The 128,123-nt window shown below is 45.0% G+C and overlaps 3 protein-coding genes across 3 annotated transcripts; 2 read left to right on the forward strand and 1 right to left on the reverse strand.

The window, feature by feature from the left end:
* The first annotated feature begins 4,871 nt into the window (after positions 1-4,871).
* Positions 4,872-63,539, forward strand: LOC132377647 (cytochrome b-c1 complex subunit 1, mitochondrial-like). The gene is made up of 13 exons (XM_059943838.1): positions 4,872-5,028; positions 10,108-10,248; positions 15,980-16,066; positions 20,250-20,379; positions 21,010-21,208; positions 25,452-25,531; positions 27,230-27,345; positions 35,658-35,801; positions 36,815-36,975; positions 42,191-42,276; positions 60,518-60,606; positions 61,661-61,736; positions 63,360-63,539. The coding sequence occupies exons 1-13, from the start codon at positions 4,981-4,983 to the stop codon at positions 63,422-63,424; spliced, it is 1,422 nt and encodes a 473-aa protein (XP_059799821.1). The 5' UTR covers positions 4,872-4,980; the 3' UTR covers positions 63,425-63,539.
* A 2,487-nt stretch (positions 63,540-66,026) lies between these two features.
* ndufaf3 (NADH:ubiquinone oxidoreductase complex assembly factor) lies at positions 66,027-75,499 on the forward strand. Its single transcript, XM_059943842.1, has 5 exons — positions 66,027-66,183; positions 67,761-67,953; positions 73,770-73,836; positions 74,263-74,363; positions 75,198-75,499. The coding sequence occupies exons 1-5, from the start codon at positions 66,134-66,136 to the stop codon at positions 75,291-75,293; spliced, it is 507 nt and encodes a 168-aa protein (XP_059799825.1). The 5' UTR covers positions 66,027-66,133; the 3' UTR covers positions 75,294-75,499.
* Positions 75,500-75,720: 221 nt separating this feature from the next.
* LOC132377646 (inosine-5'-monophosphate dehydrogenase 2) lies at positions 75,721-114,432 on the reverse strand. Its single transcript, XM_059943837.1, has 14 exons — positions 114,278-114,432; positions 105,562-105,610; positions 97,457-97,558; positions 95,442-95,516; positions 94,862-95,068; positions 94,258-94,345; positions 93,797-93,996; positions 93,536-93,626; positions 93,162-93,257; positions 81,016-81,159; positions 77,216-77,360; positions 76,610-76,753; positions 76,381-76,464; positions 75,721-76,081 (listed from the first exon to the last, which is right to left on the reverse strand). Exons 1-14 carry the CDS (start codon positions 114,385-114,387, stop codon positions 76,060-76,062), a joined length of 1,557 nt encoding a protein of 518 aa, XP_059799820.1. The 5' UTR covers positions 114,388-114,432; the 3' UTR covers positions 75,721-76,059.
* Between the last annotated feature and the right edge of the window lie 13,691 nt (positions 114,433-128,123).

Below are 128,123 nucleotides of genomic sequence, written 5' to 3' on the forward strand. Positions count from 1 at the left end.
AAATCACGAAAAGTAGAGGTCCCAGAACAGATTCTTGTGGGACACTGCTAGTCACAACCCTCCAATCTGAATGTACTCCCTCCACCACAACCCGCTGCCTTCTGCAGGCAAGCCAATTCTGAATCCACCTGGACAAAATTCCCTGATCCCATGCCTTCTGACTTTCTGAATAAGTCTACCATGTGGAACCTTGTCAAATGCCTTACTAAAATCCATGCACATCCACTGCACTACCCTCATCTATATGCCTGGTCACCTCCTCAAAGAACTCCATCAGGCTTGTTAGTCACGATCTGCCCTTCACAAAGCCATGCTGACTGTCCCTGATCAGACCATGATTCTCTAAATGCCCATAGATCCTATCTCTAAGAATCTTTTCCAACAGCTTTCCCACCACAGATGTAAGGCTCACTGGTCAATAATTACCCACACTATCCCTACTACCTTTTTTGAACAAGGGGACAACATTCGCTTCCCTCCAATCCTCCGGTACCATTCCTGTGGACAATGACTACATAAGGATCCTAGCCAGAGGCTCAGCAATCTCTTCCCTCGCCTTGTGGAGCAGCCTGGGGAATATTCTGTCAGGCCCCGGGGACTTATCCATCCTAATGTATTTTAACAACTCCCAACACCTCATCTCCCTTAATATCAACATGCTCCAGAACATCAACCTCACTCATATTGTCCTCACCGTCATCAAGTTCCTTCTCATTGGTGAATACCGAAGAGAAGTATTCATTGAGGACCTCGCTCACTTCCACAGCCTCCAGGCACATTTTCCCACCTTTATTTCTAATTGGTCCTATCTTCATTCCTGTCATCCTTTTGTTCTTCACATAATTGAAGAATGCCTTTGGGTTTTCCTTTACCCTATTCGCCAAGGCCTTCTCATGCCCCCTTCTTGCTCTCCTCAGTCCCTTCTTAAGTTCCTTTCTTGCTACCCTATATTCCTCAATAGCCCCATCAGATCCTTGCTTCCTAAACCTCATGTATGCTGCCTTCTTCCACCTGACTAGATTTTCCACTTCACTTGTCACCCATGGTTCCTTCATCCTACCATTCTTTATCTTCCTCACTGGGACAAATTTATCCCTAACATCCTGCAAAAGATCCTTAAACATCGACCACATGTCCAAAGTACATTTCCCTGCAAAAACATCATCCCAATTCACACCTGCAAGTTCCAGCCTTATAGCCTCATAATTTGCCCTTCCCCAATTAAAAATTTTCCTGTCCTCTCTGATTCTGTCCTTTTCTATGACAATACTAAAGGCCATGGAGCGGTGGTCACTGTTCCCCAGATGCTCACCCACTGGCAGATCTGTGACCTGACCCGGTTCATTACCTAATACTAGATCTAATATGGCATTCCCCCTAGTTGGCACAGTCCAACTGCCAAAACTGCCTGAATCTCTCGAGTCAAAGCCTCAAATCTCCACTCCTTCACTGGCCCACTCACTCACTGGCCGCTTTCCACAGGGTGACTGACTGAAGTTTGTTTTAGGGAACACTTTGTATCCAATGAACACAATGGCATTAGTTTCAAAGCAAACAGAAAAAAAGATAGGTTTGGTCCGCAGGTTGAGATTCTAAATTGGAGAAAGGCCAATTTTGATAATATCGGAAACAATCTGGCAAGTGTGGATACAGACAGACTGTTTTCTGGCAAAGGTGTACTTGGAAAGTGGGAGGCCTTCAAAATGAAATAGATGAGGTGAATACAGGGAACACTTAAGAAAGAAATCAGGAAGGCTAAAAGAAGACACGAGTTGCTCTAGCAGACAAAGTGAAGGAGAATCCTAAGGGATTCTCCAGATTGTGTACAGTTCTGGTCACCAAATTATAGGAAAGATATCAACAAAATAGAGAGAGTACAGAGAAGATTTACTAGAATGTTACCTCAGTTTCAGCACCTAAGCTACAGGGAAAGGTTGAACAAGTTAGGTCTTTATTCTTTGGAGCGTAGAAGGTTGGGGGGGGGACTTGATAGAGGTATTTAAAATTATGAGGGGGATAGATCGAGTTGACATGGATAGGCTTTTTCCATTGAGAGTAGGGGAGATTCAAACAAGAGGACATGCTTTGAGAGTTAGGGGGCAAAAGTTTAAGGGTAACACAAGGGGGAATTTCTTTACTCAGAGAGTGGTAGCTGTGTGGAATGAGCTTCCAGTAGAAGTGGTAGAGGCAGGTTTGGTATTGTCATTTAAAGTAAAATTGGATAGGTATATGGATAGGAAAGGAATGGAGGGTTATGAGCTGAGTGCAGGCCAGTGGGACTAGGTGAGTGTAAGCATCAGCACAGACCAGAAGGGCCAAGATGGCCTGTTTCCGTGCTGTAATTGTTATTTGGTTATATGTTAAGAGCAAAAGGATTGCAAAGCTCTAAATCTGTCCTCTGGAAGACCGGAATGGTAATCCACATGTGGAGCCAAAACAGATGGGGGAGATCTTAAATGCAATCTTTGCATCTGTATTTACTCAGGAGATGGACACAGAGTCAAAAGAAGTGAGGCAAAGCGGCATCAACTTCATGGACCCTGTACAGATTACAGAGGAGGAGGTGTTTGCTACCCTGAGGCAAAACAGAGTGGATAAATACCCAGGGCCTGACAAGGTATTCCCTTGGACCCTATGGGAGGCAAGTTCAGAACTTGCCGGGGTCCTAGCAGAGATATTTAAATCACTCTTAGTGACAGGAGAGGTACTAGAGGATTGGAGCATAGCCAAAGTTGTTCCACTGTTCAAAAAAGCCTCTAATCATAAACCAGGAAATTATAGACCGATGAGTCTGACATCATTTGTGGGAAAGTTATTGGAAGGTGTTCTAAGGGACAGGATATATAAGTATTTGGAAAGATGTGGACCGAGTAAGGATAGTCAAAATGGCTTTGTGCATGGTAGGTCATGCCTAACCAATCTTACAGAGTTTGAGGAAGTTACCAGGAAATTTGATGAAGGCAAGACACTGGATAGCGAATGCATGGACTAATTTGGACTTTAGTAAGGCATTTGACAAGGACTTGAAAGGAAGGTTGGGCAAGAAGGTTCAGAATGCTCGGCATTCAGTATGAGGTAGTAAATTGGATTAGATAATGCCTCTATGGGAGAGGCTAGAGAGTGTTAGTAGAGGATTGCTTCTTCGACTGGAGGCCTGTAACTGGTGGTGTGCTGCAGGGATCAGTGCCCTGTCCTTTGTTGTTTGACACCTATATCAATGATCCGGATGATTACAAGGTTAACTGGATCAGCAAATTTGCAGATGACATCAAGATTGGGTGCATAGTGGACAGGGAGGAAGCTATCGTGGCTTGCAGAGGGATGTGCATCAGCTGGAAAAAATGGGCTGAAAAATGGCAGATGGAATTTCATGCAGACAATTGTGAAATTTTCCAATTTGGTACGACCAACCAGATAGGCTTTATACAATGAATGGTAGGGCACTAAGGAGTGTGGTAGAACAACGGGAACTGGGAATACAGATCTATAATTCATTGATAGTGCCGTCACACGTAGACAGGGTCATAATGAAAGCTTTTGGCACATTGGCCTTCATAAATCAAAGGATTGAGCACAGGAGATGGGATGCTATATTGAAGTTGTATAGACGTTGGTGAGGCCTAATTTGGAATATTGTGTGCGGTTTTGATCACCTAACCACAGAAAAGATGTAAATAAGGTTGAAAGAGTATGGAAAAGATTTTTACAAGGATGTTGCTGGGTCTGGAGGACCCAAGTTGTAAGGAACGATGGAAAAGGTTAGGACTGTATTCTTTAGAATGAAGAACATTGAGAGGAGATTTGGTAGATGTATACAAAATTACATGGAGTACAGATAGGGTAAATGCAAGCAGACTTTTTCCTCTGAAGTTGGGTTGGACTACAACCAGAGGTCATGGCTTAAAGGTGGAAAGTTTAAGGGGAACATGAGAAGAAACATCTTCACTCAGAGGGTCATCAGAGTGTGGAATCACCACAATTGGTGCATGCAAGCTCAATTTCATTGTTTAAGAGAAGTTTGGATAGGTACATGGATGGTAGGGATATGGAGGGCTATGGTTCTGGTACAGGTTGATGGAGTAGGCAGTTTAACTTGTTTTGTCATGGACTAGATAGGCCGAATCACTTGTTTCTGTGCTGTTTTTTAAATTTACGACCCTATGCCCTCTTCTTATTACTGCTATCAGGGAGGAGGTACAGGAGCCTGAAGACCCACAAGCAATATTACAGGGACAACTTCTACCCCACCGCTATTAGATATCTGAGTGGTCCATGAACGCACCAATACTACCCATCATGTCGTTCGTTTTGCACTATTTCGTTTAAATTCTATAATTTATACTAATTTATGTCTTTGCACTGCCCTGCTGTCCCAAAACAAGAAGTTTCAAATCCAATATCAGTGATAATAAATCTAATTCTGATTCAGCCTGTGTCACCTCGGGTCGGGTGGACTATGGTCGTTGTCCTGGGAGGAGGGTCCCTGTTCCTCCACCCAGACCCCCACTATCTGGTGACTCATGTTCCTGTGCTTGTGGGCTACATCTACCCGGATCTCGGGCTGCAATCAATATGTTGTGTCAGGCTGTCTGGTGTGAGCATATCGGCCAGAACATCAGACGTTTTCAGAAACTCCAGCTTGGTCAGTTCCTAGTGATGTATAGTCACCTTGGAACAGTTTGGCTTGGGTCTTTTCACAAATATTCCATCTTCTCATTCCAGACTCTCTCTCCCTGGAGCATCAAACATCTTTCCCTACTGTTGAGGAAGATCTTGGATCTGAAGCGTTGACTTCGTCACTCTTCCACAAACGCCGAACGGCACTGCAATGGGAGGACCGACTGCGCCAGGTCGGGTGCGGCGCTGTCACGGGAGGTCGGACTCCGCCAAGCCGGAGGCGGCGCTGTCACGGGAGGTCAGTCTCCTCCAAGCCGGGGCAGGAACGGCGCTGCAGCTGGAGGTTACGCACCGAGGGCACAGATGGCGGCGGCTTACCGAACGGCGAATGCGCTCCTCAGGGCTGGCAGGGTGAGGACCGGGGCTGAGGCTGCTCCGCAACGAAGGCAGGAGGTTTCCGGCAGGGGGTGAAGGCGCTAGGAGCGAACCAGGGGATTGGTCCAGATCAGAGACAAAGGCCTGTCACGGGAAGGTCAAACGGGCCATGGGTCGGGAGGTGGCGGATTCGGGGAAGGAAATGGGGCCTGGTGCCAGGACCGAAAGCGGGGAGAGGGATGGTTGAGAGAAAGCGGAATCTTGGGACCGGGAGTATGGTGGGTTGGGGGTATTTGTCGGGATAGTGGCCCTGCCGGGGTCGGGGACAATGTCCCCGGGATGTACGAGCGCGGCGGCTCCGGGAACGGCGAAGTGAAATGTACAGGAACCGGTAGATCCGCTGAGCTCGGGCCGGATCAGGACGGACGGATTCTCGAGTTCCGATAGGAATCCCTGGGACACATCCCCGAAACAGGAGTGAAGACAGGACCGTGTGCGGGCGAGAAGCCCGTGGTAAACAGAAAGTACACTGCAGATGCTGTGGTCAAACCAACACGTACAAACAAGCTGGATGAACTCAGCAGGTCGTGCGGTATCCGTTGACTGTTCATTTCAATGGATGCTGCCCGACCTGCTGAGTTCATCCAGCTTGTTTGTACGTGTTGAGAAGCCCGTGGTCACTGGTGAGGGAACTGGGGCAAAGTAGCCGCCGGGGAGAGGAATGAGGTGAGGGACCGAGTGATTGCAATACATGCCCTTCGGCCCACAAAGCTGAGCCGAACATGTCCTTACCTGTGAAATCACCTAGGGTTAACTGTAGCCCTCTATTGTTCAGAGCTCCATATACCTATCCAAGAGTCTCTTAAAATACCCTATTACATCTGCCTCCACCACTGTTGCCTGCAGCCCATTCCATGCACTCACCACTCTCTACGTAAAAAACTTAACCCCGACATCTCATCTGTACTTGCTTAAAAGCACCTTAAAACTGTGCCCTCTCATGCTAGCCATTTCGGCCTTGGGGAAAAGCCTCTGATTATCCACACCATCAATCCCTCTCATCATCTTATACACCTCTGTCAGGTCACCTCTCATCCTCTGTCACTCCAAGGAAAAAGGACAGAGTTCACTCAACCTATTCTCATAAGGCATACTCCCCAATCCAGGCAACATCCTTGTAAATCTCCTCTGCACCCTTTCTATGGTTTCCACATCATTCCTATAGTGAGGTGACCAGAACTGAGCACAGTATTCCAAGTGGGGTTTGACCAGGTTCCTATATAGCTGCAACATTACCTCTTGTTTCCTAAACTCAATTCCATGATTGATGAAAGCTAATGCACCATATGCCTTCTTAACTACAGAGTCAACCTGCACAGCAGCTTTCAGTGTCCTATGGACTCGGACCCCAAGGTACCTCTGATCTGCCATTTTTATCATGGCTAATCCAATTTTCGCCCCATGTATCCCTTCATGCCCTGACTAAACAAGAATGTATCAGCCTCTGCCTTAAATATACATGAAGATTTCACCCCCACAGCTGCCCGTGGCAATGAATTCCACAGAATCACCTCTTGTCTGGTTCACTGACCTCTACCTTGCTGAGGCCAGTCAACAATTGTCAGACACCACTTCTTACTTAACACAAAGTACACTGCAGATACTGGGGTCAAATCAACATGTACAAACAAGCTGGAGGAAAGCAGGTCGGGCAGCATCCGTGGAAACGAGCAGTGAACGTTTCGGGCTGTGATCCTTCGTCAGGACTGAAGAAGGAGGGGGCAGGGGCCCTATAAAGAAGGTGGGGGGAGGGTAGGAAGGAGAAGGCTGGTAAGTAAACACAAAGTACACTGCAGATGCTGTGGTCAAATCAACACGTACAAACAAACTGGATGAACTCAGCAGGTCGGGCAGCATCAGTTGAAATGAGCAGTCAACGTTTCGGGCAGAGACCGACGAAGGCTGGTAGGTGCCAGGTGAAAAACCAATTAGAGGAAAGATCAAGGGGTGGGGGAGGGGATAGGCAGGAAAGGTGAAGAAGGAATGTAAGGGGAAAGCACTATGGGTAGTAGAAGAAGACAGAATCATGAGAGAGGTGAGAGGCAGCTAGAAGAGGAGGCAGAGTGAAAGTGGGATGGGGAAGGGAGAGGGAGAGAATTATCGGAAGTTGGAGAAGTCGATGTTCATACCAAGAGGCTGGAAACTACCCAGATGGTATATGAGGTGTTGATCCTCCAACCTGAGTTTGGCCTCATCATGGCAGTAAAGGAGGCCATGTATGGACATATCCGAATGGGAATGTGAAGCAGAGTTGAAGTGGGTGGCAACCGGGAGATCCTGTCTGTTGTGGTGGACGGAGTGGAGGTGCTCGACGAAGCGGTCCCCCAATCTACATTAGGCAACACTTCACTTGTGATTCTGTTGGGGTCATCTGTTGTATTCGGTGCTCCCGGTGCAGCGGCCTCTACATCGGCAAGACCCAATGCAGATTGGGGGACCGCTTCATCAAGCACCAATGCTCCACCGGGCTGCGAGGAAACGATATGGGTCAGCTGCACCTTTCTTCATTCCCTGTCATGCCCACTGTGAACTTGAATGCACACGAGGTCATCAGTCGCCTAACCGCAGTGTTACCCTCACGCCTGGGATCACTGGTTGGTCTTGGGTAACTGGCCACCTAGTGCGGCCAGCGGGAAGTGCCGTTGGTACTGGCCTGGCGCGCGGACAGATGGGCGCCTGCTCTAAAACTGTTTAGCACACCGAATGTTCGTGGGGAATCTGGTGCTAAAATATTTACAGACGACCTAATTTGGGCTCAGGGTTTCATAAGTAGCAGAGCAGCTACCTTGCTGCAATCTACTGAAACAAACTTTTGTTGACCAATAGATCCTACAAGGAGGGCGGGCGCGCGTCCTGCTGCACTCCTCGCTCGGTTGGTCGCTCTCTCCAGACCCGCTCTGTCAGGGTCCTCCGACCCTGACCTTGTCCTATCACCCCACCCATGACCAGCCGCACCTTGGGATCTTGGGCTTAAAAAGGTTGGTGACCACTAATTTAAAGTATACGGGAGGATGTGTGTAGGTTACCGTGGATCTGGAACGAAAAAAAAAATGGAAGTTCTCTTACTAAGTAAGTCGGAACAGGTACATCCGGTATTATTTAGCATCAGTTAGTCTTAGTTATATAGTATATATTTTACCTTTCTACACATAAGCAACGTATGTTTCAGCTGCGGGCTCATGAAATCTGTGCTGGGTTGAGGATCAGAAACCCAAAACCCAATAATTAAACCACTGCATTGCTTAGTAATTATAGCTTTCATCGGGGCAGGACCTTTCTCACTTTATCCTTTAAAATTGTTCTGATTGTTGACCGACTGTAGCCTAACGCTTTTCCAGTGATCGCTGGCGTTTCACCTATTTCCGATCTCTTTATTTTTTCCACTTCATTTTCAATCGTGATCATGATTATTTTCGTGAACAGAAACACTGCAGATTCAGAGCTCTGCCACCGGGTCCTAATGTCCACCACACTGAGACAGGTTAAATAAGGTCTGGGGTTCCGCTGGGTCTTAAGGTCCACTGCATTGAGACAGGTTGAATAAGGGACTTGAGCATCCACGAGGGGTCCCGGAACCAATCCCTTGCGGATAAGGAGGGCTGACTGTGTATGGGTTTCAGCAAGGCATTTGATAACGTACCCCATGCAAGGCTTATTGAGAAAGTAAGGAGGCATGGGATCCATCATGACAATGCTTGTAGATTCAGAACTGGCTTGCCCACAGAAGGCAAGGAGTGGTTGTAAATGGATCATATTCTGTATGGAGGCCTTTGACTAGTGGTGTGCCTCAGGGATCTGTTCTGGGACCCCTACTCTTTGTGATTTTTTATAAATGACCTGAATGAGGAAGTGGAGGGATGGGTTAGTAAATTTGCTGATGACAAAGGTTGGGTGTGTTGTGGATATTGTGGAGGGCTGTCAGAGGCTACAATAGGACATTGATAGGATGCAAAACCGGGCTGAGAAGTGGCAGATGGAGTTCAACCCAGTGAAGTGTGAAGTGGTTCATTTTGGTAGGTCAAATACGATGGCAGAATGTAGTATTAATGGTAAGACTCTTGACAGTGTGGAGGATCAGAGGTATCTTGGGGCCCATGTCCATAGGACACTAAAAGCTGCAACGCAGGTTGACTCTGTGGTTAAGGCGGCGTATGGTGCATTGGCCTTCATCAATTGTGGGATTGAGTTTAAGAGCCGAAAGGTAATGTTGCAGCTATAGAGGACCCTGGTCAGACCCCACTTGGAGAACTGTGCTTAATTCTGGTCGCCTCACTACAGGAAGGACATGGAAATCATAGAAAGGGTGCAGAGAAGATTTACAAGGATGTTGCCTGAGTGAACTTGGCCTTTTCTCCTTGGAGTGACGGAGATTGAGAGGTGACCTGATAGAGGTGTACAAGATAATGAGAGGCATTGATTGTGAGTATAGTCAGAGGCTTTTCCCCAGGGCTGAAATGGCTTGTATGAGAGGGCACAGTTTTTAAGGTGCTTGGAAGTAGGTACAGAGGAGATGTTGGGGTAAGTTTTTTTTAAAAACGCAGTGGTGAGTGTATGGAATGGGCTGCCGGCAGTGGTGGAGGCGGAAATGATAGGGTCTTTTATGGGAATCTTGGATGGCTACATGGAGCTTAGAAAAATAGAACGCTATGGGTAAAGCCTAGGTAGTTCTAAGTTAGGGACATGTTCGGCACAGCTTTATTGTGCCATATGTTTTCTATGTTTCTAACCAGAAAAGGCCCCTTTTATTCCCAGTTGTTGCCTCCTGTCTGTGAGCCATGTACAGTACTGGTGATCCAGTGGTGGTACAGTGATCCAGGATTACTGGGACGGTGACCCCGGGAAATCTTAGTTTACTGTGACAGTGACCCTGGGTTGAGGTGTACTGTACTGGTGTTACAGTGACCCCAGGATATCTCTGTTTACTGGGATGGTGACCCTAGTATATCTGTTTACTGGGACAGAGACCCTGGGATATTTCAGTTTACTGTGATAGTGACCCTGGTTTGAGGTGTTCTGTACTGGTGATGCTGAGCACCCTGTGTTTCATTGCTTTAGCCCGTCTTGCTGGGAGCCCATCGTTTGCAGAGCACCCTCTCCTATGCTCAGGCCATCGAGAACATTCCAGAGACCAAGCTGACGACGCTAGACAATGGGCTGCGTGTGGCGACAGAAGAATCTGATCACCCCACTTGTACGGTGAGTCTGCTTCAGGGTTGCGGAGTGAGGAGAAACCCTGCCCTCCTCCAGTCCATATGACCATAAAAATTAGGCAATTTGGCCCATCGAGTCTGCTCTGCCATTTCGTCATGGCTGATCCATTTTCTTCTCAGTCCCAATCTCCTGCTTCCCCTCCCCCCATACCACTTCACGTCTTGACTAATCAAGAATCTATCAACCTCTGCCTTAAATATATTTAAAGACTTGTCCTCCACAGCTGTCTGTTACAATGGATTCCACAGATTCACTACTCTGGCTAAAGAAATTCCTCCTCATTTCAGTATAAAAGGGCGCCCCGCTATTCTGAGGCTGTGTTCCTGGGTCTTAAACTCTCCCACCATAGGGAGCATCCACTACACATCCACTCGTCTTTCACCATTTGATAGGTTTCAGTGAGGTCACCCCTCATTCTTCTGACAGGCCCAGAGCAATCAAATGTTCTTCGTATGAAAAGCCATTTAATTCTGGAATAATTTTCATGAACATCCTTTGTATCCTTTCCAGTGTCAGCAAATTCTTTCAAAGATAAGGGGCCCAAAACTGCTCTCAATACTCCAAGTGAGAGGCTTCATCAATGAAGTTCCAACATTACATCCTTGCTTTTATATTCTAGTCAGTTTGAAATGAATGCTGATATCACATTGCCTTCCTCAGTTTGGACTTAACCTGCAAATCAGTCTTTAGGGAATGATGCACAATGATTCCCAAGTCCCTTTGGGCCTGAGATTTTTGTGTTTTCTCTCCTTTTAGAAAATAGTTAACCCTTTCATTTTTTTCACCAAAGTGTATGACCATACGCTTCCCAACACTGCATTCCATCTACCACTTCTTTGCTCATTCTTCTAATCTGTCTAATTCCTTCTATAGCCTCTCTACTTCCTCAATATTTCCTGCCCTTCCACCTATCTGTATCGTCTGCAAGTTTTGCAACAAAGCTATTAATTCATTCATTCAAATCATTGACATACAATATAGAAGAATCAGTCCCAGAAAAAGCTCCCTTTTATTCCCACTATTTGCCTCCTGCCAATCAGTCTCTGCTTTATCCATCCCTTTGCTCCTTTCCCTTCTCCAGCTCTGTATCACCTTTCCAGCTCTTAGCTTCATCCCACCCCCTCCGGTCTTCTATCATTTTGCATTTCCCCTCCCCCCACTACTTTCAAATCTCTTAGTATCTTTCTCTTCAGTTAGTCCTGACGAAGGGTCTCGGCCTGAAACGTCGACAGTGCTTCTTATAGAAGCTGCCTGGCCTGCTGTGTTCCACCAGTATTTTGTGTGTGGTCTGCTTTATCCATGCTAGAATTGTTCCTGTAATAGCATGGGCTTGTAGCTTGTTAAAGCAGCCTCATGTGTGGCACCCTGTCAAAGGCCTTCTGAAAATTGCAGTACACAACATCAACCAATTCTCCTTGTCTATCCCACTTGTTATTTCTTCAAAGAATTCCAACAGATTTATCAGACAAGATTTTCCCTTAAGGAAGCCATGATGACTATGGCCTATTTTATCAAGTGTCTCTAAGTACCCTGAGACCTCATTCTTAATAATTGACTCCAACATCCTTCCCAACCACTGAGGTCAGAGTAACTGTCCTGTAATTCCCTTTCTTCTGCCTCTTTCTCTTTAAGAGTGGAATGACATTTGCAATTTTCCAGTCTTGCGGAACCATTGTAGAATCTAGTGATGATTGCTAATGTCTCCAGGATCTCTTCAGCCATCTCTTTCAGAAGATCTGGGGTGTACACTACCTGTTCCAGTTGATTTATCTACCTTCAGACCTGTCAGTTCCCCAAGAACCTTCTCCCCAGTAACTTCACACACTTCATCACTCCTGATACTTGGATCTTCCACCATACTGCTGTTGTCTTACACAGTGAAGGCTGATGTGAAATACTTATTCAGCTCATCCACCATTTCCTTGTCCCCCATTGCTACCTCTCCAGCATAGTTTTCCAGCGCTCCCGTCTCTTGTCTCTTTTTTTCTCTTTTATGCTTTATGTATCTGAAGAAACTTTTTGTATCCTCTTTAATATTATTGGCTAGCTTACTTTCATGTTCCATCTTTACCCTCTTAATGACTTTTTAGTTACCTTTTGTTGTTTTTAAAAGCTTCCCAATCCTCTAACTTCCCACTAATGTTTGCTCTATTTTATGCTCTCTCTTCGGCTTTTATGTTGGCTTTTCTTGTTAGCCATAGTTGTGTCATCTTTGCTCTAGAATACCTCTTCCTCTTTGGGATGTATATATTCGGTGCCTTCCAAATTGCTTCCAGAAATTCCGGCCTTTGCTGCTCTGCCGTCATCCCTGCCTGTGTTCTTTTCCAATCAATTCTGGACAACTCCAGACAAATACATCTGACTTAAGCCTCTTTTCAAATTTCAAGGTGAATTTGATCATATTATGATCACTTGGCCCTATGGGTTCATTTACATTAGGCTCTCTGATCAATTCCAGTTTATTGCACAACCCAATCCAGTATAGCTGATTCCTTAATGGGCTCAACTATGAACTGCTCTAAAAAGCCATCTCATTGTATTCTAGAAATACCCTTCTTAGAATCCTGATTTTCCCAATATACCTGCATATTTAAATCCCCCCTGTCGATTGTAACATTTCCCTTTTGGGATGCATTTTCTTTCTCCCGATGTAATTTGTAGACCACATAGTTACTACTGTTTGAGGGTCTGTATACAACTCCCATCAGGGTCTTTTTACCCATGCAGTTCCTTTGCTCTATCCACAGTGACTCAAGACCTACGACCCTCTGTCACCTCTTTCTAATGATTTGATATTTTACCAACAGAGTAATGCCTCCCCCTCTGCCTTCCTGCCTGTCCTTTCACTGCATCCTCGAACATTAAAGTCCCAGCTATAATCTTCTTTCAGCCATGATTCATTAATACCTGCAGCATCATACATGCCAATCTGTAACTGTGCGAGAAGTTCATCTACCTTATTCCGTATACTGTGCGCATTCAAATATAACACATTCAGTCCTGTATTCACCGTTAACTATTTTGTCCGCCTTTTATGTTGCAGCTTATCCTGTTGACTGCAATTTTGCCCTATCATCAGCTTCTTACTAGGAGTCACGCTGCACATTGCCTCAGTTTGTAAACCAACATCTTCATCTTCAGCACTATCACTCTGGAACCCCTCCCTCTGCCAAATTAGTTTAAACTCACCCGAACAAAACTAGCCAACCTGCCCATGAGAATATTGGACCCCCTTGGGTTCAGATGTAACCCATCCCTTTTGTACAAGTCATACCTTCCCTAGAAGAGATCCCAATGATCCATAAATCCAAACCTCTGGTTCCTGCACTAGTTCCTCCTGAGGGAGGAAGTGTAAGGGCAGGTGTAGCACTTGTTCCACTTACAAGGATAAGTGTCAGGAGGGAGATCGGTGGGAAGGGATGGGGGGGGGGAACGAGTGTACAAGGGAGTTGCGTAGGGAGTGATCCCTGCAGAAAGCAGAAAGAGGGGGCCCCCTTACATTTCCTCCCTCACCACCATTCAGGGCCCCAGACAGTCCTTCCAGGTGAGGCGACACTTCACCTCTGAGTTGGCTGGTGTGGTATACTGCATCCAGTGCTCCTGGTGTGGTCTTTTATATATTGGTGAGACCCGACGCAGACTGGGAGACCGTTTTGCTGAACACCTATGCTCAGTCCGCCAGAGAAATCAGGATCTCCCAGTGGCCACACATTTTAATTCCATGTCCCATTCCCATTCTGATATGTCTATCCATGGACTCCTCTACTGTCAAGGTGAAGCCACACTCAGGTTGGAGGAACAACACCTTATATACTGGCTGGTTAGCCTCCAACCTGATGGCTTCTCTAACTTCCTTTAATGCCCCTCCTCCCATTCTTACCCCATCCCTGACATATTTAGTTGTTTGTTTTTTTCTCTCTCTCACTGCCCATCATTCTGCCTGTTCTCCATCTCCCTCTGGTGCTCCCCCCTCCCCCTTTCTTTCTCCCGAGGCCTCCCGTCCCATGATCCTTTCCCTTGTCCAGCTCTGTATCACTTTAGTCAATCACCTTTCCAGCTCTTAGCTTCATCCCACCCCCTCTGGTCTTCTCTTATCATTTCGCATTTCCCCCTCCCCCCCACTACTTTCAAATCTCTTAGTATCTTTCTCTTCAGTTAGACCTGACGAAGGGTCTCAGCCCAAAATTTCGACAGTGCTTCTCCTTGTAGATGCTGCCTGGCCTGCTGTGTTCCACCAGCATTTTGTGTGTGTTGTTTGAATTTCCAGCATCTGCAGATTTCCTCGTGTTTACCAGGATGTTGCCTGGTTTGGAGAACAAGTCATATGAAGCAAGGTTAGCAGAGCTGGGACTTTTCTCTTTGGAGTGTAGAAGAATGAGAGGGGACTTGATAGAGGTCTACAAGATTATGAGAGGCATAGATAGGGTGGATAGTCAGTACCTGTTTCCCAGGGCACCAATAGCAAACACCAGAGGGCATATGTACAAAATTAAGGGAGGGAAGTTTAGGGGAGACATCAAGGGTAAGTTTTTTACACAGAGGGTTGTGAGAGCCTGGAATGACTTGCCAGGGATGGTGGTGGAGGCTAAAACATCAGGGGTGTTTAAGAGCCTCTTGGACATGTACATGGATAAAAGAAAAATAGAGGGTTATGGGGTAGTGTGGGTTTAGTACTTTTTTTAAAGGATTATATGGGTCGGCACAACATGGAGGGCTGAAGGGCCTGTACTGTGCAGTAGTGTTCTATGGTTCTGTGGTTCTATGGTGCACTTGATGCAGATGTGTTTATATGGGAGACTGATGGTCTCTCAGACTTCCCACCTCCCACACACAGTACAAAACACTGCCCTAACAGATGAGGAATGAACAAGTAACAACAGAAAGGGAGAAACTTACCAGATTCTTTACCTCATCTCAGCCTGATGAACCAATGCCACTCTAAACACTGATATACTCAAAGGAATGGCTGCTCCACTGGTACTTGTTAATGTTATAGGGCTTGCCAATGAATCCCTTATGTTGATTGGTCACTCCTCAACTCAGATAAACTGCCATGAAACTGCCTTTGAAATCTTGTTTGCCATCCTGGTTAAAAGATAGCTTTTTTTCACTCACCCCTGATGCTGATTGTTCAGTCCTTTGCACATGCCCTCAAACCCTCCTTTGCCCATGCCTTCATACCTTCCCATCTGTTGCATCCATCCACCCTCTTCCCTCCATCCCCTTGTTACCTCCATCATCCCCCCACCAACCCCCTTCTGTCTCCCCCATCATCTTTCCTCAGTCTCCCCCACATCACCCCTTCCTCAGTCTCCCCGTCGCCCCTTTCTCAGTCTCACCCATTGCTCCCCTTCCCCTTTCTCTCTGATTGACCCCCCTTCCTCTGTCTCCCCCTTTGACCTCTTCCTCTGTCTCTCCCCATTGCCTCCCCTTTCCCCTTCACCACCACTCTTCCCCATTTCTCCCCACTGCACATCTTCCCCACGTTCCTCTGTCTCCCCCACTGCCGCAGCCCCCTCCAGCACCCTTCTCCCTTTCACTGCCCCCACACTTCCCCCCCTACCATGCCACTGTCCTCTCCTTTGCCCCACTCGCAACCCCTTCCCTTGCCCTATTCTTCTCCCTCCCTTGGCTGCACTCCCACACCCCCTTCCCTCAGCCACGCTCTCACCCCCTCCCTCAGCTCCACTCTTATCTCCTCTCCTTGCTCCTGCAGGTCGGAGTTTGGGTGGATCTCGGGAGCCGCTATGAGAACGAGAAAAATAACGGAGTCACAAACTTCCTCCAGCACTTGATTTTGAAGGTAGGTGACATCCCTGAGCTGCTCCGCCAGATGCCGGGGTCATAGAGCTGCTGAACCATGGGGCACACTTTCCTTAGGGTGTTTGGCCTCAGCCTGGTCCTTAAACCAAGGAAAGTTAGGAGCTTGTTGGAATGTCTCCCCTTGCTTGGAGGAGTGCAGCTTCAACAACTCAATAAACTCAACACCATCATGGCAGTCCAGTTGACTGATCCCTAAAACTCCCTCTCTCCATCTTCCTGCCCACCCCCCATGGTCAGTAACTTAACAATTTAGATCATATAAAACTAATTGTGGCCTGTCTCCTCCCAATCTGTGACAGCGATGGTTGAGAAGGACAAAGCATCATGAGTATGGGCACTTCACCACCACCACCACCAGGTTCCCTCCACATCAGGACACAGTACAGGAGCTGCAACATTATATTGCAATTGTACACAATGCTTAAAGTAAATTTATTATCAAAGTACGTACAGTTGCTAGAAAAAGTTGTGAACCCTTTGCAATTACCTGGTTTTATATATTGATTACTCATCTAAGTCACAATAACAGACAAAGACACACAAACAATTGTATTACTTCTCGTCAATACTGAGTACGCCATTTAAACAATTACACTCAAGATTAAAAAAATGTGAACTCTAGGGTAATGCCTTTTACAAAGACTATTTGGAGACAGGTGTTCCAACAATGAGAAGAGATTGGAAGTGTGAGTAGAAGAGGTACCCTGCCCTTTAAAAAAAAGACATGCAGTCAGTATACTGATAGAGCCTACTGTTAAGAAAAATATGTATATGTGCATCATGCCTTGATCAAAACAACTATCAGAGGACCTAAAAAGAAGAATTGTGGAGTTGCATGAAACTAAAACATAAGAAATAGGAGCAGGAGTAGGCCATCTGACCAGTTGAACCTACTCCGTCATTCAATAAGATCATGGCTGAACTGGCCATGGACTCATCTCTACCAAACTGCTTTTTCCCCGATAACCCTTAATTCACCTAATATGCAAAAATCTATCCAACCTGGAAAAGGCTACAAAAGCATTTTTAAAGACCTAAGTGTTCATCAGTCCTTGGTAAGAGAAATTGTGTACAAATGGAGGAAACTCAGTACTGTTGCTACTCTCCCTAGAAGTGGACATTCTGCAAAAAATGACACCAGGAGTAGAAAGTACAATGCAGAAGGAGGTGGGGAAATGAAACCCAAGGGTAACAGCAAAGAACCTGTAGAAATCCTTAGAACTTGCTAAAGTCACTGTTCAAGTGTCCACTATGAGAAAAACAATGAACAGGAATGGTGTTCATTGAAGGACACCATGGAGGAAACCACTGCTCTCCAAAAAAAAAAATTGCTGTACATCTTCAGTTTGCAAGAGAGTATCTTGATGTTCTACAATGTTCTGTTGACAGATGAGACAAAAGTTGAACATTTTGGCAGAAATGCACACTTATTTTGGAGGGATAAAAGCACTGCACACCAAAACCAAAACATCAGCCCAACTGTGAAGCATGGCTGTTTTACAGGAGAATGTTAGAATAGTGGTCTATCACCTGAAAAAAAGTTACTTTGAACTTTGTTTAATAGAAGTTGAACAAAACAATGACCTGAAACATGAGTAAATCAACAACAGAATGGTTTAAAAAGAAGAAAATTTGTGCTTTCTTAACCCAAAAGAGACACTATGGCAAGACCAGAAGAGGGCTGTTATGCAAGGTATCCCAGTAATATTGATGAACTGAAACAGTTTTGTATGGAAGAATGGTCTAAAATTCCTCCTCACTGTTGTGCAAGTCTGATTAGCAGCTGCAGGAAACAATTGGGGGAGGTTATTGCTGCTAACGGAGGTTCTATCAGATATTAAATTCAAGGGTTCGTTCACATTTTTTCCCCACATGACTGTGAATAATTATTGTGTTCAATAAAGATATGAAAAGTAGAATTTTTTTGTGTTACTAGTTTAGGCAGATTGTCTATTATCGTGTCTTGGATAAAGATCACACCACATTTTATGAGTAATTAATGCAGAAAACCAGGTAATTGCAATGGGTTCAAAACTTTTACTTGCAACTGTATAAATCAACCTGAGATTAATTTTCTTGCAAGCATTCACAGTAGATACAAAGAAACACAATAGAATAAATGAGAAACTACACACAAATGGAGACTGACAAACTACCAATGTGCAAAAGAAGACAAACTGCAAGTATAAAAAGTGATAGCAAATAATAATAAATGAATAAATAATAAATAACTTTGAGAACATGAGTTGTCAAGTCCTGGAAATTGAGTCAATAAGTCGTGGAGTTAGTTCATTGTTGGGGCAAGTGAAGTTATCCATGCTGTTTCAAGAACCTGATGGTTGAGGGGCATTGACTGTTGATGAGGCTGTATTTGGAGTACTGGCACAGTTATATTGGAAAGAGTGCAGAAGGGATTTATGAGGATGTTGCCAGGACTAGAGGACATGTTATAGGGAGAGGTTGGCCAGACTGAGTATTCCTTGCAGCTTAGGAAAATGAGAGGCGATCTTAGAGAAATGTTTAAAATTCTGAAAGGCATAGATAAAATGGACCCTACTCTACAATGACTCAACGTGATCCCACTCTACAAGGACTCAATGCGACCCTACCCTACAATGACCCAATGCGACCCTACCCTACAATTTCCCAGTGTGACCATACCCTACAATGATCCAACGTGACCTTAACCAACAATGACCCAATGTGACCTTACCCTACAATGATCCAATGTGACCCTACCCTGCAACAATACGTGACCCTAACCTACAATGATCATGTGACCCCCACCCTACAAAGATCTGCCGTGACTACCCTACAGTGACTTGTGATCCAATTATACAATTACGCAATGTGATCCTGTTTGCATAAAATGACCCAACGTAATTCAGTCCTTACACTATAATCACCCAACATGACTCTATCTTACAATGACCCTTTGTGACCCTACTCTACCATGCCCCAACGTGACCCTACTCTACAATGACCTAACATGACACTCCTCATGCTTCAATTTTTTAATATCAAAACTATAAGAGTTTATTTATAACACATATACACAAAGGTACACAATCAATATTTACAAGACAGTAGCTATACTCAAATTGCTATATGGTTACTACAGTGTATAAAACAGTCAATACCACCATGGGACCACTGCTCAGGTAAATTCCTCAATGTACCCACCACAGTTGCGTGGCGGGTATGGACGTATCCTTGGAAAGGGGGCAGGCATTCAGCCCAGTACCCTCCACCTTCTGCCGCCTAGACCCATGAATGGCCATCTCGGTCAGGCCCAGGATCGAGCCACCAGTAGATCCTCCTCACGCCCTTCTGAACTGAATGCCTATAGGTGAAGATCACGGGACTAAAGTACAGCCAGAACCTCAGCAGCAGCACTCTGAGAAACTCAAGAAGTGGCTGCAACCTCTCACATTCTGTAAATGTGTGGTACACTGACTCCTCCTGCCCACAGAATGGGCAGCTGGACGGGGTGCTCAAGAATCTATTGTACAGTACTGCCAAATGCAATGACTTCCACCCCAAGTCCCCGAAGTACAGGGGAAGCACCCTTGTGAAGAGACTTACATTGGGACCTCCTGTGCTTCCAGAAGGTAACAAGGACCACTAAGACGAGTTAGGTTGGCAGACGAATGCAAGGAAGTGATAGGTGTGCACAAGCAGCCCATACAAGAAGAGCTTTAAAGTGTTGCGGAATAGCTTGGTGGGAAACCCCGTGAGGCATTTTGCGGGACCCTCTCCCATGTAGTCTCCCGAGACCTGGGTCCGACGCGCACATCAGTTGGCGGTGCACCCAATGTGATCCTAATCTACAGTGACCCAATGTGACACTGCACTCGCACTACAATGATGCAACATGAGACTGTCCCCACAGTACAAAGACCTAACAGAACTCTACTGTACAATTATCCAATGTGACACTGCCCTCACGGTAAACAACTGGATGAAACCCTTAGATGATGTAACCCTCCTATTCTCTGCAGAACAGTTTCCAACATCCCAGTTACCCTTTGTGATACTGCCCTCACACTGCACAGACTGGATGTAGAACTGCACATGGTAGCAGTGAATATTTGGAGTCATGGAAACTCAGTTGTTTTTGCTCGCACATGCGTAATTGAAATGTTGAATGTTGTTGTGTTCAGGGGACCAAGAAACATTCACAGACGGCCCTGGAGCAGGAAGTAGCCAGGAGAGGTGCTCACCTGAGCGCCTACACCTCTCGAGAGCAGACTGCTTATTATGTGAAGGCTCTGTCCACAGAGCTGCCAACAGGTATTGGGCACTTAGTTTATTCTGAGTTGTATATCTCCTTCAAACTCATATCTGAGATTTGGGTAGGTACAATACATATGATTTTCATTTCTTTTGTCCAACAGTCAGGGTAAATATTTATTATAAATCCCATCACAGGCTCACACTGCCTCACTGTTCATTATAAACCCCATTACAGGGTGAACAGTCTATACGTTATCCTCTGGCCTGATTGCTGTCACCATTCCCTGGTGACACTCTGTGCCCTGGTTACCATCACTGTTACCCGGTTACACTCTGTGCCCTGGTTACCATCACTGTTACCTGGTTACACTCTGTGTTCTGGTTACCACCTCCATTACCTGGTTAAGCTCTGCCCTGGTTATCATCACCATTACCTGGTTAAACTCTGTGCCCTGGTTACTGTTGCGATTACCCGGTTACATTCTGCCCTGGTTACCTTCACAGTTACCCAGTTACACTCTGCCCTAGTTACTGTTGTTGTTCCCTGGTTACTTTTGCTGTTATCTGGTTATAATTTGCCCTGGTTACTGTTGCCATTACCCGTTACACTGTACGTTAGCATATCTCTGCCCATTGTGCTGAACTGATGCCCGTTCCTTGTTGAAATGTTGCTCTGGCCTTTTGTAGCTGTGGAACTTCTGGGTGACCTGATACAGAATAGATCGTTCTCAGATGCTGACATTGAGTCGAGCCGCAAGTTAATCTTGCAGGAGCTGCAGGAGATGGAGAGCTGCCTGGAGGAGGTCATGTTCGATTACCTTCATACCACTGCGTTCCAGGGAACTCCGCTTGCACACACTGTGGTGGGACCCACCAAGAACATCAAGTAAGCTCTTGCATGGATAGGAAATTGGAATTGTTGTATTAATGTCACTTGTAGTGATCATGCAGATTAGATCATTACAAAGTGCATTGAGCTAGAACCATTTTCACAGATGTAAAGGGCAGATGTGTACAGAGCAGCTTATGAGCCTGCATGCTATGGTCTGTCATGTTTCAGGTATTATTGTTTTGTGAGAATTGGTTAAGTGAGCTAGGGCTTGTATCTTTGGAGCAAAGGAGGATGGGTTGTGACTTGGTAGAGGTGTTCATGATGATCACAGGCATAGGTCGAATGGACAGCCAGAGTCTCTTTCTCAGAGTTGAAGTGGCTAATATGTAAGGGCATTATTTTAGGTGATTAAAGGGTAGTGTAGGGAGGATGTTGGAGTTAGTTTTTTTTTCACACAGAAAATACTGGGTGTGTGGGAAGCACTGCCGAGGTGATAGTGGAGGCAGATACATTAGAGACATTTAAGTGAATCTTAGGTAGGCAATTAGATGACAAAAAATATAGAGGACTATATGTAGAAGGAAGGGTTAGATTGATCTTAGAGTAGATTATAAGGTTTGGATGACATCATGGACCAAAGGGCCTATACTGTTCCATGTGTTGTAACTTTAATAATGTTTAGCTGATTTGCAAACTGGTGTATTACTGTAGGTGACATTGATGATTTTGAAGAGGGGACTGAGTGTAGCGTAGCAAAATCTGCTGATGACACTAAACTGAATGCAAAACGAAATTGTACAGAGGATGTGGAGAGTCTGCAGAGGGATATAGATAGGTTAAGTGAGTGGGCCAAGGTCTGGCAGATGGAATATAATGTTGGTAAATGTGAGATCATCCTCTTTGGGGGGAATAATAGAAGAGCAGATTATTATTTAAATGGTGAAAGGTTGCAGCATGCTGTTGTGCAAAGAGACTTGGGAGTGCTTGTGCATGAATTGCAATAAGTTGGCTTGCAGGTGCAACAGGTTATTAAGAAGGCAAATGGAATATTGGCCTTCACTGATAGAGGGATTGAATTCAAGAGCAAGGAGGTCATACTGCAACTGTACAGGGTACTGGGAGACTGCACCTGGAGTAGAAACATAGAAAACCTACAGTATAATACAGGTCCTTCGGCCCACAAGGTTGTGCCAAACATGTCCCTACCATAGAAATTACTAGGCTTACCTATAGTCCTCTATTTTTCTAAGCTCCATGAAACTATCCAAAAGTCTCTTGAAAGACCCTATCATATCTGCCTCCACCACCTTTGCCGGCAGCCCATTCCATGCACTCACCATTCTCTGAGTAAAAAACTTACTCCTGACATCTGCTCTGTACCTACTCCCCAGCACCTTAAACCTGAGTCCTTTTGTGGCAACAATTTCAGCCCTGGGAAAAAGCCTCTGACTATCCACACGAACAATGCCTCTCAACATCTTAAACACTTCTATCAGGTCACCCCTCATCCTCCGTCGCTCCAAGTACTGTGTGCAGTTCTGGTCTCCATACTTGAGGAAGGATATACTGTCTTTGGAGGCAGTGCAGAGGAGGTTCACCAGGTTCATTCCAGGGATGAAAAGGGTTAACCTATTAGGAGAGATTGAGTTGCCTAGGACTATACTCTCTGGAATTCAGAATAATGAGCGGGATCTTATAGAAACAATCAAAATTTTGAAAGGGATAGATAAGATAGAAGTAGGAAAGTTGTTTCCATTGGTAGGTGAGTCTAGAACTAGGAGACATTGCCTCAAGATTCAGGGGAGAAGATTTAGGATGGAGATGAGGAGAAACTGTTTTTCCCAGAGAGTGGTGTATCTGTAAAATTCTGTGCCCAGGGAAATAGTTGAGGCTTACTTGACGAGGGAGCAGGGATATTGTGCATGTTGACATTAGTAAAGTGCTTGACATGGTTCCTGGCCCAAAAGATTGCATGTATATGGATGCATGAAGACCTGGTAAATTGGATTCAAAATTGTCTTGGTCATGGAAGCCAGTGACAGAGGGGTGTTTCTCTTACTGGAGGTCTCTGACCAGTGGTATTCTGCAGGGATCTGAGCTGGGAGTTTTGTTGTTTACGATATATATGAATGATTTGGATGAAAATTTCGATGGAAGGTTTGCCGGTGACATGAAAGTTTGGGGAGCTTTGGTTCGTGAGATAGGTTGTCAAAGGATATAGATCAGTTGGAAATGTGGACAGCAATATGGCAGATGAAGTTTAATCTGGACAAGTTTGAGCTGCTACACTAGTGGTTGCCAACCCGTTGATCGTGATCGACTGGTCGACCTTTGAGACTTTCCCAGTAGATCCTGAAAAAAAAGAAAAATAAATACTGTTGAGATTGTTTCCGGGTCGCAGGGTTTTAGTTCCGTTCTTTCTGTGCATGTGTGTAGCTCCCCCGCCACGCACTACACACTACTATAGTGGTCCCCAACCACTGGGCCACAGGGAAATTATATGAGTCAGCTGCACCTTTCCTCATTCCCTGTCACGCCTACTTTTGAACTTGAAAGCACGTGAGGTCATCAGTCGCCTAACCGCAGTGTTACCCTTGAGCCGGGGATCACTGATTTGCCTCGCGCGGCCGGTGGGAAGTGCTGTTGGTACTGGCCTGGAGCCCGAACAGATGGGTACCAGCTCTAAACCTGTTTACCACACCGAATGTTTGTGGAGAACCCGGTGCTAAAATATTCACAGACAACCTAATTTGGGCTCAGGGTTTGGTAAATAGCAGAGCAGCTACCTCGCTGCCATCTACTGAAAGTCATCCCTCGAGCCAAACTTTTGTCGGCCGTTAAGGGGGGGCGGGCGCGGACCCTGTCGCACTCCTCGCTTGGTCAGTCGGTCGCTCTCTCCGGACTGCAACCCTGGCACGGGAACCTCCAGCCCTTACCTTGTCCTCTCACCCTACCATGACCAGCCGCACCTGGCTAAGGCGTCTGGCGGTGGGTGGTGGGAGGCTGGAGTTCGGGCCCGGAGGCTGTCTAATGAGGCAATGAAGCCCTCAAAACTGCTTCGGTATCCTGAGTCCAAGCACCCTGCACTTAAAGACAAACCCACTTGAGTATTTTCAGCGGGAAAAAAGTAAGCAAGCAGGACAGAAGCAGGTGCTGATAGCCACATAAAATAAATTGCGGAATAGACCGGACATAAGGAACCTCCTTCGAGTATCTCTGTATTCCGGTCGTGATTAAACAACCCCGCCCCCCCCGTCAGCTGGTTCACAAGATTATTGTCAATTATCAGCAGTGCAAAGAAGGTTGGTGACCCCTGGTGTCATACATTACTTCTACTTCCGGGTTGCGGGGTTGTACTTCTGGTCTTTTCTGCCTGGTGCACATGCGTGTGACTAACCAATTTAGGGTCGAGTTTGCCTTTCACTAAGGCCGAGGTAGGGGATCTTGGGCTTAAAAAGGTTGGTGACCACTATGATACACGTTGGGAGGTCAAATACAAGAGGAAAGTGTACAGTAAGTGGCAGGATTCTCAGGAGTTGATGTGTAGAAAACGGTGACACAGGTGGGTAGAGCAATGAAAAAGGCATTTGCAACGCCTGCCTTTATTGGTTTAGGCTTTGTTAGACTGTACTCGGAGTACTGGGTATATCACTGGATGCCATACTCAGGATGTTGCCTGGCGTGATGGATAGTGTAGGACACTAAGAGATTTATCTAATTACAAGACTGATGTTTTTTTTTCTTGCATAGGTGAGTTTAGAGAGGAGCAATCTAAAGGGGTAATGAACTCAAGATATTCCACACATGCAATGGTGAATGCATGGAATGAGCTACCAGAGAAGGTGGTGGAGACAGATACAACTACATTGTTTGGATAGGTGCATGGGTAGGAAAAGGTGAAGCCGATAGGGTTCATATAGAGAGGAATCGCGGTCAGCGTTGACGCTTTGATTTGTAATGGCCTGTTCACGTACTGTATGTGTGTTTCTACTGTCACCAACCCAGTCAGATGTAAGAAAAACGCAGATTATTCCAACTACAGCCCTTGAGCTCTTGTGTGTATGTGTGATGTGTCTGTATGTGTACCTGTGTGTTTGATGTACCTGTGTACCCGCACACACCTAATGTATCTATGTGTGTGCTTGCACCTGTGTGTGTGTGTCTGGGTATTTATCAGTCAGGTCTGCTCTGTGTCATTGGTATAGTGTGCTTACTATATTAACAAACTGCTTTTAACTATTCTTCTAAAGCAGGCATCATTCCTCTTTGAACTAACCTCTGTCTTGTTGCTGCTTAGGGCTCTGAATGGTAGTGATCTTGCTGAGTTCATGGCTACTCATTACAAGGCGCCCCGGATAGTTTTGGCAGCATCAGGAGGTGAGTACTGATCCCATAGTCCCTGGGGGCCTGGGTGCACTCTGAGAAGAAGTCAAGGTCTAGGAGAGAGTACAGAGATCTCAGGGGCAAGGCTTGTCAGTCTTAGGGAGCAAGAGTGGGAGCAGGGCTGGGTTGGTAGGGATCTGAAGAAGGTGTTTGAAATCCGTGAAGGGGCACAGTTGATTGAGGATATCCTGTTTCCAGTGACTGGAGTACACAGGAGAAAAGAAGCAGGGTCTTTGACAGTTACAGCAGTAGGAGTGGTGGGTCTGAACCAGCAGTGTGAAATGGCAACCAACTACCCTTTCACTCCCTCCCCCCATAATTGAGGTCACAACCACCTACCAAATACTGACAAGCATGGAATTGGAGAAGATGTTCCCTATAGTGGGGGAATCTAGGACCAGAGAGCACAGCCTCAGAATAGAGGGATGTCCGAATGGAGATGAGGAGGTATTTCTTTAGCCAGAGTGTGGTAAATCTGTGAAATTGGTTGCCACAAATGGCTGTGGGGAAGACTTTGGATATAATTAGAGTTTGATAGGCCCCTGATTAGTAAGGTCATCAAAGATTACAGAGGAGAAGGCCATAAGACTTAGGAGCAGAATTAGCCATTCAGCCCATCAAATCTGCCCCACCATTCCAACTTCAACTTCTCGTGATGATTGCAACCTGCCAAATGGGATTGAGAAGGATAATAAATCAGCCATGATGGAATGGCAGAGCAGACTCAATGAGCTAAATGACCTAGTTCTTCTCCTGTGACTTGGTGTCTTATGTTACCGAGTGACCTTATCAATCCCGTTCCCTTGTCATGTTGCAATTGAATCAGCCACTAGAGGCATATTCCATGTCCCTTCCACTTACTTCCCTTGTTATTTCCCAGACTCTGTCATGCTCTGTCCCCAGGCCCTGACCCCTCCTCCTTTGGGGGCACTTTCTACACCCTTCCTTCCTCCTCCGGTCTGAGTAACAACCTTTCTCTTTATTTTCTGTCTCAGACAATTTTCCATCCACATACTACAAACCTTTTCTTTCCTGAGTGGCACTCCTGAGTAAAATCTGTTGATGTGGCTTTTTCATAGAGTACCATTTCTCCCATGAACTTGTACTTTATCAGCTGATTTTCTCTAATCAACACACATCTCCAAGTGACTATTTTTTCCCTGAATATTCTTTCCAAAAGTTCCACCACCAAGTTTAAACTCACCAATGTTTGTGAGGTTTATCCTTACAATTGCTGTTAGAACAGGGATTTTCCAGTATTCTGGCAGCTGCCTGTCCAAGAGCCTATTTTGTATGTTGTCCTCTGAGATGTGATGCAGAATCAGCGTGTGAGAGGGCTATGAGAGCAAGCTGGAGAACAGATAGACCTGTTGAACTAATTGGAGTGCTCGTTTGATGAGTTAGTACCGATGAGATGGGCCAAACAGTCTGGGTAGTGGGATTTCATATTTAAATGTGTACTGGTGCTGGATGGATTTGGAGATGATGTCTGTGCCTCACTAGTGAGATTGTGCAGTGTGGTCACTGGTGTTGGGTGGTTTTGGAGATGATGTCTGTGTCTCAGTGAAGTGAGATTGTGCAGTGTGGTCACTGGTGATGGATGGTTTGATGGTTTTGGAGTTGATGTCTGTGTCTTGGTGAAGTGTGATATTCGAGGTGTAGTTGGTGCAGATTAACCTTCTGACCCCTCAGGTGTTCACCATGATGAGCTTGTGGGACTGGCTCGCCAACATCTCGGAGGGATTTCCTGCAAGTACGAAGAGGATGTGATCCCAGTGTTGTCTCCATGTCGCTTCACTGGCAGCCAGGTCAGTGCTGTTAATTGCTGTTATTTGGTGACCGTCTACTCACCCTGTTGTTTACATCTGGGTCACATACAGGGTGGGCAGTCTCAGACATAATGGTCTGCCCCTGCATTCATCAGCTTCTCTGTGAAAGAGCCAGGTTGGAGAAAGGGGCAAAACTGATCAGTGTGTGGAGAAGGCAAGAGCTGAGCTCATGCGTTAAAACCTCCACTCCCCCCCCCCCCCTCCGGGAAGGACACCAGATCAGCCAATGAAGACCAGGAATCCTGGTCTATTACACTGCAGTGCCCCAAGGTTGTGTGGTGTTTCGCAGCTCCTTTCCTCCATTGTGTGGTGTTTAGTCATGAGAGTCCCAGCTGATCACTGACAAGGAGTAGGTAGATGACTCACAAAATTCTGGAGAAACTCAGTGGGCCAGGCAGCATCTGCAGATTTTTTCTTGCCTGAGGCAGGCGGCTGGTCAGTTGCAGTGGGATGGGGTGGTGAGTGAAATTATTCAAGGATTGCCAAATTTGGATGGAATTATCAAGTAGAACCAAAAGCAACATTGGATCCATTGGTCCCTAATGTGGGGCCTGCCTAATTGTTGGTGCAGAGGTCCTCGTGTGGTGACAGGGTCAGGAGGTGTTGGAATGAGGCCAGTGTAGAGAGGCTGTGTGCTGGGTTCTGTAGGAATTTGATCTGGAAATGGCAAAGTTGTCCTGGAATGGTTGGGGGGTGGGAATCAAATTGAAGAGACTGGGAGAGAGGAGGTTAGTTCACAAATAGAGAAAGCTAGTAGGCAGTGCGTGAGGGAGGATACGCAGGTGACAGAGAAGGGGAGCACTCAGTCCGAAGATGTAGGGGAGAAGGAAGAAAAAGATGATAAAGTTGTTTACACCGTTAGAGATAAACAGGGACTAAGAGGTGGAGAGTTTCTTAAGTGCATCTATTTTAATACTAGGAGCGTTGTAAGAAAGGTGGATGAGCTTAGAGAATGGATTGATACCTGGAAAAATGATGTTGTAGCTATTAGTGAAACATAGTTGCAGGAGGGGTGTGATTGGCAACTAAATATTCCTGGATTTCATTGCTTCAGGTGTGATAGAATCGGAGGGACAAGAGGGGGAGATGTTGCATTGCTTGTCAGAAAATATTACAGCAGTGCAGTGGCAGGATAGAGGGCTCGTCAAGGGAGGCTATTTGGGAGGAATTGAGGAATGGGAAAGGTGTAGTAACACTTATAGGGATGTATTATAAACCACCTAATGGGGAGCGAGAATTGGAGGAGCAAAATTATAAGGAGATAGCAGATAATTGTAGTAAGCACAGGGTTGTGATTGTGGGAGATTTTAATTTTCCACACATAGACTGGGAAGCCCATACTGTAAAAGGTATGGATGGTTTGGAGTTTGTAAATAGTGTGCAAGATAGTTTTTTGCAGCAAAACATAGAGGTACCAACTAGAGAAGGGGCAGTGTTGGATCTCCTGTTAAGGAGTGAGATAGGTCAGGTGACAGAGGTATGTGTTGGGGAGCACTTCGGGTCCAGTGATCACAATGCCATTAGTTTCAATATAATTATAGAGAAGGATAGGACTAGACCCAGGGTAGAGATTTTTGATTGGAGAAAGGCTAACTTTGAGGAGATGCGAAAGGATTTAGAAGGAGTGGATTGGGACAATTTGTTTTATGGGAAGGATGTAATAGAGAAATGGAGGTCATTTAAAGGTGAAATTTTGAGGGTACAGAATCTTTATGTTCCTGTTAGGTTGAAAGGAAAGGTTAAAAGTTTGAGAGAGCTATGGTTTTCAAAGGGATATCGGAAAATATAGGCAGCATGGAGCAAATGAGGTGCTTGAGGAATATAAAGCATGTAAAAAGAATCTTAAGAAAGAAATTAGAAAAGCTAAAAGAAGATACGGGGTTGCTTTGGCAAGTAAGGTGAAAATAAATCCAAAGGGTTTCTACAGTTACATTAAGAGCAAAATGATAGTGAGGGATAAAATTGGTCCCTTAGAGAATCAGAGTGGACAGCTATGTGTGGAGCCAAGAGAGATGGGGGAGATTTTGAACAATTTCTTTTCTTCAGTATTCTCTAAGGAGGAGGATATTGAATTGTGTAAGGTAAGGGAAACAAGTAGGGAAGTTATGGAAACTATGACGATTAAAGAAGAGGAAGTGCTGGCACTTTTAAGGAATATAAAAGTGGATAAATCTCCAGGTCCTGACAGGATATTCCCTAGGACCTTGAGGGAAGTTAGTGGAGAAATAGCAGGGGCTCTCTGACAGAAATATTTCAGATGTCATTAGAAACGGGGATGGTGCTGGAGGTTTGGTGTATTGCTCATGTGGTTCCATTGTTTAAAAAGGGTTCTAAGAGTAAACCTAGCAATTATAGGCCTATAAGTTTGGTGTAAGTGGTGGGTAAATTAATGGAAAATATTGTTAGAGATGGTATATTATCTAGATAGACAGGGTCTGATTAGGAACAGTCAATATGGATTTGTGCGTGGAAGGTCGTGTTTGACAAATCTTACTGAATTTTTTGAAGAGGTTACTAGGAAAGTTGACGAGGGTAAAGCAGTGGATGTTGTCTATATGGACTTCAGTAAGGCCTTTGACAAGGTTCCACATGGAAGGTTAGTTAGGAAAGTTCAATCGTTAGGTATTAATATTGAAGTAGTAAAATGGATTCAACAGTGGCTGGATGGGAGATGCCAGAGAGTAGTGGTGGATAACTGTTTGTCAGGTTGGAGGCTGGTGACTAGTGGTGTGCCTCAGGGATCTGTACTGGGTCCAATGTTGTTTGTCATATACATTAATGATCTGGATGATGGGGTGGTAAATTAGATTAGTAAGTATGTAGATGATAATAAGATAGGTGGCATTGTGGATAATGAAGTAGGTTTACAAAGCTTGCAGAGATATTTTGGCCAGTTAGAAGAGTGGGCTGAAAGATGGCAGATAGACTTTAATGCTGTTAAGTGTGAGGTGCTACATTTTGGTAGGACTAATCAAAATAGGACATACATGGTAAATGGTAGGGCATTGAGGAATGCAGTAGAACAGGGTGATCTAGGAATAATGGTGCATAGTTCCCTGAAGGTGGAATCTCATGTGGATAGGGTGGTGAAGAAAGCTTTTGGTATGCTGGCCTTTATAAATCAGAGCATTGAGTATAGGAGTTGGGATGTAATGTTAAAATTGTACAAGGCATTGGTGAGGCCAAACTTGGAGTATTGTGTACAGTTCTGGTCACTGAATTATAGGAAAGATGTCAACAAAATAGAGAGAGTACAGAGGAGATTTACTAGAATGCTACCTGGGATTCAGCACCTAAGTTACAGAGAAAGGTTGAACAAGTTAGGTCTTTATTCTTCAGAACGTAGAAGGTTGAGGGGGGACTTGATAAAAGTATTTAAAATTATGAGGGGAATAGATAAAGTTGACATGGATAGGCTTTTTTCATTTAGAGTAGGGGAGATTCAAACAAGAGGACATGAGTTGAGAGTTAAGGGTCAAAAGTTTAGGGGTAACACAAGGGGGAACTTACTTACTCAGAGAGTGGTAGCTGTGGAACGAGCTTCCAGTAGAAGTGGTAGAGGCAGGTTCAATTTTGTCATTTATTCGATTTGCAATTTGAGAAGGGTAAGGGCAGATCAGAGGTGCAAGTGTTGCAGTTGAACAAAGGAGACTATGGAGCCACGAGGGAGGAGCTGGCCAAAGTTAAATAGATGGATATCCTACCAGAAAAGACAGTGGAACAGCAATGGTAGGTATTCTTGGGAATAATGCACAAGGTGCAAAATCAGTTCATCCCCCAGAGAAGGAAGGATTCAAAGGGGGGAAAGAGGCCACAGTGGTTGACAAAGGAAGTCAGAGATTGCATAGCATTAAAAAAAAGTATGACAGAGCTAAGGTGAGTGGGAAGACAGATGATTGGGAAATTTTTAAGGAACAACAGAACTTAACTAAAAAGGCAATACGGGGAGAAAAAATGAGGTACGGACGCAAGCTAGCCAGGAATATAAAGGAAGATAGCAAAAGCTTTTTTAGGTATGTGAAGAGAAAGAAGAAGATAGTTAAGAACAATGTTGGGCCCTTGAAGAATGAATTGGGTGAAATTGTTATGGGAGACAGAGAAATGGCAGTAGAATTTAATAAGTACTTTAGATCTGTCTTCACTAGGGAAGACCCAAGCAATCTCCCAGACGTATGGATGGGCCAAGGACATAGGGTAACAGAGGAATTGAAACAGATTGACATTAGGAAGGAAACAGTGATGAGTAGACTGATGGGACTGAAGGCTAACAAATCCCCAGGTTCAGATGGTCTGCATCCTAGGGTACTAAAGGAGGTGGCTCTGGAAATTGCGGATGCATTGGTAATCATTTTCCAATGTTCCTTAGATTCAGGATCAGTTCCTGAGGATTAGAGAATGACTAATGTTATCCCACTTTTTAAGAAAGGAGGGAGGGAACAGAGAACTATCCTCCTGTCAGCCTAACATCAGTAGTGGGGAAGATGCTAGAGTCCATTAATAAATATGAAATAGTGGCATATTTAGATAGCAGTGATAGGATTGGGCCGAGCCAGCATGGATTTACCAAGGGCAAATCATGCTTAACTAATCTATTGGAGTTTTTCGAGGATGTAACCAGGAAGTTAGACAAGGGAGATCCAGTGGATGTAGTGTACCTCGATTTTAAAAAGGCATTTGATAAGGTCCCACATAGGAGATTGGTGGGTAAAGTCAGAGCTCATGGCATTGGGTGGAAGATATTGACATGGATAGAAAACTGGTTGGCAGATAGAAAGCAAAGAGTAGCGGTGAATAGGTGTTTCTCGGAATGGCAGGTGGTGACTAGTGGGGTGCCACAGGGCTCGCTATTGGGACCACAGCTGTTTACGATTTACATCAACGATTTAGATGAAGGCATTGAGAATAACATCAGCAAGTTTGCTGATGATACTAAGCTGGGTGGCAGTGTGACATGTGATGAAGATGTTAGGAGAATTCAAGATGACTTGGATAGGCTGGGTGAGTGGGCAGATACTTGGCAGATGATGTTTAATGTGAATAAGTGTGAGGTTATCCACTTTGGGAGTAAGAACATGAAGGCAGATTATTACCTGAACGGTGTAGGGTTGGGTAAGGGAGAAATACAAAGAGATCTCGGAGTCCTTGTTCATCAGTCACTGAAGGTGAATGAGCAAGTGCAGCAGGCAGTGAAGAAGGCTAATGGAATGTTGGCCTTTATTACAAAGGGAATTGAGTACAAGAGCAAGGAAATCCTTTTGCATTTGTACAGGGCCCTGGTGAGACCACACCTGGATTATTGTGTACAGTTTTGGTCTCCAGGGTTAAGGAAGGACATCCTGGCTATAGAGGAAGTGCAGCGTAGATTCACGAGGTTAATTCCTGGGATGTCTGGACTGTCTTATGCAGAGACTGGGCTTGTACACGCTGGAATTGAGATTGAGAGGGGATCTTTCTTTCTTTTTCAATCTTTTTATTGAGTTTCATATAAATATAAAAAAAACATAACATAATAATGAATAGGTTATGAATACAATAGACTTAAGATTACATTAATAATAGGATAATGATATCCTATTAAACATCAACAACAAAAAAGTACATTAATCAATCAAGTCTATATAATTATATATGAAAAAAACAAAACTAATCATCAAAAGAAAAAGAAAAAAAAAATTAGAGATGTGTGAAAGAAAATATATATATGAAACAAACACTAAACTAAAACTAACATGGGCAATAATAACAGTTTATAAGTATATGATAGTGTCAAAGAACTCCGGAACTCCATACCTGAACAAGAATAAACAGAGAGAAGGTCTGGGAAAGGCCAAATTAATTCATATGAAAATGTCGAATGAACGGTCCCCAAGTTTCTTCAAATTTAATTGACGAGTCAAAAATAGTGCTTCTAATTTTTTCCAAACTCAGATAAGAAATAGTTTGAAAAAGCCACTGAGACGTGGTAGGAGGGTTTACTTCTTTCCAATTTTGTAATATAGACCTTCTGGCCATTAATGTTACAAAAGCAATCATTCATCTGATTGAAGGAGAAAACTGATTACCATCCTCATTTGGTATACCAAAGATTGCAGTAATAAAGTTAGGTTGTAAATCGATGTTCCAAATTGAGGAAATGGTAACGAATATGTCCTTCCAATAGTTATGTAAAGTGGGACATGACCAAAACATATGGGTCAGTGAAGCCACTTCTGAATGACATCTATCACATTGAGGGTTAATATGAGAATAAAATCGAGCAAGTTTATCTTTAGACATATAAGCTCTATGTACAATTTTAAATTGTATTAAAGCATGTTTAGCACATATAGAAGAAGAATTAACCATTTGTAAAATTTTTTCCCATTTATCTGTTGGTATATTGTATCGAAGTTCTTTTTCCCATTGTTGTTTAATTCTATCAGACATCTCTGGTTGTATCTTCATAATCATGTTGTAAATAAAAGCAACTAATCCCTTCTGACAAGGATTTAAGGTAAAAATCAAATCTGAGAGATCCGTTGAAGTTGAGTTGGGAAAAGATGGTAAAACTTTATGTAAAAAATTTCTGATTTGTAAATATCTGAAGAAATTAGATTTAGGTAATTTAAATTTATTGGAAAGTTGGTCAAAAGACATCAAAGTACCTTCAAAAAAAAGGTCACGAAAACATTTTATACCTTTCCTTTTCCATATGCTAAAGGCTTGATCTGTCAAGGAAGGTTTAAAGAAAAAATTAAATAAAATAGGGCTATCAAGCACAAAGTTTTTCAGAGTAAAAAATTTCTGAAATTGAAACCAAATTTGTAATGTGTGTTTAATAACAGGATTAGATATCTGTTTATTGAATTTAACTAAATCAGCAGGAAGAGAAGAACCAAGAACAGAGAATAAAGAATATCCCTTTACTTCAGATTGAGAGGGGATCTGATTGCAACATATAAGATTATTAAGGGATTGGACAAGATAGAGGCTGGAAATATGTTCCAGATGCTGGGAGAGTCCAGTACCAGAGGGCATGGTTTAAGAATAAGGGGTAGGTCATTTAGGACAGAGTTGAGGAAAAACTTCTTCTCCCAGAGAGTTGTGGGGGTCTGGAATGCACTGCCTCGGAAGGCAGTGGAGGCCAATTCTCTGGATGCTTTCAAGAAGGAGCTAGTTAGGTATCTTTTGGATAGGGAAATCAAGGGATATGGGGACAAGGCAGGAACCAGCTATTGATAGTAGATGATCAGCCATGATCTCAGAATGGCGGTGCAGGCTCGAAGGGCCGAATGGTCTACTTCTGCACCTATTGTCTATTTTTTAAAAAATTGGATAGGTATATGGACAGGAAAGGAATGGAGGGTTATGGGCTGACTGCGGGTAGGTGGGACTAGGTCAGAGTAAGCGTTCGGCACGGACTAGAAGGGCCAAGATGGCCTGTTTCCATGTTGTAATTGTTATATGGTTATAAGTGGAGGAGCGGAGACACTGGGCTGTGGATCTCTGTGTGTGCAAGCAGATGAATTGGGAGCAGGAATAAATCCTGCCCCTTCGTTTAACTAAATTATGGCTAATCTATTGCCCTCTCTCATCTGCTTTCACATTCTGAGTTGCCTCTACCATTAACTTTCAGCTCCTCTGCTTCCCCTGAGAAAGAGAATGCCAAAGACAACCTTACACCACTTTCATTGCCAGCCTGTTCTTCAGTAGGAAGCCCATCCCTTCCATTTGTTAGCTTGATAATCCTCTGCTGTGAGCAATGAATGTGCATCTCAGTGCCTGCCTGCACTTCAGCAACTGGAAGGTTTTCCAACATCATCCCTGAGTTGACAGAGGCTGGGAAAAGTCAGGGTGACAGGTTTCTGACAGAAGAATTTGTCTCTTTTGGTGAGTGCGCTGAATTATCAGAGATCAGCAGAGATAGGAGTTAGACAGACACTGAGGTAGAAGAACTCCAAAAAGAGGGCTTGCTTTGCATGAGGGGATGAATGTCCTCCCAACTAGGCTGCATTTCTGTGATTCTGAGGGCCAAGAAGATGATAGATATCAGTAGAATCTCTGTGTCTAGAACTGAAGCTGCATAAAGTGTTGGTCAACTTCACAAAGTGGGAGAGAAGATCTGTGTGGGTCATCAGTAGACTTCATGCCTTTCTAGCTCCATGTTGCACTGCCTTGCCCGATTCCCAGACACATTCTGGATGTGGGGGGGGGGGGGGGGAGTGGTGGTGGATAGGGTAGGTGTCTGGGTTGTCTTCGTTTTGTAACAGCAGCAGCTCAGTGAGAATGACCATGCCTATGTCTGGTTACAGATCCTGCTGCGGGATGACGCCATGCCCTTGGCCCACATTGCCATTGCTGTGGAGGGGGCTCGAGCCAGCAGCAGTGATGTCGTCCCCCTCTCTATTGCCAGCACATTGATTGGAAACTGGGATCGGACGTATGGCGGGGGAGTGGTGAGTAGCTGTATGTATACATCTCTCCATCTTGTGGCCATACTGACTAGTGTCAGGCACAGCCCAGACAACGGAGTTACGTGATGGTTGTTCTCACCGCTGGCCCTTACTGGCCCCTCAGTGTCTCTTGTCAGCATGTCCATATCTCTCTCAGTTTCCCCTCATTCTCCTGTAACCTCCAGCAATCTGGTAAGCTACCACAATTCCTGACTCCACATCTAGACATTTACTAATTCCAGAATTCCTACTGCCCCACAAATGATAGTGGTGCCTTTTCAAGCCCCTTAAAACCTGGGTATGCCCTCCCAACACCTCTCTATCTCTATCTATCTATCCCTCTCCCTACCTCTGACTTTACCTCTCTCTCTCTCTCTCTCTCTCCCTCTCTCCCTCTCCCCGAATGTCTGCTGTCTGTCTGTCTCCCTCCCTGTCACTATCTTTGTCTGTTCCTGTGCCTCTCTCCGTCTGTCCCTCTTCATATATATTGATTTTTGATAGGTTATCGTGCTGAAATGTTTACTCATTGATCTGCTTAGGGAACTTACTCTCTTTGACCCAAGTGACCCTGTCCTGGGAGTGTGTGACAGACCTTGCAGGTGGTTTCCCATCTTCGCTCACCGTATCTCCTTGCCTGCCCATCGCCTCCCTCTGGTGCTCCTCCCCACATTCCTTCCACGGCCTACTGTCTCTTTCACCAACTTACTTCCCAGCTCTTTACTTCATCCCTCCCCCTTCAGGTTTCACCTATCACCTTGTGTTTTTCTCTCCCCTCCCCCCCCCCATCTTTTAAATCTACTCCTCAGCTTTTTTATCACCAGGAGTCTGGCCCAATCCGTCAACTGTACTCTTTACGTAGATGCTGTCTGACCCACTGAGTTCCTCCAGCATTATGTGTGTGTTGTTGGACATTATTTCACTCTGTCTGACCCTGCTCTCCCTGTCCAGGGAGTGTGTGACAGGATCTTGCAGGAGATTATTTCATTCTCTCTAACCCTGCTTTCTGTCCTCTATAGAATCACTCGAGTCATTTGGCCAAGATTGCAGTGGAGAATAAGCTGGCTCACAGTTTCCGCTCCTTTAACACGTGTTACTCGGACACAGGGCTCTGGGGAATACAGCTGGTGTGTGATGGACTGAACATTGAAGACATGTTGCACTTCACCCAGGGAGAGTGGTGAGTGTGTGTTGCTCCAACTCCAGCAGTGCATGCATTCCCCCTCCACCTCTCAGCTCAGTTAATCTCTCCTGGAGAGGGGAACAGAGCAATGAAGAGGGAATCTATGATGGAAAAGTCTGGTGAATGGCCGTAGATATTCAGTGATATGATGTTGACCACTTGTGTTGGATACTGTCGGGGGGTGGGGGGGGTGCGTGTCCTAACAGAGGAAAGTTGCGGTGAGCGAGTCTCTGGCACCGAGTCTGGCTCTGTGACTCAGAAGTGAAGTGGGGAGGCAGGGGTAGAAAGAGGCATGCTGTGGTGATAGGAGATTCGTTAAGTAGGAAACAGACAGGGGATTCTGTGGGCAAGAACGAGGTTCATGGATAGTATGTTGCCTTCCAGGTGTTAGGTCCAGGGTATCTGGCATCGTGCCCTCAGCACTCTTAAATGGGAGGGTAATCAGCCAGAAGTCATTGCCCATGTAGGTACCAATGACATGGGTAGGATGAGTGACAAAGTTCACCATAGGAACTTCAGGGAGTTAGGTGCTAAGTTAAAGAGAAGGACCTCCAGGGTTGTGACCTCAGGATTGCCACCTGAGGTAATCCTGCTGGTGAGGCCAGAACTAGGAAGATTATACAGTTTAATACATGGCTAAGGAGTTGGTGTAGGAGGGAGGGCATAAGATTTTTGGATAATCGGGCTCTCTTCCAGGGAAGGTGGGACCTGTATAAAAGTGACAGCTTGTACCTGAACTAGAGGGGTCTAATATCCTAGCAAAAATGTTTGTTAATGCTGCATGGTTGGGTTTAAACTAGAGTTGCAGAGGCATGGGAACCAGAGTGCCAGAACAGTTAGTGGAGAGGTTCTGAAGGCAGATGTTGGTAAGACCATAAACAAAAACAAATTTAGGAATCAAAAGGTTGAGCATGGTGCAACTAGTGTCCTGTACGGCCTATATTTCAATGCAAGAAGTATTGTAGGAAAGGTGGATAATAGTGCTGTAGATGAGGTAGCTGGTTTACAAACAGAGACAATGTGTAGTGAGGAGAGGCCATTGATAGGGCAAAATTGCAGTCAACAGGATGTGTTCCAATGTAAAAGGTGGACAAAATTGAAAAGGGTGGATACAGGACTGAAGGTGTCATATTTTTGCGCAGCATATGGAATAAGGTAGATGAACTTGTAGCACAGTTGCAGTTTGACATATATGATGTTGTAGACTTCACTGAATCAGGGGTGAAAGATTGTAGCTGTGAACTTAATGTCCAAGGAAACATATCAAAGGGACAGGCAGGAGGCAGGTGGTTGCTCTGTTGGTTAAAAATCATTAGAAAGAGGTGACATAGGGTCAGAAGGCTAGAAGGCAGAATCATTGTGGCTAGAGCTAAGGAACTGCAAGGATAAAAAGACCCTGATGAGAATTGTATACAGACCCCAAACAGTAGTAAGGATGTGGCCTAAAAGCAACAACAAAAGATAGAAAATGCATGCCAAAAGGGCAGTGTTACAGTAGTCACGGGGGACTTCAATACGCACGTAGATTGGGAAAATCAGGTTGGTACTGGATTGCGGGGGTGGGGGGGGGGATTTTCTAGAGTACCGAAGAGATGGCTTTTTAGAGCAGCTCGTGGTTGAGCCCACCAGAGGATCAGCTCAGAGGGTGTCATGCAGTGAAACAGAACTGATTAGAGACCTTAAGGTAAAATAACCCTCAGGAGCAAATGATCATAAAGTAATTGAATTCACCCTGAAATTTGAGAGTGAGAAGCTAAAGTCAGATGTATCAGTATTACAATGGAGTAAAGGGAATTACAGAGGCTTGAGAGAGGATTTGGCCAGAATTGATTGAAAAAGAACACTGGTAGTGATGACGGCAGAGCAGCAATGGTTGGAAGCAATATGAAAGGTACATGATATATACATCCCAGAGGAAGAAGTATTCTAAAGGAAAGATGACATAACCATGACTAACAAGAGAAGTCCAATCCAACATAAAAGCAAACAACACACACAAAATGCTGGTGGAATGCAGCAGGCCAAGCAGCATCTATAGGAAGAAGTACAGTCGACGTTTTGGACCAAGATCCCTCATCAGGACTAACTGAAAGAAAAGAGGGCATATAATAGAGTGAAAATTTGTGTCAAAGTTAGAAAATTGGAAAACTTTTAAAAACAAATTGAAAGCAACTAAAAAGTCATTAAGAAGGTAAAGATGGAACATGAAAGTAAGCTAGCCAATAATATTAAAGAGGATACCAAAAGTTTCTTCAGATACATAAAGTATAAAAGAGAGGTGAAAGTGGGTAATGGACTGCTGGAAAATGATGCTGGAGAGGAAGTAATGGAGGACAATGAAATGGCGGACGAACTAACTCAATATTTTATATCAGTCTTCACTGTGGAAAGCACTAGTAGTATGGTGGAAGTTCCAGATGTCAGGGGGCATGAAGTGTGTGAATTTACCATAACTAGAGAGAAGGTTCTTGGGAAACTGAAAGGTCTGGTCACTTGCACCAGATGGTGAACACCCCTGTTTTGAACGGGATGGCTGCAGAGATTGTGGAGGCATTAGTAATGATCTTTGAAGAATGACTAGATTCTGAAATGGTTCCAGATGACTAGAAAATTGCAAATATCACTCCAATCTTCAGTAGGGGAGAGAGGCAGAAGAAAAGAAACTAAAGACCAGTTTGTCTAGAGGTTTCAAGGTCTTTGGGGTGCTTGGAGGTGCATGATAAACGAGGCCACAGTTAGACAAAGGAGGTTTGGTTGATATTGTGTACTTGGATTTTCAGAAGGCCTTTGACAAAACAGCATACATGAGGCTGCTTAACAAGCTACAAACAGATGGTATTACAGGAAAAATTTTTGCATCGTAAAGCAGTGGCTGATTGGCAAGAGGCAAAGAGTGGGAATAAAGGGGACCTTTTCTGGTTGGCTGTTGGTGACTGGTGGTATTCCACAGGGATTTGTGTTGTGACCGATACTTTTTACATTATATGTCAATGATTTGGATGATGGAATTGATGGCTTCATTGCAAAGTTTGCAGAAGATATGACGGTAGACGGAGGGTCAGATAGTTTTGAGGAAGTAGAGAGGCTACAGCAGTACTCAAACAAATTAGGAGAATGGGCAAAAAAATGGTAGATGGAAAACACTGTCAGGAAGTGTATGGTCGTGCACTTTGGAAGAAGAGATGAAAGGGCTGACTATTTTGTAAATGGAGAGAAAAGTGCAAAGGGAATTGTGAGTCCTTGTGCAGGATTCCATAAATTTGGCTCTTTATAAAGCACTGGTGAGGCTTCATGGAGTATTGTGAGTGGTTTTGGGCCCCTTATTTTAAAAAGGATGTGCTGAATCTGGTGAGAAATTCAAAAATCTGAGGCTCAGAGGGACTCAGAAGTCTTCATGCAGGATACCTTGGAAGTTAATTTTCAGGTTGAGTCAGTGGTGAGGAAGGCAAATACAATGTTAGCATTCATTTTGAGAGCACTAAAATATAAAAGCAAGAATGTAATGTTGAGGCTTTTTAAGGCTTCATTTGCTGACATGGGAGTGCATTCAGAGGAGGATCATAAGAATGATTTTGAGAATGAAAGAGCTATGATATGAGTAGCAATTAAAGGCTCTAGACCTATACTCACTGGAATTTAGAAGTATGGGGCGATCTGTTTGAAATCTATTGAACTTGAAAGGCCTTAATAGAGTGAATGTGGAGGAATCATTAGGTGTTTTTAAGGCAGAGGTTGATAGATTCTTGAATAGTCAAGGTGTGAAAGATTATAGGGAAAAGGCAGGAGATTGGCTGGGTCACTGTGACATTGTGTGGGGTGAGTGGTGTACAGGCTCAGGACTGGGTCTGACATTATATGGGGCAGAGAAGGAGTAGGGGCTCAGGGCTAGGTCACTGTGACAAATGGTGGGGAGGGTGAGTACGGACTCAGGGCTGGGTCACTGTGACATTATATGGTGGGGAGGGGTAGTACGGGCTCAGGGTTGGGTCTGTGACATTATATGGTGGGGAGGGTGAGTACAGGCTCGGCTGGGTCTGTGGCATTATATGGTGGGGAGGGGGAGTACAGGCTCAGGGCTGGGACACTGACATTATATGGTGGGGAGGGGGAGTACGGGTTCAGGGCTGGGTCACTGACTTTATATGGTGGGGAGGGGGAGTACGGGCTCAGGGCTGGGTCACTGACATTATATGGTGGGGAGGGGGAGTACGGGTTCAGGGCTGGGTCACTGTGACATTATATGGTGGGGAGGGGGAGTACGGGCTCAGGGCTGGGTCACTGTGACATTATATGGTGGGGAGGTGGAGTACGGGCTCAGGGTTGGGTCACTGTGACATTATATGGTGGGGAGGGGTAGTACGGACAGGGCTGGGTCACTGTGACATTATATGGTGAGGAGGGGGAGTACGGGCTCAGGGCTGGGTCACTGTGACATTATATGGTGGGGAGGGTGAGTACGGACAGGGCTGGGTCACTGTGACATTATATGGTGGGGAGGGGTAGTATGGGCTCAGGGCTGGGTCACTGTGGCATTATATGGTGAGGAGGGGTAGTACGGGCTCAGGGCTGGGTCACTGTGACATATGGTGGGGAGGGTAAGTACGGGCTCAGGGCTGGGTCACTGTGACATATGGTAGGGAGGGGTAGTACGGACAGGGCTGGGTCACTGTGACATTATATGGTGGGGAGGGGTAGTATGGACAGGGCTGGGTCACTGTGGCATTATATGGTGGGGAGGGTGAGTACAGGCTCAGGGCTGGGTCACTGTGACATTATATGGTGGGGAGGGGGAGTACGGACTCAGGGCTGGGTCACTGTGACATTATATGGTGGGGAGGGGGAGTACGGACTCAGGGCTGGGTCACTGTGGCATTATATGGTGGGGAGGGGGAGTACGGACTCAGGGCTGGGTCACTGTGACATTATATGGTGAGGAGGGGGAGTACGGACTCAGGGCTGGGTCACTGTGACATTATATGGTGAGGAGGGGGAGTACGGACTCAGGGCTGGGTCACTGTGACATTATATAGTGGGGAGGGGGAGTACGGACTCAGGGCTGGGTCACTGTGGCATTATATGGTGGGGAGGGGGAGTACGGACTCAGGGCTGGGTCACTGTGGCATTATATGGTGGGGAGGGGGAGTACGGACTCAGGGCTGGGTGGTTTCAGCTGCTTCTTGTTCCTTCCTCATGTTTTATACTTTATGCTTAGGATGCGGCTCTGCACAAGTGTAACCGAGAGTGAGGTGACCAGGGCTAAGAACATCCTCAAGACCCATCTGGTCGCCCAGCTGGATGGTAAGGAGTTGGGGAATGGGAAGAATTCATTGCAGTCCGTCGCCCAAACTGGGTGGCCGGGGTCCATGTTTACATGGTATCTTGCCACAGTCCTTATCAACCAGGTCAGGCCCACTTTGTTCCTGAACAGCTGGTAGCCAAGAGGACAAGTATAGGGAACCCTGTTGTTAAGGATTGGATAGACGATAAGACCACAGCACGTAGGAGCAGAATTAGGCCATTCAGCCCATTGAGTGTGCTCTGCCTTTCCATCATGGCTGATCTGAATGCCACTCAACCCCATACACCTGCCTTCTCACCATATCCTTTGATGCCCTGACCTATCAGGGAGCTATCAACTTCTGCCTTAAATATATGGACTACAGATCCGGCCTCCACCACAGTCTATGGCAGAGCCTTCCACAGATTCACTATTCTCTGGGTAAAAAGAATTCCTCCTTACCTGTGTTCTAAAAGATCGCTCCTAAATTTTGAGGCTGTGCCTTCTGGATACTCCACCATAAGGAAACATCTTCTTCACGTCCACCCTATCTAGTCCTCTCAACATTTGGTAGGTTTCAATGAGATCCCCCCACATTCTTCTAATTACCAGTGTGTACAGGCCAAAAGCTGCCAAACACTACTCGTATGTTAACCCCTTCATTCCCTGAACCATTTGTGAAACTCCTTTGGACTGTTTCCAATGACAGCACATCCCTTCTGATAAATGAACCAGCTCCCTGATCGGTCAGGGCATCAAAGGATATGGTGAGAAGGCAGGTGTATGGGGTTGAGTGGCATTCAGATCAGCCATGATGGAATGGCAGAGCACACTCAATGGGCTGAATGGCCTAATTCTGCTCCTATGGCCCACAACTGTTGACAATACCTCCACTGTGGCCTGACTAGTGTCTTATAAAGACTCAGCATTACCTCCTTGCTTTTTTATTCCCCTTGAAATAAATGCCAACATTGTATTTGCCTTCTTTACCACAGACTCAACCTGTAAATTAACCTTCTGGGAGTCTTGCATGAGGACTTCTAAATCTCTCTGCACCTCTGAAGTTTGAATCTTCTCCCATTTAGATAATAGTCCACACTATTGTTCATTTTACCAAAATGCATTATCATATATTCCCCCCATATTTCATTTGCCACTTTTTTGCCCATTGTTTGAATTTATCTAAGTCCTGCAGCACTACCTACCCCTCCACCTGTCTTCGTATCATCTGCAAACTTTGCCACAAAGCCATCAATTCCGTTATCCATATAATTGACAATGTAAAAAGTAGCAGTCCCAATACTGACCCCTGAAGAACACCACTAAGTCACTAGCAGCCAACCAGAAAAGGCCCCCTTTGTTCCCACTTTCTGCCTCCTGCCTGTCATTCATTCCTCTATCCATGCCAGTATCTTTAGTGTAAGTAATGCCATAGGATTTTATTTTGTTAAACAGCCTCATGTGTGGAACCTTATCAAATGCCTTCTGAAAATACAGAGAGTGCAAGTAAAGGGTTGGCCTGTTTGGCGGATAAAATTTGTATGGAGTATTTACAAAGGAAAGTGAGGAGACACAGCGGGGGCCTCTACGTACTGGAATTCAGAAGGATGGGGGGGGGGGTTCTGGTGACATCATCGTTGAGAATGGCAGCTTAAGTCACTAGCTCCTCCGGAAAAATGCTTATTAAGCCTCGTTATTCCATCAAATACAATATTTTTTGAAAAATATTTGAACTGAAAAGACGGGCAAGAATGGGGAAAAGGAACGGAAATAAAAAAAGCGACACTGCGGAGCCTGCGTCTGAGAGGAGTGCAGCGAGCGGCTCTCCGACCCGACCGCGGCTACTGGGACTCATTCAGGCGAAGCGGTGAATATTTTCGAAATCCTGAAAGAAATAATGAAGGTCCAGAAAGAAATAAAGCAGCAGCTCCGGGATATTAAGGCAGAGCTCGCCAGCGTTAATCAAAAAATAGCGGTGGCAGAGACTCGAATCGAGAAGGTGGAAGATTGCGTTCAAAACGTGGAACGGATACTGAGTAAGACAATAAAAATATTACATCACCAAGAAGGTAAACTGCTTGACCTGGAGGGAAGATCACGGCGGAAAAATATCAGAATCTACAATGTTCCTGAAGGAGCGGAGGGCTCGTCTATGATGGAGTTTGTCAAAAAGCTATTGCAGGACGCGCTGGATCTTCCCTTGGTTATGGAGCTAGTAATCGAGAGGACGCACTGCGTGCTGGTTCCGAAACCTACCCAGGACAGAAAGCCACGCTCTATAATAATTAAGTTCCTTCGGTACAGCACCAAGACGCAGATTCTACAAAGGGCCTGGGGTAAGAAGAGAGTGTTTTTCAACAATAAGTTAATATATTTCGACCAAGATTCTCCCCCCCCCCCCCCCCCCCCACGGTCCTGCAGAAACGCAAAGAATACTCTGAAGTAAAGCGAGTACTAAAGCAAAATAAGATTAGATTTCAAACTCCGTGCCCTGCTAAACTTTGAGTGTTTTATGACAATGAGACGCAGTTGTACCAGACGGTGGAAGAGGCGACTACAGACATGAAGGCCAGAGGTTTGCCCGTCAGTGTCACCAAAATGAGGGAAAGCCTGACTGAGGAACTGTCCCGCTCCGCTTGGGAAATAGTGCGAGAATCGAGAAGGCAGGAGACGGGAGGAGGCCGAGAGAAATATATCAGGAAGAGACCGGGAGTTTCCCAAAGACAGTCCTCACCCCCTTCAGAAGAGCCATAAGGTTTAGCTAACTTTAAAAATGTTGAGAAGCTAAATGAAAGCAAAAGTACACAGTGATATACCTTTTTTCTTTTTCAATCTTTTTATTGAATTTCATATATAAAGAAAACATAATAGTGAATAGGTTATAAGTGCAATAGACTTGAGATTACATTAATAATAAGATAACAATATCCTATTATCAACAACAAAAAAAATAGTATAATAATTATATATGATAAAAATAATCATCAAAAGAAGAAAAAAAATTAAAAATACAAGAAAAAATATATAGAAAAAAAAAACACTAAACTAAACTAACATGGGCAATAATAACAGTTTATATGTATATGATAGTGTCAAGAATTCCGGAACTCCATACCTGAACAAGAATAAGCAGAGAGAAGGTCTGGAAGAGGTCAAATTAATTCAAATGAAAATGTCGAATGAACGGTCCCCAAGTTTCTTCAAATTTAATTGATGAGTCAAAAATAGTGCTTCTAATTTTTTCCAAGCTCAGATAAATAGTTTGAGAGAACCACTGAAATGTGGTAGGAGGATTTACTTCTTTCCAATTTTGTAATATAGACCTTCTGGCCATTAATGTTACAAAAGCAATCATTCGTCTAATTGAAGGGGAAAACTGATTACCATCCTCATTTGTTATATCAAAAATTGCTGTAATAAAATGAGGTTGTAAATCGATATTCCAAACTGAGGAAATGGTAGCAAATATGTCCTTCCAATAGTTATGTAAAGTGGGACATGACCAAAACATATGGGTCAATGAAGCCATATCTGAATGACATCTGTCACATATGAGAATAGAATTGAGCAAGCTTATCTTTAGACATATGAGCTCTATGTACAATTTTACATTGTATTAAAGCATGTTTAGCACATATAGAAGAAGAATTAACCATTTGTAAAATTTTTTCCCATTTTTCTGTTGATATATTATATTGAAGTTCTTTTTCCCATTGTTTAATTCTACCTGATATTTCTGGTTGTATCTTTATAATCGTATTATAAATAAAAGCCACTAATCCCTTCTGACAAGGATTTAAGGTAAAAATCAAATCTGAGAAATCCATTGAAGTTGAATTGGGGAAAGATGGTAGAACTTTATGTAGAAAATTTCTGATTTGTAAATATCTAAAAAAATTAGATTTAGGTAACTTAAATTTGTTGGAAAGTTGGTCGAAAGACATCAAACTACCTTCAAAAAAAAGATCACGAAAACATTTTATACCTTTCCTTTTCCATATGCTAAAAGCTTGATCTGTCAAAGAAGGTTTGAAAAAAAAATAAAGTAAGATAGGGCTATCAAGAACAAAGTTTTTCAGAGTAAAAAACTTACAAAATTGAAACCAAATTGATAATGTATGTTTGACAACAGGATTAGATATCTTTATTGAATTTAACTAAATCAATAGGAAGAGAAGAACCAAGAGCAGAGAATAGAGAATATCCCTGTACCTCATTGCATTCTAAATTTACCCACTTTGGGCACAGTGGTGAATCCAAATCTAATTTCCAATATATTAGGTTACGGATATTATTCGCCCAATAGTAAAATCTAAAGTTAAGTAAAGCTAAACCACCATCTTTTTTAGATTTTTGTAATTGCCTTTTACTTAATCTGGGGTTTTTATTTTCCCACACAAATGAGGAAATTTTTGAATCAATATTATCAAAAAAAGATTTAGGAATAAAAATTGGTAAAGCTTGAAATAAATATAAAAATTTCAGTAAAATCATCACTTTAATAGCATTAATCCGACCAACTAATGATAAGGATAGGGGAGACCATCTTGTAGTAAGTTGTTGAATTTGATGGAGCATAGGTAAAAAATTCAGTCTAAATAAATCTTTATATTTCTTGGTAATTTTTATACCTAGATAGATAAAGTTATCAGTAACAACTTTAAATGGTATCCTATCATTCAATAAAGTTTGCGCGTTTAAAGGGAATAAATCACTCTTATCCAAGTTTAGTTTATAACCAGAAAAACTACCAAATTGAGCCAACAAGGATAAAATAGCGGGAATAGACCTGTCAGGATCAGAAATATATAACAACAAGTCATCAGCATAAAGTGATAACTTGTATAACTTCTCATTACGGGTAATACCAAAAATATTAGGAGATTCACGAATAGCAATGGCTAAAGGTTCTAATGCAATATTAAATAATAAAGGACTTAAGGGACAACCTTGTCTCGTACCACGAGATAATTGAAAAAAAGAGGATCTGTAATTATTTGTAAGAACAGAAGCAACAGGTTTATAATATATTAGTTTGATCCATGATATAAAATTAGGACTAAAATTAAAATATCTCAAAGCGTTAAATAAGTATGTCCATTCAACTCTATCAAAAGCTTTTTCAGCATCTAATGAAATAACACATTCTGGAATTATGGGTGATGATGTATAAATTATATTAATCAATTTTCTAACATTAAAAAAGGAATACTGATTCCTAATAAAACCAGTTTGGTCTTCTGAAATAATCTGTGATAGTACCTTTTCTAACCTAATGGCTAAAATTTTTGTAAGAATCTTAGAGTCTACATTTAATAGTGATATAGGGCGATAAGATGCACATAAAGTAGGATCCTTATCTTTTTTAAGAATTAGAGAGATAGTAGCTTCATAAAAAGATTGAGGTAATCTCTTCTTAGCAAATGCATCACTAAAAATTTCACATAACCAAGGGGAAAGCGAAGAAGAAAAAGTTTTAAAAAATTCTATAATCTAACCATCAGGACCAGGAGCTTTCCCTGAATTCATTAACAAGATAGCCTCTCCTATTTCGGCCATAGAGATAGGAGCATCAAACAAGCTATGATCTTCATCTGTCAGTTTGGGAATATTCAAATTGTTAAAAAAATTATCCATCATGGACAGATTGCCATCAAATTCTGATTGATATAAAGATTTATAAAAATCTTGAAAAGTGTTCTTAATTTCTTTATGATCAGTAGTTAGATTACCGTCTTGTTTACGAATTTTAATAATTTGTCGCTTAGTCGAAATAGCTTTTAATTGATTAGCTAACAGTTTACCAGTTCGATCACTATGGATATAAAATTGAGCCCTAGTCCTAATTAATTGATTCTCAATTGAAGAAGATAATAATAAGCTATGCTCCATTTGAACCTCAACTCTCTTCTTATAAAGTTCTTTGGTAGGAGTCACGGAATAAATCTTATCAATTTCTTTAATTTTATCCACTAATAAAGCAATATCTAAATATCTTTGTTTTCTTTTACCAACGGAATATGAGATAATTTGTCCACGGATAAAAGCCTTAAAAGAGTCCCAAAGTATTCCTCTGTCAATCTCTTCAGTATAGTTTGTTGGAAAAACAAGTCAATTTGCTGTTTTATGTAGGTGATAAATTCTGGGTCTTGAAGCAAAGTAGCGTTAAGTCTCCAAAATCTAGTATTATTGGAAAAGTCCGAAATCTTGATAGATAACTTCAAAGGTGCATGATCCGAAATAGTAATAGAATCATATTTACAATCAGTAACATCCGTTAATAAACGATGATCAATAAGGAAATAATCAATTCTAGAATAACTGTGATATACATGTGAGAAAAATGAAAATTCTTTATCTTTAGGGTTCAAAAACCGCCATATTTCAGTAATTCCCAAATCAACCATAAAAGAATTAATAAGTAAGGTGGATCTATTCGGAAGAATTCGGATAGGTTTAGATCTATCCATCAAAGGATTCAAACAACAATTGAAATCTCCACCCATTATCAACATATATTCATTTAGATTAGGAAGGGAAGTAAATAAACGTTTAAAAAATTCAGGGCAGTCAAAGTTCGGAGCATAAATATTAACTAGAACCACTTTTCGATTAAAAAGTGAACCAGTTATCAACAAGAATCTGCCCTGTGGATCAGAAATAATTTCATGATGTGTAAACGAAATTGAGGGGTCTATAAAAATAGACACACCCCTAATTTTGGCGGTACAATTCGAGTGAAATTGTTGACCCTTCCAGAACCTAAAAAAACGTTGATTATCCTCCCTCCTAATATGGGTCTCCTGTGCAAAACTAATATTAGTGTTTAGTCTGTGGAATACTTTAAATATTTTTTTACGTTTAATCGGATGATTTAAACCATTAGTATTCCAAGAGATAAAGTTAATAGACTTATCCATCATGCCAATATTAGTTGTGTATATCATAAAAGGTTAAAAAGACACATAACCCATAATTCAGGAAGAAGGAAAAATGATTCAGGAGCAACCGGAGAACATGACACCTCAACAATATTAATAATTTAAAGTCGGCCCATAAACTAAAAGCAAAAAAATAAAAAGCAAAAGCGTGAAAAAAGATCCCTACCCCCTCCTCCAACCCCTCGAAAAAGAGCCAAGCGGCAGGCACACAAACTAATACTAATATTACCCCCATTTTCAAGATGGCAACTTCATGAAAAGAAAGAAAAGAGAAACTATATAACACCCAGATATAAATACAGGGTTGTAAAAAAAAAGAATATATATCAATCAAAATGAAAAAATAATATAAATAAGCAAAAAATCATTAATTAAAAAAAAGGATAACCATTGAAATTTAAAGTAGTGTAATATGCCTTTTAAAAAAAGAAGATTCCATATTCAAATATAAGAAAATGATGTTTCAAAAACAGAGACTTATGGGAAGAAGAAACGACATTTTGAAAGGACCATATTACAGAATATAAATGTAAATTCGCCAATCTTTTTTTTAAAAAAAAAGGTCATCAAAATAAGATTAAAAAAGGATTCAATAACCACTACAATATATATTAAAAAAAAGGTCCAAAAATTCAAGACATTTGTCCCATTCTCAAATACAGGCAAATAAACACTTACGGAAAGTAAAATCTTATGGGAAAAAGAAACGACATCTTAAAAAATAACACGGTGATATACCTATCTCAAGAAATACTTATTATAATGTGGATTTTATATTACTTAGTTGTTATTCTTTATTCGCTCACTTACTCCTTTTTCCCCACCAAAATGAGAATATATATATACACGTATATAATGTCTGTGTATGTATATGTGTGTGTGTGTATGTATGTATGTGTGTATGTATATATATATATATATATATATATAGGAGGAGTATACAGGGAAATCTTTTCTGTGTAATGGATTTGTTCACTGACTTTTATGAATACTGCATTGGGGGTCCTCAACTCACAAGTAGGAGGGGTTATCCCCCACAGCTAGCTCAACGCAGGGTCATCTACTAGTGACCTCAGCCTTGGAATCACACGTTCATTGCCATTTTTGTTATCTGCGTTTCTTGGTTCGTATTTGTTCAGGGAGTAGATTAATTAAGTTTTATTCTAATTTCAATGATACATTGACACATAAATGCAGATGGCTAAGGACAAGGTAAAATTCATTTCTTTTAATGTCAATGGGCTATTAAATCCAATCAAATGTAAGAGAATTTTATCCAATTTGGAACAATTTGATCCATACTGGGAAAAATGGTTTAACTAAATAATGCCTCATAGGCCTGAATTTATTCTCACAAATCAATGAATCTGTTGTAAAAACAAAAGATCACTCCCTACTTGTACATAGTTCTTCCCTTTTGCTTGTTTTTTCTCTCCACTCTTTTCTATAAGTGTGTACCTCAGATAAATACTTTCTGGAGATTTGTGATATATATGATTATATGATATATAGGTACAATGTCTGAAATACATCTTATGGAAATGTTTGTTTGATGATGAACTTCAATTAAAAAAAATTACAAAAAAAACAGAAGGATGAGGGGTGACCTCATTGAAACCTAGCGAATGGTGAAAGGCCTTGATAGAGTGGATATGGAGAAGGTGTTTCCTATCGTTGAGTCTAAGATCAGAGGACGTAGCCTCAGAATAGAGGAGCATCCTTTTACAATGAAGATGAGGAGGAATTTCTTTAGCCGGAGAGTGGTGAATCTGTGGAATTTGTTGCCACAGGCAACTATGGAGACCAAGCCTGTATGTATATTTAAGGCAGAGGTTGATAGATTCTTGATTAATCAGAGCATGGAGTGATACAGGGAGAAGGCAGGAGATTGAAGCTAAATTGGAAAATGGATCAGCCATGATGAAATGGCAGAACAGACTGGATGGGCTAAATGGCCTAATTCTGCTCCTGTGTTTTGTATTCTTGTTTGATAGAGCTATATGAGGGGTATAGATAGGGTAAATGCAAGCAAACTGAGGTTGGGTAAGACTACATCTATAGGTCAGGTTAAGGGTGGAAGATGAAATATTTAAGGGGAACATGAAGGGACCGACTTCATTCAGAGTGTTAAGAGTGTGGAATGAGCTGCCAGCACAAGTTGTGGATGCAGGTCAATAGGAATAAGCAAATTATTAGTTCAGTGTGGACTATATGGGCTGAATGGCCTGTTTCTGTGCTGTAGTGCTCTAAGAGGGTTGTTAGTGAAACAGATTAACTGTGTGTGAGCCCAGAAGATACAAGTGACAGAGGAGACAGACTTTGTGGTGAAGGAGCCGAAGAAGTCCAGTAACTCAGTTTATCATTATTGTGTGTACTGAAGTACAGTGGAACATATCTTACATACCATTAACACAGATAAATTTGTTACACAATGCAGTGAGGTAGAACAAAGTTTAAAGTAATTTTATTATCAAAGTGTGTATAGCGGTTCTAGAAAATTTGCAAACCGTATAGAATTTTCTGTTTTTGCATAAGTATTGACATAAAATGTGATCAGGTCTTAACGCAAGTCCTAAAACTTGGTAGAGAGAACCCAATTAAATAGATAACACAAAAATATTATACTTGTTCATTTACTTATTGAGAAAAATAATCCATTATTACATATATTTGTTGGAAAAAGTATGTGAACCTCTGGGGTAATGAGATTGGAGGTGTGAGTTGTAGAAGTGCCCTGCCTTATAAAAATGACACACAAAATCAGGTTATTGATAGAGCCTACTCTTCTCAAGAAAGACCTGTTTATGTGCACCGCACCCCAATCAAAACAACTTTCAGAGCACCTTAGAAGAAGAATTGTAGAGATGCATGAAATTGGAAAAGGCTACAAAAGCATTTCTAAAGACCTGAATGTTCATCAGTCCACAGTAAGAGAAATCATCTACAAATGGAGGAAACTCAGTACTGTTGCTACTCTCCCTAGGAGTGGGCATCCTGCAAAGATCACATCAAGAGCGCAACATGCAATGCTAAAGGAGGTGAAAAAGAACACAAGGGTAACAGCAAAAGACCTGCAGAAATCTCTAGAACTTGCTGAAGTCTCTGTTCATGTGTAAACTATAAGAAAAACAAAAGAATGCTGTTCATGGAAGGACGCCCTGGAGGAAACTACAGTCGGCCCTCCTTATCTGTGGATTCCACATGTGCGAATTCAACCAACCGCAGATCGCGAAAACCCGGAAGTGCTCTTCCATTACTTGTTGTTCGAGCATGTACAGACTTTTTTTTCTTGTCATTATTCCCTAAACAATGCAGTATAACAACCATTTTACATAGTGTTTACACTGTATTAGGTATTATAAGTAAACTAGAGATGATTTAAAGTATACAGGAGGTTATGCGTGAATTATCGTGCATCGGGATCAAAAAAAATCATAAGTTCTCTTGCTAGGTAAGTCAGAACAGGTACAACCAGTATTATTTAGCATCAGTTAGTCAAACGTTTGTCTTAGTATATAGTATATATTTTACCTTTCTATGCATATAAAACACTTAAGAACGTATGTTTCAGCGCCGGGCTTGGGAACGGAAGTTCTCGAGACTCGGGACAGATCGCTCCCGAGTGCGATTTCCACCGTGCTGGGTTGATGTGAGGATCAAAAACCCAAAAATTAAACCACTGCGTTGCTTAATAATAATTGTAGTTTTCATCGGGGCAGAGCCTTTCTCACATTATCCTTTAAAATTGTTCCGATAGTTGACCGATGTAGCCTAACGCTTTTCCAATGACCGATGGCGTTTCACCTCTTTCCGATTGCTTTATTATTTCCACTTTTTTTAAATCGTGATTGTGATTATTTTCATGAACAGAAACACTCTGGCGCCAGGTCAAAGGGGGGAAAGGGGCCACAGTGGTTGACAAAGGAAGTCAGAGATTGCATAGCATTAAAAAAAAGAAATATGACAGAGCTAAGGTAAGTGGGAGGACAGATGATTGGGAAGTTTTTAAGGAACAACAGAACTTAACTAAAAAGACAATACGGGGAGAAAAAATGAGGTACAAACGCAAGCTAGCCAGGAATATAAAGGAGGATAGCAAAAGCTTTTTTAGCTATGTGAAGAGAAAGGAGATAGTTAAGAACAATGTTGGGCCCTTGAAGAATGAATTGAGTGAAATTGTTATGGGAAACAAAGAAATGGCAGTAGAATTTAATGAGTACTTTAGATCTGTTTTCACTAAGGAAGACACAAGCAATCTCCCAGATGTATGGATGGGCCAAGGACATAGGGTAACAGGAAATGAAACAGATTGACATTCGGAAGGAAACGGTGATGAGTAGACTGATGGGACTGAAGGCTGACAAATCCCCAGGTCCAGATGGTCTGCACCCTAGGGTACTAAAAGAGGTGGCCCTGGAAATTGCGGATGCATTGGTAATCATTTTCCAATGTTCCTTAGATTCAGGATCAGTTCCTGAGGATTGGAGAATGGCTAATGTTATCCCACTTTTTAAGAAAGGAGGGAGGGAACAGAGAACTATCCTCCTGTCAGCCTAACATCAGTAGTGGGGAGGATGCTAGAGTCCATTATTAAGGATGAAATAGTGGCACATCTAGATAGCAGTGATAGGATTGGGCCAAGCCAGCATGGATTTACCAAGGGTAAATCATGCTTGACTAATCTGTTGGAGTTTTTCGAGGATGTAACCAGGAAGTTAGTCGGGGGAGATCCAGTGGATGTAGTGTACCTCGATTTTCAGAAGACATTTGATAAGGTCCCACATAGGAGATTGGTGGGTAAAATCAAAGCTCAGGGCATCAGGGGGAAGGCATTGACATGGATTGAAAATTGGTTGGCAGATAGAAAGCAAAGGGTAGTGGTGAATGGGTGTTTCTCGGAATGGCAGGTGGTGACTAGTGGGGTGCCACAGGGCTCAGTATTGGGACCACAGCTGTTTACCATTTACGTTAACGATTTGGATGAAGACATAGAAAATAACATCAGCAAATTTGCTGATGATACTAAGCTGGGTGGCAGTGTGACATGTGATGAAGATGTTAGGAGAATTCTGGGTGACTTGGATAGGCTGGGTGAGTGGGCAGATACTTTGCAGATGGCGTTTAATGTGATTAAGTGTGAGGTTATCTACTTTGGGAGTAAGAACATGAAGGCAGATTATTACCTGAACGGTGTAGGGTTGGGTAAGGGAGAAATACAAAGAGATCTCGGAGTCCTTGTTCATCAGTCACTGAAGTTGAATGAGCAAGTGCAGCAGGCAGTGAAGAAGGCTAATGGAATGTTGGCCTTTATTACAAAGGGAATTGAGTACAAGAGCAAGGAAATCCTCTTGCATTTGTACAGAGCCCTGGTGAGACCACACCTGGAGTATTGTGTACAGTTTTGGTCTCTAGGGTTAAGGAAGGACATCCTGGCTGTAGAGGAAGTGCAGCATAGATTCACGAGGTTAATTCCTGGGATGTCTGGACTGTCTTACGCAGAGAGGTTAGAGAGACTGGGCTTGTACACGCTGGAATTAAGGAGATTGAGAGGGGATCTGATTGAAACATATAAGATTATTAAGGGATTGGAGAAGATAGAGGCAAGAAACATGTTCCAGATGCTAGGAGAGTCCAGTACCAGAGGGCATGGTTTGAGAATAAGGGGTAGGTCATTTAGGACAGAGTTAAGGAAAAACTTCCTCTCCCAGAGAGTTGTGGGGGTCTGGAATGCACTGCCTCGGAAGGTAGTGGAGGCCAATTCTCTGGAAGCTTTCAAGAAGGAGCTAGATAGGTATCTTATGGATAAGGGAATCAAGGGATATGGGGACAAGGCAGGAACAGGGTATTGATGGTAATTGATCAGCCATGATCTCAAAATGGCAGTGCAGGCTCGAGGGGCCGAATGGTCTACTTCTGCGTCTATTGTCTATTGTCTTAATGTCCACCACACTGAGACAGGTTAAGTAAGGTCTGGAGTTCCGCTGGGTCCTAAGGTCCACCGGATTGAGACAGGTTGCCTAAGGGACTTGAGCATCCGCAAATATTGGTATCCGCAAGGGGTCCCGGAACCAATCCCCCACGGATAAGGAGGGCTGACTGTACTGCTCTAAAATGAGCATTGTTGCACGTCTCAAGTTTGCAAAAGACTACCTGGAAGTTCTACAAGATGTTCTACAATGCTTTTGGGACAATGTTCTGTGGACAGATGAGACAAAAGTTGAACTTCTTGGCATAAATGCACATTGCTATGTTTGGAGGAAAAAGGGCTCTGCACTCTAACAGCAAATCCTCATCCCAGTGGCGAAGTCTGGTGGAAGGAACTTCATGGTACGGGGCTGCTTTGCTGCCTCAGGACCTGGACAGCTGGCAATTGATGAAGGAATAATGAATTCAAGGCATTTTACAGGAGAATGTCAGGATAGCAGTCCGTTACCTGAAGCTTTATACAAGTTAGATAATGCAACAAGACAATGATCTGAAAGACAAGAGTAAATCAACAACAGAATGGTTTAAGAAGAAGAACATTTGTATTTATTTGTATTTCGGAATGTCCGAGTCAAAATCTTTATTTTAATCTTATAGAACATATATGTCAAACTCAAGGCCCGCGGTGGAATTATCTTTGGCCCGCGAGATAATATCTAATTACTATTAAAGCTGGCCCCAGTAATTGAAGCGCCTATGACTTATGATATGGCTAATGCTGAGTTTATTCAGGTACCAGGTTTTCAGGGTTTTTAGTGTTTATTCGGTTTCCCTGGTTTATTTCCTGAATATCATTAATGAATAAATTTTTTTTCTATTAGAGCTGGCCCGCCGGTATATTGCATGCACCACTAATACTACAAATCCCACAATGCACTGCCAGTGCATTGCTCGTGCTTGCCTTACTCTCTCATCAGCATCCTTATGGCGCTAGTCACGTGTGGTCAACTTTCAGCTATCCCTCACCCCAAAAATGGCTGAACGAAAGGTGGACTGAAAACAGGGGTTTTCAAGGCAGGTGGGAGGCAGAGTATATGTTCGCAGATATAAAGGGCAAACCTGTTTGTCTTGTGTGTGGAGATGGTGTGGCTGTAATTAAGGAATATAACGTAAGACGACACTATGAAACGAAACACCACGACAAATACAAGCATCTGGACAAGAAACAGAAGCTCCAGAAGGTAGAAGAGTTGAAAAGAAGTCTGGCGTCACAGCAGGCTATGTTCACAAAAGCCAAAACACAAAGTGAGGCTGCTGTAAAGGCTAGTTTTATTGTGGCAGCAGAGATCGCTAAATCAGCCCAGCCCTTTACTGAGGGAGAATTTGTTAAAAACTGCATGATGAAAGTTTGGAACGTCGTGTGCCCAGGTAAAAGGCAAGCATTTTCAAATGTGAGCCTGAGCAGAAACACCGTTGCTGACCGTGTACGTGAGCTTGCCACCAATCTACAACAACAGCTGGTGGGGAAGGGAAGAGATTTCATTGCATATTCCCTTGCTGTGGATGAGAGCAGGGACACTTCTGATACTGCCCAATTGTCAATTTTCATTCGTGGAGTGGACTCAAGTCTGTGTGTAACAGAGGAACTTTTGTAATTAAGATCAATGCATGGCACAACTACTGGAAAAGATCTCTTTGAAGAGGTATCCAGATCTGTAAATATAATGAGGCTGCCTTGGGATAAACTTGTGGGACTGATGACAGATGGAGCACCCGTGATGTGCGGTCAAAAGAGTGGATTGGTGGGCAGGATCCGGGAGAAGATGCAGGAGGAGAACAGCGCAGGTGAGCTGACAGCTTATCACTGCATCATACACCAGGAATCGTTGTGTGGCGAAGCCTTGAAAATGGAACATATAATGAGCACCATAACACGTGCAGTTAACTTCATAAGAGCCAAAGGTTTAAATCACTGCGAGTTCAAGTCGTTCCTGGAGGAGTTGGGTTCGGAATATAATGATTTGCCCTATCACACAGAGGTGCGATGGTTAAGCCAAGGAAAAGTGCTGAAAAGATGTTTCGAGTTGCGTGAGGAGATCTGTCAGTTCATGGAAAGCAAAGGGAAAGACACAACAGAGCTCCGGGATAAAAAGTTGCTTTGTGAAATGGCGTTTCTGTGTGACATCACGAGCCATCTCAATGCGCTCAACCTGCAGCTTCAGGGGCGGGATCGTGTGATCACAGACATGTACGCTGCAGTGAGGGCTTTTAAAACCAAGCTGCGCCTGTGGGAGACGCAAATGCAGCAAGAAAACTTGAGCCATTTTCCGTCTTGCCAAACAATGAAAGAGCAGGTTTCTACCGCAGTGTTCCCACTTGCAAAGTTTGCTGAAAAACTTAGCATACTTGGTGCCGACTTTGAAGCCCAAAAAAGCAGGTTTGAACTGCTCAGTAATCCATTTGCAGCTGATGTGGAAAGTGCACCAACCAACATACAAATGGAGCTAATTGAACTTCGATGTAGTGACACACTCAAGGCAAAGTATGACTCGGTGGGTGCTGCACAGTTTCCACGTTTCATTCCCGACACAATGCCCCAGCTGCAAACCCAAGCTGCTCAAATGCTCTCTATGTTTGGCAGCACATATCTGTGTGAACAACTTTTCTTTTTGATGAAGATAAACAAAACATCAAACAGGAGTCGTCTTTCTGATGAACACCTTCACTCAATTCTGAGGATTTCCTCAGCTCAGAGCCTGACTCCAAACATTGATGAACTTGCATCCAAGATGAGATGCCAAGTATCTGGCTTTGACTAGTATGAATCACAGAGTGTTGGCCTGTGGAAAAATGTTTTCATTAGAAATTACTCTGGAAAAGCTGCAGATAAAGCCATAAGAAATAAATGCAACTGATTTTTTATTTATTTAATGTTCAATGTTGTTTTTGTAGGCAATAACCTAAGCTTTGTTAGTTCCAGGTTAATATGTGTAATAAATTCATTTCAATAAGTTTTGCAATAAACGCCGAACCAGTCCGGCCCTCGACTTGTACGGATTTTTAAATTTTAGCCCACTGTGTATTTGAGTTTGATACCCCTATTATAGAAATATTGTGAAACAACCTGAAGCAAATAGTTCATGCAAGGAAGCCCACCAACACCCCAGGGTTGAAGCAGTTTTGTAAGGAGGAATGGCATAAAATTCCTCCAAGACGATGTGCAGGACTGATCACCAGTTACTAGAAGCGTTTGGTTGAAGTTATTGCTGAACAAGGGGCTTGCATCAGTTACTGAAAGCAAAGGTTCACATACTTTTTCCAACAAATACATGTAATATTAGATTGTTTTTCCTCAAATAAATGAACAGGTATAATGTTTTCTGTTATGTTTTTAATTGGGATCTCTTTATCTAGTTTGAGGACTTACTACATGAAGATCTGATTACATTTTAGGTTGTATTTATGCAGAAATAGAGAAAATTCTACAGGGTTCACAAACTTTCTAGCACCACTGTATATATCACCATATACTTCCCTGAGATTCATTTTCTTGCAGGAAAATAAAGAAATTCAGTAGAATATATGAAAACAATAAATAAAGACTGACCTACCAATGTGCCAAATACAAATTATAGAACATAGAATAGTACAGCACATTACAGGCCCTTCAGCCCACAATGTTGTGCTGACCCTCAAACCCTGCCTCACATATAACCCCCCCCCCCACCTTAAATTCCTCCATATACCTGTCTAGTAATCTCTAAAACTTCACTAGTGTGTCTGCCTCCACCACTGACTCAGGGAGTGCATTCCACACACCAACCACTCTCTGAGTGAAAAACCTTCCTCTAATATCCCCCTTGAACTTTCCTCCCCTTAACTTACAGCCATGTCCTCTTGTACTGAGCAGTGGTGCCCTGGGGAAGAGGCACTGGCTGTCTACTCTGTCTATTCCTCTTAATATCTTGTACACCTCTATCATGTCTCCTCTCATTCTCCTCTCTCCAAAGAGTAAAGCCCTAGTTCCCTTATCTCTGCTCATAATCCATACTAAACCAGACAGCATCCTGGTAAATCTCCTCTGTAACCTTTCCAATGCTTCCACATCCTTCCTATAGTGAAGCAACCAGAACTAGACACAGTACTCCAAGTGTGGCCTAACTAGAGTTTTATAGAGCTGCATCATTACATCGCGTCTCTTAAAATTCTATCCCTCGACTTATGAAAACTAACACTCCATAAGCTTTCTTAACTACCCTATCTACCTGTGAGGCAACTTTCAGGGATCTGTGGACATGTACCCCCAGATCCCTCTGCTCCTCCACACTACCAAGTATTGTGCCATTTACTTTGTACTCTGCCTTGGAGTTTGTCCTTCCAAAGTGTACCACCTCACACTTCTCTGTAGTGTGAGTAAATTGTGCAGTAAAAGATATTGAGAACATGATTTGCAGAGTACTTGAAAAGTGTAAATCATAGAATCAGTTCAGTGTTTAGGTGAGTGAAGTTATCCACACCAGTTCAAGAGCCTGATGGTTGAGGGGTAATAACTGTCCCTGAACCTGGTGGTGTGGGACTTAAGGCTGCTGCCTGATGGTAGTAGTGAGAAGAGAGCGTGGCCTGGGTGGTGAGGGATGTATGTGATGATGGGTGCTGCTTTCCTGTGGTGATGCTCCTTGTGACACTCAGTGGTAGGGAGGGTTTTGCCTTTGATGGATTGGGCTGTTCCAGGCCATGATGCAACCACTCAGGATACTCTCCACTGTGTTTGCCAAAGTTTTAGATGGCATGCCAGTTATACAAGGTAAAGCAATACCCAAATGCAGAATGTTAACAGTTAGAGTGCAGTGTAGATAGAGAATAAGGTAGAACATAGAGGTAAATTGTGAGGTCAAGAGTCCATCTTGTACTAAGAAACCATTCAATATTCATAAACAGAAGAGTAGAAGCTGTCCTTGAGACCGGTGGTACGTACTTTCTTGTTTTTGTATCTTGGGGGTCCAGGGTGGGTGGTGTCTTTGATTATACTGGCTGTGTTACTGAGGCAGAGGCAATGGAGGGGAGGAGGCTGGTTGCCATCATGTGCTGAGATGTGTTCACAGCTTTCTGCAGTTTCTTGCAGTCACTGGTAGAACAGTACCCAAACCAAGCTGTGATGCATCTATACAGTAAAGGATGCTTTCTATGGGCAGAATAAAGAGATGAGAGGGAGAAGTGAGATAAGGGCTAATAGGTGATTGGTGGAACCAGGTGAGGAGAGAGATGATTCTCCCTAGATCCTAAAAACTGCCCACACCCCCCCTCCTCCATTTCCCCCTCTCGCTGATACATGAAGACAGTTTCCAGCAGTCTCTTTGCTCACCTCCTTATAACAAGCTGACTGTGTCTTACACAGGAACCACTCCATCATGTGCTGACATCGGCCGACAAATCCTTACGCATGGGCGACGGATCTCATTAGCTGAGTGGAATGACAAGATCGATGTACGTAGAAGTGAAAATTTGCTGTGGGACAGCTCACTACTGATTTGGGTGTAACAATATGTGTGGGCAGGGGGTGGCGTGCAAACCGTCCCCATTGAGGGTCAGTGTGTGTGTGGGAGGGAGGACATGATCTGTTGGGGTGAGAAACATCATCTTCCCCCAGGTCGTGAGACTGCTGAATACCCTGCCACCAACCAGGTCTTCTCACCAGTCACATTGCACTGTTTACTTTTTAACATGGGTCGTAAAAGCATCTTATGTCAATCGTCTAGAATATGTTTTATTAATTGTTAACTTATATGTGGTAATATTACTTAATGTGTGTGAATGGCTATTTTAGTAGTTACACCTGTACACACCTACAAATATCTACAATCTTCAATTGTGTGGCAGCAATTCAGTGCATAAAAGCATGCAGACGTGATCAAGAGGTTCCGTTGTTGTTTGGAACAAACATCAGAATAGGAAAGAAATGTGACTTTGACCACAGAATGATTGTTGGTGCCAGACAAGGTAGTTTGAGTATCTCAGATACTGCTGATTTCCTTGGATTTTCACACACAGTACTCTCTAGAATTCATAGAGAATGGTGCAAAAACCAAAAAAAAAGCATCCAGTGAGTGACAGCAAAAAATGCCTTGTTAATGAGAGGTTAAAGGAGAACAACCAGCTGGTTCAAGCTGACAGGAAAGTGACAGTAATTCAAATAACCACGCATTACAAATGATGTGCTGAAGAGAATCTCTGAATGCACAACAGATCAAATCTTGAAGTGGGTGGGCTTCAGAAGCAGAAGACCACGAATATACACGAACATAACAGGACATACCTACTAAAATGGCCACTGGGTATCTGCACTGTGTTGTGCAGCTAGTCCAGAACGTTGTTTTGTTTGGCAATATACATGTATACTGTTGACTGACAATAACCTTAAATCCAGTGAGGGTTAGTGTGTGTGTGGGACCATCCCCTGGTTAGGTTAGGTGGGTGTGTGTGTTGTGACCCGGGCAGTGTGCTGTGTGTGTATAACTGATTGGTGTGTCTGTTGGTGCAGGCGGTTGATGCCCGGATTCTGCGGGACGTTTGCAGTCGGTACATCTATGACCACTGTCCTGCTGTTGCTGCAATAGGTGAGTATCTATTGATGTCCGTTCTCCCCAAATCTTCTCCTGGCAATGACCATTATCCCCTGAATCTCCACCTACCAGGGTCCGTCCTACCCGAATCTCCACTTGCCAGGGTCCATTCTCCCCGAATCTCCACCTACCAGGGTCCGTCCTACCCGAATCTCCACCTACCAGGGTCCGTCCTACCCGAATCTCCACTTGCCAGGGTCTGTCCTACCCGAATCTCCACTTGCCAGGGTCCGTCCTACCCGAATCTCCACTTGCCAGGGTCTGTCCTACCCGAATCTCCACTTGCCAGGGTCCGTCCTACCCGAATCTCCACTTGCCAGGGTCCATCCTACCCGAATCTCCACTTGCCAGGGTCCATTCTCCCCGAATCTCCACCTGCCAGGGTCCATTCTCCCCAAATCTCCACCTACCAGGGTCCGTCCTACCCAAATCTCCACTTGCCAGGGTCCATTCTCCCCGAATCTCCACCTACCAGGGTCCGTCCTACCCGAATCTCCACCTACCAGGGTCCGTCCTACCCGAATCTCCACTTGCCAGGGTCCATTCTCCCCGAATCTCCACCTGCCAGGGTCCATTCTCCCCGAATCTCCACCTGCCAGGGTCCATTCTCCCCGAATCTCCACCTACCAGGGTCCGTCCTACCCGAATCTCCACCTACCAGGGTCCGTCCTACCCGAATCTCCACTTGCCAGGGTCCGTCCTACCCGAATCTCCACCTGCCAGGGTCCATTCTCCCCGAATCTCCACCTGCCAGGGTCCATTCTCCCCGAATCTCCACTTGCCAGGGTCCATTCTCCCCGAATCTCCACTTGCCAGGGTCCATTCTCCCCGAATCTCCACCTACCGAAGACTGACCTCGCCAAATCTCTGCTGGAGTCCTTCCTCCCCGAATCTCCACCTGCCGGAGTCCGTCCTCCCCAAATCTGCTATTTTAGAATCATTGCAGCTGGAGTTTTGGGAAGTTTGTGCCTGACCCGAGACATACTCCCTGAGTCTGTCAGCTTGGGCTGTGGAGTCACCATGAAGGGCTCCAGTCCCTGGCTTGTCCAGGACATGATGCCAGGATGTGGGAATTGTCTGGGGCAAGGTCACAGGATTTGATGTTTCTCTGGCAATGGTGCTAGGATTTGTGTCATTTGCTGATCTGTTTTTATTAAGCCAATTCAGGGTGCAATTGTTGTTAGGTGTGATGGTGTTGTGGGGACAGGCTAGCATGCTGACATGATGTAGCCCCTCCTCTGAGTGGCAAGCAAACTCTGAAGGTGTTGTTCTGCCCCAAGCCCAGTGCCTCCCACTCCTGCCACCATCCTCCATATCCTGGGCAGCACACTAACACTGCAGCTAAATCCTCTGCCTCTCAGTGCCAGAGACCTGGGTTTGAGTCTGACCTCTGGTGCTCTCTGTGTGGGGTCTGCCCATTCTTCCTGTGATCTGGTGGGTGTGTGAATAAGCCCCTGGGGAGTTGTAGGGATTGTGGTGAGTGTAACAAAGAAATGGGTGTAAAATTGGATATAGATGGGTGTTTGCTGGCCAGCATGTACTCTGTGGGCTGAGGGCCCATTTCTGTGTTGGATCTCTGACTTTATAGTAACTGACCCTCTGCTGTCTCCACATCAGGCCCCATCGAACAGCTGCCGGATTACAACAGGATCAGGAGTGCCATGTACTGGCTGCGCCTGTGAGCAAGAAGGAGGGGTGATGGAGCTACCGGGCTCCCTGTCATTCTGTGATTGTTTGGTGTTGGAACTTGAAGATGATGTACAGAACATGAAAAGTTAAAAAATAACTTAAACCTGACTCGCTGGTCGTGATCCTTTTGTCGTGCTGGAATGGTTTACGATGGGACAGAGGGAGAGGCAGTTTTCTGTCAGGTGTGGCTCTGGGTGAGGAGAACCAAGAGACTACCTTCATTCTGAGACTGCTCATCACTCTAGGAGGCTCTGGCATTCTCTGCTTTCTCTCAGATCCAGTGGCACAGGGTACCCAGATGCCCTGGGAATGAATGTGGGTCCATCCATCTCTGCCACAGGGTGCCTTGGGAATGTACATTGGTCCATCCATCACTGGCACAGGGTGCCTTGGGAATGTACATTAGTCCATCCATCACTGGCACAGGGTGTCTTGGGAATGTACATTGGTCCATCCATCTCTGCCACAGTGTTCCTTGGGAATGTACATTGGTCCATCCATCACTGGCACAGGGTGCCCCGAAGCCCTGAGAATGAATGTGGGTCCATTCATCAGAGAGGTTACTTGAATGCTAACTACCAAAAGATGTAGGACATCATTAGGCCACTTGGCTCATCTAGTCTGTTCTCCCATTGCATCATAGCAGACATCTCTGATCCATTCTGATTTCTACCTATAACCTTTGACACCCTTACCACTGACCACCGTCAGCAGTCGGAAACCTTAGCACAGGAGACATTTAGTGTGTCTTACTGGTTAAAGAAATGTTGCAGAGCCCAACTCCACCATCCAGGGTGGCAGGCTAGTGTAGTTGCTAGTGTAATAATTTACAGTGCCAGAGATCAGGGTTCAATTCCCACCACTGTCTGTATGGAGTTTATACATTCTCCCTGTGACTGCGTGGGCTTCCACCGGCTACTCCTACCACATTCAAAAGACGTAAGGTTTAAGGTTAGTTGTGGGAATGCTATGTTAGTGCCAGAATCACACTGACACTTGTAGAACTCCCAGCAATCCTCGGACACAACGCAATTCACTGTAATTTCAATGTACACTTGACAAATAAAACTAATCTTTACAGTCCACATGCAGCTGAGACTAATGTGTCCAAGGACCTGTTTCTCACATCATAAGTGATGTGATGAGAGTTTCTCATCTCTCTCTCACAGAGTTCGTGACCTACCTCTACGTCTTCTAACGTTCATCGTCCTAATTCCGTGTCCGATTTCTACATCCTCCAGTTCGCTGTCTGTCTCTCCCCGTCATTCCTACCACTGAATGAAGTCTCCCCTCAGCCACATCCACAGAACACGCTTGCGTGATCCCATGGGTTCTGCACCCTAACTCCTGAGGTTGGAGCCAACAGGGCCCACACTTTCTGCCCTCCATGTACGGCAGAGCCAGACTTCCTACATGGTCATAGCTAGGCAGGAGATACTGAAGATGCCCTGCTCTGCGGCTCAGGTCCTGGTGAGCAAGAACCGCGCGGAGTGATCTGTATGCCAGAGTACAACACTCCACTGAGACGTAAACAGCCCCTGACCTGACTCGGGTCTCAGTGAATTCTCTTTAAATACTGGAGGACATCCGTTTAAGGTGAGTGGAGGGAAATTTAGGGGAGTATGTCTGGTAATTTTTCTTACAGAATGTGGTGGGTGTGTAGAATGCCCTGCCAGGGGTGATAGTAGAGACAGATGCATTAGGAAGATTCAAGAAACTTAGACAGGCAACACGGGTGCTAGGAAACTGGAGGGTGCATTACCACTGTGGTTACCTAGAGTTCTGGAACAGAGGCCAGAATCTGTCACCACATCTAGGAAATACATTTCAAGTTATCAATATGATTTTCAAACCAATTCTGGACTGGGCGGTATATGTCTGTACAGTGTCACACTGAGGAAATTCACTGCTCTGGATGTTTAGGAAATTTCCAGAAGGTGGTGAATGTTTGGAATTCACTGCCTCTTTCATCTGAGACGGTTGAGGAAGTTTGGTATGGGCCCCCAAGTCCCAAGAACTTCCTACAGGGGCACAATTGAGAGCATCTTGACTGGCTGCATCACTGCCTAGTATGGGAAGTGTACCTTCCCTCAATCGCAGGACTCTGCAGAGAGTGGTGTGGACAGCCCAGCGCATCTGTAGTTAAAAGGCAGGACCAATAAATAGGCTCTTCCACCAGGCCATCAGACTGATTAACTCATGCTGATTTGAGTGTTACATTGACTGTTCTATTTATCGTAAATTACTACGATTTCACGTTGCACATTTAGATGGGAGACGTAACGTTACTCCTCATGTATGGGAAGGACGTCAGAAATAAAGTCAATTCAAATCACCAGCGGAATGCAGACTCTCGGTTACGGATTCCACACACAGATGATGTCTGGGAACAAGCTCTGCCCTGGATACGCGTCCGGGTCCGGTCACTGTCTCGGATAGGTGTCTGGACAACAGAGTTTCGGATTCAAAGCCTTTACCCGCGGTCATCAGATTTTTCACCGGTCCACGGACACAGTGTCTCTGTGTTTATAAAGCACGCGATGCCCGCCCTCTGAAGACCACGTGGGGCAGAGTCGCTTGAGTGACGGCGCTGCAGTTTCCAGGAGTGGCCACAGGGGGCAATAGCAGACCTGTCCCGGCGATCCTCGTCGGGCGCCGCTCTTTCCGCTTGGCTCATCTCGTCGTCACTTCCGCCTGAAGTCATGGCTACGCTCGGCCGGCTGTTTACGACGTGCGGTCGGTTCGTCGGCAGGTCAGTGAGGGAGGGAGCGATGGGGTGTTGAGAGACTCGGGAGGGAGGGAGAGGTTGTAGGTGTAGAGTGACGAGGGAGGGAGGGAGGGGTGTAAGTGTAGAGAGACTCGGGAGGGAGGGGTGTAAGTGTAGAGTGACTGGAGGGAGGGAGGAATGGGGTGTTGAGTGACTAAGGAGGGAGGGAGGGGTGTAAGTATAGAGTGACGAGGGAGGGAGGGGGTGTAAGTGTAGAATGACTGGAGGGAGGGAGGGAGAGGTTGTAGGTGTAGAGTGACGAGGGAGGGAGGGGTGTAAGTGTAGAGTGACGAGGGAGGGAGGGAGAAATGGGGTGTTGAGTGACTAGGGAGGGAGGGGTGTAAGTGAAGAGTGACTCTGGAGGGAGGGAGGGGTGTAAGTGTAGAGTGACTCTGGAGGGAGGGAGGGGTGTAAGTGTAGAGTGACTCTGGAGGGAGGGAGGGGTGTAAGTGTAGAGTGACTCTGGAGGGAGGGAGGGGTGTAAGTGTAGAGTGACTGGAGGGAGGGAGGAATGGGGTGTTGAGTGACTAAGGAGGGAGGGAGGGGTGTAAGTATAGAGTGACGAGGGAGGGAGGGGGTGTAAGTGTAGAATGACTGGAGGGAGGGAGGGAGAGGTTGTAGGTGTAGAGTGACGAGGGAGGGAGGGGTGTAAGTGTAGAGTGACGAGGGAGGGAGGGAGAAATGGGGTGTTGAGTGACTAGGGAGGGAGGGGTGTAAGTGAAGAGTGACTCTGGAGGGAGGGAGGGGTGTAAGTGTAGAGTGACTCTGGAGGGAGGGAGGGGTGTAAGTGTAGAGTGACTCTGGAGGGAGGGAGGGGTGTAAGTGTAGAGTGACTCTGGAGGGAGGGAGGGGTGTAAGTGTAGAGTGACTCTGGAGGGAGGGAGGGGTGTAAGTGTAGAGTGACTGGAGGGAGGGAGAAATGGGGTGTTGAGTGACTAAGGAGGGAGGGAGGGGTGTAAGTATAGAGTGACGAGGGAGGGAGGGGGTGTAAGTGTAGAGTGACTCTGGAGGGAGGGAGGGGTGTAAGTGTAGAGTGACGAGGGAGGGGGGGGTGTAAGTGTAGAGTGACTCTGGAGGGAGGGAGGAATGGGGTGTTGAGTGACTAAGGAGGGAGGGAGGGGTGTAAGTGTAGAATGACTGGAGGGAGGGAGAGGTTGTAGGTGTAGAGTGACAAGGGAGGGAGGGGTGTAAGTGTAGAGTGACGAGGGAGGGGTGTAAGTGTAGAGTGACGAGGGAGGGAGGGGTGTAAGTGTAGAGTGACGAGGGAGGGAGGGGTGTAAGTGTAGAGTGACTCTGGAGGGAGGGAGGGGTGTAAGTGTAGAGTGACTCGAAGGAGGGAGAAATGGGGTGTTGAGTGACTAAGGAGGGAGGGAGGGGTGTAAGTATAGAGTGACAAGGGGGGGGTGTAAGTGTAGAATGACTCTGGAGGGAGGGAGGGAGGGGATTGGTCAGTAACCAGTTGGTGGTTGTGTTAGAGAGTAGGGTACATGTGAGGTGTTAGCGGGAGGGAAGTTGGGGTTCAGGGGTGACAACTGGCTGTAACTCTATAATTGATCCCGCAGGCCATTGTCCCGTGGTCACTGGACGACTCCGGCAGATGACGAGCTGTACCAGCGGACCACGGTCAACGCCCTGGAACGGGAGTCCCAGGACACACTGTTCATTGACTCCTACAGCCAGCAAGGCTTCACTATTGGTGGCAACCGGGTACTGGGCCCCTGTGCACTGATCCCGCGTGCCCTCCTGCACTGGGACGTGAGTATCCGAGTGGTGGGGACAGAGGGTTGGGGTTTGGGCAGAGGGCTGTGAGGGTCATTTTCCTGCAGTCACAGATGAGGCAGTCCCTTCAGCTCGTTCCATCTGTGTTGCCTTTAAGTCTGGTCTGCTCCCCGTTTGATTCATAGATCTCTAAACCTCCCCTATCCAGTCACAAACAGAAAATCTGCAAATGCAACTGTACTTTTCCCCATAGATGCTGCCTGGCCTGCTGAGTTCCTCCAACATTTTGTGTTAGTTGCTCCCCTATCCCTGTCCATACACTTTTGTAAAAAGTTTTAAAATATATGCCCACCTCAAGCACTTCCTCTGGTAGCTTGTTCCAAAATGCACTTTCCCTCTGTGTGAAGAAGCTGCTCCTCACCTTGATGTGTCACCCTGTACTCTTGTTTTTAGCAAAAAGTACTGTGCACTTGTCTACACTTCTCCTGATCTGATGTACCTGTATAAGATCACCCCCTCAATCTCCTGCTGACTCGAAGCATTGACAGTTCCTTTCTTTTCAAGGATGCTGCTTGTTCCACTGAGTTCCTTCAGTAGATTGTGTTACTCCAGGTTCATGTGTCCACCTCTTCATCTTCCTCACTCCAGGGAATATGGTACTGTCTTGAGAGTCTCACCTAAGGTTTGAGATGAGAATGTGACAAAGGGATGAAGCTGATAGAACACAGCACAGTGCAGGCCCCTTCAGCCACAATGTTGTGCCAACCTTTTAACCTGTCCTAAGATCTAACCCTTCCCTCCCACATAACTCTCCATTTTTCTATCATCCATGTGCTTATCTTAATGTCCCTAATGTATCTGCCTCGACCACTACCCCAGGCTGCACATTCCAGACCCAGCACTCTTAGTGTGTCAAAAAAAAACACACACACAACCTCTGACCTACTTCTCTCCAAATTACCTTAAAATTTTGCCCCCTTGTATTAGCCATTTCCATCCTGGGAAAAAGTCTCTGGCTGTCCATTCAATCTATGCCTCTTATTGTGTACACCTCCATCAAGTTACCTCTCATCGTCCTTCACTCCAAAGAGAAAGGCTCTAGGTTGTTCAGTAAACATTCTCTGTAATGCTGTTATAGTGAACAGGTGTGAGGTAGGGAATACGGTAGACATCACAGGAGGAGAAGAGGGAGTGGTTGTTACTGGATCTCAGAGTAGTTCACCAGCAGGAACAATGGAGATGAGAATTTTTACCACTGATGGAAGTGTTATGCACCAGGGAGTGGGGGAATGACCTGATGCATCTGAACTGGATGGGGAACAGTCTCCTTGCTGGGAGCTTTGCTCGGTGGGAGTGGTTAAACCACTGAGACAGTTGGTTTGGACCCGGGATGACCTTGGCAGGTAGGGATGCAATTCCAATGTAGAATATAGAACAGGCAAGTCTGGTTGGCAGAGACAGATAGGGGGCTTCGAGAGGGTGGGGAGGATAGTGTATTTGTTGACATACCAAATCGCTTCAAACTCTGAAGTATAGCCAGTCTTTATAAATGCATCAATATGGTACCAGGTTAGATCCTCAGAGATCTTGACACCCAGGAACTTGAAACTGCTGACTCTCTGCACTTCTGATCCACCTGAGGATTGGTATTTATTCCTTCGTCTTACCCTTCCTGAAGTCCACAATCTACTCTGGAAATTTTATTGTTTTTGATGGGTAATGCTGAGACAGGGGAGCTCGAAGGTGGGGAGGATTAATGCAGAGACCTCATGGGTAGAAAGAGTGCTGAGGAAATTTATGGGGGTGTTGCCAGGGTCTGAATTACTGACAGGTTGAGTGGATGAGGATTTTTTCCCCATTGGTGCAATGTCTCCTCTCCGCGCCCTGTGGCTTGCCGAAAAGCATTCAAGGAGTCAGCCAGATTCAAACCTGGGGCCTTGAATTCTGGTGCGGATATCACTACACCACCTGCCGACTGTCTCTGCTCTGCCCACTGGCTCTTTTGTTTTGGCTGCCAGTGACTAGTGATGTTCTGTAGGGGGCAGTCAAGCATTCAGCTCAACTGGTCCATGATAACCCTGATTCGCATCTAAGCTTGTTCCATTTGCCTGAGTTTGGACCATATCCCTCTGTACCTCCTATCCATATATCTGTCCAAGTATCTGCCTCAAACACTTCTTCTGGCAGTTCATTCCATTTCCTGAATGTAGCCCCTCAGATGTGAATAAAACTCCCCTCTAACCTTAAATCTGTGCCCTTTGGTTCACCCTGTCTCTCTCATGATTTCATTCACCCGTTAGATTGCTGTGAGGTGCTGCACTCCCTTTGTGCCACCCAGACTTAGTTCGTTTAACTCATGGCCTCTTGATTCTCAAAACTGTCCTGAATGCTCCACCTTGACTTGGAATGGCTCTGGTCGGAGAATTCCTGGTGATCAGTCTCAATCCTGGACAATTAATTGTTCTCAACATCCCTTTCCAAACATGTTTCAAATATGAGCAAGACAGCGTGTGAAGAACTAACACTTCAGTGCCTGAGAAAGATCAGCTGTGCAGAATAACCCCCATCTTTCTTTCCCTGTGGATGCTGCTCAACCTAATGGATATTTCTTGCATTTTCAGTCTTTCCCAGCAACTGCAGAATTGTTCTCAGAGAGCAAATGTCCATCAACAGGATGCGTGTCACATAGTTGAGATGAGCTCCCCACAATGATCAAAGCATTAAATGTTGGATAAGGATAGTCTGTACTTGACCTGACCCCTCACTGATAGTCACTCTGTGTTGGTTATCCTGTGCTGTAGTTTATCTCAGTTGAACTCAGATGCCCAGGTGTCCTTACTGCCTCAAAGTCCAGTAACCAGCACTTCCTACCCTCGTTGTTCCTCCCAAATTGCAACACCTTACACTTGACTGCATAAAATTGCATCTGCCATTATTCCAGCTGGTCCAGATCCCTCTGCAAGCCATGATAGCCTTTCTCAGTATGCACTAGAACCCCAATCTTGGTGTCATCTGCAAATTTGCCGATCCAGTTATCCAGATCATAGATGTACAGTGGCACACAAAAGTTTGGGCACCCCTGATCAGGCTTTACTGTGAATAGTTAAGTGAGTAGAAGATGAACTAATCTCCAAAAGCCATAAAGTTAAAGATGAAATATTCTTTCCAACATTTTAAGCAAGATTAGTCTATTCTTTTTGTTTTGTACAATTTTAGAGTGGGGAAAAAAAAGGAAAGGAGCACAATGCAAAAGTTTGGGCACCCAAGAGATTTGCGCTCTTAGTTAACTTTTACCAAGGTCTTAGACAATGAGCTTGTTAGGGCTATGACTTGTTCACAGTCACCATTAGGAAAGGCCAGGTGATGCAAATCTCAAAGCTTTATAAATACCCTGAACTACTCAAACCTTGTCCCAACAATCAGCAGCCATAGACTCCTCTAAGCAGCTGCCTAGCACCCTGAAAATTAAAATAAATGATGCCCACGAAGCAGGAGAAGGCTAAAAGAAGATAGCAAAGCGTTTTCAGGTAGCCGTTTCCTCAGTTCATAATGTAATTAAGAAATAGCAGTTAACAAGAATGGTGGAGGCCAAGTTGAGGTCTGGAAGACCAAGAAAACTTTCCGAGAGAACTGCTCGTAGGATTACTAGAAAGACTGCAAAAGGCAGGAAGATTTAGCAGACTCTGGAGTGGTGGTGCACTGTTCTACTTGCATTGACACCTGCACAAATATGACCTTCATGGAAGAGTCATCAAAAGAACACCTTTCCTGCCTCCTCACTAAAAAATTCAGTGTCAGAAGTTTGCAAAGGAACATCTAAACAAGCCTGATGCATTTTGGAAACAAGTCCTGTGGACTGATGAAATTAAAATAGAACTTTTTGGCCACAAAAAGCAAAGGTATGTTTGGAGAAAAAAGGGGTGTAGAATTTCATGAAAAGAACACCTCTCCAACTGTTAAGCACGGGGGTGGATCAATCATGCTTTGAGCTCGTGTTGCAGCCAATGGCACGGGGAACATTTCACTGGTAGAGGGAAAAATGAATTCTATTAAATACCAGCAAATTCTGGAGGCAAACATCACACTGGTAAAAAAACTGAAGATGAAAAGAGGATGGCTTCTACAACAGGATAATGATCCTAAACACACAAGATCCACAATGGACTACCTCAAGATGTGCAGGCTGAAGATTTTGCCTTGGCCCTCACAGTCCCCCAACCTAAACATCATCGAAAATCTGTGGATATACCTCAAAAGAGCAGTGCATGCAAGATGGCCCAAGAATCTTTCAGAACTAGAAGGCTTTTGCAAGGAAGAATGAGTGAAAATCCCCCAAACAAAAATTGAAAGACTCTTAGCTGGCTACAGAAAACATTTACAAGCTGTGATACTTGCCATAGGGGGTGTTACTAAGTACTGACCATGCAGGGTGCCCAAACTTTTGCTTCAGGTCCTTTTCCTTTTTTGTTATTTTTAAACTGTAAAAGATGGTAATAAAAAAGTAACCTTGCTTAAATTAATGTGTTATCTTTAATTTCATGCCTTTTGGAAATCGGGTCATCTTTTACTTGCTTAGCTATTCACAGTAACAGAAATTTTTACCAGGGGTGCCCAAACTTTTGCATGCCACTGTATATGACCCCTAGTGACAGGCCTCCCTCCAGTCAGAGGCATCCATCTACTACCAGTGTCTTCTCATGCAAAGGCAATGTCTAATTGAATTTACTACCTTATCTTGAATGCCAAGTTGCTGTCCCTTCTTGACCAACAAATGCAAGACCTTGTTAAGTGCATTGCTAAAGTCCATGTTGACAACATCTACTGCCTTGCCTTCATCAACTTTCCTGAAACACTGTGATAGGTATGTTACAACCTATCATGCACAAAACCATGTTTACTAATCAGTCCCTGTCTATCTCTGGTCCTTCAGAATACATTCCAATGTCAAGCTCACTAGCCTAAAGTTTCCAGGCTTGTTCTGAGAGCCTTTCTTAAACCGTGGAACATTAGCTACTGTAATCCTCTGGCACCTCACCTGTGGCTAAGGACACTTTAAACAGCGTTCACTGTGGAAAACACTTCTAGTATGCCAGAAATTGAGAAGTGTCAGGGAGCTGAAATGTCTGAAGGTAGATTAATCAGCTAGGTTTAATAACTGTACATTTCAGTTTTCTGAAAGAGGTGGCTGAAGAAAATGTGGAGGCATTAATAATGGATCTTTCAAGAATCAAGAGATTCTGGAATGGTTCCAGAAGACGGGAAAACTGCAAAAGTCATTCCACTCTTTAAGAAATGAGACAGAAAAAACGAAATTCGAGGCCAGTTGTCCTGACATCAGCGGTTGGAAATCCATTATTAAGGATATGGTTTTGAGGTGCTTGGAGACACATGACAAAATAGGGCAAAGTCAGCATGGTCAATAAGGGGAAGTGTTGCCTGACAAATCTGTTGGAAATAACAGGCAGGATAGACAAAGGAGTCCTTTGGATGTTGTTTACTTGGATTTTCAGAAGGACTTTGACAAGGTGCCACACATGAGGCTGCTTCACAAGATAAGAGCCCATGGATTTACAGGAAAGATTCTGGTATGGGTGGAAGATCCATCCTGACTGGCAGGAGGCAGAGTGGGAGTAAAGGGAGCCTTTTCTGGATGGCTGTCTTTGTCACTGAACACTGCACCCCCCCCCGCCCCCCCAAATCTTGGTGTCATCCGCAAATTTGTTGATCTAGTTAATCACGTTATCCACATCTTCGTGTTTAATGAATGCTTTTCTAGGCTTGGAACAGTAGAGATGGTGCAGAGACACTCAGGAGTGTGGAATGCTAATCTTTTGAGTTTTGCTTCTGTCTAGGTTCAGAGCTACAAAGACATCAGTGCAGACAGTCTGGCCGCCTTCTACTTGCTGGAACCCAAAATAGGTAGGAATCTCAGTGTGTGGATTTTAATGGGTTAAATTGTAGACCTTGTGTGAACATGGCTGAATTTCTTTAGTGGACTGAATAGAATCTAGAGCCTTTCAAGCAGTGATGCCACCAGATATGACCACACCAACCTGGCTGCCACTGCTGTAGGACACTGATAGTGTGTGTTCGGTCACACTGAACTGGGTTCCAGTTGGGTTGAGGGTGCTTTGGGGATGGGGCACTCACCCCATGTTTGGGCCAGTTCCCTTGACAGTGTAAAACTGACCTGGTTGTTGAAGCCTGTACTGAATGAGACTGTCGCCTCTCCCACATTGCTGTGGTTAAATGGTTTCTTTGGAACTCAGGTGTTCCTGATGCTTTACAGTGGAAATCCACCCACTGGCTCTTCCTCCTCATACACTCATCTGTGTTGTGTTGCAGAGATTCTGGTGCTGGGTTTGGGAGAGTGTGTTCAGAGACTGGATCCCAAGGTACGGGCCTTCATGAAAACCAAGGGGATTGCTCTGGAGATACTGGACACGGTGAGTGATAGATTGAATCTGGGAATCAACCCCTCTACTCCCTCCATCAAGGCAATGATCCCACACATGCACTGACCCTCACCGGGGGACAGTCCCACACACAGACACATCCTCTCCCTCACTGGAGTATGGTCCCACATGTACTCTGAACCTCACCAAGACCATTCAACTCTTCTAGCTCTGCTGTTTGGTAAGATTGTACTTATTTGTCGACACCAACTTTGTGCAGAACTTATGAAGGTTCAGCACTCTGGCCTGTGGGAACAAATCAGGATTTTTAAAAAAATATTTAGCCAATCTATCCTGTGATATTTTTTTTTAGTGTCAGAGTAACTCCTGTCTCTCTATCTCAACCTGGGGAAATCTTCCTGTATCTATCTTGTCAACCCCAGAACATTTTCCATTTCAATCAGGTTGCTTCTGATTTGTTTAACTCATTTCCTTTCTTATGAGAAACCCTCCATCTGTGTCAGCTTTGTGTTCCCTCCACTCCATCCCATCGGCAGTGAGGGCTGTAGGAACTCGATGGGTCAGGCAGTATCTGTGGAAGATGATGGACACTCAACATTTTGGATTCAGAATCCCTTGACCCCCTGAAACAAATTGTGTACAGCTGCCAACTTCTGGTGTCATTTTCCCAGGAAAGACCAGGGGACAGGAGCCACCCTCCTCCCCTGCTTTTCAGACTGACACAGCAGGTTTGTTTTATGCTTCCAATGCCATGGTTACTGTGTTGGGGCTTAAATTTTACCTCTCTGCTAGCACAGTGATGAACTCTTCCATGTGATTATGGGCAATGACATTAATGCCACTGTATCATCCTTCTTTCCCAAGCCTAATGCCTGTGCCACCTTTAACTTCCTGCTGAGTGAACGACCACACGTAGCAGCTGCCCTGATTCCTCCGAAATACCTCCTGACCCACCAGTAGCAGGAGCCACAACAAAACCACCCGTGAGTGGTATGGAATGAACTGTGTGAAGATCACAGGAGGAATTCTCTTCATGGTCCTCTTGTCATCCCTATACCACGTGAGATTAATGGGAGACACTGGCCTCTCCCAGTAACAACAGCTCATTGCGAGGAGCCAGGATGAAGCAGCTTGTGAACATGCCCCGCTCCAGCATCACAGCCTCAGCCCAGCTGGAACATGGGCCTACCAGAGACCACCCGGTTAGGAAATGTCTTGCTGGTCCTCCACAGGGATGCAGGCAGTTGTTGGGGAATGGAGAATGGTTTTGGGGGTGGAGTGGTCCAAACCATTCATGTTCCTGCCTTTATCCTCAATTACGGCTCCCGTTCAGCCGCCGCTGGGTGGGAAGGGAAATGGGAATTGGTGGTAAATAAAGACACCTGAAAACATTGGGAACCATTCATTATTCTGTAAACAAGGACCTTCTGGGTCAGATGGATTGCTGCACACGCATTCCACATTAATAAAAGTTCATCGCACCCTGTGCACAGTGGTTTCAACTGCAGCCTACAGTAGTCAATACTGGATGTAGTGTGTAAACCAGGGACAGCTGTAGCTCGCACACAGGTTTCCAATCCTGTTTACCAACAAATAAAACATTCCTCTGAAGAATTTGCAAGGTGAGCCACACAGAATCAGGCTTCAAATCCCAGTCCTGAGTTCATTACTGTGCATGGAAGGCAAAGTGGATCTGAAAGTTTGTCTGGACAGGTCCCCACAGGATTCAGAAAAGTCTCTTCTCATACCTGAAAAGTAACCAGAAATCAGTGGGTCAGTCCCATCACCCAAAGCTTCAAGTCTGGGAGGTATTGGGGTGTCAAACAAATACAGAACTGAACCAGCCATCGTATGTCACTGTTCCCCATAGTGTAAGGGGAGAGGGCTGGAATTAAGGGTACATTTCGCTGAAGGAATCTTTATGTTCCCCAGTGATTTCTGGCAGGTATACTAAGAGGCGCACACATCCACGTGCCAGATTCCTGAGAACAGCAAGGCAGGGAAACATCCAGGGTAGAGTGGAAGTGAGGGTGGTTGTGAAACTTACGAATGCAGCCCATGGACTCCTCCTTCCATCTGAGCACACAGCGTCCTCCTCTCAAACTTCAGCTCTCCGGAGTACATCATCACTCTAGAAAGAGCAGAACATCAGTAACAGCAGCTGACAGATGTGGAAGAGCTCAGAAATGGGAAATGAAGAGGGAGACAGGGAGGGTGTGGGAGTGGTAAGCATAGAAGAGGATGAATGGGAGACAAAGAAAGAGGGATGTCCATACCTAAGCTGTGTTAAACTCTTAGCTCCGATGTCCTGGCAGCCGTGTTGAATTCCAGCAATCAAATACGGGACGAACTTATGGATGGAACCCTTGTCCTGGACAGCACCAGACACTCCCTGAGCCACTTTAATCTTGTCCGACTCACTGGGGGAGGAAGATATCTGAATCAGTCACTGCTGCTCTCCCATATTCAGTTATCTCAAGGCATCGGTCAGAGTGAGTTCCTCCTTCCCTGACACTGATGTTGTACCTCCTCTCCAGCTGAAGACCCATCCACCCACCCAGCTGCCCTCTATTCCAACGGCCACCACAGTCCAATGACCAATCGAACCACTCTGTCCCTTCGCTATACGGACTGCAGTGGTTTATGTCTCCTCCCTTACCTACACCAGCAGCTGTTAAGAGACAGGCACTTAATTTCGGCCTGCCCAGACCCCAAGGAGACTCTGCTACCTCCGTATCTGCTTGTCCCGTGAGGAGCTTGGTCATTTTGCGCTGAAGTTGGAGGCAGAAGTGTGACAGTTCAGGGCCAAGAGGGCAGACATCCCATCTGGAGGGAGGGAGGGTGGGTTGGTGTAATCCCCAGCCAAACATAGACACACCAACCTGAAGTAGCGACTCTGGCTGCCAACATGTTTGTCCATTGCATCAACTGATCCCATCCCACGGTATTTCTTCAGCCTCACCCCATCGGTGAAGAAATATTCACCAGGCGCTTCACTCGTAGCGGCCAGGAGGGATCCCATCATCACTGGGGGAGAAGTGAAGAATGTTAGTCAGCAGAGCCAGAAAACAAAATCACCCCTCCCGCACCATGGTTCTCCCTTGACAACACCCCTTTTTTCAAACAGATGTACAAAACTTCATTCAAATACAAAGGTCAGGAGTTACAATAGTTAGTGAATACAAATTAAAATACAGTTATCTTCTAAAATGCACTGGGGGGGGGGGGCACCATTCCCAGAGACACCCCTACTGTACCCATAATGTTTGCATGTTCCCTCTCTAAGGACTCCCTGCATGAATGTACCTCCGGATGAGGGACAGGCAGTCGGCTTGGACAGAGCCCTCAACAGCCCACTGACTGGACCCATGAATGGCCATCTTGGTCAGGCCCAAGCGCAAGCCTACTAGGACATCCTTCGAGTGGCTCGCTACCCCCCCCCCCCCCCCCCCCGCCCCTTACATGGTGCTTACAAACCAGGAGAGTGGGGCTGAAATGCAGCCAGAACCTGAGAACCACCCTCTTCAGATATTCAAACCTCTCACCTTCCATGCAGACAGAGTACACCGACTCCCCCAGGTCCCAGATAGAACAGGTAGACAGAGCACCAGCGAACCTGCTTAAAAACCTGTGCATGGTACTGCTCTGTGCAACACCTTCCACCCCAGGTCACCAATGTACAGGAGGAAGGCGCCTGCTTAAAGAGACTTTCACTAGGGGCCTCCTTCATTGCCTAAAGGTAAGACAGACCGCCACAGTGTCACAACGGCAGGCGAGGGCAATGAAGTGAAAAGTGTGCAAGAGCAGCCTGTACAGGATCGATTGAATATGTTGCGGAACGGCATAGTGGCATGAGGCAGCTCATGCAGTATGGGACTGGCTTCTGAAGGAGATCTTGGGGATCTCCATCAGCTGAACACTCCACACCTCCAAAGCAAACCTCACACCCATCCCGACAGGATGGGAAACATCCTCCCCTGCAGTATAAGCCCTGCTCCTTGCAGGCCCAGGAGCACCCCCCCCCGCCCCCCCAAGACACGCAGCAGCTTCCAATAAAAACCTGGCAACTCCCACATAGGAGAATGGCCGATGCTTCCCCCTGGGAAGCCGCATACCCTTCTGGAGGCGGTAACTGACTGCCCTCTGCAATTGGAAGACTCAGGACCGCAGAAAACCCAATGTCTCCCGTTGCCACAGAAGTCGTCCACCATCTTCCTCTAGGTCACAGTGACAATACAGTGGCCAATACCAAAGCATAGAGGCTACCAGCAGGTTGATGACCAATGCCCTGCCCTGGTATGAGATTGCACAGAGTAGACCCAACCGGCGTCCTAGCCGGGCAGACTTTCGTCCCACAGAGGAGCTTAAGTAAAGCCCAGATAGAGGGGTGTGGTGCTCCACACTAATGGTCTTAGCTCTTCTGACAGAGAGTCCATCTCCCACTAACCCACTAAATGACCAGAGCACTTTCTCCAATTGACCGTGGCAGAGGATGCAGCTGAGAAAACCCACTGACAGCCTCGTATCCCCTGTAGGTCAACAGGGTTGGTGATCGTAAGGAGAACATCGTCAGCATAGGCTGAGAGGACTATCTTCATCTCCGGCTTGTGCAGAACTAGACCTGTCAATTGCTTCAGAAACCAAAAGGGCACAGACAAGGATCTATCAGTCACTCCATGGCAGTGTATAACAAACAGACATGGGCAACAAAATGCAGTCAGAGTCCGAACACGCAGAGTCACAATACACCCTGTCAAACACCTTATCCTGACGAGTGAGTGACAGGCCAACTTCACGCGGGACAGGTGGATCAGGTCCCAGATGAGGTGGATATTGTCCTGAATGGACCGGACCAGCCCAAGATTGTGTAGGACTGGAATGGGTGCATCATTTAGGACAGCTTGGAACCCAGGCAACTGTCTGGTGGACAGGAGAGACACCATGCACCAAATCCTCAGGCAGTGAAGAAACACCTTCGGCAGCAGGAGCAGGACAAATCCTAAACCAAGAAAGGGACATCTCATCTGTCGCCAGGCTTTCGTCCATGTAGTCAGCACCCAGAATGTCCCAGAAGGCCTGGCAGAATTCCACAGTCAACCCATCCAACTGCTGGGACTTGCCTCCCATACTGGTTGAGGGCACTGGTCAGTTTCTCTTGCTGCTGGGCAGGCTCAGGGACAACCTTTAACAGATCCTCCCACTGTGCTCCCTGCACTCCTCGTTTGGCAAGTCCGGTGAAAACAGGATCACATAAAATGAGCAAACTTCATTAACGATTACTGTCAGAGATATTCCCTCCAGGCTGGTACTAACGGAAAGCCCTGGTTCCTCATTCTGTGGCAGAGACGCTTGGAGAATTTTCTTCTTCCTCCTAGCCTTCCCTCTCTTTACCTTAACCCACTGGTCTTCACTAACTGTGCCACTTTTGTATCCACTACAAGCTCAGGAAGGACCAGGGGTGAGGTTTAGTGAGGGAGAACAGTTATAGGGGCAGCGGGGGGGGAGAGAACAGAGGGCCTGCAGAGGCCTCCTCTGCTACCATGGTGGAGTTAGCAGCCTGACATTTAGGGCAATTCCTACAAATATTCCCAAGCTCCTTGCAGGCATGGTGCAGCAGCCAATCCGTAGCTCAGGCACCCAGTAATTCTCCCATGACACACGTGAAAATCCCCCTCAGCATCCCCTGGCCATTCCAGCTCCACGAATACCTCACGACAGAGGGTATACACATTCCCAAAATGACCTCCATGTGTCTGAAACAGTATATACGTGACTAGCAACCTCACCTCATCCAAAGAACACAGGTGAGGAAGGAGATTTACTTCGTGGAGCTGAAGCTGCATGTTACTGAGGGTCACCTTCCTCCGATATACCCCTCCTGTACAACTTCAAAGACCCCTTCTACATTTACCCCCGCCCCCCACTCAGGGCCAGGGACACCTCTCCAGCGGACCACAGATAGAAAAGGGACTTTTGGTGCCTCTTCACACAGCCATGAGAGAGAACTTCTTCTCAGCACCTAGGGGTGCCACGATATCGCATTGTTAGTTATCAGTCTGAAAGGCGGTGGCTCTACAGGAATTCCTTCACCAGAAGCTACGGCTCCCGAGAAGGAACTGGGTTCGGCCATTTTGGAGCTGTACCTCTCAAACTCCACTGAATTCACTCAGTCACAACACTTCACAGCCTTATGAAGAAGGGATAGGAGTCCCCTCTAGACAGGGAATTGCATGTGAAGAAACCCCACAGCTGACTCTCCCGGCGCACAGCCTGGCCACTCAATGTTCTTCCATCTAAGCGATAGTCCAAGGAGTCGCTGCATAAGTTTTTACCCAGCCGTCCTGGGCCAAGTACTCCAGGTAGGAAAGGGTTTACTAATGTTAACAGTCAAGAGAAATCCAGTACCCAGTAAAAATTGCATTCATGAACCTTGGCAAGCCGTCACCCACTGTCACTGCCACAGCCTGAGCACGGACTCAACAAAACAGCCTTCCCCTTCCTCCAAGAATAAAACTGCTGCAGTTCTCTGCCAAAGTTGAAACATCTCTCTCCTGAACCATTCTTCAGGGTTTAATTCCCAAATAAATCAACTTTTTCTAAGAGCTCACACAATTTCGTCCGTCCCTCAGTGCGACCCTCTCTCTGTAACTGCCACCTCCACCCATATCTGGCTGCAACCTACCTGTGGATGCTCCCAGCGCCAGAGCCTTGACAATGTGTCCCACTGTCTGGATCCCTCCGTCAGCGATGACAGGCACCCCAAAACGCCGGGCGTATTCGGCCACCTTGTATACCGCGGTAGCCTGCGGCCTCCCGACTGCCAGCACTGAGGGGAAGGGAGAAATGATTGTCAGAGGAGTGCATGGTGATAGATCAATTGGACAGTCAGAGACATTTTCCCAGGATAATGGCTAATATGAAAGGGCAAATATGAAGGTGTTCAAAGGAAAGTATGGGGGGATGTCAAGAGGTAGGTTTTTTTTGTATACAGAGGTGCGAACACCCTGCCAGGGGTGCTGGTACAGGCAGATGCATTAAGGGCATTTAAGAAACTCTTAGATAGGCACTTGGATGATGGAAAAATGGAGGGCTATGTGGGAGGGAAGGGTAGGTTGATCTTGAAGTAGGTATAATATAGTGGGCCAAAAGGCCTGTACTGCTGCATGCTTCTGTGTTCTCCCTCTGACCGCTGGGTTTCACTGGTTTCCCCCCACATCTTGACAGATGGGTCGGCAGGAGAGAAACATCTTTGCGCAACTGTTTTAAGACATTAGAAGACGAACCCTGCCAGGTAAACTGGGTCAAGAGACAGGAACTAAACATAAACAACATGAGAACAGACACTTCGACCCACCTGACCCATAACTGTACAAGCCCCTGCCCTCCATGTACCAATCCAAATGCCTCTTAAACGATGCAATTGTACGCACCTCGACCACTTCGTTCATTAAACTATCCTCTGTGTAAGCAAATTCCCTCTCAGGTCACTTTTAAATCTCTCTGCTCTGGCCACTCTACTTTCGGACTCCCCAGCCCTTAGTAAGACTGCGCTATATGCTCTAGTTGTATTTACTCCTGATCGATATGGGAAAGACATTTCTGCAGTCAACACTATCAATTCCCCTTTATATCTCTCAGTCATACACCCTTAACCCCGTCCGTTCCAAGAAGAAGAGAGCCAGCGTCTCCCGTGACTCCTCAGCACTGAGCACCCTCCTAGAATCACAGTTGGACAGGATATTGAAGGAGGTATTTGGCACACTGGCCTTTAGTCAGTCAGTGCAATGTACAGGAGTTGGCAGGTCACAGTGCAGTTCTACAAGAATTGCACATTTGGAATGAGCTGTTCTAAAAAGCCATCTCATAGGCACTCTAGCAACCCCCCTCCTGGAATCTAGCACCAATCTACCTGCATATTGACTATTTAACACTGCCCTATTGGCATGCATTTTCTATCTCCCATTGTTTTCTGAAGGCCACATCCTTACTACTGTTTGGGGGGTCTGTATACAAAATCAGGGTGTTTTTACCTTCGCAGTTCCTTAACTCTCTCCACAACGATTCAACACCTTCCAACCCTCTGTCACCTCTTTCTAATGACTTAATTTCATTGTTTTAAACCAACAGAGCAATGCTGCCCCTTCTGCCTGTCCTTTTGATACAATGGACATTAAGCTCCCAGCTCTAATCTTCCAGCCATGATTCAGTGATGTCTACATCATACCTGCCAATCTGTAACTGTGCAGCAAGTTTATCTACCTTATTCCATATGCTGCACATATCCACATACAGCACCTTCAGTCCTGTATTCACCCTTCTTGATTTTTTCCACCTTTTACGTTGTAACTCATCCTGTTGACTGCAATTTTGCCCTATCAACATCTCTCCTCACTAATCATTGCCTGTTTGTAAACTAGCTACCTCATCTTCAGCACTATTATCTGCCTTTCTTACCATACATATTCCATTGAAATACAGGCAGCTCAGGACACCAGTCACAGCATGCTCAACCTTTTTGATTCCTAACTTTGTCTGAGGTCTTACCAGCATCTGCCTCCACAGCCTCTCCACTAACAAGAGGATTAGTTAATGACACAGGAAGGAAAAGTAAAGATGTCCCAAAAAATGAATTTAGAGAGCTAGACAGAAAGCTGAGAGAAAAGGGAGGGTAGTAATTTCAGTCCTGACGAAGGGTCTTGGCCTGAAACGTCGACAGCGCTTCTCCCTATAGATGCTGCCTGGCCTGCTGCGTTCCACCAGCATTTTGTGTGTGTTGTAGTAATTTCTGTATTGCTACCTGTGCCACCTGCCAGTGAGGGTGAAAGCAGCATGATTTGGCAGATTCAATTAAATTGACTTTATTTCTTACATCCCTCACATACACGAGTACAACTCTTTACATTAAATCTAAATGTGCAATTTACAGTAATTAGTAATAAATTGTATGTACAACAGGACAGTCAATGTAGCATAGAAATACAATTGTATCAGTGTGAAGTGTATCAGTCTGATGGGTCTGGTGGAAGAAGCTGGTGCAGGGACAGTTCTTCAGGTTCTTGGTTCATTGGGATCTCTTCTGGGGGAGGTATGACTGTTCAAAAGTGACGGGTTGTACCTGAACCTGAGGGAGACTAATGTTCTCACAAGGAGGGTTTAAACTAATTTGGCAGGTGGATAGGAACTGGAATGAAGGGACTCAGGATAGGATGGATGGTGAAGAAACAAAGATGTGGTGCAGTCAGACTGTCAGGAAGGGCAGGCAGATGATAGGACAAAATTGCAGCTAGCAGGGTGAGTATCAGTGTATTAAGGATGCAGAATCAAAAAGGATAGTAAATGCAGCACTCAGTGTTATATCTCAATGCTTGGAGTACAAGAGATAAGGTGGATGACCTTGTTACGTTATTAGATTGTCAGGTACGATGTTGTGTCCATCACTGAATCGTGGCTGAACGATGTTTGTAGCTGGGAGCTGAATGTCTGAGGTTACATATTGTATAGGGAGCTTAGGGTAAAAGAACCCTTAGGAACCACTGATCACAATATGATTGAGTTCAACTTGAAATCTGATAGGGAGAAAGTAAAGTCTGTAGCAGTATTACAGCAGAATGAAAAGAAATTACAGTGGTCTGAGAGAGGAGTTGACAGAAGTAAATTGGAGATGCTGGCAGGGATGACAGCAGAGCAGCAATGGCGTGAGTTTCTGGGAAAAATTGAGAAGGTGCAGGACATGTGTATTCCAAATACAAAGAAATACTTAAATGGCAAAATTATACAACCATGGCTGACAAGGAAGTCAAAGCTAATGTAAAAAAGAGGGCAAACAACAAAGCAAAAATTAGTGGGAAGACACAGGATTGGGAAGCTTTTAAAAACCTTTGAAGAGAGCAACTAAAAGAATCATTAGAAGGGAAAAAGATGAAATTTGAAAGCAAGCTCGCAAACAATATTAGAGTGGATATTAAAAGCTTTTACAAGTATGTAAAATAGAAAAGAGAAATGAGAGTGGACATAGGACCACTAGAAAATGAGCAGGAGGAATAATAATGGTGCACAAGGGGATGGCTGATTAAGTAACTGAGCATTTTGCATCAGTCTTCACTGTGGGAGATGCTAGCAGTGTGCCAGATCTTGAAGGGTGTGAGGGAAGAGAAGTGGGTGCAGTTACTATTACAAGGGAGAAGGTGCTCAGAAAGCTGAAAGACATAAGAGGTACACAAGTCACCTGGAGCAGATGAACTGCACCCTAAGGTTCTGAAAGAGGTAGCGTTAGAGATTATGGTGGTATTAGCAATTCCTTCAAAAATCATTGGACTCTGGCATGATGTGTACTGGAAAATTATAGACCAGTTAGCCAGTCCTCAGTGTTGGGAGATGTTGGGAGTCAATTGTTAAGGATGAGGTGACAGAGTACTTAGTGACACAGGACAAGATAGGACAAAGTCAGCATGGTTTCCTTATGGGAAAATTTTGCCTGGCAAATCTGTTGTGATTCTTTGAAGAGACTATAAGTAGGAAAGATGAAAGGGATGCAATGGATGTTGTATATTTGGACTTTCAGAAGGCCTTTGACAAGGTGCCTCACGAGGCTGCTTACCACGTTAAGAGCCCATGGTATTACAGGAAAGTTCCTGGCATGATTAGACCACTGATTGATTAGTAGGAGGCAGTGAGTGGGGAAAAAAGGATCCTTGTCTGGTTGGCTGGCAGTGATTAGTGGTGTTCCGCAGGGGTCAGTGTTGCGGCCACATCTTTTTATGCTGCATATCAATGATTCAGATGATGGAATAGATGCTTTGTTCCCAAGTTTACAGATGATACAAAGATTGGTGGAAGGGCAGGTAGTGCTGAGGATATGGGTAGGCTGCAGAAAGACTTGGACAGATTAGGAGAATAGACAAGAAAGTGGCCAATGAAATACAATGTTGGGAAATGTATGGTCATGCATTTTGGTAGTAGAAATAAGTGCGCAGACCATTTTCTAAACGGGGAGAAAATCCAAATTCTGTGAGGCAAAGGGACTTGGAAGTTCATGTGCAGACACCCTAAAGGTTAACTTGCAGGTAGGGCTGGTGGTGAGGAAGGCAAATGCAATGTTAACATTTATTTCAAGAGGACTAGAATACAAGAACAGGAGTGTGATGTAGAGGTTTTATAAGGCACTGGTGAGGCATCACCTTGAGTATTGTGCACAAGCCCATCTAAAAAAAACATGCCAGCATTAGAGAGGGCTCAGAGGAAGTTCACAAGGATGATTCCGGGAATGAAAGGGTTATCATATGAGGAATGTTTGATAGCACTGGGTCAGTACTCACTGGAATTTAGAAAGATGAGGGGGGATCTCACTGAAACCTTTCAAATGTTGAATGGCCTAGACAGAGGATGTGGAAAGGATGTTTCCCATGGTGGAGGAGTCTAGGGCAAGAGGGCACAGCCTCATAATAGAGGGGTGCCTACTTAAAACAAAGATGTGGAGAAATTTCTTTTGGCAGAGGGTGGTAAATTTGTGGTAATTATTACCACAGGTAGCTGTGGAGGCCGGGTCATTGGGTGTGTTTAAGGCAGAGACTGAGAGGTACTCAACTGGACACAGCATCAAAGGTTATGGGGAGAAGGATGGTGAATGGGGCTGAGGAGGGGAAAGAAAGGATCAGCCATGATTGAATGGCTGAGCAGACTCAATGGGCAAATGTCCTATTTCTGCTCCTATGCCTTATGGCCTTGTGATTGAGTCCCATTGCAACACCACAGACACAAAACTGGAAGACCTTTCAATAGAATGGATACCCACAAAGCTTCATTCGAAGGTGCTTCAGTCAGAAACCCAAATATACAAACTACACAAACGATGAATAAATGAATTGTATTGCCATACATAAAAAACATCTTGAAATTGACAGCAAGACTGGTTCAGCAAAACAACATCACAGTTGCTCACAAACCGACTGCAACTTCGAGGAGGAACTCATCAAAACTCAAAGAACAACAAGACGTCACTGATAGAACAAATGTTATCTGCAGTATAGTGACTGCAACACAAGAAGTACTATGTTGGTCAAACTATCAATCAGGCTACACGAGCATCAGCTAGCGAGCAGAAGGCATGACCCATCTTGTTAGTATCAGCTCACAAAAATGAAGAAAGTCACCGATTTAACCATATGACAGCCAGAGTCTTGATTCAAGCTAGAACAAGAAAACAATGAGAATTTCTTGGAAGCATGGATCTCGACAGAAGGATTCGTCAACAAACTCTTCAACACAGATCCGGTATATGAACCCGTACATAGAAAAGACATCAACAATCAATGTATCACCAATATTCTCGGAATCTGTACAGCGAAGCAAACACTTCCAGCGGACCTCCCTCAAAGCAAGCCAATTAGAAACCTCTACTGCTAAACTGTTCAGTGTTTTGAATCAGCCAACCACATCAATATCCATTCAGACCCCGGAACAGTCAACACTTTCTGTGTGCGTTGATGATGGCTTCTTGATTGGAGCCAAAATTTTGCCAAGCTTGGAAATCAACCAAACTTCCAACCTCTCCACTAACTGTTCTGACACTCTGGGTCCCATCCCCCCACAACTCTAAACTACACCATGCAGCATTAACAAACCTTCCTGGTAAGATATTAGTTCCCCTCCAGTTCAGGTGCAAACCATCCCTTCTGTACAGGTCCCAATGATCCCAATGGAAAGGTGCCTAATGATCCAAAAATCTATGTCCTCCCTCCGACATCAACTCCTTAGCCACGTATTAAACTGTATAATCTTCCTAGTTCTGGGCTCACCAGCACATGGCACGGTTAGCAATCCTGAGATCACAGTCCTGGAGGTGCTACCCTTTAACTTAGCACACAATTCCCCATGCAGAACTTCGTCACTCGTTCTACCTATTTCATTAGTACCTACATGGACCACGGCTTCTGACTGTTCACTCTCCCACTTAGAATGCTGAGAACTCGATCAGAGATATCCCCAGACCCTGGTACCTGGGAATCTTGTTCCCACCCACAAAACCCCCTATCCATTCCCTTAACGAATCCCCCATCACTATAGCGTGCCTTTTCTCCTTCCCATCTCAGTCACAGAGGCAGAGACCCAACCACTGTGGCTTTCCTCTGTTAGGTCAACCACCACCTCCCCACCGCCTCTAGATAGTAATGAAAGTAATATACCTGCTGCTCCTGAGGGGAATGGCCACAGGGGTACTCTGCACTGGCTCCTTAACCCCTTTCCCCTTCCTGACTGTCACTCTTTCTCCTGTGCCCTGCTCCTTGAGTATCACTACCTCTCTACATGTCCCTTCAGCCTCCCAAATTATCCAGAGTTTATCCAGTTCCTTAATGTGGATTGTAAGGAGCTGCAGCTGGATGCACGTCACGTAGTTGTAGTTGTCAGGGATGCAGGAGGTCTTCCTGCCTTCCCACATCCCACAGAAGGAGCATTCATCTATCCTGCCTGGCATCTCTGCTGTCCTAACTGAGCAGATATATAGAAGGGAAGGGAGAAAAACTTAACCTAGAGCTTTTCTTTTCTTTGCTTTCTCTGACTGAAGCCTCCAACAGCTAATGCCAAGATCACCACTCTGATTCTGCCCACTCAGACAAGGGCTGCAGCATGCCACCACCTTTGTTTAATTTGCTCTTTGCTAAACAATCCTAAACTCCGAATGGTTGCTGATCAAAGTTCTTTTTCGCTGTAATGATCCGCTGCTACCTTTTGTACTTGGATAGTGGACCTAACTGAAGTCCTATCCTCTCAAAATTTCCAACATCTGAATGGCCGCTGATCAAAGCTCTCCTGGTGCCAGACATAAAGTGAAGATCCCTCCACACACTCCAGTACATCTCAGATAACAGCAAATAAAAGGAAATTTAGATGAAAACAGAAGTTTCATTCACTTCATATACTCGCTGGGCATCAACGTCCAATAATCAGTGCCTAAGGAACAGGCCCTTCAGCCTGTCACGTACACACTGACCATCCAGGACCCATCTAGACGAATCCGAAGGAGCATCAGTCAGTCTGTACACATCTCCACCTGGGTGATAAGTCCCCATGCAGTTAAATGATGTGAGAGTCTCTGCCCCCATGGTCCCCTTAGGAAGTGCTATCCAGATCCCAAACCTAAATACTCTTCCCCAGACACCCTCCCCCTTACCTTGCAGCTGTGACCTCTAGCTTTACACACATCTGCTGTGGGGGAAGCATTTCTCACCACCCATTCTGTATGTCACTTACAGAGTCAAACACAGCACAAAGACAGGTCCATCGGCACATTTTCTGATGCTGACCACATGTCTACCCAAGTCAGTCTCATTTGTCTTTTCTAATCTTTCTGATCTACATCATTACACAAATATCTTCCAAACGTAACAGCTGTACCAACTCTCCCACTTCCTCTGGCAGCTCAGTCCATAGCCCCCACCCCAATCCTCAGTTAAATCTTTCTCCTCTCACCTTAAATCTCTGCACTCTGGTTTTTGATTCACCACCATCTAACTCCACCCCTTGTGAATTTATAAACCTCTATAAGGTCACCCCTCAACTTTGTTCACTCCATGGAAAACAGCCCTAGCCTATCCAATCTCTCCACTTAACTGACACACTCCATCCCCAGTAAGATCATCCTGAGGAAGATCTCCAGTAAACCACATAATACCAGAATGCTGCCTGGATTAGAGAGCATGGGCTATAACGAGAGGTTGGACAAACTTAGGTTGTTCTCTCTGGAGTGACACAGGCTGAGGGGAAGATCTGTTTGAAGTTTCTAAGATTAAGAGAGGCATAGATGGAAGAGATAGACAAGATCTTTTCTCCCCCACGGTCAAAATAACTAATACCAGAGGGCTTGCATTTAAGGTGTCAAATCATGGAGGAACCTTCACGAGCTCCCACAGCCCCCGATGACCCTGCCATTTTAGTCTCTGAAACCAACATGAGAGCATTCTTCAGGAGGGTGAACCCACAGAAAACATCCGGCCCAGATGGGGAACCTGGCCAAGTACTAAAGACCTGTGCTGATAACTGACTGGAGTGTCACTGAGATCGTTAACCTCTCGCTCAGGCAGTATGAGATATTCACCTGCTTCAAGCAGGCCTCAATGACTATCGTCCAGTAGCACTAACATCCACTGTGAAGAAGGCTTTGAGAGGTTAGTGATGAACTCCTGCCACTCCAATTTGCCTACTGGAACAGAAATTAACAGCAGATGCCATTTCATTGGCTCTTCACACAACTCTGGAATATGTGGACAGTGAAGATGCATACATCAAGATGCTCTTTATCAACTACAGTTCGGCATTCAATACTACCGTCCCCTCAAAACTAATCAGTAAGCTTCAAGACTTTGACCTCAATACCTCCTTGTGCAATTAGATCCTCAATTTCCTCACTTGAAACCAGTTAGTTTGGATTTGCAACAACATCTCCTCCACAATCTCCATCAGCATAGGTGCACCACAAGACTGTGTGCTTAGCCCCCTGCTCTACTTGCTCATACTTATGACTGTGTGGCTAAGCACAGCTCCATTGCCATATTTAAGTTTGCTGAGGTCACCACTGTCGTTGGCTGAATCAAAGGTGGTGAGGAGTCAGCATAAGGAGAGAGACTGAAAATCTGGCTGAGTGGTGCCACAACCATTTTTTACTCAGTCTCAACGAGACCAAGGAGCTGATTATTGACTTCCAAAGGAGGAAACCAAAGGTCCATGAGCCAGTCCTCATGAGGAAATCAGAGGTGGAGAGAGCCCACAACTTTAAATTCTTTGGTGTTATCATTTCAGAGGACCTGTCCTGGGCCCAGCAAGTAAGTACAATTATGAAGGAAGCACAGCAACACTTCTACTTTCTTAGGAGTTTGCAAAGATTTGGTGTGACATCTAAAACTCTGACAAGCCTCTATAGATGTACATTGATTGGCTGCATCACAGCTTGGTATGGAAACACCGATGTCTTTAAATGGAAAACCCTACAAAAAGTAATGGATGCAGCCCAGTCTATCATGGGTAAAGCATTCCCACCATTAAGCACATCTACAGGGAGCACAGTCACTGGAAAGCAATATCCATCACCACCCAGGTCAGGATCTCTCCTTGCTGCTGTGTCATCAGGAAGAAGGTACAGGAGCTTCGGTATTCACACCACCAGGTTTAGGAACAGTTACTACCCCTAAACCATTAGGATCTTGAACCAGAGGGGATAACTTCACTCAACTTATTAACACAACCTACGGGCTCACTCTTCAGAACTCTTCATATCATGGTCTTGACACTTATTGCTTAGTATTTTTTTATTGTCTTTTGTATTTGCATAGTTTGCTGTCCGTCCTTTTGTGTGTGGTCTTTCATTCATTCTATTGTGTTTCTTGGATTTACTGAGAATACTCACAAGAAAATGAATCTCAGGGTTGTATATGGTGACATATGTGTACTTTGGTAATAAATTTACTTTGAACTTTGAGGGGGTTGAGTTCAAAGGAGATGTGAGGAGCAAGTTTTTTTTAAAAAACAGAGTGGTGGGTATGTGGAATGTGCAGTTTGGGATGGTGGTAGAGGCAGATACATTAGAGACATTTAGAAAGGGGAATGTGATTGTGAGGGAAATGAAAGGATATGGACATTGTATAGACAGAAGGAATTTGTTTAGTTGGTCAGTTGATTACTAATTTGGCCCAACAATTTGGGCTGAAGGGCCTGTTCCTATGCTGTATTGTTCTATGTTGTCGAACTACACACGGTATCCCAGCTATGACTTCTGCAAAGATTTATCAGAACCTCCCTGCTCTGCCTTGCCAGAACATGTACACTTTCCTCATCTCGTGACCCTGTGCTGTCACCTTTAGACTTGTCCATTCATCACTCCTCCTCACTACCCATTGTGTTTCCTCACAGACTTCATCTCACTCACACAGTCACACACAGGCTGGTGTTGCAGGCACTTGGGTTAGTGACGTGCAGCCACACAGGACAGAGAGCCAGTGATGGGGTTGGGTGCAGCAGGGAGGGGAGCAAACAGAAGACAGTCACAGCCCAGCACCCGAAGAAACACTTACTAAAGGAGCCCGACACAGTCGACGGGAGTTTGGGGCTGAGAGACTTTATGTCTGGAGGAATCTTGGGTGCAGCTGAATCAGAGTGTGGAGAGAGAAAGAGAGAAGAAAGGGCGGGTGTTACAGTGAGTGCAGAGAGGCAAGAGAGGAGAACTGGAGGTGAGAAAAGATCCATCATAAGATTGACCGGAGGTCACATCTAACCCACAGGCACCATTCCCCCACCTTCCCAGGTCCATTATCCCACTGCTCCCACCGCCCCTCACTGACATGGTCACCAACATAATGTACCCAGTGGGAACACCCTTCCCACTCCCACATCCTCCATTAGCAACTCTCCCTCACCCTCACTAATGGCCCACAATCAGCTTCTTAGGATAAATATTCCGAGATTCAGAGACCAGAGGGAATTCTACTGACCCATCTCCCCGTCATTTGCCCCAAGCAGATGGAACATTTCTCAGACCCAGACTGTCCACTCGTTTCTCCCCTTGTCCTTTTAAACTCTGGGCCAAGTCCCTCTACCCCCTCCACCCCAACCACCCACTGTCCCCTACCCAGCTGACTGCGTCTTGCTTCAGATTTCTGCATCTGCTACTGTTCTCCCCCCCGCCCCCCCACCTTCCCGTATCTCCACTCCGGTCCCTGAATCCCAATATTCTAAAACTGGTGCATCATGCTTCCCACCCTCGCTCCGCCTGTTCACTGTACCCATGCCACTCCCTCTCCCCACCTCAGCAGCAAACATGTCACTGACCTAGAGAGGATGTTTCCTATAGTCGGGGAGTCTAGGACCACAGTGCACAGCCTCAGAATAAAGAGATGTCAATTTAGAACAGAGCTGAGGAGGAATTTTTTTTAGCCAGAGAGTGGTGAGTCTGTGGAATTCACTGGTGCAGACAGCTGTGGAGACCAAGTCTTTAAGTATATTTAAAACACAGATTGATAGGTGCTTGATTTGTCAGGGAGTCATAGGTTACGGGGACAAGGCAGGAGAATACGGTTGAGTAGGATAATATATCAGCCGTGATGGAATGGCAGAGCAGACTCAATGGGCTGAATGGCCTGATTCTGCTCCTATGTTGAACGGTCTAATGGCACTGACAGTCCAGTTATCAGTCATTAACCCTGACTGTCAAATATCAGGGCCCTGGCTCTGAGCTGTAGTACCTTCTCCAGACCCTGCACACACCCACTGGTGTGGTTACCTTTTACCCAGCACCTGCATAGGAAGCTGAATCTCAAGCCCTCGTTTGTGTAACCCCAAGGATGCAGGGCAGCCGCAAAGGTGAGAGCTCAGCTGAAGGTGGGCAAGTAATCTTCACAGAACAATTACTGATCCCACACACCCTACACCTGAGAGAGTGAGAGAGGCAGTGAGATTTCTATCTTTCATCACACACAGAGTGGTGGGTGCTGCCAGGGGTAGTGGTGTAGGCAGATACGACAATGGTAGTTCAGAGGCCATTGGACAGACGCATGGTCAGGCAGGTAAAGGAGGGGTAGGGACCCTGTTCAGGCAGAAGGAATTCAGTATCTTGGTCAGCGCAGATGTGTTGGGCCAAATGGCCTGTTCCTATGCTGTTGGTTCCAGAGAGCAAGAGAGGACAAAAGTAAATGACCAGGGAACAAGCAGTGCCACGGATGAAGGGGAGGGGCAGTGTTTAGGGAGCCAGGAATAAAGTGCCATCAAGGGGCAGACATGAGTCAGAGGGAGACAGAAAGCAGAATATCCCAGAGGAACCCCAGTGCTCAGGAATTCTGATCCTACCTTCTTGTGTGATGCAGATAGAGCCGCTGCCCATCCCCACTCGCAGAGCATCCACCCCAGCGTCGATCAGGTTCTTCGCCTGCGCGGCTGTCACCACTGTATATGGGGGGGGGGGGGGGGGGGGGGTGAACGAGGATAAAACCAGAACTGTCAGATAAAACCAGCCGACATAACCACACTGTGCGAGATGTGGGAAGTGAGGCAGGCAGGTGGTCAGGGGAAGACAGTGCAGACAAGACACACACCAAAAGTGGAACAGACTGTGGGAATCCATGTCAGCACCAAACCGCACGTGGATCATGGACACAGAACCATAGGTTTCTGCAGGGATTCTTTCAGAACACTGCCAACACCCAGACACTGAGTTCACTCACCATTCCCGCCAATAACCTGCAAGTCTGGATACTTTTCTTTAATGTGCTGGATCATATGGATCTGGAAAATGGAGTTTCCCTGCGAGGAATCCTGCAGAAAACAAAGGGGGGAGGTATACTGACTCCCTCATGATCGATTCTTTGCCCTCCTCTTCCCCACATGGGCAAATAAATCTCTTCCCTCCCCCAAACCACACTGACTCTCACGATGGGATGGCGCCACAAATAATGCCAATTTGTCAGTGAGAATGGGGTACTCACCAGGACCACAGCGTCCACCCCTGCCTGCACCAGGAGGTCGAGCCGATATTTGTCGTCAGCATGGGTGCCGATGGCTGCCCCACACAGCAGCTGCTTGCGGGAGTCCTTGGAGGCGAGGGGGTAGTCCCGGTTCTTCTTCAGGTCGGTCCGAGCGATGATGGCCACCAGCTGGTCATCCTCATTAACGATTGGGAGCTTCCCTGGGGGAAGGGGGTGGGGCAGAGTTCAGCTGGTGATTCACACCACCCACTCCTAAAGATCACGCTCCACCCCATCCCTACTCCCCACTCCTCTTACCGAGGGGTCACAGTAAAGGGTGCAGTGTTTCTGGTTCTCCACCCCCTACCTCAGGACCCCTCCACAGTCTGTAGCTATCACCAGTGGTCAGGAACGGCTGGCAGCAGTCATTAATGATCACCAGCAGTCAGTAATAGTCACCCGTGGTCACTAGCCATCAGCACCTTTCTTGCTCCTTTGCAGTATCTCGTTGGCCTCCTTCAGGGTAATGGCCGCTGGAGCCACGACCAGGTCCTCCCTCCTTGTCATCACCTGCAGCAGAGGGTCAGAGGTCAGTAGGCCCCACCCCGATCATAGACCCTGATAATGCTAGACCTCCAATCCTCAATGCACCTCAAACCTTGACCCTGGCAATGCCTGAATCTGACCCCAGTAACCCCCAACACCTGACCCTCATCACCCACAACACCCCAACCTTCAACCACGGCATTAAAGGACTCCCACAATGGCCTACCCTGTCGACATCTGACCGCTGACCCTGAACAATGCCCAATGCCGAGCCTTGACCCCAGGAATGCCTGAATTCCTGTCTGACATCGCCCAACCTTCCAAACCCCCAACCCCAACCAAAAAGTGGGAATGAACAGTGGATCTTCACTGAATGACAGTGCAAGAGGACTTCTGCCATCACAGCCCAATAACCACTTCCACAGCCAATGGCCCCCTTCACTGGGTCATCCCTGGGCTAATTCCCCCACCCCAGCTGTAGGATGTGTCTGAACCCAGCTACCTCTTCCCACATCTCGGCCTTGCAGCCCCTCCACATACCTCAGCCAGCGGGAGGTCGTGCTTCTCCTGTGTCAGAAAGTCGATGTCTCGGGATGAGATGATTCCAACCAGTTTCCCCCCCAGCTTTCCAGAATCGGTGATGGGAATCCCGCAGAACCCGTGCCGAGCCTTTGCCTCGAAAACGTCGCGGACCTGATCCCGGGGGCTCATCACCACTGGGTCCGTGATGAATCCCTGTTCGTATTTCTGGAAACCCCCATCACAGTTAGCCAGTCACACAGCCTGACCATCCACCCCTTATCCAAAACCCCAGCCTGACTCCCCATCTTCGACCCAAGCCCAGACCCTCACCACAATCCCAACCTCCGAACCAACTCGCAACTCTATCTGGTCTCTGACACCAACCTAACCTCTGACCCAAATCACCCTACCCTGATCTCATATGATCCCAATACCCCCACTGTCACTAAATGGCACCCACCACACCTCATATCTGATCACCATTCATGAACAAGCCCCACCCCTTCACCAGGACCCCAATCCCCCTCATCCCCACCACCTCCTCCCTAATGGAGCAGACTTCACCGAGACACCCCCACCTTGGGGAAAGGGTCCGTACCTTCACCCTGCGCACTTGGTTGGCCTGGAACTCAGGGGTGCAGTTGTGGTGAATGAAACCGATTCCTCCCATTAGCTGTGGGCAGAGTGGGGAGGGGAGGGGAAAAGAAGAGACCATCAGACACAAACTCTGCACAAAACACCTTAATGTCAGCCCAACACCCTTACCCTGACACACCAACACCATCCCAACACCCCTTACCCTAACATATAAGCACACCAACATCCCCCCAATAACCTATCCTGTACCCCAACATCACCTCAACACACCACACCCATTGCATCACCCTGCCATCCCAACATCTGACAGCAGTCAGTGTCCATGGACAAGCTCACCCAGACCCTGATTCCCCAAAAGCATGCATCTCAGCTCAGGATCTTAAATTTCATCGTTCCCCACCATCCATCTACCTCCTTTGAACATGGAAGTAATATTGGGTGTTGGTTAACATGCAGGGAATCCTGCACAAAGACTCTCAAGTCCCTTTTCACATCATATTTTTGAACCTTCTCTCCATTTGCTTTTATTCCTTCTACCAACGTGCATGACCACTTACTTCCCAACACTCTATTCCACCTGCCACTTCTTTGTCCATTCTCCCAATCTGTCCGAGTCCTTCTACAGACTCCCTATTTCATTTGCACTACTCTCACCTCCAACTGTCTTCGTATCACCTGCAAACATGGCCACAAATCCATCAATTCCTGTGTCCAAATCATTGGCATATAACATGAAGAGTTCCAAACACAGAGCCCTGTGCAACACCACTAGTCACTGGAAGCCAATCAGAAAATGCCCCTTAAGTCCCGTTCTCTGCCTCCTGCCACTCAGCCAATCTTCTATCCAAGCTAGATGTTTTCCTGCAATACCATGAACTCTTGCTAAGCAGCCTCATGTGTGGTACCTTGTCAAAGGCCTTCTGAAGATCCAAGTACACCACATCAAATGATTCTCCTTTGTCTATCATGCCTCTTACTTCCTTAAAAATTTCCAACAGATTTGTAAGGCAAGATTTCCCTTAAGGAAACTAAGCTGACTTTGGCCTATTTTATCATGTGCCCCAAGTACCCCAAAACCTCATTTTTAATAATGATCTCCAACATCTTCCCAACACTTAAATCAGACTAACTGGCCTATAATTTCCTTTCTTCTACTTCCCTCACTTCTGTAAGAATGCAGTGACATTTGCAATTTTCAATTCCTCTGGAACCATTCCAGATTCCAGTGATTCTTGAATTTTCATTACTAATGCCTCCACAATCTCTTCAGCCATCTCTTTCCAAACCCTGGGGTGCACACCATCTGGTCCAACCTACCTTTAGACCATTCAGTTTCCCAAACACCTTCTCCTTTGTAATAGCAGCTACACTCACTTCTGCCCCTCACACTCTGTAATTTCTGGTATACTACTATTGTCTTCCAAAGTGAAGAACATCATGATGTACTTATTAAGTATGACTGCCATTTCTTTGTTCCCCATTACTACCTCTTCAGCTTCATTTTCCAGCAGTCTAATATCCACTCCCACTTGTCTTTTACTCTTTATATATCTGAAAACCTTTTGGTATCTTCTTTGATATTATTGCATAGTTTACCTTCATATTTCATCTTTTCTCACCTTATTGCTTTTTAGTAGCCTTCTGTTGGTTTTTAAAAGCTTCCCACTACTTTTTGCTCTATTATATGCCCTCTCTTTTGCTTTATGTTGTCTTTGTCTTCCTTCATCAGCCACTGATGCCTCATCCTCCCTTTAGAATACTTCATCTTTGGAATGTATCTTTCCTGCACCTTCTGAATTTCTTCCAGAAACTCCAGCCATTGCTGCTCTGCTGTCATCCTTGGTAGTGCTCCCTTCCAATCAACTTTGGCCAGCTCCTGTCTCTAATTCCCTTTACTCCACTGGAAAACCAATAGGACTGTTGCAATTCATGTGGCTCCTTGGGGTGATACATTACTGAACTAACTGAGGGGCTTCCTCACCCAACCCCCCCCCACCCCCCGTCCAGTTCACTCACCGCCATCGCAATGGCCATATTGGCTTCGGTCACTGTGTCCATCGGGGAGGAGACCAGAGGTGTCTTTAGTGTGATCTTCTTGGTGAGGGCAGAGGTAAGGTCCTGTGCACAGAGACAGGAACTGAATCAGTGTGCGTGTTTACCCAACAGCCTGAACTGGGCCGAGCCACTTTCAATTCTCTTCTGAGACCAGCAATAATGGAAGAACCCATGCATGGAGATACAACCCCAAATACCAATTGATCCCTAAAGTCTCCTGTACAGGAACAGGAACTTATATCACACCAGACCTCTCAGCTACAATACAGACCTGTGCACAAATAAACATCCACCTGTAATGTCATTCATTCCAGACTGAACCGTGCTAAAACCAGTCCAATCTCCATGTGATCCACGTATACAAGGCAATCAGTCATCCAGAGAGGTCTGGAGGTCCAGGCTGGAATCAAATCCCAGCTCTCTGAATAGAGGAGCATCCTTTTAGAATGGAGATGAGGAGAAATTTCCTTAGACAGAGAGTGGTGAATCTGTGGAATTCTTTGCTACAGGCAGCTGTGGAGACAAGTCTTTATGTATATTTAAAGCAGAGGTTGATAGATTTTTGATTTATCAGGCATGAAGGGATACGGGTAGAAGGCAGGAGATTGGGGCTAAGAGGAAAATTGGATCAGCCATGATGAAATGGCAGAGCAGACTCAATGGTCCAAATGGTCGAAAGATGTTCCTATGTCTTATGGTCTGGGGCTGATGCAAATACCAGCACATGGCATCAGACACTGATTTTATACAGTGCTGGTACTCAGTACTACCAAACCCCACCCTCACCCACCCCATCTCCAAGACAAAACCTCTCCATATGAATCTGTGTCGGCAAGACTATCAGAGGTAGGAACAGAATCAAGACATCAGGTCTGCATTACCATTCCATCATGGCTGATTTATTATCCCTCTCAATCCCATTTTCTGCTTCTCCTTATAACCTTTGATACCCTGACTAACCACAAACCTGTCAACCTCCTCTTTCAATATACCCAATGACTTGGCCTCGATAGCCGTCTGCGGTAATAAATTCAACAGATTCGCCACCCCCTAGCTAAAGAAATTCCTCCTCAACTTTGTTCTAAAAGGATGTTTCTCTATTCTGAGGCTGTGTGCTCTGGTCATAGACTCTCCTACTATTGGAAACATTCATTCCACGTCTACTCTAGCTAGGTCTTTCAATAGTCAGCAGGTTTCCTCTGGTAAGTTGGCAGCGTGTATATACACAGCGGCCTTACGGGGATCAGCTAAAGGTGCTTTCTCTTTATTAAATATGTATTTATACATAGTAAGACTATCTTTGACTCCAGTAACCACACTTACAGCAGGTTTACCACATCAATGAACTGATTATTGATTGGAGTAGCTGTCGGGGAGTAGGAGCAATTCAGAGAAGGCGAGTCACTCCATCCGGCTGAGAGTCGAGTCAGATCGCATGAGGAGTGGATTGAGTTTGGAAGAGTTGCCCTGGGTGCTGCTGTCTGCTGCTTGGCAGGCACTGGAGTTGGTGCCCAGGCGGCATGCAGTGAAACCATGACTGACTTAGACTATTTCTTTTGCAGTCACAAGACCCTGTTGGACATTGATTGCCGCAGGCCCGCTTCCCTTATTTGATGTCAAAACAGGCGATGAGGCAGCAGCATTGCCTCGGTTGTAATGAGGACTTGGCCTCAGGCCTGTGTTGTAGCGTGGCGTCTGGGCCCTGTTGTAGTGAGGACTGGGCCTCAGGCTTGTGTTGTAGCATCTGGGCCCAGTTGGGGGTGACCTCTCCCATCGGTACTGCCCTCCAGCATTGGATTGGTGGGATTACAGGCTAGACGGCCAGGAACCATCAATTAGCAGGACCTGTCGTTCAGGGTCTTGGTCTAAAAATGTGTTTTCTTTTAATGACTTGTTTTTTCCCCCTTCTATTTTGAATGCATGTGTATGTTTTGTTTCAAGATGTACAAAAAAGCTGAATAAACTCAGCAGGTCGGGCAGCATCCGTTGAAAGGAGCAGTCAATGTTTCGGGCTGACCCTTCATCAGGACTAAAGAAGGAGGGGGCAGGGGCCCTATAAAGAAGGTGGGGGGAGGGTGGAAAACCAATCAGAGGAAAGATCAAGGGGTGGGGGAGGGGAGGCAGGAGAGGTGATAGGCAGCTAGAAGAGGAGACAGACTGAAGGTGGGATGGGGAAGGGAGAGGGAGGGAATTACTGGAAGTTGGAAAATTCGATGTTCATACCAAGGGGCTGGAGACTACCCAGACGGTAGATGAGATGTTGGTCCTCCAACCGAAGTTTGGCTTCATCATGGCAGTAGAGGAGGCCATGTATGGACATATCCGAATGGGAATGTGAAGGAGAGTTGAAGTGAGTGGCAACCAGGAGATCCTGTCTCATGGTGGACGGAGCATAGGTGCTTGACGAAGCGGTCCCCCAATCTGTGTCGGGTATCGCCGATGTAGAGGAGGCCGCACCAGGATCACCGGATGCAATACATTACCCCAACAGACTCACAAGTGATGTCAATGTCAATCCATTTTCACAATGGATGTCCAATCCTTATACACTTCAATTCCCCATCCAGAAGGCCTCAAAGCCCTCCGCTACTTTCTGGACAATAGACCTCACCAGTTCCCCAACACCACCACACTCTCAAGTTGGCGGAACTGGTACTCACACTTAATGACTTCTCTTTCAGCTTTTCCCACTTTCTCCAGACCAAGGGTGTAGCTATGGGCACTCGCATGGGCCCCAGCTATGCCTGCCTCTTCGTGGGTTATGTGGAACAGTCTATGCTCCAAATCTATATTGGTACTGCTCCCCAACTTTTCCTTCGCTACATTGACGACTACATTGGTGCTGCTTCCTGCACCCATGCTGAGCTTGTCAATTTCATCGACTTTCCCTCTAACTTTCACCCAGCCTTCAAATTCACTTGGTCCATCTCGGACACTTCTCGATCTCTCAGTCTCCATCTCTGGAGATAGATTGTCCATTGACATCTTCTATAAACCCACTGACTCCCATAACTACCTTGATTATACCTTTTCCCACCCTGCCAAATGCAAAAATTCTATCCCCTATTCCCAGTTCCTCCGTCACCACAGCATCTGCTCCAAGGATGAGGCTTTCCGTTCCAGGACATCCCAAATGTCTTCTTTCTTTAAGAATCGTGGTTTCCCTTCTGTCGTCATCAATGATGCCCTCACCCACATCTCTTCCATTTCCCACACTTTAGCCCTCATCCCATCCTCCCATCACCACAACAGGGACCGTATCCCCCTTGTCCTCACCTATCACCCCACCAGACTCTGGCTCCAGCATATTATCCTCCTCAACTTCCGCCACCTTCAACAGGACCCCACCACTAAGGACATCTTTCCCTCTCTGCTTTTTGCAGGGATCGTTGCCTCCGCAACTGCCTGATCCACATGTCCCTCCCCACAGAGCTCCCACCTGGCACTTATCCCTGTAAGCCTAAGTGCTACACCAGTCCCTACACCTCATCTCTTTACCACCATTCAGGGCCCCAAACAGTCCTTCCAGGTGAGGCAACACTTCACTTGCAAGTCTGTTGGGGTGATCAATTGCATCCGGTGATCCTGGTGCGGCCTCCTCTACATTGGCAAGACCTGATGCAGATTGGGGGACCACTTCGTCAAACACCTACGCTCCGTCCCCCACAAGAGACAGGATCTCCCGGTTGCCACTCACTTCAATTCTCCTTCACATTCCCATTCGGATATGTCCATACATGGCCTCCTCTACTGCCATGATGAGGCCAAACTTCGGTTGGAGGACCAACATCTCATCTACCGTCTGGTCTCCAGCCCCTTGGTATGAACATCGAATTCTCCAACTTCCGGTAATTCCCTCCCTCTCCCTTCCCCCATCCCACCTTCAGTCTATCTCCTCTTCTAGCTATCTATCATGAAACCCAGATGGTTTTGGTAGGTGAAGTCTACAGAATTTGTTGCCACGGGTGGCAGTGGAGGCCAAGTCATTGGGTGTATTTAAGGCAGAGATTGATAGGTATCTGAGTAGTCAGGGCACCAAAAGTTATGGTGAGAAGGCGGGGGAATGGGACTAAAGGGGAGATTGGATCAGCTCATGATGAAATGGCGGAGCAGACTCGATGGGCTGAATGGCCGACTTCTGCTCTTTTGTCTTATGGTCTTATATTCTTAAGTAGGCAGGGTTAACAAATTAATTTGCACATAGGTGCGAAAAAGAAAAAAATCCACTTTGTTCAAATATTATACATTGTTGAGCATCTTTGCTCCAGCTGCAAAAAAGCAGATTTTCCAGTAGCCAACCATTTTAACTCCAATTCCCTCCCCCCCCCCCCCCAATTCTCATATGCTGGTCTATGGCCTCCTCTACTGCCAAGAGAGAAGCAGAAGTAGGCCATTCGGCCCATCGAGTCTGCTCCACCACTCCACCATGAGCTAAACTATTCTCCTGTCTCGTTCCAATTTCCGGCTTTTTTTCCCCATATCCCTTGATACCCTGACTAATCAGATACCTGTCAATCTCCTCCTTAAAAACCTTCAATGATTGGGCCTCCACAGCTGTATGTGGAAACGAATTCCATAAATCCATGACCCTCCGGCTAAAAAAATTTCTCCTCATCGCTGTTTTAAATAGGTACCCTCTAATTCTAAGACTGTGACCTCTTGTCCTGGACTCACCCACCAAGGGAAACAGCCTTTCCACATCTACTCTGTCCAACCTCCTAAACTTATCCTGTGTACTTGTCCAAATGGCATTTAAAAATTGCTGTTGTACCAGCCTCAACCACTTTTTATAGAAGCTCATTTCATATAGATACCACCAACTGTGTAAAAAGGTTTCCTCTCTCACCTTAACCCTGTGGCCTCCATTTCTTGATTCCCCGGTTCTGGGGAAAAAAACTGAATGCATTCATCCAATCCATGCCCCTCATGATTATATACACCCCTATACCACCTCTCTGGGTGACAGGGTGGAGATACATCTTTACCAAAGGAGGTGTGAGGTGATCCTTCCCTCCGCTAGCCTGCAGGTCACCCTTGGGCAGGGTGTAGCAGCTGCTTAGCCCCCATGATCAGGGTCACATAAAGCCATGGGAGCAGATGGTGCAGGAACAGCCCCTCATATCATAAAATAGTATTTAAGCTGGCGCCAGTAACTGGCGACTCTGCATGTGCTCTGCCAAGCAAACTGTCCTCTACACTATCCTATACCTGAGAAACCCTTCTAAACCTCCAATTTGCTACATCTAGCAAGATCAACAACACCCTGACGAAGTTACTGACCCAGCTGGAGATCATCGACGCGCCAGAATTGCTTCAACTCCAGATCTTATCTGGACCCGATTGTCGAGGCCTGGTCCGAGGTCCACCACATTCCCGGAGACCCGCGGCCTGCTACCATGTCGGAGCGCCTGGAGACATGGCCCATTCCGACAGCACCTCTCCGAAGCAGACGAGCACACACAGAAGTGTCGGAGACCTCAAGATACCCCAGACGCTTCCCCGGAGCGATCACCGTAGAGCCTCGCTGGTGGCCATCCACAGCTGCCGGAAGTGAGGCCTCCGTCGCCGACCTCGGAAATCGAGCCCGAGGCCCGGCTGGAGAGGAGGCCTCCGCAACCGAGACACAGTTCACAGACTTGTTTCAGCCGGCAGCCCGGTCCTCCAGAATTAAGTGTCGGCTTCGGAGCCCAACCTGAAGCGCCCGACAACGTGACCCGCCAATCGATGTCTGCGGGATGTGTCCCATCAACCTCAAAGAGCTCCCAACAATACACTACATCAATGGAAATCTGGAAAGATGCACAAATTATCAAGGAGGCATGGGAAAAGAGCTGGGCCGCTGGTCAGATTGAAGCAGAGGGGCATTAGGATCCCTCTGCCCACCATCCTACTAGCTAATGTGCAAGCCATAGAGAACAAGGTGGATGATCTTAAAAGGAGACTCACTTACTGCAGGGAGATGCAGAACTGCTGTGTATTCAGTTTCACAGAGACCTGGCTCTCCCCTGCCACCCCCGACTGCGCCATCCTGCCAGAGGGATTTTCGATCCATCAGATGGACCGCACTGTGTCTTCGGGCAAGACGAAGGGAGGTGGAGTCTGCCTACTGATCAACACTGCGTGGTGCTCAGACACAGTAGCACTGACAAGCTCCTGCAGTCCAGACCTGGAACATCTGTTGGTGAAGTGTCGTCCTTATTATCTGCCACAAGAATTCACCTTGATAATACTGACAGCGGTCTACATCCCCCCCCCAGGTGGACGTGGAGAGTGTTGTGAATACACTGTATGCCAACATCAGTGAACTTGAGACCAGGTATCCAGAGGCTTTGCTCATTACAGCCGGGAACTTTTAACCAAGCCAACCTCAGAAAAGCACTGCCAAAATTATACCAACGTGTCTCCTGCTCCACTAGAGGCCCGAATATAGTTGACCACTGCTACACAGCAGTCAAGGATGCCTACCGTTTCGTCCAACGACCTCACTTCGGAAAATCGGACCATCAGGCCTTACTCCTCTTCCCGGCTTACAAACAGAAACTGAAGCGGGAGGTCACGGTGTCAAAAGTGGTGTCGCGTTGGACAGAGGAAATGGATGAGGTCCTCCTTGACTGCTTTGAATCGGTGGACTGGTTAGTATTCAAGGACTCGGCAGCTAACCTCGATGAGTATGCCTCAGCTGTCACGGATTTTAACCGGAAATGCAGAGGACTGTGTGTCTTGCAAGACGATCTGGGTATTCCCTAACCGGAAGCCTTGGATGAATTATGAGGTCCAGTCCCTTTTGAAGGCTAGAGCTGCGGCTTTTAGGTCTGGAGATACCAGTCGCTATAGGGAATCCAGGTGTGAACACCGGAAGTCATTAAGGGCGCCAAGAGGCAATATCGAGCCAAGTTGGAAGCCCAGGCTAACCAGAGGGTTGCCAGTAGGCTATGACAGTCTAAATGAGATCATGGGGCGCAAAGGCTGGGAATATCAATAACTGTAGTGCTCCCTTTCTGACAAACTTAACATATTCTATGCAAGATTTGAACAGAAGAGGAGCGTCCCGCCCCCTCTGGATGAACCTGACCTGGTGACATCGAGATTCATCGTCACCGAGGAAGACGTTAGAAGAGCCTTCCTGAAGATAAATCCAAGGAAGGCGATGGGCCCAGATGGCGACCTGGGACGGGTTCTCTGGGTCTGTGCAAGCGAGCTAGCCGGAGTGTTTACTGCCATCTTCAACTGCTCCCTGCTTCAGTCTAAGATCCCCTCGTGTTTTAAGAAGGCAACGATAATCCCGGTGCTGAAGAAAAGCAAGATGGCATGCCTGAATGACTGTCGACCTCTGGCTCTAACACAATTGCTATGAAGTGCTTCGAGCGATTGGTTATGGCACACATCAACCAAAACCTAACGGTCAACCTCGACGCTTTGCAATTAGCCTACCGGAGCAACAGGTCAAAGGCAGATGCCATCTCTCTGGCACTACATTCCTCCTTAGAACACCTGGAGAATAAAGACGCATACGTAAGGCTCCTTTTCATTGACTACAGCTCTGCCTTTAATACCATCATTCCAAATAAACTGATTCCTAAGCTCCAGAACCTGGGTCTTAGCACTCAGATCTGCAGCTGGATCTTCAACTTCCTCACAGACAGGACCCAGGCTGTAAAGATAGGGGACAAGCTCTCGTCTACAATCACTCTGAGCACCAGTGCCCCACAAGGCTATGTACTCAGCCCCCTGCTGTACTCACTGTACACCCGTGATTGTGTAGCCAAGTTTATTTTTATTAACAATTTATTAACATCTTTGGAATGTGAGAGGAAACCGGAGGATGTACAAGCTCTACAGACAGCAATGAGAATCGAACTTCAATCCATTTTCATTGTAAAGCGCCACTTTCCAGCCACACATTGCAGTGCTGTGGGACACCAGTAATGCAGGAGGAAACAAATTATGAGCAACACAACAGGTATTTTGAGGCAGTAGGGGATAGAGTGGAAAGGGCAGTTGGGTGAGACAGTTACCTCGTGCTGTCCCCAACTCAATAGACTGAGGACTTTAATTGTGAAACTCACCACTTGATCGGAGGTGAAATCAATGTATCCTGGCAAGATCAGGAAATCACTGAAAGACAAAAAAATTCAGCAACTTAATATTAAGCGAACACCCTAGCAGAACACAATCTCCCTCTCAGTAAAAACACTAACATAAACGCCTGTAAGGGGACAGGACTAATGGTGTTAACTGCATGCTCCTCACAAGAAGAATAATGCTCGTGTTTCGCTGACCAAGATGACCACCTGAGCTAGTCCCTCTTGCCTGCATTTGGCTCTAAGTCTTTCTTGCTCGTGTACCTGTCCGAGTTACTTTTAAACAGGATTATTGCACCTGCCACTGCCACTTCCTCTGGCAGTTCGTTCCATATACTCACCATCCTCTAGGTGAAAAAGTTGCCTCTTAACATTCCTATTAAACCTCTCCCATCTCACATTAAATCCATTCTCCCAGTTCTCGATTCCCTAACCCTAGGAAAAAGGCTGTGTGCATTTACCTGACCCATGCCCTTCATGACTACATCTGTAAGTCTTGATCAGGATAAAAATCTTTTCTATCCTGATATAAGTTATGACCTTTTGAAGAGAAAGATGGAATTTAACCCAGTGAAAAAAGTCTTAAGGGAAAAGGGTTATATTTTACACTGTGCCACCCGGCAATACTGATAATTGTTTTGGATGACAGAAAAAGATTTTTTACTGATTATCGAAGGGCAGAGGAGTTCACACAAGAACTCCCAAATAGTCGCTAGACACAGCTAAGATTCTATGGAAGCGAAACGGATTAAAGATGAAGACTGAGATAGTGAATGGAATTGATGGATACTTAAGGACAGAAGAATATATAAATATACTGTTAAATACGTGATAGAGGGGGAGAAAGGTAAAAATTTGAGGAATATTAATTGGTAGTGGTATTATTTTTTTCTTCTCTTACATATATTTTTTTCTGTTCGTTATGGGGGAGCTGGGGGAACTTCTGATCGATCACTACGAGATTCACGTGTGTAATCCTGGCGACTGCCACGACCCATACAACAGACGGGTGGTAATGTTGTATTTTTCATTCACAACATTAGTAGGGGGGTATTTTGTTATCTTTTTCTTTATAATCTATTTTTCTTTTATCTTTCTTCCCTTGTCTGGATGATCGGGGGTGGGGGGGAACACATAGCAACATGGAGAATTTTAAAAAGATTCCCCAAGATACTACGAGAGTTGAAATATTATGTATTGTTATAGATTGAAGTAAGCCTGTTAAAAATAATGACTAATTTACTGAACTTCTTAAGTTTTAATGTTAATGGGCTTAATGGACCGGTGAAAAAAAAGAATTTTAACATTAAGAAAATGAAAATAGATATAGCTTTTTTTTTAAAAACAAGAAACACATTTAACAGAGATAGCACATCAAAAACTAAAGAGAGATTGGGTCGGAAATGTTATTGCAGCTTCATTTAATTCAAAGGCAAGGGGAGTTGCAATTTTGGTTAACAAAACTTTACCAATTAAAATACAAAATGTATTAACTGATTCTGCGGGGAGATATGTGATTATACATTGTCAAATCTTATCAGAATTATGGACTCTTATGAATATTTATGAACCAAATGAAAATGATGTAAAATTTATACAAGCCTTTTTGAACTTGGCTGACGCACATGATAAAATACTAATAGGTGGAGACTTTAATTTTTGTCTAGACCCAGTTTTAGACAGGTCAACAAAGGTTGTTACAAAATCAAAAGTAGTAAAATAAACTTTATCATTGATGAAAGATTTAAATTTGATTGATATATGGAGAAGAATTAACCCAAGAGAAATAGATTATTCATTTTATTCAAATAGATATAAAACTTATTCAAGGATAGATTTTTTCCTATTATCAACAAATATGGAATATAAAGCAAGAATATTGTCAGATCATTCCCCCTTGATAATGACAATGATAATGATGGATAAGGAGGAACTGATTTACAGATGGAGATTTAACTCAATATTATTAAAACATCAAGATTTTTGTGATTTTATAAAAAAAGATTCAATTTTTTTTTAGATACAAATTCACATTCAGTTGATGATAAATTTGTATTGTGGGAAGTGATGAAGGCATATCTGAGGGGCCAGATAATAAGTTATACTTCTAAAAGTAAGGAATATATGGTAGAACTAGATCAATTGGAAAAAGAGATTACAAAATTAGGAAAAGAATCTCAAAGATACATGACAGAAGAAAAATGAAGACAACTTGTTAATAAGAAGCTACAATATAATATACTTCAGACATACCGAACAGAAAAAGCAATTATGAGAAGTAAACAGAGATATTACGAACTAGGTGAAAGATCACACAAGATCCTTGCTTGGCAGTTAAAAACAGATCGGGCTTCCAAAACGATAATTGCAATTAGAACAAGTGTAAATAAAATTACTTATAGACCTTCAGAAATTAATGAAACTTTTAAAAGTTTTTATTGTAAATATCAATCAGAATCACAAAAGTATATTATTGAGATAGAAAGGTTTCTATCACAAATAACTCTCTCAAAATTGAATTCAGAACAGAAAGGATTAGATATGCCTTTTACATTAAAAGAGGTTGAAGAAGCTTTAGGATCACTTCAGAGTAATAAATCTCCATAAGATGGTTTTCCTCCTGAATTTTATAAAAAGTTTAAAGATTTATTAATTTCCTCTTTTATGGAGTTAATACATCAGGCAGAAAGAACACATAAACTTCCAGAATCTTTTTCGATAGCAATTTTAATAGTATTGCCAAAAAAAGATAGAGATCTTTTAAAGCCAGCATCATATAGGCCTATTTCTTTTTTGAACACAGACTATAAATTAATAGCAAAGATTTTATCTAACAGATTATCTAAATACCAAAATTAATACATAAGGATCAAACTGGATTTATTAAAAATAGACAATCGGCAGATAATGTAACTCGGTTACTTAGCATTATTCATCTGGCACATAAGAGGGAGGAAGAGTGTAGCAGTTGCTTTGGATGCAGAGAAAGCATTTGATAGATTGGAATGGGATTTTTTTATTGGAAAAATATGGATTAGGAGTATCTTTTATAAATTGGATTAAAACCTTAAATACTAATCCCAAAGCTAACATAGTGGCAAATGGCCAAATTTCAACACCATTTCCATTAACAAGGTTGTCCATTATCACCTGCTTTGTTTGTATTGTATAGAACCATTAGTTGAATTAATTAGAACTGACTCAGATATTATGGGTTTCAAAGTTAATCAGGAGGAGTATAAGATTAACCTATTTGCTGATGATGTTCTGATTTATCTAACAAACCCATTGTATTCGTTGCGTAAATTATCTTCTAGATTGGAAGAAAACGGGAAAATATCAGGGTTTAAAATAAATTGGGATAAAAGTGAAATTTTACCCCTTACTAAAGGAGATTATAATCAATGTTGATTAGTAAGTCAATTTAGATGGCCGATAAATGGTACAAAATATTTAGGTATAAGAGTTGACAACGATTTACAGAATTTATAAATTAAATTATTTGCCATTATTGGAAAAAATTCAAGAAGATCTTGATAAATGGATGATGTTACCAATAACATTAGTAGGTAGAGTCAATGCTGTAAAAATGAATATATTCCCTAGGTTACAATATTTATTCCAAACATTACCAATACAATTACTGCAGAAGTTTTTTCAAGAACTAAATAAATGCGTGAGGAAGTTCCTTTGGAAAGGTAAGATGTCCAGAATATCGTTGGAAAAATTGACATGGAAATTTGACCTAGGAGGGTTACAACTCCCAAATTTTAAGAATTATTATGAAGCAAATCAACTTAGATTTATTGCATCTTTTTTCGATGAAGATAAACCGGCATGGATTAGAATAGAATTAAGATAAAATAGGAGAAAATATACCAGAAGATTTTGTATATAAATGGGAATCTAAATGAATATGGGAAAAGAAGGAATCCCTTATATTAAAACATTTGATTGATCTATGGAATAAGATAAATATTGATGATGAGATAAAGAAATCTTTATTAGCAAAGAGACCTTTAATTCAGAATAGACTTATTTCTTTTACAATGGATAACCAACTCTTATATAGCTGGTTTCAAAAAGGGATTAGATATATAGGAGACTGTTTTGAAAGAGGTATATTAATGTCATTCGATCAATTAAAGAATAAATATAAATTATCAAATAATACTCTTTTCTGTTATTTCCAATTAAGGACTTATTTAAGAGATAAACTGGGTCAAACAATGTTAATGCCGAAACCTAATGAAATAGAAACTTTAATTCAAAAAGGAAAAATTTAAAAAATTACTTCTTGTATGTATAATTTGATTCAGACAATTAAACAAGAAATTCATAAATCAAGACAAAAATGGGAAACTGATTTGAATATTAAAATTGATGAAACAAAGTTGGTCAAGACTATGCCTTGACAGTATGACAAATACAATAAATGTCCGACTTAGATTAGTACAATACAATTTTTTTACATCAATTATATATTACACCACAAAAAATAGATTAAACCCAAATTTATCTGATCAATGTTTTTGATGTAATCAAGAAACTGGTACTTCTTTTACATTCTACTTGGTCTTGTTTTAAAATTCAACCTTTTTGGACAAATTTAAGAGTTTTATTGGAACACAACTTCCACATAATCCAATATTATTTTTACGAGGTGACATTGAAGGGATTAAAAAATGAACAATTATCAGAAAGTATTCATAAAAATTGCATTTACAGTAGCCAAAAAGGCTATTGCAGTTACTTGGAAATCAGATTCATGTTTAAGTATGGATCATTGGAAGAATGAAATTTTTAGTTGTATTCCACTTGAAAAAATTACTTATAAAGAAATAAATATGACATATTTCTGAAAATTTGGCACCCTTATTTACAAAAGAAAGGATATAGGTGCTCCGAAGATAAAGTTATTGGTTATCTGGGGAAAGAAATAGATATATATTAAAGTTTTTTTTGAATTCCATGGAGCATGTGGGGATCTTCCGATATCCAGGCAGTCTTCCTTCCTTCTTTTTTTTCTCTTTTATATATAAGGATATGTTGGGGGGGAGGGGGAGGGTTGATATTATTTACTATTCTTTTCTATCTTATGTATCCTATTTGAAAATTTAATAATTTTTTTTAAAAAGAGGGTGAAACCTTGCAGGGCATCAGGTCCTGATAATGCACCTGTTGGAGCACTATAAATCTGTGTCAACCAACTGGCAGGAGTGGTCATGGAAATCTTCAATCTTACGCTGTTGCAGCTGAAGGTTCCCATCTGCTCTCAAAGAACAATCAGACCAGTGTCCAAGAAGAACAGGGTGATTTGCCTCAACAACTATTGCCCAGTTGCACTCACACCTACTGTGATGAAGTGCTGTGAGAGTTTGATCGTGGCTGAAAACAACTCCCGTCTAAGCAAGGACTTGGACATGCTACAATACATCTACAGTGTATGCAATTTCACTGGTTCTTCACTCAGCCTTGGATCACCTGGACAACAGCAATACCTACACCAGAATGCTGTTGATTGATTGCAGCTTAGCATTCAATACAATCATACTCTCAGCTCTAGTCAACTAAGTCCAAAACCAGGGTTAAACCATAGGTGTATCTCTACACCTATGACTGTGTGGCTGGGCACAGCACAAATGCCATCTATATGTACAATGTCCTGTGTATGTTACTCAAAATGGCCTCTTTGGTTTGTTACAAGTAGGAATGCTTCTTTGTCGGATAAGTGTTTCTCTCGCCGTTGTTTCACTTTAGAATGGCTGATATGGTAATTGTATTCATTTGTTAATCGATGGGGAATGTTATTGTGTCTTGTGATGCTGGGAACTTGGGGGAGGGGTTTTCGCGGGTTTTTTTGGTGGGAGGAGAGGCGGGAGGAAGACGTCGAGGAAGGTGGACGTGCGCTGCACTGCTCGGAAGACCCCCGGGCGTAGTCCTAGGTGCGAAGACGTGGAGGTCGGAGGCAAGCGACGAGGGGTCGAATGGTTCGTTGATTGAGCTCCAACGAGTGCACTAAACAGACTGAACTTTGATAAGTTGGCGCCTTTTGTTTTTTTCCTTTTATATATATATATAAAAATATTGTATTGCCTACTACTCTTTTAATTTTAGTAAACTCTTTAAAGTGTATGTCATAACGGTATTTGTTGTGGGTTTGATACTGTTGGCAGGTGCGAGGCATAAAACTCGATTCTCACAGCACCTGCGTGTACGGGAGGTGGGTTGGTGAGTGGCTGAATCTTTTTCCCCTAGACATATACAAGCCTGTTGGGTAAGTGTTACATATAAATTTACCAATAACACAACTGTTGTCAAAATCTCAGATGGTGATGAGGAGGCATACAGGAGTGAGAAAGATAGCCTGATTAAGTAGCATTGGAAAGGCAACCTTGTACTGAATGCAAACGCCACAGAGTTGATTGTAGACTTCTGGAGAGAGAAGTTGTGAGGGCACACATCAGTCCTCATTGAGTTTCTTTGGCTTCTGCAGATGAGAATCCTTTTCGGGAGGCACCTGCCCAGGAACCTGAGTTTCTTCAAGCACAAATCCTCAGGTCAATACGTTGGGGTGGAGCAGCAGAGAGACCCATCGACAACACACTGTGGTCTGAATTCTGTCTCAGATGACAATCTTGCTTTGAGGCATCTGTCCAATCTCAATGAATGGCTGGTTCACACTGCCCAAATTCAACTTAATTTAATTGAACATTTACGCTCCACTCCTCAGTCCATGCTAATTCAATTAAAAATCAGATGTTTTCAATAAAACTCTCAGCTCATCCAAGCACAGTTAATCAAACCACCCCCCCCACATCAGCTCCCCAATCTACATCATTGTTGATCTACTCAGCTGTGAAAAACCGCAGCTCCTAACACCAACACTTGTATTTCCTCCTCCCACACCCCCACCAACCAGGATACCCACCCCTCACAGTGACGTGTTGTACCGAGGGACAGTCCATTCCCACAGGTGGCAATATCCTTACCCACATATGTCCTCATCACATCTGCACACCTCTCCTGGAGCACGAACCTCATGCTCCATCTCTCCACTCCTCTCCCAGGGTTAAGGGAGGCGAGAAAGTGGCTGTTCCAAATGAAGAGAAATGAGGAACCTGGTTGCTGGAGAATCACAGGACTGGGTCAGCTGCCTGTCAGAAGACAGAGCTGACAATGTCCCTGCACATCGCCACAGCCTCAGTTGAATAACAGCTCTGAACCTCTTCAACTACCCACACAGCTGGTGACAACTGATCCTAAGGAACCAGCTGCTATTACAGCGAAACCCCTCACACTATGGTTGCTGAACACCTGACCCCCCCCCCCACAGTACTGAACGCTGACCAAAATCTGACCCCCCCCCCCACAGTGCTGGCCTATGGCATTCCACATAGATGCACAGAGAAGGGAATCTGAGATCATTTCAGCACAGTCACCCCTTCAGCCTGCCATCAATCTCCTCAACCCCCACATGTCAGCTACTACCCCTCCACCCCGGAAGAGTCCAACAGACTAACTGACCCTCTTCATTCATACTGATCCATCGCCCAGCACATGGCCTATAGTTTCAGTGATTGTTATATCGTGGCAGAACATAACTGCATTGTTACCCCCACATGTCCACCCAACACCCACACCGCTGAGCCATTTTCCACTCCCCCCGGATCCGTCGGGCGGCCTCCTCGTTCTCCCCCTTCCCGCCACCGCTCCGTTTGGCGAACCCCCCTTCCCGCCACCGCTCCGTCTGGCGACCCCCCCTTCCCGCCACCGCTCCGCTGGACGACCCCCCCCCTTCCCGCCACTGCTCCGTCTGGCGACCCCCCCTCCCGCCACCGCTCCACCAGGTGACCCCCCCCTTCCCGCCACCGCTCCACCAGGTGACCCCCCCTTCCCGCCACCGCTCCGTCTGGCGACCCCCCCTTCCCGCCACCGCTCCACCAGGTGACCCCCCCTTCCCGCCACCGCTCCGTCTGGCGACCCCCCCTTCCCGCCACCGCTCCGCCGGACGACCCCCCCTTCCCGCCACCGCTCCGCCGGTCGACCCCCCCCTTCCCGCCACCGCTCCGCCAGGTGGACCCCCCCTTCCCGCCACCGCTCCGTCTGGCGACCCCCCCCTTCCCGCCACCGCTCCGTCTGGCGACCCCCCCCCCCCCCCGCCGCCACCGTTCCGTCTGGCAACCCCCCCCTTCCCGCCACCGTTCCGTCTGGCGACCCCCCCCCCTTCCCGCCACCGCTCCGTCTGGCGACGCCCCCCTTCCCGCCACCGCTCCGTCTGGCGACCCCCCCCTTCCCGCCACCGTTCCGTCTGGCGACCCCCCCCCTTCCCGCCACCGTTCCGTCGGGCGACCCCCCCCCGCCACCGCTCTGTCTGGCGACCCCCCCCCCCCGCCACCGCTCCGTCTGGCGACCCCCCCCCCCGCTCCGCCGGGCGACCCCCCCCCCCGCTCCGCCGGGCGACCCCCCCCCCCGCTCCGTCGGGCGACCCCCCCCCCCCGCTCCGTCTGGCGACCCCCCCCCCCCGCTCCGCCGGGCGACCCCCCCCCCCCGCTCCGTCGGGCGACCCCCCCCCCCCGCTCCGTCTGGCGACCCCCCCCCCCCGCTCCGCCGGGCGACCCCCCCCCCCCGCGCTTTACCTTCCCACACAACCCTCCCTCCAGCTCCCACCTGCCCCCTCTCCCCGCACCCCGGCACTCACTTGTAGGTCAGCCCGTCTCCGGCCCCCAGGAGCTGCCCACTGCTCAGCCCGTCCTCCGGGACATAGCCGGTGCCGCCGCTGATGAGAAACTCGGCCCCAGGCTCCGCCATCACCGCCACAACGTGACTCTCCAGCGGATATCCGGCGCCGGCGCCGGTGCCACGAGGTATCCAAGGGGAGGAGTGACTGGGGTAGGGGTAGGGGTAGGGGAGGGAGGAGGGACGATGTGGGGGAGTGATCGTACGGTGAGCAGCTCGGTAGCTGAACCCTCAACCCCCTCCGGCTCTCCTCATCCCGCTCCACGCAGTGGCCTCGGGATCAGAGATGAGCTTGGAGGTGGACGAAGGAAGAAGAATGTTTTCTGTGGCATCGCTGTTGTGTGTATGGCGCTAATATTTAATTTTGACAACTGCTAACAGCCTCCGCGCCATCCACAAATACCGGTGTGTAGAGCATGGTGGCATTTACACAAAGCATTTTGAGATTAGAACGGAGGTGATGTTGGGTCCCTTGAAGAACGTTGTGGTAGTTGTGAAAGGGTCTCGACCCAAACGTCAACTATACTTTTCCATAGAGCATCTTGGCATGCTTGTGTTTCTCCAGCATTTTGTGTGTGCTCCTTGGATTTCTCTGGTTTGTGTTGTGGTAATTAATTGGTTAAACCACAGCCACTTGGCTGGAGTTCACATACTGTGCAAGCAAGCGATTGAATGTAGTTCAGTTGATTAGCCTGCATGCCGCTATCCTCTCTGCACTACCCCTCAATATCGAACACACATGTTCCAAAAGCGACAAGACCTGCATCGGCGTGGTGAAGTCAGCCCAGCGAATTTGTCAGGATGGAGCTCCCAGGACTGGACACCATCTATGCCAGTAGACACAGGAGGAAAGCAATCAGCATAACCAGAGACACCATACACCCCGGCCACTTACTGCTTGATCCGCTGCCGTCCAGCAAAAGGTTCAGGACACTAAAAGCCAGAACAAATAGACTGAGAAACAGACAGAGCTGTGGCCTCCATCACACCACTCCCGCAGAACAATGACTGAAACTGTGAGCACACACAAGGACTCAAATACTTGCACTAACTGCACTTTGTGCATTACTGTGATATTCCAGTGCTGCTACAACTTATTGTCTGCTACTTATCTATTTAATACTGTTTTTCTATTACTGTCTTGTTCTTATCTACATCTTTATTTAATTGCCTGCGGGGAAGCCAAACAGAGTTTCAATGTATCCATGATTAATGACAATAAAGATCATTCATTCATCATTCAATCCTCAGTGAATATGCCAACTAGTGGAGTAGTGTCACAGCAACAACCTGGCACTCAGTGTCAGTAAGACCAAAGAGCTGATTGGGGACTTCAGGAAGGGCAAGACGAGGGAACACATACCAATCCACATAGAGGGAGCAGAAGTGGAGAGAGTGAGCAGTTTCAAGTTCCTGGGTGTCAAGATCTGTGAGGATCTAACCTGGTCCCAACATATCAATGTAGTTATCAAGAAGGCAAGGCAGCGGCTATAGTTTGAAGAGATTTGGCTTGGTAACAAACACACTCAAAAACTTCTATAGTTGTACCGCAGAGAGCATTCTGACAGGCTGCATCACTGTCTGGTACAAGGGGGCTACTACACAGGTCAGAAAAAAGCTGCAAAAGGTTGTAAATCTAGTCAGCTCTATCTTGGGCACTAGCCTACAAAGTACCCAGAACATCATCAGGGAGCGGTGTCTCAGAAAGGCAGAGTCCATTATTAAGGACCTCCAGCACCCTTTTCACACTGTTACCATCAGGTGGGAGGTACAGAAGTCTGAAGGCACACACTCAGCAATCCAGGAACACCTTCCCCTCTGCCATCAGATTCCTAAAAGTACATTGAATATTTGGTCACTACCTCACTTTAAAAAAATATACAGAATTTCTACTTTTGCACATTTTTAATTTATTTGATATATATATATATAAAATTGATATACTTATTATTTTTATTTTATTTTTTTTCTCTGCTAGATTATATATTCCATTGAACTGCTGCTAAGTTAATGAATTTCATGTCACATGCTGGTGATAATAAACCTGATTATCAAACTGAATTCAGGCTATGGACCAGAGTACATCTCTAATAACAAGAAAGAATTTGCAGTTAAGACTATTCTTATTCATATACAATACATCTCTGGGAGGTGTCCAGGGACTTCTCAGCCTGGACTGCCAATGCTAGTTGCTAATTGTGAACTGAGACCTGGCCAGGGTTGCTAGGCAACATCTTTGAGCTACACCCAAAGATAGATACATTGCAATAATTTGTGGGCCACTAGCCTGGGGAAGTGCACAGAGACAGACACAGCAGAGGAGTCAGTCAAACTCTCGGAGAGGGAAAAGACGACATTTATAATCCTCATAAATAAACAAACAGGGAAATGGAGCAAACACCTGCATTACCTACATCTACTTACTGAATAAACACCCTGAGACATTTGATTTCTCTAAACCAGGGAACCTTGAGAGATGGCTAAGACGCTTTGAGAGATTTAGGGTTTCAGGCAACATCACTCAGGCTTCAGAAGTGCATCAACCAAGTACACTGATATACTGCATGGGCAACAATGCAGATTACATTATGGGTGGATCAAGACTGACAGATGCTCAGGGAAAGGAGTACAAAACTACAGGACAAATACAAAGACTATTTCACAGGAAAGCAAAATGTGATACGAAAGGAAACAAAGTGCAGTCGGAAAGAAGGGACAGTAGAGCTCAGACCAAACAAAGCAGACAAGTGAAACAGAGCAGATAAAAACATCTGCAGGAGATGCAGCAAGTCTTCGTTCCATGTAAAAGGACTCCGTCCAGCAAAAGAAGTGAAATGGCAATAGAGTTAGCCATTTTAAAAGCCAATGTCAAGAACAGTTCTTCAGGGTGTCAAAGAGGACCATGATTTAGACAGAAAGAGCTTTACTTGGTGCTCTAGATTGAAATAGACAAGGCAGTTTCTCTGTGGTTCTGTTGCAAAATGAAGCAGCGATGTTAAAAACGGACACTGGGGCAGATGCCACAGCCATTCCCAAATGTCTGATAACAAAATGGGCGAAGAAATCAGGTTTTATGCTAAACCCGATGAAAAATGTTTACATGGGGCCAGGGAGACATATACTTGGTGTGAAAGGAATACCTTAGTATTTCCATCTGTGAAAATGTGAGACAGTTAAAAAAGGATGCCTATGTTGTTCAGAATCTCTTCTCACCACTATTGGGATGACAATATGCTGAACCTCTGCAAGGCTGGGTTCATTAAACAATGTCTAATGGCAGGAGAAGTTGTTCACAGTCCTGGGGGTACTGAAAAAAAGAGAACCTTACCCAAATGAGGCAAAGAGTGATGCCCTTTTCTTTGACCACAGCAAGGCCTATACCAGTCCCATTGATGAACAAAGTCAAAACTGAACTTGAGAAAATTGAAGAGTTAGAAACATAGAAAACCTGCAGCACAATACAAGCCCTTCAGTCCACAATAATGTGCAAACATGTACAAACATTTGTACTTACTTTAGAAATTACCTAGGGTTACCCATAGCCCTCAATTATTCTAAGCTCCATGTACCTATCCAGGAAGTCTCTTAAAAGATCCTATCATTTCCGCCTCCAACACCATCGACGGCAGCTCATTCCACACTCTCAACACTCTCTTCGTAAAAAACAAAACTTGCCCGACATCTCCTCTGTATCTACTTCCAAGCACCTTAAACCTGTGCCCTCTCGTGCTAGCCAGTTCAACGCTGGAAAAAGGCCTCTGACTATCCACACGATCAATGCATCATCTTATATGCCTCTAACAGGTCACCTCTCATCCTCCATCACTCCAAGGGTTGAAGGGACTTATCTGAGTGTGATCGCTGGACTGTCGCAGCAGGGGGAGGAGCAAGGGGCTCGGGAGAGTACTGAGTGCTGGGAAGCAGCTGAGGTGAGTGTGCTTTAAAAGGAGTGTGGAGGGCAACTGAAGGGTTAAACAGTGTTGATTAGAGGGAGAGAGTACTTGAGAGAGTTGGCAGGGACAAACAAAAGGATGGCTAACTGAAGAGGAGCGGCCAGTGTGTGAGTGGCTCAGGGTAGGAGTGGAGCTTTGAGGCTTTGGCTCAAGAGGCTGAAAACGAGTTTGCTACAAGTGAGGTAAGGCTGGGTAAGTTCCTTTAATTAATTTAATTAACTTAGGAGTAGGTAAATGGAGGCAGCAGTTAGGGCAGTCGAGTGCTCCGTATGCTGTATGTGGGGAGTCAGGGACAGCACAATTGTCCCTGATGACTACACCTGTAAAAAGTGCATCCAGCTGCAGCTTCTGACAAACAGAGTTAGGGGACTGGAGCTGGATGAACTTCCGATCTTTCGGGAGGCAGAAATGAACAGGAGTTACAGGCAGACAGTCACCCCTAAAAGTCAGGAGACAGGTAGCTAGGTGACAGTCAGGAGAGGGAAGGGGATTAGACAGAAAGACAGAGCACCTCTGTGGCCATTCCCATCAACAATAAGTATACCATTTTAGATACTGTTGGTGGGACAACCTTCCAGGGGCATGTTGTAGTTGTCACATCTCTGGCACTGAGACTGGACCCTCAGCTCAGAAAGGAAGGAGAGAAAAGAGGAGAGCAGCAGTGATAGGGGATTCAATAGTTAAGGGGACAGATAAGAGGTTCTGTGAGAGAGATTGAGAATCCCAGATGGTCTGTTGCCTCCCTGGTCCCAGGGTCTGCGATATCTCAGATCAAGTTCTCAGTATTTTCAGGTCAGAGGGTGAGCAATCAGATGTTGTGGTCCATGTAGGGACCAATGACCTGGATAGAAAGGAGGAGGAGGTCCTGCAAAGAGAATTTAGGGAGTTAGGTGCAAAGCTGAAGGATAGTTACCTCCAGGGTTGCAATCTCAGGATTGCCACCCATGCCACATGCTAGTAAGGTTAGAAATAGGAAGATAATGCAGCTAAATACATGGCTAAAGAGATGGTGCAGGAGGGAGGGCTTCATGTTTCTGGACAATTGGGCTTTGTTCCAGGGAAGGTGGGACCTGTTCTGACAGGATGGTTTGCACCTGAACTGGAGGGGGACTAACATCCTTGCAGGTAGGTTTGTTAGTGCTGCTCTGGGGGAGGGGGTTAAACTAGATTTGAAGGGAGAGGGGAACCAGAGTGTTAGAGCAGATAGTGAGGTGGAGGAGGATAAAGGTCATGCAAGGACTGCTTGTATAGACAGAAATCAAAGGTTTGTACATAATAGAAATGTTCTCATGTGCATCTATTTCAATGCAAGGAGTATTGTAGGTAAGGCAGATAAGCTTCGGGCATGGATTGGCACATGGGATGACGACATTATTGCTATGAGTGAAATTTGGTTGCAGGAGGGGCAGGACTGGCAGCTTAATATTCTGGGGTTCCGATGTTTCAGACGTGATAGAGGGGGAGGGATGGCGTTACTAGTCAGGGAAAATATCACAGCTGTACGTAAACAGCACAGCCCAGACGGCTTGTCTACAGAGGCCATATGAGTGGAGCTGAGGAACGGGAAAGGTGTGACCACACTAATATGGTTGTATTATAGACAACCTAATAGTCAGAGAGAATTGGAGGAGCAAATCTGTAGAGAGATAGCAGACCAATGTAAGAAACAAAGTTGTAATAGTAGGGGATTTTAACTTTCCACTTCTTGACAGGGACTCCCACATTGAAAAGGCTAGATGGCTTGGAGTTTGTCAAATGTTTTCAGGAAAGTTTTCTAAATCAATATATAGAGGTACCTACGAGAGGGGATGCAATACTTGATCTCCAGACCGACAGATCAGGTTACAGAAGTATGTGTAGGTGAACATTTTGGGTCCAGTGACCATAATGTCATTAGTTTCAAGTTAATTACGGATAAGGATAGGTCTGGTCCTCGAGTTGAGGTTCTAAATTGGAGAAGGGCCAATTTTGTGGAAATGAGAAAGGACCTAGGAAGAGTGGATTGGGATAAGTTGTTTTCTGGCAAGGATGTGTTCAGTAAGTGGAAGGCCTTCAAAGGCAAAATTTTGAGAGTGCAGAGTTTGCATGTTCCTGGCAGGATTAAAGTCAAAGTTAACAGGCATAGGGAACCTTGGTTTTCAAGGGATATTGGCGATCTGGTTAAGAAAAAGAAAGATGTATAGCAGGTATAGGGCACAAGGAACAGATGAGGTACTTGAAGAGTATAGAAAATGTAAGAAAATACTAAAGGAGGAAATCAAGAAGGCAAAAGAAGACATGAGGTTGCTTTGGCAGTTAATGTGAAGGTAAACCCGAAGAGTTTCTATAAGTATATTAAAAGGATAGTAAGGGACAAAATTGGTCCCCTAGAAGATCAGAGCGGTCATCTATGTGTGGAACCTCAAGACATGAGGAGATCTTAAACAGTTTTTTTGCATCAGTATTTACTCAGGAAACTGGCATACTGGAAGGAAGGGAAACAAGCAGTAGTGTCATGGAACATAGAGATTAAAGAGGTGCTTGCTGCTATACAGCGAATAAAGGTAGATTAATCCCCCGGGCCTGATATGACATTTCCTCAGACCTTGAGAGAGACTGGTGTAGAAATTGCAGGGGCCCTGTCAGAAATATTTAAAATGTCCTTAGTCATGGGTGTGGTGCTGGAGGATTGGAGGGTAGCTCATGTTGTTCCATTGTTTAAAAAAGGCTCCAAAAGTAAATCAGGTAATTACAGGCCGGTGAGCCTGACATCAGTAGTAGGTAAATTATTGGAAGGTGTTCTGAGAGATTGGATATACAAGTATTTGGACAGCCGAGGGCTGATTAAGGATAGTCAGCATGGCTTTGTGCATGGGGTAGATTGTGTTTAACAAATCTTAAGAGTTTTTCGAGGTTACCAAGAAAGTAGATGAAGGAAAGGCTGTGGATGTTGTCTACATGGACTTTAGTAAGGCCTTTGACAAGGTCCCATATGGGAGGTTAGTTCAGAAGGTTCTGACGCTAGGTATCCATGGAGAGGTTGTAAACTGCATTCGAAATTGGCTATGTGGAAGAAGACAGAGTGGTAGTGGATGATTGCTTCTCAGGCTGGAGGCCTGTGACTAGTGGTGTGCCTCAGGGATCTGTGCTGGGACTATTGTTGTTTGTTGACTATATCAGTGATCTAGATGATAATATGGTAAATTGGATCAGCAAGATTGCTCATGACACTAAAATTGGAGGCATTGTGGAGCTTTCAAAGCTTGCAGAGGGATCTGGACCAACTGGAAAAATGGGCCAAAAATGGCAGATGGAATTTAATGCAGACAACTGTGAGGCGTTGCATGTTGGAAGGACAAATCAAAGTAGGACATACACAGTAAATGGTAGGGCACTGAGGAGTATGGAGGAACAGAGATCTGGGAGTTCAGATACATAATTCCCTGAAAGTGGCATCACAGATAGATAGGGTTGTAAAGGCAGCTTTTGGCATCCTGACATTCATAAATCAAAGTATTAGAGTATAGGAGTTGGGATGTTATGGTGAGGTTGTACAAGACATCAGTGAGGCCAAATTTGGAGTATTATGTACAGTTTTGGTCACTGAACTGTAGGAAGGATATCAGTAAGATTTAAAGAGTACAGAGAAGATTTACTAGGATGTTGCTGGGTCTTCAGGAGTTGAGTTACAGGGAAAGATTGAACAGGTTAGGACTTTATTCCTTGACGCGTTGAAGAATGAGGGGAGATTTGATAGAGGCTTACACGAGGGGTATGGACAGAGTAAATGCGAGTAGGCTCTTTCCACTTAGATTAGGAGAGATAAATACGAGGGCATGGCTTTAGTGTGAAAGGGGAAAGTTTGGGGGAACTTCTTCACTCAGAGCGGTGAGAGTGTGGAACGAGCTGCCAACTGACGTGGTAAGTGTGGGCTCACTCTCAAGTTTTAAGAGCAAATTGGATAGATACATGGATGGGAGAGGTCTGGAGGGTTATGTTCTGGGTGCAGGTCAATGGGACTAGCAGAATAAAATTTTGGCACAGACGAGAAGGACCAAATGGCCTACTTTCTGTGCTGTAGTATTCTGTGGTTCTATCCTATATGGTAGTCCGATCCAGAAGGTTAATCACATGGGATCCAGAGTGAGCAGGCTGATGTTGAATTAGTTTGGTGCAAGGAGTCAGAGGGTGGTAATGGAGGGCTGTTTTGCAGACTCGATGCCTGTGACCAGACATGTGCCACAGGAAATGGTGCTGGGTCTACTTATTTATCTACATTAAGAATTTGGATGAGAATGCAGATGGCACAGTGCTAAGTTTGTAGATTACCCCAAAATTGTTGGGTGTAATGGACAGTGAATGAAAATTACAAAAGGACCAAGATCAACTGGGGAAGTGGGCCAAGGAATGGCAGATAGAATTTAACCTCCAAGTGTGAGGTGGCAAGTTAATCCAGGGCAGGAGTTACATAGTGAATGATGAGTCCTGAGAAGTGCTAAAGGACCGAGACCTAGGGCTGCAAGTATGTACAGTAGCTCCCTGAAAGGGAAGACACAGGTAGACAGGTGGTGAAGGTGCTTGCCTTAATCAGCATTGAGTACAGGAATTGGGATGTCATGTTACAGGTGTACAAGTTGTTGGTGAGGCCACACTTGGAATATAATGCGTTTTTCTGTTTCCTCATCTACAGGAAAGAGGTCATTAAGGAGGGAAGTATTCATGAGGAAGTTACCAGGACTGGAGGATCCGAGGTCTGAAACTATTAGAAGTTTATGAAATCATGAAAGAACATAGGTAAGATGAATGGTTCCTTCCTTTCCCCACATTTAAAAAGGGATCGGAGAGGCAACTTTTTCCTCATACAGAATGTGGAGGTATGAAAGAACTGCGAAAGGACACCATTGAGGCAGGTATAATTACAGCATTTAAAAGATACTTGCTCAGGTAGGCACGTGGACAAGTTGGGCCATTGGGAGAACATATGATATTGAGTATCATTAAGTGTAAAGTCACCACAGACTGCATCAAAACAATGCTGTTAAGCAGCTTGCAGGCACTGAGCAAACTGCTGAAACAGTGCAGGAGGGGATGGTACCTCCATGTAGTTATCCCAGCCAGTTCTGCCCTCTAGAGCAATGCTGAAGGTTGCCAGCAATCCACTACACAGCAACTCCCTTCTGCTGGTCAGACTTCAGACTTGGTCACATTTAATGCCATGAATGCACCCTGTAACTTATGTGGAGACTCACTGCCTGGTGAGTGAGTTGCGGAGCTTGGGGTTAAAAACTCATCCAACTTGTAGAAGGGAAGATTTGGGGAGGGAGAGGCGAGGTGTCAAAGCCCTGTCACCTTCTGTATCACCCTGACTACCGCCTCCAGGAGCAGGTTGAGCAGAGTTCTTCAGAATCAGAATTAGTTTTAATATCACTGACAGAGCATGAAATTTGATGATTAAACAAATCTACAACTCATCCATGATTAGTAGCAAATCATCTCCATCTGAACAGTTTTGTTAAGGTCAGGGATACAGGTAATCCACAGCAGGGAACTACACAAATTGCCATGATGAACATAGTGAAGAAACACCCAGCATCCCTGTCCCTTGAACAACTGGGCACCTCCGACTGTTCCCAACTGCCCTGGATAACTCCCTTCTGATAAACCGGTCACCATGCTCAGGGAAACATGACAGGAATGTAAAGCAAAAAGGTCATTATCACCTGCTTGAAGAGATGGGAGAAAACATTCAACATTCAGAGCCAATAAATTCCTGAACTGCTGTTCCAATGGGAGACAAACATACTTGCCTCCCAGACTTACAAACCTCAGCAGGGGATCATTTTCTGATGGACAACAGTGGTATTTATACCAACGACTGTCATAAGTACAGAACTGGAAATAGAATGTCTGAGTTAACCTGACTGAGCAGAATGAGGGTGAAGGTCATTCCCCAATGAAATTCCCCAAAGGTATGTTCCAACAAATGGATTGTTTCTTTAAAAAAACAATTTAATCTTTAACTTTTATTTAAAATACTTGAAACTGTATCACAAATAAAATAAGCAAAAGAATATTTTACAAGTTAAAAACTTCCCCATTCTGTTGGATAAAAAAAATTAATGATGGGAGTCCAGCCCTGTATGGGCAATCCATCAGGACCAATCCCCCAGGTTCAATCACTCCAGACTGAGACAGTGGGGTGATCCTGGACAGGGACAGGAGAGAAGTGGGGGCAAGTATAGCCGTGTATTGACAGTCTCATAGGACCGATCACCATGGACTAAGATGGTGGGATGATTCCAGATTTTTGGGCAGGGACTGAACTGCATCACTCAGGGAAGCTGATTATTGTTCTGGAGAGGGAGCAGGGAGTGCTAAGATGTCTAGATCTGTGCATTTTCCCCCATTGACTTGTAGGAGCAGCCACTGAGCAGGGAGGTACCCCGATTGAAGATTCTTGGTGGGATCGAGGATCCCTTCTACGCAGTGGACCAGCAAGTAGGAGAGCAGAGAGCAACATGTATAAAGTGCTGGAGGAATTCAGCAGGTCAGGCAGCATCTATGGAAAAGAGTACAATCAACGTTTCAGGCCGAGACCCTTTAGCAAGACTTTTCTGTAGATGCTGCCTGGCCTGATGAGTTCCTGCAACATTGTGTGTGTACTGCTCCGATTTCCAGCATCTGCAGATTTTCTCCTGTTCATGAGGGGAGCAGAGACTTGATTTGGTGGGACCACCAGTCACTGCCCCAGAATGGTAGAATCAGGTGTGGCCCTGACACCTTGTAGGCAATCTCTGAAGAGCCACAGACAACTCCCCTGGTTATACGGCAGACAGGATTACCAACCCGTTTACAGATAATAGCTTTAGGATGATGGGAAAGCAAGAGTTTCAGAAATTCTCAGTGTCGAGGCAGTTTGAAGAGGATGAAATGGGTGATGGGAACAATATTCCCTGGTTGGGGTGTGTCTCACAGTAAACCAGGGTGCATGTGGGGTTCATCCACTGCACAATCTGTAGCTGAAGCACTGGTTTAAAAACTCCTTCAGCCATGGCTGAGGGAGAGGGATCAGCCAGAAGCCATGGTGAGAGGATGTCATAGAGAAGTGCAGTTCAGAAGCAGGCCCTTTGGCCCATCTAGCCCATGCTGAAGCTATTTAAACTGCCTCCTCCCATTGACCTGAATCAGAACCATAACCCTTCATATTTCTACCATCCAAACAACTTTTAAACACTGAAATCAAGCTCACATGCACCACTTGTGCTGGTAGCTCATTCCACAATCTCACAATTCTGAGTGGTTTCCCCTCGTACTTTTCACCTTTCACCCCTAACCCATGACCTTTGGTTGTAGTCCCACCCAACCTCTGGAAAAAGCATGCTTGCATTAACCCCATCTATACACCTCATAATTTTGTATACGTCTATGAAATCTGTCTTCTTAGTTCTAAAGAATATAGTCCTAACGTATTCAGTCTTTCCTTATAACTCAATCCCTCCAGACCCAGCAACTTGCTTGTACATTTTCTCTGCACTCTTACCTACATCTTTCCTGTAGATAGGTGACCGAAACTCCAAATTAGGCCCCATCAACATAACATCCCATCTTCTGTACTCAATGCATTGATTTTTGAAGGCTCATGTGCCAAAAGCTTTCTTTACAACATCTACCTGTGATGCAACAAATTATGGACCCATATTCCCAGATCCCTTTGTTCTACCACTCTCCTCAGTGACCTACCCATTTGGTCGTACTGAAGTGCAACATCTTGCACTGGTTGGAGCACTGCCTTCAGTTCAGACACTGGGGTCAGGATGGGCAGGCTGAGATCAGCACAATTCTCTGGACTGCAGGGATTGCAGTGGCCACTGCTCCCAAACCATTCCAGGTAGAGGACCCGAGTTATAGGAAAAGGTTGAATAGCTTAGGATTTTATTCTCTGGAGCAAAGGAGAATAGGGGGAGATTTGATAAAGGTACACAAAATTATGAGGGGTATAGATAAGGTCAATACAAGCAGGCTTTTTTCCCACTGAGATTGAGAGAGACATGGGTTAAGAGTGAAAGATGAAATATTTAAAGGGGAACTTCTTCCCTCAGAGGGTGGTGTGGAATGAACTGCCAGTGGAAATGATGGATGCAGGGTTGATTTCAACATTTAAGAGAAACTCGGACAGGTATATGGAGGGAGGGGTTCGGCTATGGTCTGAGTGCAGATTGATGGGTCTTGACAAAGTAATTGTTCAGCTCATACCAGAGGGGCCAAATGGCCCGACTCTGCTGTATCACTACATAGGATTAGTTGTTATGGAAACCATCCCCTCTGGTGGCACAGTCCTGTTCAGAAGGCATTTCCTCATACAGATATGGGCAGCTGTTTGAAGTTTTAAATGAAAGAATGAGAGCAGTGATAAGGGGTGTGTTGGTGAGGGAACTAGTGTCAAACATACCAACGCTTCAAGGTCCAGAAACAAACAGCTACCTACTGTGCTCTGTAGTGGCAGGTGAAAGGGGAACACAGTTATGTTCCAGTGGGCACACTGATTGCTCAGTAACAGTCTGGAGTTGTACTGGATAGGAATTCAAAGGAATTTGGATGGAAGCAATCTGTGTTAACAGGAACATCTGCTAAAGAGGGCATTTATAATTTATGGGGGTCTTGAATTTATAAACCCTACAATCAAAACAAAGTCTTCTGAATATTTGAATAAAACATGGTAGGTTAAAAATTTTTAAACAACAGTTGTTAGTGGCTTTGATGTAGTGTTCTAGAGAGGCAGAACTTAGATCAAAGGCAGCAACACGGTTAGTGCTGAAATCTTTCAGAATCATCCAGCTTCTTTCCCTCTGAATGGACATTGAATCCATAAACTTTATCTCACTACTTATTTAACTATTTAATATAAAGACTAATTTTCCCCTCTTATGTATTACATTGCATCACAAGACATGAAGCAGAATTAGGCCATTCAGCCCATTGAGTCTGCTCTGCCATTCCATCATGGCTGATCCCGGATCCCACTCCACCCCATACACCCGCCTTCTCCCCATATCCTTTGATGCCCTGACTGATCAAGAAACTCAACTTCCACCTTAAATATACCCATGGACTTTGCCTCCACTACAGTCTGTGGCAGAACATTCCACAGATTCACCACTCTCTGGCTCAAAAAATTCCTCCTTACCTGTTTTAAAAGATCACCCCTCAATTTTGAGAATGTGCCCTCTAGTTCTGGATACCCCCACCAGAAGAAACATCTGCTCCACAACCACCCTATCTAGTCCTTTCAACATTTGGTAGGTTTCAATGAGATCCCTTTGCATTCTTCTAAATTCCAGTGAGTACAGGCCCTAAGTTGCTGAATACTCCTCATAAGTTGACCCTTTCATTCTTGGAATCATCCTTGTGAACCTCTTCTGGACTCTCCAATGACAGCACATCCTTTGAGATATGGGTCAAAACTGTTGACAATATTCCAAGTGCAGACTGACTTATAAACCTTATAAAGCCTCATCATCTTGAAATAAATGCCAACACTGCATTTGCCTTCTTTACCACAGACTCAACCTGTAAATTAACCTTCTGGGAGTCTTGCACGAGGACTCCTAAGTCCCACTACATCTCTGATATTTGAACCTCTACCATTTAGATAGTACTCCACACTATTGTTCCGCTTATCAAAATGCATTATCATACATTACCCAACACTACATTCCATCTGACTTTTTTTGCCCATTCTTCCAATTTGTCTCCCTGCTGTAATCGCATTGCTTCCTCAGCACTACCTACCCCTCCACCTATCTTCATGTCATTTGCCAACTTTACCACAAAACCATCAATTCCATTATCCAAATCATTCACAAACAATGTGAAAAG

This window comes from Hypanus sabinus, chromosome 19 (genome assembly GCF_030144855.1).
Source record: "Hypanus sabinus isolate sHypSab1 chromosome 19, sHypSab1.hap1, whole genome shotgun sequence".
Lineage (NCBI taxonomy): Eukaryota > Metazoa > Chordata > Chondrichthyes > Myliobatiformes > Dasyatidae > Hypanus > Hypanus sabinus.

Excerpts from the sequence above, each read along its gene's own strand:
- LOC132377647 (XM_059943838.1), top strand. The coding sequence starts at position 4,981 with ATGGCGGCGGCTTACCGAACGGCGAATGCGCTCCTCAGGGCTGGCAGG. Across the intron at positions 10,249-15,979 it reads CTGATCACCCCACTTGTACG|GTCGGAGTTTGGGTGGATCT; the intron begins GTGAGTCTGCTT and ends TTGCTCCTGCAG. Across the intron at positions 21,209-25,451 it reads GGACCCACCAAGAACATCAA|GGCTCTGAATGGTAGTGATC; the intron begins GTAAGCTCTTGC and ends GTTGCTGCTTAG.
- LOC132377646 (XM_059943837.1), bottom strand. The coding sequence starts at position 114,387 with ATGGCGGAGCCTGGGGCCGAGTTTCTCATCAGCGGCGGCACCGGCTAT. Across the intron at positions 105,611-114,277 it reads GGAGACGGGCTGACCTACAA|TGATTTCCTGATCTTGCCAG; the intron begins GTGAGTGCCGGG and ends TTTGTCTTTCAG. Across the intron at positions 77,361-81,015 it reads GGCGCTGGGAGCATCCACAG|TGATGATGGGATCCCTCCTG; the intron begins GTAGGTTGCAGC and ends CTTCTCCCCCAG.
- ndufaf3 (XM_059943842.1), top strand. The coding sequence starts at position 66,134 with ATGGCTACGCTCGGCCGGCTGTTTACGACGTGCGGTCGGTTCGTCGGC. Across the intron at positions 67,954-73,769 it reads GTGCCCTCCTGCACTGGGAC|GTTCAGAGCTACAAAGACAT; the intron begins GTGAGTATCCGA and ends GCTTCTGTCTAG. Across the intron at positions 73,837-74,262 it reads CTTGCTGGAACCCAAAATAG|AGATTCTGGTGCTGGGTTTG; the intron begins GTAGGAATCTCA and ends GTTGTGTTGCAG.